Source organism: Capra hircus, chromosome 5 (assembly GCF_001704415.2).
Source record: "Capra hircus breed San Clemente chromosome 5, ASM170441v1, whole genome shotgun sequence".
NCBI lineage: Eukaryota > Metazoa > Chordata > Mammalia > Artiodactyla > Bovidae > Capra > Capra hircus.
In genome coordinates this window covers 48,018,902-48,163,080 of record NC_030812.1, presented here as the reverse complement: position 1 = coordinate 48,163,080, position 144,179 = coordinate 48,018,902, and the positions used below count along the sequence as shown (strand labels likewise).

The 144,179-nt window shown below is 40.2% G+C and overlaps 1 protein-coding gene across 2 annotated transcripts; it reads right to left on the bottom strand.

Moving 5' to 3' along the window:
* WIF1 (WNT inhibitory factor 1) lies at positions 48,944–135,432 on the bottom strand. 2 transcript variants are annotated; one of them, XM_005680217.2, is made up of 10 exons: positions 134,892–135,432; positions 134,202–134,341; positions 80,185–80,293; positions 71,093–71,233; positions 70,102–70,197; positions 64,153–64,248; positions 59,585–59,680; positions 53,746–53,841; positions 53,140–53,235; positions 48,944–49,800 (listed from the first exon to the last, which is right to left on the bottom strand). In XM_005680217.2, the coding sequence occupies exons 1-10, from the start codon at positions 135,037–135,039 to the stop codon at positions 49,679–49,681; spliced, it is 1,140 nt and encodes a 379-aa protein (XP_005680274.1). In that variant the 5' UTR covers positions 135,040–135,432; the 3' UTR covers positions 48,944–49,678. The 2 variants fall into 2 exon arrangements, with proteins under 2 accessions (XP_005680274.1, XP_005680275.1); XM_005680218.3 differs by lacking the exon at positions 64,153–64,248 and having other exon boundaries at positions 48,949–49,800.

The following is a 144,179-nucleotide window of genomic DNA, read 5'->3' as shown; positions in this document are numbered from 1 at the left end:
AGTCAAGAAGAAAAGCCTCGGGAGAAGCCAACCCTATCAACACCTCGATGTCAGAGTTTCAGCCTCTAGAGCTGTGAGCCAGTTCCTGTTGTTTAAGCCACCTACTGTGGTACTTTGGTATGACAGCCCTCGAAAACTAATACAAAGCTCAGATCCTTTCAGTGGCCCATGAGGACCCGCATGATTTGGTTCCCAGTTCCGTGTCTCACCTTGTTCCCTCCTCTCCCCTTCTCCCATGCTATTCCAGCCACACTGGTTTTGAGCAAGCCAGGTATACTCTTGCTTTAGGACTTTTGCTCAAAACTGTTCCTGCCTGGACTACTGTTCCTCCAAGTATAATGGGCTCATATACTTTCCTCTCTCTAGACTTTGCTCAAATGTGACTTTCTTAATGAAACCTACCCTGAAGACTCTACTTAAAACTTCAATATTTCCCCTCTTCCTTCCCCAGTATTCACAAGCCATGTTCTCTGTTCTGTTACCTTCTAATATGATATAATTTACTTGTTCTGTTTGATATTATGCCAGAAGTGTCTATTGCTCCTCCATATCCACTCTTTACCATTCTCCATCCTGCTCTGTGCCCTGAGAAGGTGACATCTGTGGGTGGTATCAACAATCTTCCTTGCCCTCTGGCTTCTAGTTGAGTTCAATCACGAGAGGCTCAGTCAAAAATTGGATGTGGGGAGAAGAGAGAGTTCAGGCTGTGTATTTCCCCCAATTCCTCTGTCAAAGGAGACTAGACTGGTCAGCAGTGTCCCCTTGCTGTTGGGGAAGCAAGGAGTTGAGGGATTGGCAGGCTTTCAGGGGCCCTGGTGGGCTGACTTCATCTGTGGAGCCTGTTACTCACAAGAGTGTCATTAATTAGTTCACTCTCAGAGGTGTGTTTCCTGAGTGAGTCTGAGCTTGTTCAGCTGACTTTCAGGATGAAAGCCTGACTATAGTTGGCTTGCAAAACCATGTTTGCTGAAGTGTGTTTTTGTTGATTATTTGAACTAGTTTAAAAGCGGTTCTGATGACTACTTATTACCATGGCTATTACTTTCTCTAACTGAGTGGCAGGTTCTGGATTTTCACCTCTCTGCCATGCTGTGCTTTCTTCTTTTCAAGCCTCCAGTAACAGCTTCCTCCTGTTGCTAACCTCAAGGTGCTTTATTAGGAAAGCGTCATTGAGCTATGCGTATTCACTCCATTTGAGGGTATAGTCTATTTTCTGAAGGATCCTCATACACTGCTTGTTTGTTTGTTCTTCTGCCCCTCCTAGAAAGTACACTCCGTGAAGACAGGGACTCTTCCCCCTAGTTTTGCACCTAAGTGCCTGGAACAGTATCTGGCATATAATGGTGCTCAGTACATATTTGTTGTTTACTCGATAGACTTATGCTAGAGTTCTTATCAGATATAAATCGCTACCTCTCAATCCATACTCTACATCTCTCAATCACTTTTTAATATTTATTTCTCTTTTTGTTCTCTGTATAAATATCTCAGTACTATTTCCTGATTTGTATTTCTCTCTTCATCTTGTCCTGTCCAGAATTTATGTCATCTAATGAATGCTTTCTTTCAGTGACTATATATTTAATTTTATTTCTAATGGTTCATTTTCTAATCCATCTGTCCTGTTTTCATTCCTGGCTGTTTCTGCGTCACGATTCTTTGTTCTTTTTATAGCTACTATGGCTTCTTTCTTCTCTCTTGGGCCCATAGACATACTTATATTACAGTTGTTTTTAGTTCAATAGTATTTTGCTTGGCTTGATATTTTTTCTCTCTTGATTGTAGATTTTATCGACTACGTTTCTTAGTTTTCCTCATTTGTTTTCGAATTTTGGTATAGAGGCTCATCTTGAATTGGAATTTTCTTTTTATTCTTTGGTTTTGCTCTCTTTCTCTCTCTGGGCTCACCCTACCCTAAGAAGGTAGTTCATCTTGTGGTTGACTCCATTCAATACTCAAGGGATTTAATAGAGAACCAGGTTGTACTTTGGACTCCAGACCTATTGTGATATTAAAGAGAGAGTAAATCCTATCAGTAAGCATGTGGACAACTTGGTCCTGGATTGGGGATTATAGCTGCATTCTCCTACAATAGTAGATAAGTGGGCATAATTAAGGCACAGCTTCAGGATGTGGTTAACTGAAGTATTTTCAGACTTTTTAAGGGCAGAAAACCATACTCCAGTCCCTGGATTTAAACAGTGATTTGGCTCGGGTCCCAGACTATCTACAGCTTTACCACACTTTCTGGTTTGTATTTCTATTCTGTCTGTGGTTCACAAAATGATAATATTCTATTTGAAGGAGGTTAGGCTGTTTCTATTTTCTTTTTAAAAAAATATTTTGTCTATCAATGCTGTGTGATTAAACTAGGGACAGTACTTTGAAGCATAGATTTCTAACACATCTTGATTAGGAGTCAAATTGTCTCCCATAACAATTTTTAATGAATACATGATATTTCATTGGGGCAACTGCAGATTAAACTTTGCAGACTAGATACATACATTTACTTCTACTTCTTCAAGTCTCAAAATGACAGTTATGGTCCTATTTAAGAATGCCTGTGCCCAGCCCTCCTATTCTACTTCTCTGCTTGTCTTTCTCCAAAGGGTTTATATATAACCTTTGAACAAACTATAAAATTACTATATATTTTATTTATTGTCTGTCTCCTTCCACTAGAATATAAACCCCACAAGGGGAGAGCAGAGATTTTGACTTCTGATTCATATCTGTATTCTCAGCACATTGGATAGTGCCTGATATCCCAGTAGGTCCATAAATGTTGGTTGTATAAATGGATGAAAAAGGGAATTAAAAAAGCATAAGTCACAACGATGAGAATGAGAGCAGAAACAACTGATGGCCATAAAGTCAACATCTTGGATGCTGAAAAACTGATCCATCAGAGATACTGATACATTGATTGCAAAAATAACTACTTCTTCTTTGCTCTCTTTATCTATGCTCATTGCAGTGTGACTTTACAGGTCCTTCCATGAAGAAATGAAGTCTATTTCCCTGTTTCTTAAATGTGAACTGGCTTTGTGATTTGCTTTGACCAATAGAAAGGGACAGAGTGGAATTTTACCAGTTTCAGCCTACGCTTCAAAGGTGAAAGTGAAAGTCACTCAGTCATGCCTGACTCTTTGTGACCCCACGGACTATACAGTCCATGGAATTCTCTAGGCCAGAATACTAGAGTGGGTAGCCTTTCCCTTCTCCAGAGGATCTTCCCAACCCAAGGATCAAACCCAGGTCTCCTGCATTGCAGGCAGATTCTTTACCAGCTGAGCCAAAAGGGAAGCCCAGACTTCAAAAGGCCTGTCTATTTTTGCTCTGAATCTAGGAATCCCTGCTTCTGCCATAAACAATTTAGGGCTAATCTGATGGAATATGTAGCCTATAACTGAGTTAACCCAGTCATCTTCATCAAGATGAAGAGTAAATCAGTGAATTTAGCCAAGACTGGCAAAACTACCTTCCAGACTTGCACCTGGCTGCAGATGTCTTAGAAAATCCAGCTGAAAGCAAAAACATTGGTTCATAGACTTACAAGTAATCATAAATGATTCTTGTGTTAAGCAATGAATTTTGGGGGGTAGTTTTTGATACAACAATAGCTAACTGATACAATAACTCATTTAGCAAACCAGGAAAGGTTGAAAACTAAGCCCACAGTGAGGAAGTCAACTGGTTCCTGTTGCCAGATTTCCCTGTAGAATCAGAGCTATCATGTTCCGTTTCAAGGTAGAGAAGATGGTTCAAAGTCTTTATCTATTTTATGTTTTATTTTTAAAATTTATTTATTTTTTATTGAAGAAAAATTACTTTACAGAATTTTGTTGTTTTCTGTCAAGCATCAACATGAATCAGCCATTAAGTGAAGTTGCTCAGTCGTGTCTGACTCTTTGCGACCCCATGGACTGTAGCCTACCAGGCTCCTCCCTCCATGGGATTCTCCAGGCAAGAGTACTGGAGTGGGTTGCCATTTCCTTCTCCAGGGGATCTTCCCAACCCAGAGATCGAAGCTGGGTCTCCTGCATTCCAGGCAGACGCTTTAACCTCTGAGCCACCAGGGAAGTCCAGCAACAGGATTTTGTTGTTTTCTGTCAAGCATCAACATGAATCAGCCATAGATATACATATATCCCCTCCCTTTTGAACCTCCCTCCCATCTTCCTTCCCATCCCACCCCTCTAGGTTGATACAGAGCCCCTGTTTGAGTTTCCTGAGCCGTATAGCAAATTCCCATTGGCTACCTATTTTACATATGGTAATGTAAGTTTACATGTTAGAACCCTAGATCTTTTTCCCCAATGTATATATCCAAACAAATATTCCTTTTGCATTTTGGCATAAGTTGAGAAGTTTACTTTCTGGAGATGTCTTTGGACTCAGACATATGAGGTACATTGGGCACCAGAGGTTGTGAAGGAATCATTCTAAAAACAAGAAACAATTAAAAGTCATCAGAGATCATGGTACAAATCTGAGCTCCCAATTTGTTTCCCAGGACAATAGCAGACAAGCTTAAACCTCTACATGGGATATTGGAGGGAAATTTGACCTGTCCATGGAAAAGAATTTATACACATGACCAGGTGCCACCCAATGACCCTTCAACAAAATCTACCAGTCGACAAGCTCTGGCTTTCTATCTAGAGGGTTTCTAATCAGTGCTTAAATATGAAATTTTAGTCAAGAATCACTGGCTATGTGAGGGAAGTCTTTTGTACGAAAGCCAGCTGCTGCTGCTAAGTCACTTCAGTCATGTCTGACTCTATGCGACCCCATAGACGGCAGCCCACCAGGCTCCCCTGTCCCTGGGATTCTCCAGGCAAGAACACTGGAGTGGAAGCCAGGGTCCAAAACAAATAAACAGAAAAAGTGAATATGGACAAGATGGAGACACTGAAGGAAGCAGAATAAAACTTAAAAAAGAAACCAAAATTAATGTCTAAGAGAGAGGAGAAAATATTGTACCCTCAAAACAAGACAAACAGTACTTAAAAAGAAATAATCAGATAATAAGAATAAGCTTTTAGAAATAAAATACTGACAGAAGAAATGAAAAATTTAATAGGGGAGTTGGATGGTAAAGTTGAGGAAATATTCCCAAAGGCAGAAAAAAAGACAAAGAGATGAGGTCATGAATAAAAAAAGAGTGTTTAGAAGAGAAATCCAGGAGGCTTAAAATAGCATTCCATAGGATCAAAATTTATTTACTCAGCATTTTTATGGCTTAATATTAAAACTGTTTTCGATTTTTACAATTATTGGCAGTTCTTACAGTGAATGCCTTTGAAGCTAAATTTTGATCTGTGCCATGATTATTTCCTTGGGATAAAATTACAGAATGAAATTACCAGATTAAAATATATAAACATGTTAAAGGCTTTTGATACGTGTTGCCAGACAGAAAGATTGTTTCAATTTATAATACCAGGATATGAGAACAGTTGTTTGTGACTTTTTCTTAAATTCAATCATCTTTGTCTCAATCTATCTGGTAATGGGTTCCCACTGTATCAACAATAGGTATGGGAATTGGCAGTTACAATTTACTTTTATTTCCCAACAGGATAAAACAAATTATCATTGGCTAAAATCCTGACTTGTCTGGGTACATTCTGCTTTGTTCTATAAATCAAAAACCTAGAGAAATCCAGTATTGCTTACAAAAAAACTCTGTGATGCCGAGCTTGCTTACTTTCACCATTGCTGTTTCAGTGTTTGTCTATTTTTATATTTCTCTATAAACTACATATTTTGAACTGCTTATCAGGGTTATGGACTTCTTATTGGTTCATAGAAAAGACAGAGCTCCTAGTTTAGAACAAGAAGATGAGGTCAGGCAAAAGGAGAAGGTGACCCAGGGGAAGGAAAGACATTCCCTGCATTTCCAAGTGTTTAGTTTTCTTGGTAACTTTACCAGTGAAACTGACTGGAAAAAAGAAACTGATTAGACATGAAACTTGTAGCTTACCAACTGGTATCTGGTCCCTGGGAAATCACCCAACTAGCAACTCTTAACTCAGTAAATTTAATAAAAGGCAGACCTGAAAGGGCCGATATTGATGGTCTGTCCAGATGAGAAAATTGGAGTGCCCCTTCCCCTTAGAAATAAAGAGACTTTTGTTAGTGGGTTCACAGATGCAGAGAATAGTTGCTATACCAGTTTCACATTGGTTCCCATGTTTGAGCCAAAACTAATTTCCATGACGCTGGGTTTTTCCAGATAATTTTCCAGGAAAGAGAGATAGGATATAGGTTACATAAGAGGCGGTACTCAGTTGCTCAGTAGATAAACCTGAACATAACTCCCTGTTACTGTTAGGCCAGATTGTGACTTTAAGGCATCCAAAAAAACTAAAAACCCCACAAAAAAAATCACACACTCACTCACCAAAAACCAACCAAACAAAAGACAACACCAACATGGCCAGACTATTTTCCTTGCTCCTGAACATACCACTCACTTTAGTTTTTGAGCTTTTAAGACACACTGTCCCTCCTAAGCATCCTTCTTTCTGTTTATTTCAATCCAGCTTTCGTTTCCACCATTCTGCCACGAGCGCTCTTATCAAGATCATTATAGATTTCCAAATTATAGATTGCCAAATGCTGCATATTCTTTGCTCAACTTCTTGTTGAGAAATGAATGAATGGGCTACTTTAAAATTGTGGTTTATTTATTTTTAACTGGAGGGTAGTTGCTTTACAATGTTGTGTTAGTTTCTGCTGTACAGCAAACTGAATCAGCCATACGTATACCTATATCCTCTCCTTCTTGGACCTCCTTCCCTCCCCCAACTGCCCCCATCCCACCTGTGTTCATCCCCACAGAGCGCTGAACCAATCTCCCTGTATTATACAGCAGGGTCCCATCAGCTATTTATTTTACACACAGTACTGTACATATGCCAATCCCAATCACCGAACTCATCCCACAGTCCTCTTCCCCACCACAGTGTGCACAAATCCGTTCTCTAGATCTCGAGTCTGTCATACAGAGTGAAGTAAGTCAGAAAGAAAACAAACATCATACATATGGAAGCTAGAAAAACGACACTGATGGATCTATTTGCAAGGCAGGAATAAAGACAAACAGGCTGTTTTTCATTCATTTTTCTTTATTCTTACCTGTCTTTTAAGAAAATATATGTTAATTGTGCATACTGATGAATCTCTTAATTCAAATTTGTGAAATGTAGTTTTGACTAATAAGCGACAACATTTTGTCCACCAAATCTCAGTAATTTAGGTGAAACCTTTTCCCCCTCCTTTCTCTCTTCCCTCCCTTCCTTCCTCCTTTTTTTCCTTCAACTTCCTTCCTACCTCCCTCTTTTCCTTCCTCAGTTCTCTACTTTCTTCTTCTCCAAACATTTATAGAGCAAGAATGCTTACTCTATAATACCAAAGCTACTTAAAACACAAACACTAAAACACTTTAAAAACAGAGCTTCCATATGATCTAGCAATCCCACTCCAGAGAAAACCATAATTTGAAAAGATATGTGCAACCCAATTTTATTGCAGCACTGTTTACAATAGCCAGGACAGGGAAGCAACCTAAATGTCCATCAACAAAGGACGGGGTAAAGAAGGCATGGTACATATACACTATGGAATATTACCCAGCCATTAAAAAAAAAAAAGAAATAATGAGTAACTTTCATCAGTAGTGGCAACTTTCCAAAAGGACATTTTCATCATGTCCAAAGAGAAAGTTTCATCATGTTCAGTTCTTGTATCAAGAAGGTAGTATTGCAATATATTTGCAGTGTGAATTACAGCTAATGTTCTGAAAAGATACATGAATTTGGGGGATGCCTCATATGGCAATTAAGCTCTGGAAAGATTAACATCATGCCTCTATTTTCTGAAAAGTGCACTCACTTAAAAATTTTTTTAAAAATCTCCAAAATAATGCTTACCCGTTACCCATTACAACCAGCGGAGAAGGAAATGGCAACCCACTCCAGTATTCTTGACTGGGAAACCCCATGGACAGAGGAGACTGGTGGTCCACAGTCCATGGGGTGGCAAAGAGTCAGACATGATTAAGCGACTAAGCATAGCACATTGCAATGAGTAAAACGATGCAAAAATATATAAATAATAAGTGTAAAATGTCCACCTTTCCTATGCCCATCCTCTGGAGATGATGTTAATAGCTTGCTGGGTATTCTTTATGATTTTCTCTATCCTTAAACAAAGATGTGGAGCCATATGGAGAACTTTTTCTTATTGGCTCATGTTTTACTAAAACTATAACATTACTCTGCAACTTGCATGTGTGATGGTATAATGTATCATGTACATTTTCCCCAGATTAATGACTTTAGATTGAAGTGTATACACCAATGTATTAATTTTTTCCTTTTTTTAAATTAAATATGCAAGTTTGCTAGTGTTCTGCCTTTAAAAAAAAGCTTCAGCAAATGTCCTTGGATGTAGCTTCTCATGTGTTTTATTTCCTTTTCATAACATCCCCAGAAATGCTCTTGGTGGTTTGTACTAAGAAAGCCCATTCTAGATTTCAGGAGCAGTGAAAAATGCACCCAACAAAGGAGCAAGTGTGGGATAGTGCTTCACACGGGGAGCAGCGTGAGAGGAGATCTGAAGTGGATCCTGAGCCGTGTTCCGTGTTTGCTGTGTGTTGGGAGAACCTCCATGACTCCATTCCTTCCTTTGAAATTAAATTATTCATGCTTTCCTTGTCATCAAAATAGCTCCTCATTTCTGCTATATATAAAATGCTGCTTATTTATCACATATACATGATTATATGTAGAATACAAATGACTGCTTGCTCAATAGCTCCCACTCACATTTCCCCTAAACCGTTTACTTAAAAATTTTTCCAAAGGGATGCTTATATGCTACTCACAAAGCTGGCTGAAGAAGGTTTATGCTCACTTGCCATCATGAGGTGACAGTATTCTTGTCAAGGGGCTGACTCCAAATGCTCCATGCTTCCAGTCCTCTCAGTCCTTGAAGTCCCAGGATCTGCCGTCTGCCTTTGGGACCCCTGATGACTCTGCTATGTATAGTCACACAAGGTTTTTCCTGAACTGCACCCATGACTTTCTGGCTCTCTTGTTTCTCTAACCACTAGGCCTCAAACTCAAGGGACTGGATGGAAAGCAGTCACCAAACGACCCTTTCCATTGTTGATTTCTTCTTTTGGAAGCTCTTATCTTTGGGGCAATCTATTGATGATGTCCTCTTCCAAGACAAGTTTCAGGATAAAGGTTTATATGTGTATAAGAGGAAGCAAATAGATGTATTTAGAGGAGGAGGGCAACCTATTCCAAATGCCCTGTTACATACATACCTATAAGATATAACTATGTTCAATAATCTGAAACTGAAGTGTTCTGTTAATTAAATATGAGGGTTTTTTATGAATGATGAATAGGAAAAGAAAGAACAGAAAACCCCAAATGGAAATCGTTACTTTTACTGCATTAATACAGGTGAAGGGCTTGTTTTCATATTTGGTAGGGTTTCATATGCAAACACATATATAGTGAGAAAAATGTAAAGAAAAAAAGTATAAGAAGGGATTTTTGAAAATCTTACTTATTTTTATTTGAAGGTTAATTGTTTTACAATATTGTATTGATTTCTGCCATACACCAACATGAATCAGTAATAGGTTTATGTATGTCTGTTTCCTCCCTCTTGAACCTCCCTCCCACCTCCCACCCCATCCTACCCCTCTAGGTTGGCAGCTTATTTCTGTTTAGTGCCAAATAATATTATCTTATATATCCTCTGTGTGTGTGTGTGTGTGTGTGTGTGTGTGTGTTAGTCGCTCAGTCATGTCCAACCCTTTGCAACCCAATGGACTGTAGCCTTCCAGGCTCCTCTGTCCATGGAATTCTCCAGGCAAGAATATTGGAGTGGGTTGCCATTCCCTTCTCAGGGGATTTTTCTGAACCAGGTATTAAATCCAGGTCCCTTGCATTGCAGGCAGGTTCTTTACCATCTGAGCCACCAAGGAAGCCCATTCTTGGTATACTACAGTTTATATATCCATTCACCTACTGAAGGGCATTTTTGTTGCTTCCTAATTTTAGCAATTATGAATAAAGCTACTATAGACATCTGTGTGTAGGTGTCTGTGTGGATATCAGTTTTAAATTCCTTTGGGTAAATAGCAAGGAGTGTGATTGCTGAATCATGTGGTAAGTATAAACCACCAAACTCTCTTCCAGAGTGGCTGTACTACTTTGCATTCCCACCAACAATGAATGAGAGTTCCCGTTGCTCCACATCCTCGACAGCCTTTGGTGTTATCAGTGTTCCTGATTTTGGTCATTCTAAAAGATATGTATGGGTATCTCACTGTGGTTTTAATTTGCATTTCTCTGATGACGTGTGATGTGGACAGTCTTTCTCAAGTGCTCACTTGCCATCTGTTTTTCTTCTTTAGTGAACTGTCTGTTAAGATCTTTGACCCAATTTTTGATTAGATTGTTTGCTTTCTTACTGTTGAGTTTTAAGAGTTCTTTGTGTATTTTGGATACTGTCCTTTATTAGATGTGTCTTTTGCAAGTATTTTCTTCTATTCTGTGATTTGTCTTCTCATTCTCTTAACATTGTGTTTCACAGAGAAGTTTTTAATTTTAGTGAAGTCTAGCTTAACAATCATTTCTTTCATGAAGTATGCTTTTGGTATTATATCTAAAAAATGTTTAACATACCCAAGATCATCCAGGTTTTCTCCTGTGTTATCTTCTAGGAGTTTTATAGTTTTGTTGCTGTTCAGTTGCCAAGTCGTGTCTGACTCTTTGCAACCCCATGTACTGCAGCATGCCAGGCCTCCCTGTCCTGCACCATCTCCTACAGCTTGCCTAAGGTCATGTCCATTGCATCAGTGATAGTTTATAGTTTTATGGTTTACATTTAGGTCTATGATCTATTTTGAGGTACTTTTTTTGAAGAGTGTAGGTCTGTGTCTAGATTCTTTTTTTTTTTTTTTTTCCATGTGGATGTTCTGCACCGTTTGTTGAAAAGACTCTTTGCCTACTGTATTGCTTTTATTCCTTTGTCAAAGTCTGGATCTATTATATGGATCTATTTCTGGGTTCTCTATTCAGCTCCATTTATCTATTTGCCTATTCTTCCATTAATTCCATGCTGTCTTGGTTACTACTGTAGCTTTATGGGAAGTCTTGAAGTCGGATAGTGTCAGTCCTTCAACTTTGATCTCTTTCTATAATTTTGTCGTATATTCTGGATCTTTTCCCTTTCTGTATAAACTTTAAAATCTGTTTGTCAATATCTAGAAAGAGACTTATTGGGCTTTTGGTTGGGGTTGCATTAAATCTGTAGATCAAGTTGGGAAGAACTGACATTTTGACAATATTGACCCTTCTTATCCATAAACAAGGATTATCTCTCCATTTATTTGATTCTTTGATTTCATTCATCAGAGTTTTGTGGTTTTCCACATGTAGATTTTGTACATACTTTGTTAGATTTATACCTAAGTATTTAATTTTGTGGGTGCTAATGTAAATGGTATTATATTTTTAATTTTAAATTCCACTTGTTCATCGCTGGTGTAGGCATACCTTGGAGATAGTGTAGATTTGGTTTCAAACCACCATAATAAAGAAAATGAGACAATATAGTGAGTCACATGAATTTTTTAGTTTCTAAGTGCATATGAAAGTTATATTTATAAATTACTGTAGTCTATTAAATGTGCTATAGCATTTCTTAAAAATAACCAATAAAAATACTTTATTGCTTTAGTTAAAAATATTTTATTGCTAAACAAAATGCTGAACATCATCTGAGCCTTCAGTGAGTCATAATCTTTTTGACTCTTTTTGCTGGTTGAAGGTCTTGCGTTGTTGACAGCTGTTAACCGATCAGGGTGATGATTGCTGAAGGTTGGGGAAATTGCGGCTGTTTCTTAAAGTAAGTCAGCAGTGAAGTTTGTCACACTGATTAACTCCTGCTGTTATGAATAGTTTCTCTGTAGCATTCTACCAACAGTAGGACTTGTTTCAAAATTGGAGTCAGTCCTCTCAAACCCTGATGCTGCTTAATCAGCTAAGTCTATGTAGTATTCCAAATCCTTTGTTGTCATTTCAACAGTCTTCACAAGCATCTTCACCAGGAGTAGATTCTGTCTTCAGAAACTGCTTTCTTTCCTCATCAACAAGAAGTGTCTCCTCAACTATGAAAGTTTATTATGAGATTGCAGCAATTCAGGCTCCAGTTCTAACCCTAGTTCTCACGCTGTTTTCACTACATCTGTAGTTACTTCTGCCACTGAAGTCATGAACCCCTCAAAGTTATTCAGGAGGGTTGGAGTCAACTTTTTCCAAACTCCTGTTCATGTTGATATTTTGACCTCTGCCCCTGAATCAAGGGAAGTCCCACAAATGTTCTTAATAGCATCTAGAATGGTGAATCCTTTCCAGAAGTTTTTCAATTTACTTTATCCAGATCCAACAGAGGAATCACTATCTATGACATCTGTAGCCATATGAAATGTATTTTTTCTAAGTAATAAGACTTTAAAGTTGAAATTATCCAACTGAATCCATGGACTGCAGAATGGATACTGTGTTAGTAGGCATGAAACCAGTGTTACTCTCACACATCTTCATCAGAGACCAAAATAAAGATGCCCATCTTTATGAAGTTAACATTTGAACCAATAGACATAAAAAATAAGTAAATTATATAGTATACAAAAAGTTCATAAATGGTACTTAAAAGAAAGGGAAGGGGAAGTGGGGTGGGAAGTGTAGGGCTGGAAGACAGGTTGCTGGTGGTTGTGTGATGGGCACACAGCCAGGAGATCAGCACTCCAGGGAAAGAACAGCAGTGACTGCAGTAAGAGAGCTTATGAAAATGGGGCAGGATCACATAATCATCTGTAATCATTTTATAGAGCTCATTTTACCATCAAATTTTTAGCTCTTTTAGCCAAAGTATGTTTAATACTTTTTTTTTTTTGCTGGCACTGGACGCATTCAGTAATTACTGGTTTTTTAAAGTAAAAACACGTTATTGAAATTTACCATATCGTGTTAGTTTCAGTTGTGTTAGTTCCAGGTATACGGCCTGGTGGCTCAGTTATATACACATACACGTATTCCCTTTCAGGTTCTTTTCCCTTATAAGTTATTACAAGATATTGAATATACTTCCCTGTGCAGTATAGTAGGTCTTTGTTTATCTATTTTATTTATAGTAGTGTGTATGTTAATCCCAATTTCATAATTTATCCCTCCCCCCTACCCACCTTTCCCCTTTTGGTAACCTGAAGTTTGTTTTCTATGTCTGTGAGTCTATTTCTGTTTTGTAAATAAGTTCATTTGTATAGTTTTTTTTTTATTATTCCACATATAAACAATGATTTTTTTTCTTTTTCTGGCTTCACTTAGTATGATAATTTTTATGTTCATCCATTTTGCTGTTTTTTTAAAAAGTTAAAAAAAATAAACTTGGGGGTAGTATTTGAGCATGGGTCTAGAGTGACAAAGTGACCAGCTAAGTTTTTTTTTGCAGTTCTACGTATCTTTAAATTCTGGATAAGGGTTGCATTTTGTTTTGAATTATGCTGAAACATCTTCAGTTTCCATTCAGATGCATGTGTTCTGTTGGTAGAGCTTCAATGAGTCAGGTTGGAGTGAGAAGGTACTCATTCAACATTGTGCCTTTATTCCATAAGACACTCAGGGATCACATTCTAGGAGATAAAGAAGTCATCAGGTTAACATGGCACTTAGCTCAAAGGCACAAAGGCTCATGGGTAAAATGTTTTTACCTAAACAAGAGCACCATTCTTATTTTACATTTAGGTAAGGAAGACAGCTGTTCATGGTCCTTCTGAGAAATTTATTGCAGATCATTCCTGACCTGTCCCACAGAGACACTTCAAGTCAGTGATATATATTTTATATCTTTGAAATTGACATCTGTATAGCAAATCTAACAAAAAGTAATTGGTGCCAGTCCTGTCTGGTTGATTAATACAATGTCTAGCCCCAAATCCCATCTTACGTAAAACTTTATTTGAGTAGATAGTACTTGTTTTCTCAAGGGAATCTAAGTAAGAAGACAGGAACTGAGCATCTAAAAAGTTACTTTTCTATATTTGAACAATTAGAGAAATGTAATGAGCATATTGGAAACAGAAGATTGCTCTTCAGTGTCTGTTGAAAATTAGCTGTCTTTGTACTGTATACAAGTACAATCTGTAAAATATCACACTCTTCAAAGGTGGATTAATGAAATTCTGAAACCATCTAAATATGATACACCTCTTGGGTAATCTTACACGTGTTAAAATTATTAGAGACATTTCTGCATCGTCAAAATGACCATTTGTATGTGTGTGTGTGTGTGTGTGTGTGTGTGTGTGTGTGTGTGTATGTATGGAAAAAAAAGGGAAAGAATTCATAAAAGTAACGTTAAGTCCTCAGCATGTGGTAAGTCCATCAGCTACATGATAAATCTTTTTCAGTGCTGTGCTCTATAGGGTGAGAGCACCTCTTCTCCTCTTCTGCTGCCTGGCTTTCAAAAACCCAGTACTTCAATGCAAAATTGAGCTTTGCAACAAAGCAAATTGCCAAAGGTGCCCAGTGAGCAGTTTGTTTCTTGCTGAGAACATTTTAAGGTTGTACTCTGACTTGTTTGCCCTTCCTCCCCTTGAAGGCCATGAAAGAGTTTACTAGAGCAGAGCTGCTTTTATGTGTCCTTTCTCTTTCATGTCCCTTGCTGGCTGGCTCTTCAATAGTGTGGCTGTTGGCATGAGCCATAATGCTTGGGTAACTGGGCAAGCATTTAGTCGAGTCAGACAGATCTTCCTTTTTTTAGCCAGGCTCTCCTGGCTTCTCCAAACACAGCCAGAGAAACAAAGACCATGGGAAGAAACCAAACAGTAAGTCACTTGTTTCTTTAAGAGAAACAAACTCAAAACATCATTCACAATTGCCATTTTGTAGTTGAGGACAAACTGCTTCAGGAACCAGTGCCATGGGGATAATGTTGGAGGGGATGGCTAGATGCCATCCTAGCCCAGACTTTCCTATGCTGATTCCTTGGTGCCACCCTGCCTCCACTGAAGCACATCAGCTTGGGGAAAACATTCAGATTTCATATCAACCTATGGCTAGTGGGAGAAGCTTCCGGAAATCTCCACAGACATATAAGAAGCCAGCTTGAAAGGGAAAAACTCTGTGAGACACCTCTTCAAACATTTTAGAAACAGATGCCAGATGAGTGCTGGAGCTGTTCTGAGAGCCTGAGTAGAGGTTTCTTCCATCCTGGAAACTAAACCAGCTAGAGGAAAGGGAAAAAAAATCCAGATGTAACTTATAGACACAAAAGGAACAATTGAATTAGGAAGAGTAGGCAAGAGCTCAAAGGTAAATCGGGGCATGCATTCTTGTAGGCACAGGATCAGATGAAATGTATTTTTTTTTCCAAAGCTTTTCAAACCTCTGAATCCTGTTGCTTTTGAAACACAGTTGAAAAAATGGAAAAAGCATAGCTAGAAGCTTAGTTGAAGCCAGGAGAGTGGAAATTCTTGGATCTAGCAGGCTGAGCTTGTTTCAGGGATGGGGAGTGAAGAGCAAAAGGAATTGTGTTCCCACATCATCCCTGTGGAGTACACGAGAGCTGGAGCCTCACCCGTCATCTTTGTAGACACCATGTGGGATCAATCTTGGTGATGACGATAAGTCCTTGGTGACTGATATTTCCCTTTAAGATCATTCAGATTTGACATGAAACTGGGGTGGAATGGAAGGGCAGAGAAGAGGAGGGAGAGAAAGAGATCATTGGGGATGAAAGAGGGTAATGAATTTCAAACAAACCACAGAAGGACAAGCAATTGGACTCCTCAGAAAAGATTCAATACTTCCAAGAAAAGTAAGTTAGGGAAACCTCATGAAATGTGCTGCCCATAAATTAAGGTAGTAAAGGAAAGGGTTCTTTAGTATTGTGCTTTCTGAAGGCTGGAATAATTCTGCTGGATACTTTTGCACATAATGCTGTAATTCTTTCTTTCTCAACTTGCTGGTGCTTGCCACAAAGCAGCACACCTAGGATGAAGTTTTTTCATATATTTTTCCAGTTTACAAGAGCACTCATGAAGGGAAGAGCACTGAGTTAGGAGACTACAGATCTGGGTTTCTGCTGTGGCTTCTGCGACCTTAGGCTAGTCAGATAGCATCTTTGGACCTGCTTTCTAATCTGTAAAATGAAGACTTTGTGTTGGATGACCTTTCGGCACCCTCTAAGTTCCTTACGCCCTCAGATAAAACATTCTATGGCTTTATCTTATACCTTAGTCATCCCTCTGGCAGCTTCCTCGAAATTCTCTTGAAAAGCAAAATTTTGTATAAAATATTTCTCATATAGTGATGGCATCACTACTCAATGGATATGAGTTTGAGCAAACTCCGAGATATAGTAAAGGACAGGGCAGCCTGGTGTGCTGCAGTCCCTGGGTCATGAAGAGTCAGACATAGCGACTGAACAACGAATAACAACTATAGTTAAAGAGTTCAGAACACACCATCTCCAAATATGCTGATCTTGCATATTGGTTATTTTGAGTTAATGGCATTTAAAAAACAGCTGATGGAAGAAAGGCATTCTGACCTTCCTTTTTCTTCCTGAAAACAGGAGATAAAACTTGCATATGGAAGATGTTCTCCATATACCAGGAGCAAAGAAATATTTTTGTCACCAGGGATGGAGAGAAATTTGTTCAAACAAACTCTGCTAATGTCATCCTTAACCTCCTAGTCACTCCTCCACAATTAACTATTTAGTCCAAGCCCCTTTGCCTTGTCATTTTCACGATTTACTCCAATTTAATTGTGCAACTTAAATAAGCTTTCGGCTTTGGCTGTTTCTTTGGATCTTCATTTCTCTTGTGAGTGCTCCAATGTACAAGTTTAAAAAAATGCAACTTGTGTGCTTTTTCTCTATTAATCTTTTGCAATTCTAATTATTTAATTAGACCCAACTGGAGACCCAAGGAGGGCAGAGGGGAAATTTTTCTTTCCCTTCAATGGGCAGTGTATGGCTCCAGTTTTCATTTGCTAAAGTACATGTGACATATGTTGCCATCCATAGGCGTGTGCTTCTCTTCCCTGTCTTTCTTCTGGGGGCCAGGCTTCCTTCCTTTCTGTTCTTAGCAATTGCAAATGATGAAGTCCAAGTAGAACCTTTAAAAATAATATAGAGTGAAAGAAAGAGAAAGAAGGGAAAGGAAGAGAAAAGTGAAAAGGAAAAGTCTGGTTAAAATGAGAGGAAAAGGAGGAGGATATGAGGGAGGGATTGGCGAGGGAGCTCCCACCCCGCCCTAAGGAATGGACGCGGTTCCCTGGGGACCCGTCAGGATGAGGGGAGCTCCACAGTGCTGAGTCCAGCAGCTCTCCAATGGGTCAAAATTTCTAAAAAGAACTAGAGATGCTTTAACTAGCCTTTTTGTTGTTCAGTCACTAAGTCAGGTCTGACTCTTGGCAACCCCATAGACTATAGCAGGCTAGACTTCCCTGTCCTTCACTATCTCCCAGAGTTTGTTCAAACTCACATCCGTCAAGGGAAGATGCCATCCAACCATCTCATCCTCTGTCATCCCCTTCTTCTCCTGCCCTCAATCTTGCCCAACATCAGGGACTTTTTCAATGAGTTGGCTCTTTGTGGGGCTCCTAAGACTCATGCAAGCCCCCGAATTGCTATTGGACCCATGGATAAAGCTCGCTCTGCCTCTCCATTCACTTTCCCAACCCAAACAACTCACACACTCAGGGTTGCCACTAGACCTTTGTGTGAGATGGACATACGGTGTCCCGCCATGGTCTATCTGGGCTGACCACAGGGGCCAGGCCGGAGCTCAGCAGGGGCCCCCTGTTGGCAGCTGAGTTCAGCAGCCCTGCAGTTCTTCCATATGGGCATTCTTGTCCAAGTGCATGGGAGGCAAAGCTCAAATCGCCACCCATTAATCAGCAACTCACGGTGTTTCAGAGAATTAGAATCTGGTAAAGCGCAGGGAGCACAGTGTCAGTGTTATTCCCCTAGAGGAGCAGCTCTGTTTGGAAAAAACCAGTACTTAGTTTTCCTCTCTTAAATCTCCTTCAAAAGTGAACTTCTTCCTGTAGAACTTGGCTTTGTTAAAGGTCAGGAGAGTGGTTAACCTTGGCTGGGGGCCAGGGAAGGAGTGGCTATGACTGGAAAGAGCAGTGAAGCTCCTGAGTGCTGGTAATGTTCTCTTTCTTGATTTGGGTTCTGGTTACACACATATGTTTGGTTCAGGACAACCATGATTCATGTGCTTTCGTGTGTATATGTTACAGTTTAATTTAAAAGGTTTTGTTTAAGAAGTGCCCAAGTTGCACTCTTCTTGAGGCGAGGGACTATGATGCTATTCACATTCTATCCCCTGCTTTAAGCACAATGTCCGGTTCATAATAAATATTTAAATAAATATTTTTTCAATGAAACCAAAAGGAGAGAATGTCTTTCCTCTGGTACCCCAGCAGCAACCATTTGCCATCCTTCGAAGCATTGGCTTCTGACCCAGAGAACTTCTACACCCTTACAGTTTATAGAAGTCAGAGGGTGACAGCCTCACAGCACTACTTTGATAAGGAAACTCAATAGACAGGTGCCTGCCTTTTTGTGTTCCAAGTTCTCTTGAGCAGAGGATGGATTTTCAAGCCTGGAGAAACCATGCTGATTATATATGTAAGTCTTTCAGGACAAGGGCTCTATGGTGGAGGAAAAACCAAAATTCAAGTATAAAGACCCAGCTGTTCTTGGAAAAGCCAAGAGAACTGCCCTGGGACGTTCTGTGTTACCCATAGTGGGTAGAGCGGCCGGACACCTGATGTTTCCAGGTCAGCCTTGCTGTCAGACATTGCATTGTCACCATGGGGCATATTTGTCCTGGCACACACACACAAAGTTACTTAGAATCTCATTGAAACAACCACAAACTTACAGAAAAGTTGAAACTATGGTATGAAAACACTAAAAAATGAAAAGAAACCAAAAATCTATCAAAAGGTTAATAAATAAGCACATGGTGGCATATTCATGGCAATGAAGAACTACTTAGGAATAAAAAAGGAAGGAGATAAGAGGAATAAATCCCAAAAGGATCATGCCAAGGGAAAGAAGTCAGACCCCTAAAAGTACATGTTGTGTGTTTTCATTTAGACAAGAATTCTAGAAAAGACAAATCTGCATTACAAGATAAGTAGAACAGTGGTTGTCTTGTGCCAAAGGTGGGATTAGGGATCAAAGGGGATGGGCACAAGGACCTTTCTATGATGAACAAGATGTTTCATATCTTGATTGTCATGGTGATACTATGGGCGTATATATTTGTCAGAAGTTCTTGATATATATCTTAAATTGGTACTTTTTATTGTATGTAAATTTTAACTTAACAACATTTTTAAAAATTGCAAAAAGAAAAAGAAAGTTGAAACTGTGGTATAAAAGCATTTTTTTCTGAACTGTCTGAGAGTAAGATGTGGATTGGATGCTCCGCATTCCTGAATACTTTAGTGCGTATTGCACGCAAACAAGGGCATTTTCCTGTCTAGCCACAGTACAACCATTAGGTTGGTGTTAGGTCAGAGTATTAGCAGATACATCACTGTCACCTAAACTGTAGCCTCCACTATAGTTTCACCAGCTGTCTCCATAATGCCCTTTATTGTGTGAGGAAAGATCCAATTCAGAACCATGCATTGCATTTAGTGATTATACCTGTTTGGTTTCCTTCATTTAGCTGCAGTTCTTCAGTCTTTCCTTGACTTTCTTGACCTTCATACTTTAAAAGAAACAGGCCAGTGATTTAGTAAACTGTCCATCTATTTCAGTATCTCTGCTGTTTTCTCGTCATTAGATTTGGGTTACCATTTTGGGCAGTGAAATTGCAGAAGCGAGGCTGTGTTCCTCTCATTGCAGCTTATCAGAGGCACAAAGACTTGAATTTGTCCCATGGTTGCTAATATTCACTTTGATTACTGGATTAGGGTGGTGTATGCCTGGTTTCTCCACCATATGGTTGCTTATAAGTATTTTGGGGGGAGATCATTTGAGACTGTGTGAAACTACTCCATTGAAACTATCCCATTCATCATCAAACTTTCAGTTTATTCATTTATGAATTAAGTCTGTGTGGACTCATCCTTTCTGTCCTCTTTACTTAGTGGGCATTGCTATCATTGTTCCTTTAAAAGCTTTAATTTTCAGGTCCCTCAATTTGATCAGTGGGCCTCCAAGCTGACTTCTATGTCCGTTTGACATGTAAGGCAATGGCACCCCACTCCAGTACTCTTGCCTAGAAAATCCCATGGACAGAGGAGCCTGGTAGGCTGCAGTCCATGGGGTCGCTAAGAGTTGGGCACAACTGAGCAACTTCACTTTCACTTTACACTTTCATGCATTGGAGAAGGAAATGGCAACCCACTCCAGTGTTCTTGCCTGGAGAATCCCAGGGACAGAGGAGCCTAGTGGGCTGCCGTCTATGGGGTCACACAGAGTCAGACATGACTGAAGTGACTTAGAAGAAACCATTCTTTGAGTACTTTCGTTTTCTGGTATAACTTTTGTTTTTTCTAGGCATATCTTGTGTTTCCCCTGCTCCAGTGGGGAACATGCCTTTTCTCCTAGGAACAAGAACAACACACACACACACATCTCTCTCTGACTTTGTGCTAGTGCTAAGTCGCCTTAGTCATGTCCAACTCTTTGCCACCTTATAGACTGTAGCCCACCAGGGGTTTTCTCCTGGTGGAGAAACTCCATGGGGTTTTCCAGGCAAGGATACTGGAGTGGGTTGCCATTTCCTCCTCCAAGGGATCTTCCTGACCCAGGGATCGAACCTGTGTCTCTTGCGTCTCCTGCATTGGCAAGCGGGTTCTTTAGCACTAGCGCCACCTGGAAAGACCCTTCTATGACTTTGTATGTGCAAAACTATGAGTTCACATCTGTCAACTAAAAAACATATTCAAAACCTAAAAGTTGAGAGTTATGTTTTATTCGGCAGGAACTTTTAGGACTTCAGGCCTAGGAGGCAGCATCTCAAGTCACCCTGCGAGAACTGGTCTGAAGAGGTGGGGCAGGGACAAGGGAGCTAGGATATAAAGGAGTTTTGCAACAAAGGGCACGTTAGTCTGAACTAAATGAAGCCAGATATCTCAAGTTAAGGAATTTAGTGCTTTCCTATGTATGGGAAGATGCAAGAGTCTGGGCTCACTGAAATCATTCCTTTGATATTCCCTCAGCTATTTGGGGCCCGTATCCTGTGTTTTCGCATCCTGAGTTTCCTCAGGGCTCACCGTAGGGTGTGGCTGCAGTCTGATGGCATATATTCTTTATTTTCTTCCTGCATTCCCTCAGGGCTTATGAGCTCACCAGCTTACCTTCCTGGTAGCTGCAGTCGCAGGTGACTGTGACATCCTTTGTTGACTGACAAGGCAGGAAATATTCCATTCATCATGTTCATGCCCCTAATTCTAGCCCCACACCAGCATCACACGGTTCATATCTGTAGTTTCCCTCTCCAACAGTGAGAGACTTGACTCATGAGCTTTAACATATTTGCTTATTTGATCTATCTTCTTGAAGATAACTGATCTCCTTTCTAGTCCATCTCCTTCTCTATAGGGTACCCCTTCAAACCATCACACCCTGCTAGGAACCCTACATCCTTTGCTGGGTCACCTCTCCATGTGGCCCTTCCTCACCCTTCTTGGGCTCTGACATCTACACTAAACCACCTCACATGGGATGCCCTCTTCTGCTACTCCACCTCTGGCCATCTGTGCTGCCCCCCATTCCATATTCTGTGCTGGACTCCCCTGCATGTGGGGACCCTCCTTACCCCATCTGAGCTATGACACCCTTACATAGCTGCATCCATGTATGGCGCATTTGCATCCCACCTGGACACTGACCCTCTGCTCTGGGCTCTGCAGCTCCCATCTCTCTCCCACTGCCAGTGTGGAAGTGAGGCGGGAGACAGATGGGCCCCCCAGGGTAAAGCAGTTGGAGATTCATTCTCTATTGACCAAAACTCCAAAATATAAATAACAGGGCAATTAAGAGAGGAGACTGGGCCCTGCCCGGACTACATATTTCTTTTCTCAGAGTCAGGAGACCACCTCGACCACACATGCACAGAAAAGGCTCCCTGGAGGCCAAAGAGGAGTCATGTCAAGAGATGTTCTACCAAGATGGCTGTTTGGTTGGATCCATCTTGGCTATGAGAGGCTTGGACACACATGGGAGGATCCAGAGATATACCAAATATGGGCTGTGAACCAGACTAATCAAAATGATTGGCCAAAGGAAATCCAGAAGAAATGCCCCATAAAAGTAATTCAAACTGCCATGAGGGCGTGACTCAGTAACTCAGGGACTCTCCCTCTGAGTCCGCTTGTGTGTCTGTCCACACACACTTGCTCTTTTTCCTCCTAATAAATACTTTGCTGCTTCACCACTTTCCAATTTTGTGGAAATCTTTTCTACAAAGTTGAAGGGCCAGGGCCCTTGTCACTGACCATTGGTCCAGTGGCTAGGATCTGGTGCTTTCACCACTGCAACCCAGACCCAGTCTCTGGCTGGGAACCCAAGCCCTGCTCCAAGCCGTTGCAGGCTGAGACACCTTGAGATCAGAAGCCCGCCTTGGTCTGCCCCACTTAATGGCTTTAGGATCAAATTCTTCAGGAAAGGAAGGAAAGAAAAATGAAGGGGAAGGGGAACTGGGGAGAAGGAGAGCTTTCTCCTAAATTTTGGCCCCCCTCAAAAAATTTAAAAAATGTGTTCAGCATAACTGTTTTAACAGCATATTATATTCAATTTAGATACTGAAGGAGGAAACAGAACAGGCTCCATCTTGAAAGCAGGACTCCATGTTGGGCTGGACTGTGGACTTTGAGCTATGTGCCCAGTATCTATGGAAACATACCAACTGGAAAACCAAACCCCCAGGATGGAAGAGCCTCAGGGCTCATACATAGACTCTCTGTTGCCTAAAAGACTACCCTAATTATCTGTGTAACCAAATAGAATAATAAATTCTATTATGCTTATTGGGATATGACCATAGGCCTATTGATAATTGTCCACTGTTAACTACCTAGGCTTAAGGCATACGAATCACAGGTTAACTTTGATTGTATCTTTCTTTTCCTTTGTTCAGACTAGTTTCAGAGAATTTGGGGAGGTGGGTTTGAGCACGTACACCTAGGGTATATAAGGTTCTCACAAAAATTGGCCAGGGTCCTTGGCTAAGAGGAGACTATGCCTTGGGCCCGCCGGTGTAATAAACTGCACTCCGCTATCTGCATTGTCCTTCTGAGTGAATTTGTTTCCGGAACATGTGGCTACAATACTTCACCCATATATTTTGACTTATAACTGAGAAACAGATATCTTTTCAGACCAGGAAGGAGAAATATCTGATTCTTTTTATCATACTTTTCAGAAAAGAGTTTACCATGTAAGTCTTACTATGATTTCAAATAATCCTGATCAATCCATCCAGGCGGAGAAAGATTGAAGAAGTGGGTAACAATTTCAGTGAGAGCAGAGGAAGATGCTGCCTTTAATGTGTGGCTCTTAAATAAGAGAGTCGCTGGAACCCAGCTGGCCATCCTTCCTTCTCCCAGAGGGTTCCTGGTCATACCGCAGAATCTGTAGGCAGTGTCTGGGCAGGAAGGGGGTGGGGTGAGAAAGGGGTGGGGTTCTGTTCCCATGAACCCAGGGATTGGCATTCCAATGGCGCTGCCTTCCCACACACCTTACTTTTCCCTGTTTCTTGATCTTGTTCTATCTCAGAAAAAGCCTTCCCACCTGAAGGCACTCCCCAGAAGTTTGGAGCCAGCTTTTGGGTCTTTTTTCCCATTTGAGATGTTTAATCTGGAGTCCTAAGAAAAAATATCAGAAGGAATGCCATCATCAACATTTCTTCCAGAGATCTTTTATGCCAAAGTTCTCCTGGAGACTTGTGCTAGTAAGCCAGAGGATCACACTGTCTTCTCTAACTCTCCCTGTTATTGTTGTTTAGTCGCTAAGTTGTGTCTGACTCTTGTGACCTCAAGGACTATAGCCTTCCAGGCTCCTCTGTTCATGGGATTTCCCAGGCAAGAGTACTGGAGTGGGTTGCTATTTCCTTCTCCAGGGGATCTTCTGCTTGATCAGGAAGGGATCAAACCCATGTCTCCTGCTTGGCAGGCTGATTACCACTGAGCCATCTAGGGTGGCTGTAACCCTCCCTACATTTGTAATAGTCAGGAATATCAATACTGGTTTTAAAAGATGCAGAAATGATGTAGTAAGAAATCTCACAATGAATAATAACTGCATGGAAATAATACCTGCATGGAAAAAATGCAGGCAGAATGATAAGTAGTGACCTTGTTAATGCATATTAGTTCCTTTTCCTTTAAGCCTACACGTTAACTAAAAATTGAATTCCTAACCATTTTTTTGGACTTCAGTTAACCATTGCTATGCATCATCTCTCCCCTGAATAAGGTTACACAGGGTCCATCACCCTAAACTTGTTATAATAGCTTACCTAATTATACTCAATTAGTCATACAATTGTTTATTTAATGGCTACGTTTTCTACTAGACTTTAGCCTTCTTGAGGGCATGAATTTTATTAGGCTTATTTACCACTTACAACCCCAGTGCTTAGCACAGCACTTTGCCCATAGAACTTGGAAAAAATATTTGTTGAATAAATAATTTATATTTTCTGAACTATGATATTGTTGCAGGAACCAGTACTCGAGAAAGCAAGCACCACACTCAGAGAGTTGAAGAACTCAGGTTTACTAAGCCGGCAGGCCCAGAGGAGTTACCATTCCAAGCTCTGAGCCCTGAACAAAGAGATTACAGAGTTTTTATAGACAGATTATAGTGGGCAACACTAGCTGTTAATAGGATGGTTTAAACTAAGGGGTTTCACATGCATGGGAACAGCAATCAAGATGAGATGACCTTTACACTGACAGGCATGATTAAGCAGGTATGCAGCGGCCGGGTGATTGCAAAGAGTGGGACAAGGGTGAGTGAGATAAACTGCAGTTCCTAGTATTGCAAGTCCCCACTTTCTGAGACTACGTGACCTACGTGATCTAGACTTTGCAAGGGGCAAGCTGAGTTACAGAGACAGAAGGAGAAGGAGGTTATGTAAAATTTTAACTCTTCCTCTTCAGTATTACTGGCTTCACATTATTTAATCCCAACAATACCCAGTTTTATAGATTGGTAGACAGGCTCTGAGAAATTAAGGAATTTATGCAAGTATGTGTAGAATTTAAAGAGTTGACTCTGAATTCAAACCCACTTAGAAAAAAGATGACTTGTAGTGATTAAGAGCATGGGTTCTGTAGCCACTGCCTGTACTCAGGAAATTTACAGGCTGTTATGAGGACTGGATGAACTAATGAAGGCAAAGCACGCGGAAGAACAGAGCTTGGCACGGAATCAGCAGTCAGGAAACATTAGAGATTAATATTATTTTGCTTCTTATCCTGTGTCTTTTGTGTTCTAACATGTTGCCTCCTCTCCTTAGTGAAGAGACTAGCCCATGGGCTAAACCTCCTCTCCCTTATTATCTAAAAGACTAATCAAAATTAATATAAATTAATATACCATTTATGGGCAATAATAGAAAAATAATCAAAGTCTAGAGTCTAAACTAGAAGATGGAGGGAGCCTGGGTCCCTGAGTCACTGTGTGGAGGAAAATTGCCATCCAGTAGGTGGGTACCCACCACCAATTAACTTATACAGGTCTCCAGATCTGTCGGTTTATTTGTTACAGCAACTAGTAATACCCTGATAAATACATCTTTTTTGTACAAACAGTGGGGTAGGTAAACTCAACAATAGTTGCTTTGAAAAATGTATTATTCCTGTCTCTGTTTCTCTCTCCCATTCATTCTCTATGTCTCTATCTTTGTCTCAGTTACTTTCCTGTAGAAATCTCACTTGAACATTATTTAGATATTGGAGGAAGTGGAGAAAGTAAACAAGAAGTCCTATATAAATTTTCACATCCAAACAAACCCTATATTGGAGTAGTGGGACTTGCATAGATTTTGTTCTAGTTATTAACTTTTTGCTATTATTCCCTGTTAGTATGAAAATTCTGCTATGAAGAAGGTGGTGGTTAGGGAAGGATTTGAAATTCCTGGATCTCCCTTGGTAATATGATCAGAAAAACTCACTCTAAGCTCCATAGGAAGAGAATTGCCTATATGTTCCAAAGAGGGAATTTCATTTAAAAGCTTGCTGCTTTCTGTTTCAATTAACCCCACATTTGGAAAAAAAAGATTATGAGATGATCCCACTTGTAGACTAACAACCCAGATTAAAACAATTGGAGTCTCAGGCTTAGTACCACAAGTGAACTACAAGAGTTCCATACTTAGCCTGAATTACATTTATAACTAGAGGAAGAAGCTGCTTTCATAAAAACAAAACAATGGCAGTAACAATAAACCCAGAAGTATCAGGATTACTGTGGGAATGTCTTATGTCAGACACTCTGAGAACCATCCTATTGCCTTCTCTTCCATCTGTCTAACTTGTTTAGGAATTAATTTGATTGATGGACATATTTCCTGACATTCACCATAGAAGTTACAAAGAATACCATGTGGTTATGGTAGGTTTTTAAGTATATATTTTTATTATGATTGTAAAACTAATACATTATTTTTTAAAAATCCATAAATAGCCCTAAAATGCAACAAATACTATAAAAACATCTATAACTTTACCACTTACTTAAAACACTTTTGTATTTGATATCTCCCTGTGGTTTTTTTTTTTAATCTGTTTCTCTATTATACATCTATCATCTACATACCTACCTATCTATTCAAAATTGGAGTCACAACTTACATATGATTTTAAATATATTTTCTCATTTAATATGCATGATAAGAAATTTTCCATGTCCCTGAATGGTTGTGTAATATTTCATTACAGATATATTTGTTCTCCAAATATTTTCTGAACTCCTACTCTGAACAAGCAAAGATTTGCTGTAATTTATTTAGTCATTTCTCTATTGTTTGAACATTGTTCAAACTTTTAAAAAAAGAAGTCAAATCATATCTGTCTGCGCCAAATATGGTTCCCCATTTTGCTAAGAGTAAAAACTTATGTTTTGAGTTCCCTGGTGGTCTAGTGGTTAGGATTTAATGCTTTCACTGCCATGGCCAAGGTTCAGTCCCTAGTCTGACAACTGAGATCCTACAAGCTGTGTGGCATGGCCAAAGTTTAAAAAAAAATTTTTTCTCTTTTTTAAATTATTTTTTTAAATTTAAATTTATTTATCTTAATTGGAGGCTAATTACTTTACAATATTGTATTGGTTCTGCCACACATCAACATGAATCCGCCACGGGCGTACACGTGTTCCTCATCCTGAACCCCTTAAGAGCTTACATCCTTATGACGGTCTTTGAGGCCCTTCACCATTGCCCCCAACACTTACCTCTCTGGCTTCTATTCCTCTCCTTGCCCAGCCACACCAAACACATTGGACTCCCTGCTGTCTTTCTAATTGCCAGACAGGCTGTGCTCCTGGGCCTTCGCAGTAGCTATTCTCTCTGCCTGGAATGCCCAAGGACCCACTACCCAGATTTCTCACCTCCTTAGAATTTTTGCTCAGGCATTCTCTTCTTAGGAAGCAAACTGTTCCTTTTTGTCTAGCCTCTAGCCACTCTTGATCACTCTTGCTCTCTTTTGTCTTTTTAATTTTTCTTCAGTATCTATTATTTTCTCACATAGGATTCAGTTCAGTTCAGTTTGTCACTCAGTCATGTCCGACTCTTTGCGACCCCATGAATTGCAGCACGCCAGGCCTCCCTGTCTATCACCATCTCCCGGAGCTCACTCAAACTCATGTCCATTGAGTCAGTGATGCCATCCAGCCATCTCATCTTCTGTCGTCCCCTTCTCCTCCTGCCCCCAATCCCTCCCAGCATCAGAGTCTTTTCCAATGAGTCAACTCTTCACATGAGGTGGCCAAAGTACTGGAGTTTCAGCTTTAGCATCATTCCTTCCAAAGAACACCCAAGGCTGATCTCCTTTAGAATGGACTGGTTGGATCTCCTTGCAGTCCAAAGGACTCTCAAGAGTCTTTTCCAACACCACAGTTCAAAAGCATCAATTCTTCAGCACTCAGCTTTCTTCACAGTCCAATTCTCACATCCATACATGACCACTGGGAAAACCATAGCCTTGACCAGGGGGACATTTGTTGGCAATGCAATGTCTCTGCTTTTCAATATGCTATCTAGGTTGGTCATAACTTTTCTTCCAAGGAGTAAGGGTCTTTTAATTTCATGGCTGCAGTCACCATCTGCAGTGATTCTGGAGCCCCCCAAAATAAAGTCTGACACTGTTTCCACTGTTTCCCCATCTATTTGCCATGAAGTGATGGGACCAGATGCCGTGATCTTAGTTTTCTGAATGTTGAGCTTTAAGCCAACTTTTTCACTCTCCTCTTTCACTTTCATCAAGAGGCTTTTTATTTCCTCTTCACTTTCTGCCATAAGGGGTGGTATCATCTGCATATTTGAGGTTATTAATATTTCTCCCAGCAATCTTGATTCCAGCTTGTGCTTCTTCCAGTCCAGCATTTTTCATGATGTACTCTGACATATAAGTTAAATAAGCAGGGTGACAATATACAGGCTTGACATACTCCTTTTCCTATTTGGAACCAGTCTTTTGTTCCATGTCCAGTTTTAACTGTTGCTTCCTGACCTGCACATAGGATTATACTTTATTTAGTAAGTTTACCATTTATTATCTTATCCTCCCACAGTAATGTAAATTCCATGAGGGTAGAATATTTGTCAATTTTGTTCACCAATATATTGCAGGTGCTCCAAACACTGCTTCACACATGGTAGTTAGTTGCTCATTAAATATTTGTTGCATGAATATATAAATGTTTTTTGCATTTTTAGCTACTTGTGAACAGTGCTATATAGGGTCTAAATCTTTGACTGAATCTCTTGTGATTCTGAGATTTCATGGGGTTACTGAGTCAAAGGAACAAATTTTAAGGCTTTATGATATATATCATTAAATAGCTTTTTAGAAAAGTTGTTCTGATTTATGCTTTTAGCAGCATAAATGTTCATCTCATTATATTAATACATGTAAAAGTTAACCTTTGTTAATCTGAATGCAGAAGAATGCTACTCATTTTAAAATTTTACATTAAAAACTTTCACAATTATCTGCCTACTAATAAATTTGAAGATTTAAAATTTAGCTTATTAGTTATTGATCACCTGATCACATTCCTTATTGATAGATTGTAGCAAATATTAAGATTTATTTTCATTTTTGTTGGGGATAATTTGTGCACACCAAGTGAATATATTTAGGGGAAAAAAATACTCTTAAACCCACCACCCAGTTTAAGAAGTAGGACATCATCAATTCTTTTGAAATCCCCATGAGTGCCTCCCAGTCCCATTTCTCACCATCTTTACAGAGAAACATTGCTTTTTTTATGTGTCCCAAATGGTATATTGTTTAGTTTTGCCTGTTTTGAAGATGGAGTCATACTGCACTTCAACATTGTGTTTCTAAAATGTTTGATTTCTACGACTGCAATTCATTTATTTTTACTGCTTTATACTATTCTCTTATGTATATGTACCGCCATTTATTAATCTAGTGTCTCATCAATGGGAAGCAGGGTTGTTTCTAACTCTTTGGTATGATAAAAGACACTGCTGTAAACATTTTGTTTATGATTTCTGAGCCATTATATGCAAACTCTCTGTAGGGTATATATTTAGGAGACAGATTTCTGGGTCATCGAGGATGTGGAGGTTCAACTTTTCAAGATAATGTGAAACTCTTCCAGTTTGGTTGTATTAATTTATGTTTCTAATAGCACTAGAGGGCTTCCCAGGTTGCTCAGTGGTAAAGAATCTGCCTGCCAATGCAGGAGACACAGGTTCGATCCCTGGGTCAGAAAGATCTCCTAGAGTAGGAATCGGCAGCCCACTCCAGTATTCTTGCCTGGAGAATTCCATGGACAGGGGAGCCTGTCAGACTACAGTCTGTGGGGTCACAAAGAGTTGGACAAGACTTAGTGACTGAGCATGCATGCACTAGCAGTGGACAATATGTTCAGTTCAGTTCAGTTCAGTTGCTCAGTCATGACTGACTCTTTGCGACCCCATGGACTGCAGCCTGCCAGGCCTCCCTGTGCATCACCAACTCCCGGAGTTTACCTAAACTCACACCCATTCAGTTGGTGATGCCATCCAACCGTCTCATCCTCTGTTGTCCCCTTCTCCTCCTGCCTTCAATATATTACAGACTGTATTTCTTCCAAATGATGACAAACTGTATTTCTTCACATCTTTATAACATGTGACTTGAGACCCAAGGCTGCTGCTGCTGCTGCTAAGTCGCTTCAGTCGTGTCTGACTCTGTATGACCCCAGAGATGGCAGCCCACCAGGCTCCCCTGTCCCTGGGATTCTCCAGGCAAGAACACTGGAGGAGACCCAAGGCTAACAGCGGGTAATTTGGCAGTGCATAGCTAATTTCTAAAGTTGACCCTAGGTCTTTCAGAGATTAAAAAAAAAAAAAAACCACTAATAATTGTATGAAAGAAAAATTTCTAGAGTTAATCTCCAGAGCCATTTTCTTGTTATGTTAGCAGAAAGGAAAAGGTCAATGGCATTTTTGCCACTGTATCTAGAATGATTTAAGAAATCGCTTACATATCAGAGTACCAGCTGGAGCAAGGTACAGCCCTCTCTCAGAGGGATTGTCTCCTGAAGAAACCTATTTTTTTTTAATGAATATTTTTTTCTGTTGGATATCCAAAGGGGAGTTGGCTGGTGGTTATACAGGTCTGGAATTTTAGAAAAAGGGAATGTCATTATTGCTTCTTTTGAACAAATCAATCTGCTGCTACTGCTACTGCTGCTGCTACTGCTACTGCTGCTGCTAAGTCGCTTCAGTCGTGTCTGACTCTGCACAACCCCATAGACAGCAGCCCACCAGGCTCCCCCTGTCCCTGGGATTCTCCAGGCAAGAACACTGGAGTGGGTTGCCATTTCCTTCTCCAATGCATGAAAGTGAAAAGTGAAAGTGAAATTGCTCTGTCGTGCCCGACTCCCAGCAACCCCATGGACTGCAGCCCACCAGGCTCCTCCATCCATGGGACTCTCCAGGCAAGAGTACTGGAGTGGGGTGCCATTACCTTCTCCAACAAATCAATCTAATCAGCATCTATTTTTAGTCTGCTTTATAAAAGACCCTAAGACCAGAGATGTTTGAGAGAAAAGAGAATATTACTCCCATTTCCACTCTGTTTCCTTTTAAATTCAGTTCAGTTCAGTTCAGTTCAGTCGCTCAGTCATGTCTGACTCTTTGCGACCCCATGAATTGCAGCACGCCAAGCCTCCCTGTCCATCACCAACTCCCGGAGTTCACTCAGATTCATGTCCATCGAGTCAGTGATGCCATCCAGCCATCTCATCCTCTGTCATCCCCTTCTTCTCCTGCCCCCAATCCCTCCCAGCATCAGAGTCTTTTCCAATGAGTCAACTCTTCTCATGAGGTGGCCAAAGCACTGGAGTTTCAGCTTTAGCATCATTCCTTCCAAAGAAATCCCAGGGTTGATCTCCTTCAGAATGGACTGGTTGGATCTCCTTTTAAGTTAGAAGATTTCAAACTCTCAAAAATAGGATTCATTCACTTTTATTTATTGCAAAAAAGTTTTTTGTCAATGATGTGTACCTCTGATGTGTAATCATTAAGCCAAGGTTAGGTTAGGTGGCCTGGTTGATCCCTAAATACATGGAAAGTCATCATTTTAAGAAATGTTTTCAATAATACTGTGTCAGAGTTAAACAACCAGCCCAGAGCTTTCTGTCCATGTTCTTGTGAGAAAACCCATAGGAAATAACATGGAATTGATCCAAGGGGACATGGGAAAGTATTATCATTCAGCTATGGAAGGCTTGGGCTAGACCACTGCAGACTAACCATGTCTTGAGCCCCAGAACCCCACTCTACCTGATGGAGGAGGCTCCAGCTGGCCTGAAGAAGAGCTATATACGTGGAAGAAGAGATGGGTGACTTGCTTTGCTGACACTCACCTTGGGCCAAGCTAAGCTCAGTAAGTCCACTGGGCCACAAGACTCCTGGTCTCCAGGAAACTGGCCAAGGGTGGATATGCAGGTGATTAAGAAAAGAGCAGAGGAAAGAATGACCCCATGGACCATGGGGCCAAATCTGAACCTGACCTTTCCCATTGCACCTCTGAGTGAGTCTTCTCCTAGCTGTGCTTGTCTGCCAACCCAGATTACACACACAGCATTGACATACATATATTCCACACTCATATTCTTTTTTCAACCTTTATATCACTCACTTTACCTTTATCGTATGTGGCCTTGTGCTATATTCACTTCAAAAATAATTTCATTGAAGCGTAATATGCATACCATGAAAGTTACCCATCTTAACTGTAAAATTCAATGATTTTTCTGGGGGGTCAGTAAGTTTAAAGGACAGAAATGGTATGGACCTAACAGAAGCAGAAGATATTAAGAAGAGATGCCAAGAATACACGGAAGAACTGTACAAAAGAGATCTTCACGACCCGGATAATCACGATGGTGTGCTCACTCATCTAGAGCCAGACATCCTGGAATGTGAAGTCATGTGGGCCTTAGAAAGCATCACTACGAACAAAGCTAGTGGAGGTGATGGAATTCCAGTTGAGCTATTTCAAATCCTGAAAGATGATGCTGTGAAAGTGCTGCACTCAATATGCCAGCAAATTTGGAAAACTCAGCAGTGGCCACAGGACTGGAAAAAGTCAGTTTTCATTCCAATCCCAAAGAAAAGCAATGCCAAACAATGCTCAAACTACTGCACAATTGTACTCATCTCACACGCTAGTAAAGTAATATCAAAATTCTCCAAGCCAGGTTTCAGCAATATGTGAACCATGAACTTCCAGATGTTCAAGCTGGTTTTAGAAAAGGCAGAGGAACCAGAGATCAAATTGCCAACATCGGCTGGATCATGGAAAAAGCAAGAGAGTTCCAGAAAAACATCTATTTCTGCTTTATTGAGTATGCCAAAGCCTTTGACTGTGTGGATCACAATAAACTGTGGAAAATTCTGAGAGAGATGGGAATACCAGATCACCTGACCTGCCCCTTGAGAAACCTATATGAAGGTCAGGAAGCAACAGTTAGAACTGGACATGGAACAACAGACTGGTTCCAAATAGGAAAAGGAGTATGTCAAGGCTGCATATTGTCACCCTGCTTATTTAACTTATATGCAGAGTACATAATGAGAAATGCTGGACTGGAAGAAAGACAAGCTGGAATCAAGACTGCCGGGAGAAATATTAATAATCTCAGATATGCAGATGACACCACCGTTATGGCAGAAAGTGAAGAGGAACTAAAAAGCCTCTTGATGAAAGTGAAAGAGGAGACTGAAAAAGTTGGCTTAAAACTCAACATTCAGAAAATGAAGATCATGGCATCCAGTCCCATCACTTCATGGCAAATAGATGGGGAAACAGTGGAAACAGTGTCAGATTTTATTTTTCTGGGCTCCAAAATCACTGCAGATGGTGACTGCAGCCATGAAATTAAAAGATGCTTACTCCTTGGAAGAAAAGTTATGACCAACCTAGATAGCATATTCCAAAGCAGACATTACTTTGCCGACTAAGGTCCGTCTAGTCAAGGCTATGGTTTTTCCAGTGGTCATGTATGGATGTGAGAGTTGGACTGTGAAGAAGGCTGAACGGTGAAGAATTGATGCTTTTGAACTGTGGTGTTGGAGAAGACTCGAGAGTCCCTTGGACTGCAAGGAGATCCAACCAGTCCATTCTGAAGGAGATCAGCCCTGGGATTTCTTTGGAAGGAATGATGCTAATGTTGAAACTCCAATACTTTGGCCACCTCATGTGAAGAGTTGACTCATTGGAAAAGACTTTGATGCTGGGAGGGATTGGGGGCAGGAGAAGAAGGGGACGACAGAGGATGAGATGGCTGGATGGCATCACTGACTCGATGGGCGTGAGTCTGAGTGAACTCCGGGAGTTGGTGATGGACAGGGAGGCCTGGCGTGCTGCGATTCATGGGGTCGCAAAGAGTCGGACACTACTGATCAACTGAACTGAACTGGACTGAACTGAAGTTTACTGAATTTTGCAACCATCACCAAAATCCAGTTTTATAGTAGTCCTGTTACCTCAATAAGATCCTTCATGTTCACTGGCAGTCAGTCCCTGTTTCCCACCCTCCAGGCCTGGAACCAACTAGTAATATGCCTTCTTATAGATTTACCTTTTCTGGACATTTCATATGAATGGAATTGTGCAAAGTGTGGTCTTTTGTGTTTGACTTCTTTTCAGGTAGCGTGAAGTTCTTCCATGTTGTAGCATGTATCAATTTTTCATTCCTTTTTATTGCCGAGTGGCTGGTGTTCATTGTGTTTAATCACTTGCCAGTTGATGGACATTTGGGCTGCTTCCATTTGGGGGCTGTTGTGAATAAGGCTGCGGTGAACATTCATGTGTAAGTCTTTGTATAAGCATAGTTTCCATTTCCCTTGGGTATATACATAAGAGAGGAATTGCTACATTATATGATAAGTCTGTGTCTAACTTTTTAAGAAACTGCCAACCTGTTTTCATATCAGCCACACCATTTCATGTTCCCTGAGGTTGACTTTTTGTGAGCTCTGTTTCTGTTGGTAGGCTGTAGCTTCCTGGGGACAGCACTTCCTGCCTGTAGCTCTGGGTAACCATAATTCTCAGCATAGAGTAGTCTGTGGTTCGTAATGATGATCGCTGTAGTGGGTTGAATGGTGGCTCCAAAGATATATTCACATCGTGACTCTTGGAAGCTATGAATATTGCCTTATATTGTTGCAGGAAGGTGGACCTCTTCCAGGACCTGAGAATCGGCTTTTGTCTAAACTCGGAAATGAATTGTCCAACGAGACACATGTGCATACAAACCAAGAGGCTTAATTGGGAAGGGGCACCCAGGTGGAGAACAGCAGGGTAAGGGAACCCGGGAGGACTGCTCTGCCACATGGCCACATGGACAGTCTACAGTCCATGGGGTTGCAAAGAGTCAAACATGACTGAGTGACTAACACTTTCACATATAAAGAACTATAAAGGCTGAAATTAAATTTTTTTCTTTATTATCCTGGAAAAGTTCTACCGCTAGCTTAGGATCCTGTCTTGTTCCCAGGAATGATTAATTGCTGTTAGAGGAGACCCATATTTAAGGGCGTGAGCACCCAAAAACACCAGTGATTGAGAAGCAACGTGAAGGGAATGCTAGCTGCTCCATCTCTTTATTAGAGTGCTTGATGCATTCAGAGCACTTTGGGCTTGAGAGCCAACTCTTAGGAATAAAGGAAGGGCCCAGAGAGGGGCATAAGCAGGGCAACATCTGGCTTAAAATGTGCCATATTGGGGATCTTGGGTAAGAATGGCCTCCTAGAGAGCAACAGAGCTGGAGCTTTTTGTTTCCAGTCTATTAGTCTTTAGATGTTCTCTGTCCACCCCTTCCACCTCTGATTTAAAGTTGACTAATTTTTAAGACGCAGTGTGCCAATTAAAAATTGATGAATCACCATAAACACAGTAGCAAGGCAACTGACTTAGAGACATGTGCTTTAGCTAGGTAATTCACGTGGGCTTCGTGAATGCTGGATGTTACTTAAATATCTAGAAAATTTATTCACGAGAGGGATTCATTTATCTTTCTGTTGATAAAACTAGTTCTGTGAACCACAAACTTAAATCTAAAGTTTAAAGTACTTACAGTAAAGGAAGTGTCTTTTAATACTCCTTTAAATGAGTGAAGCCAGAATGCTCAATTCATTCTGCAATACATTGTGGGAAAATAAGCAAATTACCTAAAACCAACCGATTTATAATTTAAATTGGAAGTTCTTTGTGTTGTGAGCTATAAGTTTCAGTTTTCCTTGGATTACCTTCAAACAGATAGGATAACATTAAAAATTCTGTGGGAAAAAAGGGTGTGGTAAAGAACCCCCTCCGGAGACTTCAATCTGTTCTAGGGTTTTGCTCCCCTAAATGTGCTGTGTGGAATTTTGTTCCTGGGAAATGCTTTAGGGCAGAAATATCTCTGATTAAATAAGTTTGGGGACTGCTACAGATTAGTCCCCTCTTGAAGGTATACAAGGCTCATTAGTACAATCTCTGAGCAGTGCTATCATAAAGAAGTGAAGTGAAATCGCTCAGTTGTGTCTGACTCTTTGCGACCCCATGGGCTGTAGCCTACCAGGCTCCTCTGTCCATGGGATTTTCCAGGCAATAGTACTGGAGTGGATTGCCATTTCCTTCTCCAGGGGATCTTCCTGACCCAGGGATCAAACCCGGGTCTCCCGCATTGTAGACAGATGCTTTACCGTCTGAGCCACCAGGGAATTTCTGTAACTCTCTATCTCTTGGGCTTCCCAGGTGGCGTTCGTGGTAAGGAAAAAACCCACCCGCCAATGCAGGAGATGCGGGAGACATGGGTTTGATCCCTGGGTCAGGAAGATCCCCTGTGTGTGAAATGACAACCAACTCCAGTATTTTTGTCTGGAAAATTCCATGGACAGAGGAGCCCGGCAGGCTACAGTCCATGGGGTCACAAAGAGAAACAACTGAGAGTGTGTGTACACACGAGCACACACACACACACACACACACACACACACACACTCCATCTCTTGGACTTATTTGACCCCAGAATCCTGTTTTCATGTAACTCTTATTAACATCTTGAGCAATCAGTGTTCTCCAGGACACGATTATTATTATTGCTTCTGAATTATTTTATGATCTTCAGCAACCCCTAGCCTCAGTTTCTCCTTTGAACTAATAACCCCCTCACAGACATGCTGTGAACCAAAAGTTCCACAGAAAGGTGCCCTAAAAACTTTGGCATGCGATTTCTGTGTTGGACTAAGTTCGCTTACTGCAAAGCCACCCTGTTGGTTCTCCTGTTACCCCATTCTGCCAGGACTGCCAGTAATGTCCCTCTGTGGAATGTCCGTCTCGAGTTGGCACCCACATAAAAGCATGGACACACGGCAAAGCCAGGAAGGCTACAACTTGCTTAAATTTCAACCTGATGGTCCATTTCAAAGGTCATTCTTTTTTCTTCTAAAGGCGCAACCGCGGCAGTAATTTCCTTTTGAGCATTTTTAGCCACTTACATCGAGACGAGTTGTCATGGAATAACCTGTGTTCACATCCTCCTTTCAAGGGCGGCTTAAATGTGGAGCCAGGAAGGCTGTAGCCTTAAGGCTCACCTCGGCTGGTTACTCTGAAGCTGCTGTCTCAGTCTGGTTTTGGTTTAGAAACAAGGTAGTACGTAATCCAAATAAACAAGCCAGGGCAGAAGACCCAAATGACTGAAGAGCAAACCAGCTTTAAAACTCCACTTGGATCCTCGAGGTTCAGCACTGGTGACACAAGCCAAAGACCCATCAGTCACCAGCGTGCCCCGTGGACCAGGTGCCTGCGGCTGCTTTGCTTCCGCAGGGCCAGTGTTTGCTACTTCCCAAAGTGCGTGATATTTTAGGTTTAAATGGAAACTCTGAGTAAATATTCATCTTTACAAAGTAAGAAAAGGATCACAGATTTGCTTTTCAGTTTTGGGGTGTTTCCTGGAAGTGAGGAAAGACTAATTTGGACTTTGAGGACATTTGTCTTTGGAGTTTCTGGAGCGTGTCATAAGGCTTTTCATTGAATCAAGCTTCCATGGGTGGAGATGAACTTAATTTTTATCACAAGGCTTAAGATCTCAACTCCAGCCAGGTTTCTGCCTTCCTGTCTCCTAATAAAGAACACCAGTTAGAAGTTAGAGAAACCCAAGATTATCTTTTTAGTTAAAATGGATTATTCACAGAATTCTGAAATTCAGCTTTTCCTTGTGAGCTGTAAACTTAAAGCTGTAAATTCCTTCTCAAGCAGGGACTGAAGAACTTGACTGGATTGAAGCATAAAGCAATAAGTATTTGTCCCTTAATTTGTCCTCTACTTTCCTTCCTGTTTTTGTGTTTGTGATATTAATACAAGGGAAATTTAGTAAAGGGTCACTGACTTTGGTTTGATAGCTACCAAGTCTTTCATTTGCAAGGCTTGAGTTCTAGAATCGAGAGAAGGAAAGACAAAGGAAGAGCTCATTTGGTCAGTGTCTAATGAGGGGACGATGCTCTATATTTTACTGAAACCGCCTTGTCCATGGACCTAAGGCCTCGCTCCAGGACAGGGCCAGCTTCCTGGGTATGCAAACTGTGCAATTGCGTGCAGACCCACACAGCGAGGGATCCCAGGCTTGGTTCAGTGCCCTGTTGTCCCCATCTTGATAGTGCTGATACTTTTTTTGAACAAGGGGCCCACATTTTCATTTTGCTTTTAGTACCTCAAATTTCACAGCTGATTCTTGCCCTGGATTATCATTAAGGCTCTCTCCTCTCCTCTCTCCCTTCCCCTGCCACCATGACCCCAGTGAAAAGAAAGTGTTAAGTGTTAGTTGCTCAGTCATGTCCAACTCTTTGCAACCCCATGGACTCTAGCCCGACAGACTCCTCTGTCCATGGGATTCTCCAGGCAAGAGAACTGGAGTGGTTTGCTGCCATTCCCTTCTCCAGAGACCTTCCCGACCCAGGATTGAACGCTGGGTCTCTCACATTGCATGCAGATTCTTTACTAACTGAACCACCAGGGAAGCAGTCCATGACCCCAGATTCAGCCTCAAGACCATGCTCAAGGCTGGACTCTCCAGTGTCATATCCGTGAAACAAGAAGCCGAGTATTCACCCTGAGGTGAATCAACTTTCAGTGATCATCCTGTGGATTTTACAGATTATTTTGTCATTTCAGGGTAGCTCTTCTTGGTTTGGATTTTTGATACATGCCAGATAATTTCAATAGTCATTCAAGCCAAACACCATTAGGAAGAGAAATGTGTTACCAAGGAACAATCCTGTAATGCTGATGCTTAATACAGAATATTTTCCATTTGTAATTTTGATATTCTTAAGATAAACCAGTAAACAGGTGCTAAATCAATTTACATTTTAAGTTTACATCAGAATTTTAAAAAATCTTGCTGAATACCTGAATACTTTATGATGTCATTTCCTGTATATGGTTTCTATTTTTTTTTTATCTTGAGCCATATGGAGGACATTTATTCAATATGCCTATTAAACTTTTATATTTGTACCACTTGCATAAACTGCCTAAAATTATGATGATGAAACTCCTGTCTTTGGGTAGTCATTTGTTTTCCTTCCTTTTCTTTTTCATTGCCTCAGGAAATTCTTCTGAAACAGCCATGTTTCTCATTTTTCCAATTTAAAAATTGCTCACCTGGCGATCGCCCTTTCCTCTTTACTACTTTGGTAGAAAAGTTTTCATCAAACTGCATTTTATTGTGATGATTTGTCCCTTTGAAGAATATGGAAAGAAACAAGCCTATCTATTGTTACTCTGTTGATATGACTGAGAGTGTTGTATATTACATCACATTCTGATCTCTTAGGAGAACCCAAAGGAGACATTGCTCTCTGCTCTCAGTTGGAGTTGGTATAAGTACAGGACCATCTAGGGCTATGCTAGCATCTCAGACTGTGTCATTAGGCACACTGGACATGCAATGAGAGAAAAAAATCTAGTTAATATGTGTCTTATTTTACATTCCACATATAAGTGACTTCATATGATACTTGTCTTTCTCTTTCTGACTTACTTCACTTAGTATGATATCGCTAGTTGCATACGTGTTGCTGCAAATGGCACCATTTCATTCTTTTTTATGGTGGAGTAGTATTTCATCAAATATAGGTACCACACATATCTACAAACAAAAACAAACCCACAGACATAGAGCAAAGACTTGTGGTTGCTGGGGGAGGGGGCGGGGAAGGAGGAGGGGGAAGGATGGGCTGGGAGTTTGGGGTTGGTGCTTAGTTGCTCAGTCATGTCTGACTCTTTGTGACCCCATGGACTGTAGCCCACCAGGTTCCTCTGTCCATGAGGGTTCTCCAGGCAAGAATACTGGGTGGGTTGCCTTGCCCCTGCCCAGGGATCTTCCCAACCCAGGGATGGAACCCAGGTCTCCTGCATTGCGGGCAGATTCTTTACCATCTGAGCCACCAGGGAAGACCTTAGGGTTGGTAGTTGCAAACTATTACATTTAGAAGGGATGAAACAATGAGGCCCTAATGTATAGCACAGGGAACTATATAGAATATCCTATGATAAATGGAAAAGAATTTGTAAAAAACCATAATGGAAAAGAATCTGTAACAAGAATGCATCGCTATATGTTTTTAACTGAGGTACTTTGCTGTGTAACAGAGATTGGCAACAACATTGTAAATCAACTACTTCAAAATAGAAAAAAATCTGATAAAACTTTCTAGGAGGAGTACTGTATATTGTCAGAGGAAATACTTTTGTGAAGCCACTTGCAGAGGTGTTAAAAATTTCAAGGGATGTGATCAAGTAACAGTATGCTCAGTAAACTCCCCTCTGAGTAGTGTGGCTGGACTTAACTTGAGAACTTTTGTCTGCTGGGTGGGGCACAGAATTCTACAGGCAGAGACAAATTGCCTGGGATATTGGATGAGAAGCTGAACGCTGTCAGCAACCCTAATTTAAAAACCTGTCATACATGCAGCTCCTCTGTGGAAATTTTAAAGACTATCAGCTTGAAGGTGTTCCAAAAAGTAGCTTTCCCACACACCTACACATCTTGATCTAGTGCTAATGTGAATTCCTTGCATAGTTTAACTTCCCCTGAGCAACTAGCTCGTTTTTGCGTTTATGATCTTTGCCAGTCATTACCAATAACGGTTTCTTCTTTGAGGTGCTGGAGCGGAGCTTAGAGCCGAGTATATGGTCCACCTCTCTCAAGTGTGAAAAGTCCCTGTATACTTCTGTCCTAAGCTCCTCCCTCTGGGTCCATGTTAGTGTCTAACTTCTTTATTTCCTTTCGCCTCATTTCTCCTAATCATTTTATCTTACCAAATGGTGTATGTCTTCTCACACTGCCTTCACTCAGTCCTACTTCAGCTTTTAAATGATTATTTTCATGCGTGCTAAGTAATGCTGAAGAAGCTGAAGTTGAATGGTTCTATGAAGACCTACAAGACCTTTTAGAACTAACACGCCAAAAGATGTCCTTTCTATTAGGAATGCAAAAGCAGGAAGTCAAAAAACATTTGGAGTAACAGGCAAATTTGGCCTTGGAGTACGGAATGAAGCAGGGCAAAAGCTAATAGAATTTTGCCAAGAGAACACACTGGTCATAGCAAATACCCTTTTCCAACAACACAAGAGAAGACTCTACACATGGACATCACCAGATGGTCAACACCGAAATCAGATTGATTATATTCTTTGCAGCCAAAGATGGAGAAGCTCTAACTATATAGTCAGCAAAAACAAGACCAGGAGCTGACTGTGGCTCAGATCATGAACTCCTTATTGCCAAATTCAGACTTAAATTGAAGAAAGCAGGGAAAACCACTAGACCATTCAGGTATGACCTTAATCAAATCCCTTATGATTATACAGTGGAAGTGAGAAATAGATTTAAGGGACTAGATCTGATAGACAGAGTACTGATGAACTATGGATGGAGGTTCATGACATTGTACAGGAGACAGGGATCAAGACCATCCCCATGGAAAAGAAATGCATAAAAGCAAAATGGCTGTCTGAGGAGGACTTACAAATAGCTGTGAAAAGAAGAGACGTCAAAAGCAAAGGAGAAAAGGAAAGATATAAGCATCTGAATGCAGAGTTACAAGGAGAGTTAAGAAAGCCTTCCTCAGCAATCAATGCAAAGAAATAGAGGGAAACAACAGAAGGGGAAAGACTAGAGATCGCTTCAAGAAAATTAGAGATACCAAGGGAATATTTCATGCAAAGATGGGCATAATAAAGGACAGAAATGGTATGGACCTAACAGAAGCAGAAGACATTAAGAAGAGGTGGCAACAATACACAGGAGAACTGCACAAAAAAGATCTTTACGACCAAGATAATCACGATGATGTGATCACTCATCTAGAGCCAGACATCCTGGAATGTGAAGTCAAGTAGGCCTTAGAAAGCATCACTACAAACAAAGCTAGTGGAGGTGATGGCATTCCAGTTGAGCTGTTTCAAATCTGAAAGATGATGCTGTAAAAGTGCTGCACTCAATATGCCAGCAAATTTGGAAAACTCAGCAGTGGCCACAGGACTGGAAAACATCTGTTTTCATTCCAATCCCAAAGAAAGGCAATGCCAAAGGATGCTCAAACTACTACGCAATTGCACTCATCTCACATGCTAGTAAAGTAATGCTCAAAATTCTCCAAGCCAGGCTTCAGCAATACGTGAACCATGAACTTCCAGATGTTCAAGCTGGTTTTAGAAAAGGCAGAGGAACCAGAGATCAAATTGCCAACATCGGCTGGATCATGGAAAAAGCAAGAGAGTTCCAGAAAAACATCTATTTCTGCTTTGTTGACTAAGCCAAAGCCTTTGACTGTGTGGATCACAATAAACTGTGGAAAATTCTGAAAGAGATGGGAATACCAGATCACCTGACCTACCTCTCGAGAAACCTATATGGAGGTCAGGAAGCAACAGTTAAAACTGGACATGGAACAACAGACTTGTTTCGAATAGGAAAAGGAGTACGTCAAGCCTATATATTGTCACCCTGCTTATTTAACTTATATGCAGAGTACATCATGAGAAACGCTGGGCTGGAAGAAACACAAGTGGAATCAAGATTGCTGGGAGAAATCTCAATAACCTCAGATATGCAGATGACACCACCCTTATGGCAGAAAGTGAAGAGGAACTAAAAAGCCTTTTGATGAAAGTGAAAGAAGTGAGTGAAAAGGCTGGCTTAAAGCTCAACATTCAGAAAACTAAGATCATGGCATATGATCCCATCATTTCCTGGGAAATAGATGGGGAAACAGTGGAAACTGTGTCAGATTTTATCTTTCTGGGCTCCAAAATCACTGCAGATGGTGATTGCAGCCATGAAATTAAAAGACGCTTACTCCTTGGAAGAAAAGTTATGACCAACCTAGACAGCATATTAAAAATCAGAGACATTACTTTGCCAACAAAGGTCCGTCTAGTCAAGGCTATGGTTTTTCCAGTAGTCATGTATGGATGTGAGAGTTGGACTGTGAAGAAAGCTGAGTGCCAAAGAATTGATGCTTTTGAACTGTGGTGTTGGAGAAGACTCTTGAGAGTCCCTTGGACTGAAAGGAGGTCCAAACAGTCAATCCTAAAGGAGATCAGTCCTGGGTGTTCATTGGAAGGACTGATACTAAAGCTGAAACTCCAATACTTTGGCCACCTCATGTGAAGAGTTGACTCATTGGAAAAGACTGATGCTGGGAGGGATTGGGGGCGGGAGAAGGGGATGACAGAGGATGAGATGGCTGGATGGCATCACCGACTCCATGGACATGAGTTTGAGTGAACTCCAGGAGATGGTGATGGACAGGGAGGCCTGGCATGCTGGGATTCATGGGGTCGCAAAGAGTCGGACATGACTGAGCAACTGAAGCGAGCTGAAGACACTTCAGTTGTGTCTGATTCTTTGAGAGCCCTATGGTCCATTGCCTGCCAGACTCCTTTGTCCTTGGGATTCTCCAGGCAAAACTACTGGAGTAGGTTGCTGTGCCCTCCTCCAGTGGACCTTCCCAACCCAGGGACTGAACCCACATCTCTTAGGTCTCCTGCATTGGTAGGCAGGTTCTTTACCCCTTCCTCTTCCTCCTCATGGTCTTTTCCCTCCGCCTCCTCCTCTTCTGTGGTAACATAAGAGTAACAACAAAAGAGCTGACCTTCGCTGTTGTGATTCTACATAAATTGACAGTGACCTAAGGGGATATAGTTCAGATGAAAATTCATAATGTATATGGTAGAGGGTAAAAGGGAGGAGTGGCTCAATCAATTTGCCCAATAGTAAAGGCCACATTGTTATATAAATAAACAAAGCAAAGTATGTTAGAGTCTATGTAGAATCTAAAAACACAATAAAACACAAGTTAGTCATATTGCACCTCACCAAATAAAGCTATTATGTATATTGTTATTGAAAGTATTTCAATAGATAATGAGTATCCTTCATTTATAATATGACTACTGGTCAACAAATTTTGGGGCCTAACCTCCTAGCTAGCTGTATTTCCAAATGTCTTAGCAGACAATTCCACCAAGATGTCCTAAAGGCACATTAAACTTACCTTCAAAACCAAACTCAGCATCTCTGGAAAGGCACATCCCTGCTCACTCTTGTTCCTCCTTACTCTTTAGCATCACTGTCCAGGTTCCTTTCTTTTCTTAACCCTTACATCCAATCAGTCATCTAGTCCCCTGATTAGATTTGATGTTTCTTTTGAGTCTAAGCTCTCCTCTCTGATGCTAAAGCCATTTCAGGTCCTATTATCCTGAAGTCTCCTATGGGGGGGTATGTGTACTCCAGGTGTGTGTAAAGTTACCTTTGAGAGTAAGTGAAGGAAATAATATATTAGAGATGCTACATATATTTTCACCTGTTCCTTTTAAAAAATTTATTTTTATTGAAACATGTTTGACTGTGTGTGTGCTAGTCACTCAGTTGTATCCGACTCTGTGACCCCATGGACTGTAGCCTGCTAGGTTCCTCTGTTTATGGGATTCTCCAGGCAAGAATACTGGAGTGGGTTGAATGCCCTTCTCCAGGGAATCTTCCTGACCCAGGGATCGAACCTGGGTCTCCTGTGTTAGCAGGCAGATTCTTTACCATCTGAGCCACTGGAGAAGCTCAGCCACTGGGGAAGTACAGGGACTGTAGTGTTGTGTTAATTACTGCTATGTTACAAAGTGATTCAGTTCTGCACACACATACATATATGTGTGTGTGTGTGTGTGTATACACACACACATACAAACATTCTTTTTAAAAGTATTCTTTCCCATTATGGTTTATCACAGGATATTGAATATAGTTTCCTGTGCGTTACAGTAGGACCTTGTTGTTCATTCATTCTATATACAAAAGTTGACATCTGCTAATCCCAATCTCCCATTCCATCTCTCCCCCAGTTCCCTTCTCCCTGGCAACCACAAGTTTGTTCTCTTTGTCCGTGATTCTGTTTCTGTTTCATAGTTAGGTTTGTGCTGTGCTTACTCAGTTGTGTCTGACTCTTTTGAGACCCCATGGACTGTATGTAGCCTCTGATTCTTTGTGACCCCATGGACTGTAGCCTGCCAGGCTCCTCTGTCCATGGGGATTCTCCAGGCATGAATACTGGAATGGGTTGCCATGCCCTCTTCCAGGGAATCTTCCCAACCCAGGGATCAAATCCAGGTCTCCCACAGTGCAGGCAGATTCTTTACTGTCTGAGCCACCATAGTTAGGCTTATTTTTGTCACATTTTAGATTCCACATATAAGTGATATCATATGGTATTTGTCTTTCTCTTTCTGACCTACTTCATTTAGTGTGATAATCTCTGGTTTCATCCATCTTGCTGTGAATGGCATTATTTTGTTCTTTTTTATGGCTGAATAGTATCCCACTATATATATGTACCATATCTTCTTTATCCGCTCATCTGTTGATGGACATTTAGGTTTTTTCCATGTCTTGGCTATTGTGAATAGTGCTGATATGAACATAAAATATATTTCTGACCAAAACAAATGATCCTTTCATATGTTAGACTCTGGGAGAGAAAAGTAAAGTGCTTCAGAACAAGTTTGAAATGTTTCATTCTTCTAAGAGCTATTTCTCCCAAGGTTTTAAAATTGTCAAATAGAAATCTTCTGTTTGTTTAAAAAACACCACCTTCTTAAGCAATATATTTCTCTTGAAGGGTGTATGAATCTTTTTGAATTATAGTTTTTTCCAGATATATGCCCAGGAATGGGATTTCTGGATCATATGGAAATTCTATTTTTAGTTTTCTGAGAAAACTCCATACTGTTTTTCATAGTAGCTGCACCATTTCCACAATGTAGGGTTTACCTCTTCCTTTTAACATTTCTGGCTTTTATAATGTACACAGTGGTACAGTTATACATGTAAATAAATAATAGCCATATATAGGACTATGAGGGGCTTCCCAGACAGCTCTAGTAATAAAGAACCCCCCTGCCTAGGATAAAGAATCTCCTGCAGGAGACTTCAGAGATGTGTGTTCGGAGGAGGGCATGGCAACCCACTGCAATATTCTTGCCTGGAGAATTCCATGAACAGAAGAGCCTGGTGGGGTATGATTCATAGGGTCACAGAGTCAGATACATATGAAGCGATTTAGCATGCACGCACGCAAGGGACTATGAACTCAAAAATTTCTGCTGGAGTGTGCAGTCAAAATGGTTTGGAGATGACTAACCTAGACTATTGCAGTTTGTCACCACGCTTTCAGTCCAGCTTCCTTGCAATTCTATTATTCATTATGAGTTAATACAAGTAAAGTGTTCAGAATAAACTGTCAACTATATTATTATTATCCTATTCCCAAAATTAACTTTCTGCTGCCTCTTAGATACTCATAATCATGCATCTGGACTTTTATTTAGAAGTCTTTAATAAATAAGCCAGTTCTTATATTAGGATTTCCTGGATTCTGGTCTGCTTTGCCAAGTCTTTGTGAGCATAGGCTGACACTGGGCTCTGGCTAGTTAGAGCAGAAAGACTGCTGTGGTCAATCACCTCAGTAAGATGTGATCACTCTGCTTACAGCCTCTCCCTTGATCTCGTCCCCTAACACGTCACTTCCCTAAATCACACAACTGATTATGCCAGTGTCCAGTGCAAAAAAGCTTGTGAACTTTATAAAATAAGGTCCACATTCCACTGGGAGAATGAGGCGAATAATTGGTTGAAAAGTTGCTACCTAGGATTTGTCGAGTTTTGTGTTCTGCTGTATTTGCTGAGAAAAGGAGAAGAGCACAGTGTCAGGGCTTCAGAGGCATGAATTCAAGCCCATCCCTATTATGTATAGTTTTGGGTAAATCACTTCCTGTCTCCATGACTTGGTTTTCTTCTATGCAAAATTGCATAATGATACCTGCCTCATAGGATTGTAAGATAACACAGTTCATATTCTTGGGAACCAATAAGTTCTTAATAAACGGTAGCACTTAAAAAAAATTGAAGTATAGTTGAATTACAATGTATGGTAGTTTCTGATATATAGCAAAAGAATTCCATCATATTCTTTTTCAGACTATTTTTGGATAGTTATTACAGGATATGGAATTTAGTCCCGTGTTATATAGTAGGACCATTGTTTATCTGTTTAATATATGGTAGTGTGTATCTGCTAATCTCAAACTCCTAATTTATCACTCCTCCACCAGCTTTCCCCTTTGGCAAACAAATTTGTTTTGTCTGTGAGTCTGTTTCTGTTTTGTAAATAAGTTCTTTTGTATCATACTTTAGATTCCACATGAGTGATATAATATGGTATTTGTCTTCTCTGTCTGACTTCATATAGAATGATAATCCCCAGGTCCATCCATGTTGCTGCAAATGGCATCGTTTCACTCTTTTTACGGCTGAGTAATATTCCATTCTGTACCACGCATTCCTTGTTTAAATTTTTATTTTATATTGGAGCATAGTTGATTAATAACGTTGTGTTGCTTTCAGGTGTACCATAGAGCGATTCAGTTATGTATATACATGTATCTATTCTTTTTCAAATTGTTTTCCCATTTAGGTTATCACAAAATATTGAGCAGTGTTCCTGTGCTATACAGTAGGTCCTTGTTGGTTACTTTTTAAATTTTTATCAGAGTACAGCTGATTTTCAATATTGTGCCAGTTTCCACTGCACAGCAAAGCAACCCAGTGGCACACATACATACCCTTTTTTTCCAGTTCTTTTTCCATATAGATTATAGAGTACTGAGTGGAGTTCCCTGTACTGTACAGGTTTCCATTAGTTATCTATTTTATATATAACAGTGTGTATATGTCAATCCCAATCTCCCAGTTTATCCTTCCCCATATTTCCCCCTTTGTTACCATAAGTTAATTTTCTACATCTGACTATATTTCTATTTTGTAAATAAGTTCATTTGTACCATTATTTTTTAGATTCTCCATATAAGAAATATCATTGTTTATCTTTGTCTGATTTACTTCACTCAGTATAATGATCTCTAGGTCTATCCATGTAGCTGCAAATAGTATTACCTCATTCCTTTTATGGCTGAGTAATATTCCACTGTGTATCCCACATCCTCTTTATCCTTTTATCTGTTGATGGACATTTAAGTTGTCTCCATGCCTTAGGGATTATAAATAGCACTGCTATGAATGCTAAAATGCACATATCTTTTTGAATTATGGCTTTCTCCAGATATGTGCCCAGGAGTGGGATTGTGGGATCATGTGGTAACTCTATTTTTAGTTTTTTAAAGAATCTCCATACGGTTTTCCATACTGGCTGCATCAATTTACATTCCCAGTTAGTAACACTTTCATTTGTAATATTTTCACACCATTAAAAAAGTCTTCACTAATGGGATATTTCACATATTCTAGTTAGAGAAGATTTCTTAAAAGAAATGACAACAAGCTGGGAGCTGACATAAATAGGAGTGTTACAAGCTCTGACAACAGAGTGCAGTGTGGCCTGGCTGAAGCAGAGACAGAACTGGGAGGGAAAGATGAGGCTGGAGAGCTAGTCCAGAGTCAGGGAAAGAATGTCTTCTCTTTTTTATGATATTGCAAAGTTTTAACTTCTATTCAATTGCAACCAACTTTATTTCCATAAACTAGCACATGCGAAGACCACTCCATACCACACTCAGAAAACTAAAGCAGCATCTTTATTTTATACATACAAACAGTATAAAATGTTTTTGTAAGAGCTGTGTTTTGTTTACAATATATTATATTGCTTCAAGCCAATGCCAACAGTTCATACATATACTCCCTATTTTATTGTGTTTACAATATATTATATCATTACATGTCACTACCACAGTGTTATTTCTTTCTCTCTCTTTTTTAATACTGAATTCTCTGGAATCATGGTAAGGTCAGGGTAAAGGTAAAACGTATTGTGAGTTTAAGGGGAGTTTTTAAAATGTGGCAAATGTCTAGATACATGACAAAATAAGTTGAAATGCTAAGACTTCAGCACTTTTAACTGCTTCATCCAAACCTTTGTGATTTATGCTTTTTTGTTCCATTTATCTTCTCTAACGTTGCCCAGCCCCTCAATACCAGGAATGCATTGTACTTTTGGCAATTATCTGCCAAGTACACACTGAAAAGACAAAAATTTAACCTGAACAACTGACATAACATAAAGTTGGTCCCAAAGCACTTAAACAAGAAAATCTATACCATCATGCTACAGATGTACTTAGAAAACTTAAAAGGAAGAGTAAATATCAGCTCAGTGATTTATAATAAAGCTAATAAAATTCAGGCCAGTATTCTTAACTGTAATAAACATTACTTGAACATTCAACACATGAAAGGTTAACAAAGGCTATGAACTTGGTGTAACTTAAAATGTTTCAGATGTCGGAGTTCACCAGATGTAATTGGATTCAGGTGGGTCCTGCCGCTCCTCGGCCTTTTTAACTGAAGGCGTGTGCTGCCTGAGCTGGGCGCCTGCTGGCCTCAGGGCATGCAGGAGGCTGGCTCCATACCCTGCAAAATTATTCACAGCTTAAAAGAAAAGAAACTACAAAAACAAGCTCTTGAGATTCATTATTCACCATTCAAATAAAATCCATTTTCCCTTTCCAACCCAGAGTGAAAGACCACAGTGACCACATAAAGCTACCTGAATGATGAGATGTTACAGGTTCAAGAACCCTTTTAAAAGAAATTCATTTTGCTAACTCCATCAAATCTGGCTTCCATTGAATCTCTGATTCACTATATATTTTGGTCATGCCACGCTTGAAGCAAACTTGGGATGAATGTTATTGAATGGAAGAATTTTCTCCATCCAAGGGCTTGTAAGGATCGAGCACTGAGGTCTCATTGCAGGAGTGCTTCTGCAGAGAATGTTGTCATTGATCTTTCATTGCCTTGCAAAACCACCCTCCATTATTACTGATCTAGTTCAATAATAACAACCCCCATTCTTCATACAGATCACATGATTAGGCATGGCTATTACATTTACACAAAATAGGAATTTTATAAGAATTAAGGACTTCCATAAGTCAGACAGAGAAGGAGAATTATTGTATGACATCCCTTGTATGTGGAATCTAAAAAGAAATGATACAAACAAATTTACTTACAAAAAAGAAAGAGACTCATAGACTTAGAGAATGAACTTATGGTTGCAGGGGGTGAAGGAGAAGGATGGGTAGAAGGGATAGCTAGGGAGTTTGGGATGAACATGTACACACTGCTATATTTGAAATGGACAACCAACAAGGAATGCATAACACAGGGAACTCTGCTCAATGTTATATGGCAGCCTGGATGGAAGGTGAGTTTGGGGGAGAATGGCTGCATTTATATGTGTAGCAGAGTCCCTTTGCTATTCACCTGAAACTATCACAGCATTGTTTATTAATTGGCTATACCCCAATACAAAATAAAAAGTTTTTAAAAATGAATCAATCTAAAAGAATTTAGGAAAAGAGAAGTGTTTAAAAAAAAAGTACACCAGTACACATTATTAGAGAAGGGTTAGGATTTGAACTGACTCCTTCTCAGTGGGCTTTTGTGAGCTTTGGTCAAGATGGGTGTCTACTGATAGCATTTCCAGTACATCGTAAGAGGAGCGTAACACAATAATACAATGTGAGTTGTGAGTTACACAACTCAAGACTTCTTTTCATATTACTTATGGACTTCTGAAGATGCCTGGGTCACTGACTCACTTCTGCTGATTTCCTGGAACTGATCTAAGACAGCAGTTAAAAATCTGTCTCCATCTTCCTGTGCATTGGAGTCAAGTTTGGCATTTCATTTGTTCCCTGTGGTTTTTTAATGCAAGCATGCCATTAAGCAACTGCTGAGAACAGAGTACATTGTTCCTGAATGCTTTTCTTTGAATTGTCAGCATGTAGGCTAGTAGCTCATGGACTCCACCAAGACAATGAGCCAACAGTCCCTACCCTTCTGCTCACCCTGCCACCCATGAAGCCCAAACCTCCCTGGTGAGGCAGAGCCTGAGCCAGGAAGTCTGTCTCCAGTATCCTCCTCCCAACTCAGATGTCTGGGTGCCTGGGACCTCCCAATGTGTCGCCTCACTGGGAATCTGTTCTTAGCAGAATTCGGTGCCTCACAGCTTCCTTGTCATCTCCTTTTAAGCAAAATTAACCTCATTCTTTCAGCCTGATTCTCTCAGCCAGTGTACACAATGGCTGGGGGGCCTCTCCTGTAAAACAAGCTTGCATGTTAGTCAAGCACCAAGGCATCTTCTTGACATGCATGCCTGAATCTGAAGGCGGCAGAGATGACAAAAGCTTTCAGCAGCAAAGTCTACAAGTGAGGGTGCTACTGGGGCTGGGAGACCTGTCAGAACTGCTCATCTAAACTGCGTGCATGAGGGCCTCTCACTCGCCTTCTTGGAATGGTTAATTTTCTATAGGTCTTTTACCTGAAGGAAGGTCCCCTTCTGCCCCATTTGGTACCATTCCATCATTCCCACCTGGGTAAAGGAGCCATTTTCCAGAGGAACTCCACTTTTTGTTAAGCTATGTCTACCTGAAGTCAATTCAATCTACCATCCAGCCAAGACAATGGTGAAAAAAAGGCTCAGATCAATGGCTCAGTGTAGCCTAGGCCAGACACCAATATACTTTAAAACAAACAAACATATAAAGCTACACATAACTGGTTTTACACACATCAGAATAGTATAATGTGTGTTATAAAATATGTACAAAAAGTAGGAATTAGAGATTGAGATATATAACTATACATATAAAATTTCTACATAAATGTAATAAAAGAACATATTTTTTTTATGTCTTCAAACTAATATTTTCCCTTAGCATCCAGATGAGTATCCACATTCACTGGGCTATATTCATCACCCTTTGGAGACCACTGATTTAGAAAAACACCTGATATGAAAGTGATCTGTTCACTTTGTGTACATTATTTTGGAAACAACTTGATAGGCACAGTGTGGACTTCTATTAATCAAGGGAACTGCATGACTGAATGAAGCCTTCCTTTGCCCACAGAAAGTAGCCAGTGGGTCCATCCTCAGCAGATAGAGTTCAAGCTACAGGATGAACCTGCAGAAATGCATTATTTTTTTCCTTCACTTGCTGATTGACTGCCCCTCCCTCTTGAATCTGGGCACCACCAGGAAGGATCTTTTCTGTCTGTTCACTGGTATGTTTCCAGTGCCTGGATTCATGCTTAGCACAGAGACGATAGCAATCAAAACAGAATGACTGAATTTGGCAACTTTAACTTTCATTTTGTGTATAAAATAGACCAGTGGTTTATTATCCTATAGCTAGTCCATTTTTGGTGGTCAGTAAATGTGAAAAAAAAATACAACTCCACATTAACATCTCTCCTGTACTTCACAGACCTTTTTTCTCCCTCGAAAGAACCCATTTAAAGCATCCCCAAACCAACACAGTGTAAAGATTTTACAAAGCAAAACTCTTCATGTTCTAATGCTCCTTGATCAATCCTGAACGATAAAATGAGAACCGTGTAGCTACTGATCTACATTTGATTTAGAAATCTTACTTTTACTCATTGCTATCATAGTTAACATATCATATTACCAAACCAACCTGGAGTACTAATTTAACCTGGAAAATATTTGTGGTGATATTTTACAGATGTGGTGGTATTTTACAGTGATGCTTTCTTTCCTCTACACTCTAAAGCTTAGAGTTCTGGCGGTAGTGGGGACCACTGGAGAGAGCAGGAAGAGGAGAAGTTGGTTTTATGCAACGGAAAGCAGAGTTGAGTTATGGCTTGTCTGTCCTGGCCTTTGGAGCCAGGAAATAGATATGCAAGAGTCTGGCTCGCCAGACAGTTCCCACTCACTTTTATTGCAGTGTCTCCCATGCCAGCCTTCCTGACACTGGCATTTGTTGGGTTCGTGGCAGGTTCCGTGTGTGCCGCAGCTGGGTTTGCAGACAGCTAGAGTCAAAGGAGATAAATAGAATGTTTCCTGAGCTTTCACTGGTTAACAGAATTACGCAGCTCTCTTTCCTGCAGTTCTTTCGAATGTGTTCATTTTGGCTTCATCCCTCCATGTGTTTTTCTAAGTTAATCTCCAGCTAGAAGTCAGTTTTGGACTCTTTTGAGTCAGTCCTGGAAGTGATCTAGACTTGATGTTTCCCATTGACAAAAGACACTCAGGAGGACTTTGAAACTGCCAGGCAATGGAAGTTAATCTTCCTTAAGAAAACTCTTAATAGTTAAAAAGTTTGGTGGTGTGTGCAAATGTGTCTAAGTTTTTTTTTTTACATGCATGGATTTCACATGTCTTTGGTCTACCTCAAGAAACATAAATGTCAGTGAAGAAAGGTTAATTGTGATGCCTCAGCAACATGCAGTAGGTACAGAAGTTAGGAAGTAAGAGAGAAGAGATCCCTGATAGTTTAACTACTCCAGAACATAGGTCAGCTGTGTGTTCAGGGTACTTACGCTTTGAACAGAGGTCTCCTTGGTAACCCTTGGAGCACTTGCATTTGTTTTTACCAATGCATTTGCCTCCATTTCGACAGGGCTGTGGGCATTTGCCTGAAATAGAAGAATGCAAATAAGCAAGGAACTCTGTTCTCCTTTCAGAGGCAATTACATTTTTTCAAAGGAATTGCAAGGCTTTGAGAGGATCAAGGCTTTGAAGTGGCAGTTATTTCCACTTATTTTGGATCAACCCTGGCTTTATTACTGTTTGAGCTTCATTTTGGGGACAAATAGGCTCATATTTTTACTTATAATTTTGGATATGAATCTTCCACAATGAGTATTGTTCAAATGCTGTATTTACGTCACTTTTTTGACAATGTTTTAACTGATTCATAAAAACTTGTAATTTAAGACATATTAAAAGTGAAGATATGGCCCCCTAAGTGATCTTTCCTCTGAGTTCTGATTTTTGTATGTCACTATTTCTGAAAGCAGGTCTATATCTAGACACGATGACTTCTGCCTTAGCCTAGGATTCTCCAGAAATCAGGACCCGCCTGCAGAGTTTATTTGGGGAAGTGATCCTTGGAATGAGGAATGGGGGGTAGGGAGAGTCAACAGCAGAAGAGAAAAAGCCAACAAAAAAGTATGTTTGTAGGTTGTTCATCACTACAGGCAACTGGGCTCTATTCTGCAGCATCTTTCTGAGGAGTCAGGTAGATGGACTGCTCCTTCAAGTTGCCTGAAGGAAGAGAGAAGGGAGCGTTTATTCATCTGCACCAGTGTCCACTGACCAAAGGTCACCCCATGGAATAATTTTCTTGAATTTCTAGTCTGTGACTACAGATTATATACGTATAATCTGTATATATGTGCAGTTGCTCAGTCATGTCTGACTCTCAAGAGTCTTCTCCAACACCATAGTTCATCAATTCTTCAGCGCTCAGCTTTCTTTATGGTTCAATTCTCACATCCATACACAACTACTGGAAAACTATAGCTCTGACTATATAGACCTTTATTGGCAAAGTAATGTCTCTCCTTTTTAATATGCTGTCTAGGTTTGTCATATCTTTTCTTCCAAGGAGCAAGCGTCTTTTAATTTCATGGCTGCAATCACCATCTGCAGTGATTTTGGAGCCCAAGAAAATAAAGTCTCTCACTGTTTCCATTGTTTCCCCATCTATTTGCCATGAAGTGATAGGACTGGATGCCATGATCTTCGTTTTTTGAATGCTGAGTTTTAAAAGCCAACTTTTTCACTCTTCCCTTTCACTTTCATCAAGAGGCTCTTTAGTTCCTCTTCACTTTCTGCCATAAGGGTAGTATCATCTGCATATTTGAGGTTATTGATATTTCTCCTGGCAATCTTGATTCCAGCTTGTGCTTCCTCCAGCCCAGCGTTTCTCATGATGTACTCTGCATATAAGTTAAATAAGCAGGGTGACAATATACAGCCTTGACGTACTCCTTTCCCAATTTGGAACCAGTCTGTTGTTCCATATCCAGTTCTAACTGTTGTTTTTTGACCTACATAGAGGTTTTTCAGGAGGCAGGTAAAGTGTTCTGGTATTCCCATCTCTTTAAGAATTTTCCAAAGTTTGTTGTGGTTATATATATTTATATTCATTACTCAGGAGTCTCTGGTGGTAAGCGAGAGACATGTGGCTCAGCTCAGGTGCAATCAGACTATGTTTGTGCAGATTAGGTCATAGCAGTGATGGAGGGAAAGGCTGGCTGCAAAGGACATGAGGTGGGGCACACAAAGTCCTTGATTCCACACTTGGGCATTTTTCTGGAATGTCTCAGATCCTAATAATACTTCATGCTCTATCTCTGTGCCAAATGAGGAGTGCTGATATTTTCACAGATCTCTGCATCCCAGGATTTTAGAGCTTGATGTAGATGTGAAAATCATATTTTTCTTCTTTCTTTCTTCTGAAGCCATTTATTCTCCATTTGCAGTCTAGAATTTGCCATCCTAAGGCTGAAGTTTTTTACGGGTAAGCATTATGCTTGACCGACATGAAGTGAATCCCATATGAAAATCATTTTGGTAGAAACACTTTCTTTTATTTATCCAAAATGATGTTCCTCACATATAAATAATCCAACATGTACTCACTGTGGAGATTAGAGAGACAATTGAGATGTTAGTGTCTCTCAGAAAATTGAAATGCCATTAGAGCTGTAGGCTTTTCTGACATGGATGTTTCACAGAAAGGTATTCAAACAACCTTAATATTTGAATGCCACCTTTCTATCAACCATTAAAATCCAAAAGAACCCTTTTTGCTAGGTTTGGACACAAAGAATAGCATTTACTCTCTGGTCAAGATCCAACTTCAATTTAAGGAAAGGAATATCTAACTCTGAATTTCCATTTGTATCAAAGGAACATCTGATCCCATCATAAGCTCAAAATTGGATACTCTGCAGTGTACTGGGGTTTTTCAACTAAGCAAGATGTGGGACAATAATTATATGGCAGAAAAGATAGAGGATGTATTGTGAACTACTTGGGGGGCCCAAGGTTCCCCATATTCCATGAGATATGAACTTAGTATCCAGAGAGAATGGAGAGAATGGCTGATAGAATCTTTTCATTGTCCCCAAGGATGTCTTGGCAAGAGGGAAGTGAGGACCCTGAGGCTCACTGCAGCCAACAAGGAAGACATTCTCTCCTGGTTATCACAGAATAGAAATCTCTTTGCAGGTGACTGTTAGAAGACCATTCCTATATCAAAGCTCATGGAACCAAAATATCGTGAAGGGATGACTGTTTTAAAGTTCAGAATTCTATAAATGTCTTTAATATTGACTTTCTTTTCCTAAAACTATATTGTGAACAAATTCTTATCGTTGGATAGTGGAACCCTGAATCAACGTGAGAAATCACAGCTTTTTACCCAAATGAGACTAAGCACTGCCTGAAGACAAATAGATTTGACGAATTCTAAAAAATTCAAATTTTAGCTATAACCAGTGAGGACAGTGAGAGAAAGTATTGACAAAATAAAGATATTAAACTTCCTCCACCCATCAGATTGTGAGGTAAATTTGTGCCTATCCTTCACATAGAAAAAAGATGAAAGTGGTTTACCATAAGTGCCAACAACCACCATCTCTGAGTCTTAGAATTTTACAAGTGATTTTTAACTGTTTTATCCAATATTCTAATTTTTTATGGCAAACATTTTACATAGATTACCTTTACAATAATAAAATCCATTAAGGTATTAAAAACCCCCTTTTGGTACAGTATAAATAATTTGGTTTTTTAAACTAAAGGTTCATTAAAGAATCTTATAGAGTTTATGAACCTTAAAGAACAAGAAAAACATATATACATATATCCAGATACTTCTAACCATTGTCTTAGTTGTTAACCTGCAAGTATATCTCACAATCAAGTCAGAATGAAGTTTGACAAGCCATCAACTTTGATAGAGGCCAGGAGAAATTATAATAGCATCAGGATATATATTTTATTTTAAAAAAAGAGAATAACAAATATTGGTAAGGATATGGAGAAATTGGAACCCTTGTACATTGCTGGTGGGAATGTAATATGGTACAGCCACTTTGGAAAATAGTTTGGCAGTTCCTCAAAAAATTAAAGAGTTAACATATGGTCTAGCAATTCCACTCCTAGGTATACTCAGGAGAACTGAAAACATGTTCACACAAAAACTCATACACAAATATTCATAGCAGCGCTACTATTGGTAGCAGCCCTAAAGTGGGAATAGCCCAGGTGCCCATCAGCTGATGGATGGATTAACAAAACGTAGTTGGTATATCCACACAATGGAATATTATTTAGCAAGTAAAAGGAAGTAATGATATATGTAACAATAGAGGTGAACCTTGAAAATATGTGAAGAGAAAGAAGTCAGACATGAAAGGCCATCTATTATATAACTCTATTTATATGAAATATCTAATACAGGCAAACCTAAAGAGACACAAAGTACATTAGTGGATTCCAGGGGTTTGGGATGAGGACCATGAGGAGTGACTGCTGATGGGAACAGGGTTTCTTTGGGGGATGGTAACATGTTCTAGAAGTAGATGCTGCACAACGTTGTGAATATCAATTGTATGCTTTATAATCAATATCAATTGTATGCTTTATAATCAATATCAATTGTATGCTTTAAAAAGTGAGTTTCACGTATGTGAATTATGTCTCATGTTAAACATAAGATATATAATTCAACTTTTTGTCTCTATTACACTATAGGCACTTTTCAATACAAGGCCCATTTTAATTTTTCCTGGTAATATGGTTCTGGTGATAGAGAAAAAAATTTCCTAAAAGGATTTGAGTATAACTTGTGATGGCAATAATCAAGAGCTTTCAAAGGCCCACATTTTTGGTTCAATTAGGGGAAAAAAAATAATAGAAAACATTATCTCTGCCAATGGAAAGGTCATAAACCTAAAGGCATGAAAGAGCATATGTGCATGAAGAGAAAGGAACCCATGAACAAAGATTCATAAACATCAACCAATTAAGTACATAAAGTCTGAGTGTAAGTGTGTGGAGAAAATTGAGGGGAGTTAGTTCAGAGATATCTTTATCAGGGCAGGGTAATTAACAAGAACAGAAGCCACATCCTGACAATTAAATTACACGTTCTATGAAAACTTCAGAAGTATTTCATTTGAACTCTATTAAAAAAAAATCGTCATTTCAGCTATTACTCATTGAAGTGAAAAAATCCCCACAAATAAATTAGAGGTTGAAAGTTAAAATAGTAAGTCAGTATTATTTAATTCTGAACCCACTATCACTTCAGAAACTATGGCTAGAGCAAACACAGCGGTGTTTTATGGACATAATACAGCTGGAGGTGAAAATGCCATATTCCAGAACTTCCAGAAAAGTAGGGACATGCTCACTCACATTCCTTTTGTTTCTTCCTGAGCCAGGCTTTGGTGTTATCTGTTTTGTGGGTCACAGAGCAATCTAGGGTGAGGTTGGCTCATTCCTGAGTTGAAGAGAGAGCTTCAGTGACGGGAAGATAACAGGGCCAGGGTAAAGAGTTTGGTATCCTGATTCCCAAAACAATGATTATCTACCACATTCCACCCTTAAATTTGAATTTTTTTTTAACCATAAATAAACACTTAAGAGACACTTCCTCATTCTAGATACAGAGCATTGTAGGCACACCATGAAGTTCTGTTGTGCTCCCAATCACTATTCTGGTTTCTATGATCTCCTATTACTTTTGCCTGTTCTTGAACTTCATAAAAATGGAATTGGCCAGCGTGCATTTCGTGTGTCTAACTTCTTTCGCTTAGCACAACCTCTGCGCAATTCGTTCACGCTGTTGTGTGTGCTATTAGATGCTTCTGGTTCTTATTGCTCTTTACCTTACTTCCCTCCTTTTTCTTGAGTCTATCCTTTTCTCTGAGACGGATTACTAGGCTCTGGTTGGTTGGGAAATGTGGCAGTGAGTGCCAGAGGGGGGTAAAAAGACTCTATGCCTGCAGATAAGTGAACTAATTCCAGCTGTCCTAAAGCTCTGGTCTACATTTCTAGTCTGAAACTATGGACTCTCCACAAGAAACAGTGCAACATGGTGAACAGCGCCAAACCAGACGTAACCAAGTCAGAGAGGGTTTAATGAGTCAGCTGAGCTGATCTATGTCACTTCTCTATCCCGCTGTTAGCCAAAATGGATGGCGGCTGAATCTAGTAAAAAGAAACCCCTGGTCTGAGACCTTAGCCAAGCTATTCATTGTCTCAGGGCTTCAGATTCATCATCAATAAAACGAAGGGGTTATTTGGGGCTTCTAATGTTCCCCATCCCAAACAAAGACAATGCAGGTCAGTACTCACTTGTTTCACACTGTTCTCCCTCTAGTCCTGGAGGGCAAATACACTTTCCAGGGTAGAAACAGGTCCCTCCGTTAAAGCAGGTGGCTGAGCAATTTGCTGTTAGAATGAATAACAGGGTATTGCATTAGGTAGTCACTTAAATCTAACAACAACATTTCATTAAGGCTAAGTGATACTTCTTAGGCATCTGCTACTTGCCCATTTACTTATTTAATAAAATAAGCCATATTACCCAGACAGCAGTGGTAATCAATTGCTTGATCATTTGTAGATTCAGGCAACATAACAGGATACCACACACATGACACCGGACCCACCTCTAGGGGTTTGTTTGCCTCTTAGTGAAAAAAGGCAACAGTGGGTAAAAACAAATATCTTTTTAATTTTATTGTAATTATCTATGCTCTTAAAAGGAGAAGAATGCTATAAACCCAAGAAAAATATTTAAGATAAATGAAGAATAAAAGGAGAAAACCTTCTTTGGAACAGATAAAAGGGAGAGAAGTCATAAATATTAGGGTTGGACAAAGGAGAAAGCAACTTTTTTCCTGATTAAGAAGAACAGGGATGCATCTTATATAACAGAAATTTTTGAAAAAATAAGTTTTTATGACGCTTGCAAGAAAGAATAATTATATTCAGGAAAGGGCAGCCTATTCCCCTTTATGAGATCCCGTAGGCAGGGAAGTGGAGGCAGCATGAGCTAGAGGGATGAAGAAAGTGGGTGTGTGATTTTGGGAGTCCAATAAACTAGATTTTCCAGGTGATAATCATACTGCTGGTAATTCATCCTAAAGCCCCCTTTTTAGAGTCAGCTTCTGGAGTTTCACTGCTCACTGGCACCTAAAATAGAGGGAGGACAGAAATGAAAACGGGGGAGAGCAAGTATCTAAAAATAGACAAGTTGGCTCATTCTATAACGGAGATGAAAATAAGAACTCAGCTATTCCAGTTTTACGGCTTATTTGTTCTTGTCCTATATAAAACAGGCCAAAATTGGCTGTAGGTGAATGAAAGCTGGAATAAGCATCCAGGAAGAAAATCAGAAAGGATTTCCAAAAGTTCTAAGTGTGTGCTTTCTTTGCGGAAATGAAATCCAACTAAAATATTCTATGAATATCATGCTTCCTAAATGATAAAGCTTTGTTAAAAATGATTATCATAAGTATCTCCTAGCTTAAGGCCATGCTGTACTTGCCTTGGCAAAATCAAGCTTCCTGTCATAGAGAGTAACAGCAGCACTGGAGGACAGGATTTAGGATTTAGGAGAATCCGTTCTTGAGCTTCCTCTTTGTTACTTGCAGCTAACATTGTTGAAAGTGAAGTGTTGCTCAGTGCTGTGTGACTTCGCAACCACATAGGCTGTAGCTCACCGGCCTCCTCTGTCATGGAATTCTCCAGGCAAGAATATTGGAGAGGGTAGCCATTCCCATCCTTCTCCAGGGTATCTTCCCCACCCAGGGATCGAACCCAGGTCTCCTCATTGCAGGCAATTACCATCTGAGCCACTGAAGCTAATATTAGGGCTGGATCTTTTTTTTATCCTTATTATGGAATGTTTCACATGTTTGCCTGTCATCCTTACACAGGGGCCATGCTAACCTTTTCTGCACTGTTCCAATTTTCTCATGTGTATTGCCAAAGTGAGCAGAGGACAGTTGTTTTTGTGAGCATGTTCTATCTCCCCACTTGCCCCTGTTTCTCCTGGGGATAATAGGAGATGAGAAAATATCAGGATCTGTGTCCACTTGGCCTCTCGCTGGCCACTATCCTTCCTAACATGTAGAATGCAATGAACCTGGGAGTTTAATCAAAAGTCACAGAATGGGACAAACATTACAAATGCGACAAAACTTGAATCTGGCCACACCCTTAATGACTGCATAACACTGGAGCTTCTCTCCATCTCTGTGTGCGATGATTCTTGACTAAGGAAATGAGGCAGAGACTCCAAAGGACTTTCACTGGGGCTGAAGGTTTGCTGGGCCAGTATTTAACCACTCAGCTGTTAACGTTTACAACAGATGTCCCAAGAGCCAATGAAAGTCAATCTTTAGTGTTTCTTTGTAGTGCTAAGGTCTAGTTCTATGCCAGTGATTAAACCATTTTTCAGAAGCTCTATACTCCCTCCTGGATAACAAATGCATCTTTTGGTTGAGATAGTAAAAAAAAAAAAAACATTATTTCTTTTAATGTTCCCAGATCTCCAGTGAGACCAAGTGGAATTTCAACAGACTTTCCAAAAGAATAAGAAAAAATTATCGGAGTCTAACAAGAAGGAAAATCTTTCATCTGAAAGGTAAAATATTACCAATGTAAAGGGAACTGGAATACACATAGATATTTTCCTTCACAGGACCATGCAGTGTTGAGACACCCCGGCATAAAGAAGACATTATAGTTGACAGTCAGTCACTGTGCATGCTACACCAATAGTAAGCCTCACAAACGGTCTTTTAAAATCTGATAAAAACATTTGTTCTTCATCCAAATTTCTGAAGGATTGGCTCTATTGCCTAATAAATTTGAGATAATATGAATTTAATTCTGCTGATTAAATTCTGCCCAATTCTGAAGTAGCAGAAGGGCTGAATGCTAAATTTAGACAAATGAAAAGAAGCTGCACAAGAAAGAATGTTTTACTCACTGGCTATTATTATCAGTGTCATTAGTGATTAATCTTTATGAATATAAAATTTTAAAGTCGTTTTCATTCCAATGCTGCAGTTTTTAAAGACCACTTACAAATAAAAGGTAGAGATGTGAGCATGTGCTCTCAGTTAGCTTAGAAATGGGGGAACCAGGGGTTAACGGCTTAATTTCTATTTACAGTTGGGAAAAGCATGGCCCACAGAGATTGGTTTCTCTACTCAGAGTCACTTGTAGAGGAACCGGGTTCTGAAACAGGTAGCCTGAGTGGCAACATGGTACAGTGGAGGCTGTGAATTTGGGCGAAGCTACTCCAGGTCTATAAACTTTATTTTGCTTATCTGGGACTATGATGAATAATTATTTACATATCTCAAAAGATTGTAGAACTAAAGTCAGGTAATTGTATGAAGGGACTTTGCATATCACAAAATAACAGACAACCATAAATGATTATTCTGACTCAGGCTAAGGGCTCTTTCCTTTAGCTTTTCTTTCATTTTAAAAAAGCTGCTCATTTCAATCTTAATTGGTACTATCTGTATTATCACTAAAGAGACACTTCTCAAAAATAAGCACATCATTTCATTTTGGCCAATCCAATATTTATTTTAGAAAATAGTGCCTTACTCATGCAATCGGCTTCTCTAGTGGCTCAGTGGTAAAGAACTCGGCTGCCAGTGTAGGAGATGTGAGTCAGTCCGTGGGTTGGGAAGATCCCCTGGAGGAGGAAATGGCAACCCACTCTAATATTCTTGCCTGGAGAATCTCATGGACAGAGGAGCCTGGCGGGCTACAGGCCATGGGGTTGCAAAAGAGTCGGACACAACTGAGCAACCAAACAACAACTCACACAATTAGCATTTCTGACTAAAGGATAATTTCATTAAATACATACACTTTAAGGATGTTAATTTTTTCCCATCGTACACTTTACAGATGTTAATTTTTTTCCATAAAAGATGTGAACCAGGCAAAGTAGACAGGTGTCTTGCAAGACTATGAATCACACCATTCTACTCTAGAGCCATGTTTGAATCTACTTTCTGAAAGTAAAATCTGGCTCTGCTACTGCTTCACAGGAAGGAGGGACTCAAGCTCTCAGGGATGTGATCTGTGAGCAGAGAATTAAATGGGTGATCAGTGAACTTCTAGGTCAGGCAGTTTGGAAGAGATTGTTTTAGAAGCTCACCCATAAAACTGATTTGGGACATACGAAAACAGCAATGGGCCAGGAGCAGCTAACTGTCCATGAAACTTCATGCTCCCCTCCCATAAAGGGAGATAGCTGTCCAGCCAAGAATGACATTTCTCCTGCTTGCATCCAGGTAAGTAATGAGGCTAATTCCTACCCATGGAATGTGTGTTGAAAGTTTTTTGGGTCACTTTAGGACTTTTTTTGTTTTTTTAAGCAGTGCCTATTCCAATCTTTGTTTGTTTATTGGCTGGCACCAGAGAGCTCCTAAGCTGTCAGCAGGATCGTCAGTGCCTAACTGCCTTGCCCACTGACCAGGTTCCTGCACTGGAGCATTCTGTGAGTGAATGTAAACTTGTACTGTGTTAAGCGACACTAAAATTTATGGTTAATGTTAAAGCAACCAGTGAAGAGATACACCCTATTTATAAATCTGTTATGAAGAGTGACGATATAGTAAATATACTTCTTTGAATTGAAACAAATATATTACCATATGTAAAACAGATAGCTAGTGGGAAGTTGCTGTATAACACAGGGAGGTCAAACAAGTGTTCTACGATGACCTACAGGGGTGGGAAGGAAATTCGAGGGGAAGGGGACAAATGTGTACTTATGGCTGATTCACCTTGTTGTACAGCAGAAACCAACACAACATTATAAAGCAATTATCCTCCAGTTTAAAAAACAGAAAGTAAAAAGAACCTTGTTCTTAGGAAGTTACCTTTATCGCAATTGACTCCATAGAATCCAGGTGGACAGATGCAGAAACCGGGAGTAACACATAGCCCGCCATTCATGCATCGTGGTGAGCAAAGGACTAATGGGGAGAGAGAATTCTAATTACGGCCAATAGGGTTTTAGAAACAGGACCATTTTGGAAATGTCGATAATATAACAGGTCTACATTTTCAAGCTTTGTGGTTGACTCTAAAGTGGTTGCTCTGTAAAGACAGAAGTTTGCTATATTAAAATTATTTTTGTGCAGTAAATAAGGTTATATTTTTAACCAATTTCATAGAAGAGAATTTTGGAATTGTTCCACTTGAATGGCTGATTAAATTTTCCCAGAATCATTATTTTAAGTAAGATGTGGTCTTCTTAAGAAGTATCTTTTTCTGCCTTAGTTCCTCAATTTTTCAATTTCAATCTATCTTGTGTAAATATCTTTTTCTGCCTTATTTCCTCAGTCTTTCAATTTCAAAATCAGTCCAGATGGAGCTCAGGACAAGATGGTGGAATAGAAGGACCTTGAGATCACTTCCTCTCATGAGAAGACCAAAATCACAACTGCTAAACAATCATTGATTTAAAAAAGTCTGGAACCTACCAAAAAAGATATTCTACATCCAAAGACATAGAGAACAAACCACAACAAGACGGCAGGAGGGGCACACTCTCTACACAATCAAATCCCATATCCCCTGGGTGGGTGACCTGCAAACTGACATCAGTTGCAGAAGCTCTCCCACAGGAGTTAGAGCTCTGAGTCTCACATCAGCCTCCCCAGTCTGGGGATCTGGCATCAGGAGGAGGCTAGACTTGAGCACAGGAGCTCCACTGGACTCCTCCAAGACTCCACTTTTGGAGGGCATACCTGGGTCTTGTGTTACCAAGACTCAGGGCAAAAGTAGTGACTTTACAGGAGCCTGGGCTAGACCTACCTAGTCTTGGAGGGTCTCCAGGAGAGGTGGGGGGAAGTTGTGGCTCACTCTGGGGACAAGGACATTGGTCAGAAGATTCAGGGTATTTTCACTGGCATGAGCTCTCTTGGAGGCCAGGCCAACATTTTGGCACCAAGACCTGAACCCACCCAACAGCCTATAGGCTCCAGTGCCTGTACACCTCAGGCCAAACAGTAAACAGGGTAGGAACACAGCCTACTCATCAGCAGACAGGCTGCCTAAAGACTTCATGAGCCCATAGCCACCTCATCTTGTTCAGTCACTAAGTCATGTCTGACTCTTTGCAACTCCATGGACTGCAGCACAGCTGGCTTCCCTTTCCTTCACAATTGTTTAAACTCATGTCTCCGTCTCAATGATGCCATCCAACCATCTCATCCTCTGTCGCCCCCTTCTCCTCTTGCCCTCAATCTTTCCCAGCATCAGCCACCACTAGAGACCCCCTTGACATGGCCCTCCCCACCAGAGGGCCAACACCCAGCTTCACTCACAAGGCCCCTCCCAACAGGAAGCCTACACAAGCCTCTAGACCAGCCTCACCCAGTGAGGGGCAGATACCAGAGGCAAGAAAATCACAGTCTGAGGACCTAGCCCACCCACAACAGGCCAGGCCCTACCCTGGGACCAACTGGGCCCCGGACCTGCAACTAGCAGGCCAACACAAGCTTTGGGACACCATGGAAACAATCCCACTTACCATCACATCAAAAAGAATAAAATACCTAAGAAGAACCAATCTGAGAGACAAAAGATCTATACTCCAAAAACTGCAAGACACTGACAAAGATTGAAGACGATACAGTCAGATGGAAAGATATACCATTTTTTCAGATCGGAAGAATCAATATTGTTAAAATGATCATACTACCCAAGGAAGTCTACAAATTCACTATTCAGTTCAGTTCAGTCACTCGGTCGTGTCCGACTCTTTGCAACCCCATGAATCGCAACATGCCAGGCCTCCCTGTCCATCACCAACTCCCAGAGTTTACTCAAACTCATGTCCTCCATCGAGTTGGTGATGCCATTCAGCCATCTCATCCTCGGTCATCCCCTTCTCCTCCTGCCCCCAATCCCTCCCAGCATCAGAGTCTTTTCCAATGAGTCAACTCTTCGCATGAGGTGGCCAAAGTATTGGAGTTTCAGCTTTAGCATCAGTCCTTCCAATGAATACCCAGGACTGAGCTCCTTTAGGATGGACTGGTTGGATCTCCTTGCAGTCCAAGGGACTCTCAAGAGTCTTCTCCAACACCACAGTTTAAAAGCATCAATTCTTCGGTGCTCAGCTTTCTTCACAGTCGAACTCTCACATCCATACATGACCACTGGAAAAACCATAGCCTTGACTAGATGGACCTTTGTTGACAAAGTAATGTCTCTGCTTTTGAATGTGCTATCTAGGTTGGTCATAACTTTTCTTCCAAGGAGTAAGCGTCTTTTAATTTCATGGCTGAAATCACCATCTGCAGTGATTTTGGAGACCAAAAAAAAAAAAAAAATACAGTTGGCCACTGTTTCCACTGTTTCCCCATCTATTTCCCATGAAGTGATGGGACCAGATGCCATGATCTTAAGTTTTCTGAATGTTGAGTTTTAAGCCAACTTTTTCACTCTCCTCTTTCACTTTCATCAAGAGGCTTTTTAGTTCCTCTTCACTTTCTGCCATAAGGGTGGTGTCATCTGCATATCTGAGGTGATTGATATTTCTCCCAGCAATCTTGATTCCAGCTTGTGCTTCTTCCAGCCCAGCATTTCTCATGATGTATTCTGCATGTAAGTTAAATAAACAGAGTGACAGTATACAGCCTTGACGTACTCCTTTTCCTATTTGAAATCAGTCTGCTCCGTGTCCAGTTCTAACTGTTGCTTCCTGACCTGCATACAGATTTCTCAAGAGGCAGGTCAGGTGGTCTGGTATTCCCATCTCTTGAAGAATTTTCCACAGTTTATTGTGATCTACACAGTCAAAGGCTTTGGCATAGTCAATAAAGCAGAAATAGTTTTTTTTTTTCTGGAAATCTCTTGCCTTTTCAATAATCCAGTGGATGTTGGCAACGTGATCTCTGGTTCCTCTTCCTTTTCTAAAACCAGCTTGAACATCTGGAAGTTCACGGTTCATGTATTGCTGAAGCCTGGCTCGGAGAATTTTGAGCATTACTTTACTAGCGTGTGAGATGAGTACAGTTGTGCAGTAGTTTGAGCATTCTTTGGCATTGCCTTTCTTTGGGACTGGAATGAAAATGGACGTTTTCCAGTCCTGTGGCTACTGCTGAGTTTTCCAAATTTGCTGGCATATTGAGTGCAGCACTTTCACTGTAATCCCTATCAAATTACAAATGGCATTTTTCACAGAACTAGGACAATTTTTTTTTAATTTGTATGGAAACACAAAAGAACAAAGAAATCCTGAGAAAGAAAAACAGAGCTGGAAGAATCAGACTCCCTGACTTCAGATTATACTACAAGGCTACAATCATCAAAATAGTATGGCACTTGCACAAAACCAGACACAGAGATCAATGGAACATGATAGAAAGTCCGGAAATAAACTTATGCACACCTATGGTCAATTCATCTGTGACAAAGGAGGCAAGTCCATGCAATGGAGAGAAGACGATCTCGTCAATAAGTGGTGCTAGGCAGGAAAAAAGACACAGATGTGTACAACGGACTTTTGGACTCAGAGGGAGAGGGAGAGGGTGGGATGATTTGGGAGAATGGGAATTCTAACATGTATACTGTCATGTAAGAATTGAATCGCCAGTCCATGTCTGACGTAGGGTGCAGCTTGCTTGGGGCTGGTGCATGGGGATGACACAGAGAGATGTTGTGGGGAGGGAGGTGGGAGGGGGGTTCATGTTTGGGAACGCATGTAAGAATTAAAGATGTTAAAATTTAAAAAATAAATAAAAAATTAAAAAAAATTAAAAAAAAAAATAAGTGGTGCTGAGAAAAGTGGACAGCTCCATGTAAAAGATGAAATTAGAACATTGTCTAACACCATACACACACACAAACATAAAAATCAAAATGAATTGAAGACCTAAAGATGAGACCAGATACTATAATACTCTTAAAGGAAAACATAGGCAGAACACTCTTTGATACATACTGCAGCAAGATCTTTTGGGATTCATCCCCTAGAGTAATGGAAATAAAAACAAAACCAAATAGGACCTATTTAAAGTTAAAAGCTTTTGTACAGTAAAGATAACCATAAACAAAATAAGAAGACAAGGTGCAGAATGGCAGAAAATATTTGCAAATGATGTCACCAACAAAGGATTAATTTTTGAAGTGTACAAACAGCTCATACAGTTCAATATCAAAAGAACAAACAACCTAATCAAAAAATGGGCAGAAGTTCTAAATAGATGTTTTTCCAAAGAAGAGATAGAGGACTAACAGGCACATGAAAAGATGCTCAATATCACTAATTATTAGAGAAACGCCAATCTAAGCTACAATGAGATATCACCTCACACTGATCAGACAGGCCATCATCAAAAATTCTACAAATAATAAATGTTGGAGAGGGTGTGGTGAAAGAGGGACCCTCCTACACTGATGGTGGGAATGTAAATTGGTGCAGTCTCTATGGAGAACAGTATGGAGGTTCCCAAAACACTAAATATAGAGTTACCATATGATCCTACAATCCCACTCCTAGGCATATGCAGAGAAAACCAGAATTTGAAAATATACATGCACCCCAGTGTTCATTGTAGCACTATATATAATAGCCAAGACATGGAAGCAACTTAAATGTACATTGACAGATGAATAAAGACATGGTATACATACACACAATGGAATAATGCGCAGGCATAAAAGAATAAAATAATGCCATATGCAGCAAAATGGATGGACTTAGAGATTATCACACTAAGTGAAGTAAGGAAGGGAAAGACAAGTATCATACGGCATGGCTTAGCATATGGAATCTAAAAACATGATACAAATGAACTTATATGCAAAGGAGAAACAGACCTATAGACATAGAGAGCAAGCTTATGGTTACCAAAGGGGAAAGGAGGCCCAGAGAGGGATAAATCTGGAGTTTGGAATTTATGTATTTATACCACTATGTATAGAACAGATAATCAACAAGGACCTCCTGTAGCTTAGGAAACTATACTCAGTATTTTGTAATAACACATAAGGGAAAAGAACCTAAAAAAAGAGGTATATATGTATGAATAACTGAATCATTTTGCTGTACACTTGAAGCTAACAACCTTGTAAATAAAATACTTCAATCCAAAAAAAAAGCATACAAGAAAAATTCTTATTTTTTTGAAGATGAAAAATATTTTGCTTATTCTTGTTAAATAAGTCCAGTATATGTGAGCTTGTGGTTTATATACCTTTATGGTTGAGAGCTGGACACAACCGAAAGACTAAGCATGCATCCAGTCATGTGATTAGTAAACATTTTCATGTTCATCTCTTTTTTTCACATAACTTTTTTAGTAGTAATTTCACCGAAACAGATATATTTAATACACAAATGATCTTCATCCTCCCTTTTTTGCCTAGAGCACCTTCATAACTCAGGTGTAGACTTAATTGTGATTCAAGCTACTTTTCATTGGAGTAGATACTTTCAAATCGGTCACAATACTATTTTTTAAAACCAATTCTAGTGGAGGGAGAAAAATTCAAAACTTTTGTAAGATTATGCCAAAGCAGAGTGTATATAATAGTGAGCCCGGGTGTGGGGATGGAGGAGAGTAAAAGTGGCCACAAAGAATGTAGACACTGCTAGTTTTCTGCGCCTGTCACCACATATTGGATTTAACAGAAAACCACTCCTAGGAGAAACACTTTCCAATAGCTTTCCTGTGGCTTTTTAAGGCTGCATGAACCCATATAATGTGACCAGAAAGATAATTTCAGGGGATGTGCTAAAAATACATGTGGGGCTCCTGTGTGACACCCATTTCGCTAAGAAGCAAGCCAGGGAGCTGGCTGTCTGTGTTCTTTACCTTTTTCACAGTGAGGGCCGTAGAATCCATCAGGACATTCGCAGACCCGTCTTTCATTACAGAAGCCTCCATTTCTGCATCCTCCTGGGCACTCAGCTTCACCAAAGAGAAACAAGCTTTGTATAAACACTTTTCAAAACATATTGAGTGAATTACGGGGAGCATGAAGAGATTAGAGGTCACATTTTCCCCAGCACACTGATTGTAATTTATTGAATACCAATATTTCCACTTCATTCTCTCTACATCACTTGTACTTTCTTAAGTTTTCAGGAAAGTAAGACTTTGCTTCTCTCAATCCTATTTTCAACAGTTAAGGGGCTTGTGGAAGAAGGCAAAGCAAGCTTTATGTTCTTCCTTCATCTCACCTATCAATTTACTGCACTGGACCTTCAATTCACACTGAGACAGAATGATGGATATTGCCCTCCATATTCATTGTCAGAGTGGGTAATGACTTTTTGGTACATCTCTAGGGCACTGAAAGCCTCCAGAGCTAAAATTCTGTGCTGGAAGAGCTTATATCAGAGTAGGGAAGGGGACAGGCCTTCCCATTCCCTGGTTACCCAGGCTGTGGTGGGAGGTGACTTTGCCTGGCAGAGATTGCTGGTGAGATGGCAGCGACCTGTTTTCCATGAAAGTCAGAAGGATCAAGCGTTTGGCAGTGGGTATGGGTAGTGGTAGTTGCTGGTGATGACTGGTGACCTTGCTATGAGGTTGAGGACTCCCAAAGACTATACTGGAAGAGGGAGAGAAAGAGGTGGGAGACAGAGCATTTTGAAGGGTACTGGAGTCCCTAAAATTGTGAGTGGGGTCAAAGTAGAGCAAGTCTATCTTAGTACTATTCCTGGACCCTGCACTTAGCAGCCCCTCCTCCCACTGGTGTAGTTACAATTATACAAAATAATTATCCAGCCAGCTAGGTACTATTTTTTGTTCAAATCACACCTGGAAGTTTTATGTCTTCTCTGGAATCACCATCACTGATTACCTTGTTGACAGGTTTTAAAGAAGATGGCATTTTGAGGTGTCTGCAAGATGGTGTTGCCTTCAGAATTCATGACAATCACGTTCACTTCAAATGCTGCCACTCCATCTTGTTTGCCGAGACATGGGAAACCAACTTGAACAACTAAAGAAAAAGGGAGTATGGAGAAACAGTTTATCTAGTTGATTCCAGTTTTACAGACACCTCAGCAAGAGAGCAAAGAACAAAACAAAAATGTTCACATTCCGTTATTTGACATTCTTGTATCTCCACTAAAGTAAGGGCTATATTTTGATTACGTGGGCATTCTCCCCAGAACATGTACATCATGCGGGGTAGAGAAAGGATTAATGACCCTCATTAATTTGTACCCTACTAATATAAAACTGAGGATATTCTGTTCATAGTCTGAACTTGTATCATCTTGAAAAAAAGATGGTAAAATTTTCTCTGAAAAGTAAAGGTGCAAATAGGTAGCATAGATTAATTAATTAATTAGGAAAAGAAACTGTGTGAGCATCTTTACCAGCCTCCATATAATTCAAAAAGGGCTAAAAATCAACATTCCAGAATCCATTAAATAAAGCTCTATAAGCCACACCCCACTGGTTTATTTTTACTCTCTCTGCTTGAAAGTGACAAATATCTCCTTTGGAAATACACCACAACTCAGACTAGACCCTAGTCATTGGACTGAGTTAATGAAGTTAGTATTTCCTCAGGCTAATTGTCAATATTAAGAAGTGTTCATATCCCAGGGATTTAGAAGAGAGTTCATTGTGGTGAAATAATCTCACAATAGACTTATAACTAATGGTTTAGGTTCCTAAATAGGAGCTACTTCTTTCCAGTGAGACGAACGCTCACTTGGGGTGTCTAGGTGTGACTCAGCAGTGAGTGGGAACTAACAGTGTTGCTGTACAGAGGAGGCGAGGGGGCCACCAACTATGAAGCCCACAAGTCATTAGGTAGAAACGGGCTCAAGCCATTGGGTGAGAGGCTGACTACATAACATTTCTGAAATCCACGGGATTATCATCACATATCCACTGGGGATCTAGCTGATCCACTAGATTCTAGTTCTTCCTTATGAACAGAAGAAACATTACTAAGAGACATACATATAAAATTCTGTTTCATTTGGTTTCCGTATGGCAGGTTATGGTTATTGCCAAGCTTGGGAAAATCATACCACGCCAAGAAAAATTCTTTCCCTGAAGAGTTTTTCTAAACCTCCTCCCTAGGTTTATAAGAAGAAATGAGTTAGAAACTGATCTTCTCTTTTCCATAAGGCACTGCACACCAGCTGGTCATAAAATCTTCTTAACATGCTTGGCAACCGAAAACCTACTCTCAAGGCTTTGGCATTGTCAGTGTTCATTACTGTGCCCTTCTCCAAATAACATGAATTTCTTTCCTGAATCTTGAGATCTGATCATTGCAAATAATCAGTTAAATGGCGGGGGGAGGGGACGGTGGTACAGTTTAACAGAACTAAAAACGAGAGGACAAACCAAGATTGTTTTTGAAGTTCCAAAGTAAAATTGTCACCGTTGAAAATCTTGGTTGAATGAAATCTTACATATGAAAATGTAAGTTTACAAAACACTAAAATCCATTGTAGGGATTTCCATTTCAAAAGGAGGTGAAGGAGCTGATAGGTAATTTCTTTCAATTGTTAACGCTACAATGCATTTTCACTTTGTTCAGATATAAAGTGTTTTTCTCATGACTCTTGCGCAGATGGGTAGGCCAATAATTGCCCTGAGGCATAAAAACATGGAAGAACCTAAAAGATAGAACTTCCAGAATCTTCCTTACCACATCTTTCAGGTTTATCTTTTTCTTGGACCTTATTGAGCCTCTACTTTGCAGCCCACCTAATTCTCTTCAAGGCACTTCAGAGTTTTTTTAGCTTGCAAAATCTTGGTATGGAAGAGAAGATCTTTGTATGCAAACTCATCTTCATTTCTGTTTATCAGCATTGTCAAGTTGCAAAACATATCTTAGATATCAAATATCAAAACATGTCTTATAATATGTATGGGAAATTCAGTTAAGAATAATTACTAGTTTGTCCTTATTTCCAGATGTGCTAAAAGCAAACCATTTACAAATCTAAGTTATGACTACATGTCCACATGCTCCAGTCATCAGGGGGTCTTCTAGACAATTTGGAATGTTCTCATGTAAATGTGTGATTAGTTAACATAGCCTCTAAGTTCAATGTAGGTACCAAGATGCAGAGTTCTCTGGCCCTAAACAATATGAGTGAGTGTCAGTAACTTAGTTGTATCTGACTCTTTGCCATCCCATGGACTATAGCCCACCAGGCTCCTCTGTCCATGGAATTCTCCAGGCAAGAATAGTGGAGTAGGTAGCCATTCTCTTCTGCAGGGGACCTTCCTGACCCAGGGATAGAACCCAGGTCTCCTGCATTGCAGGCAGATTCTTTACCGTCTGAGCCACAATAGTCCCACCTAAACAATATGGCTCTTAGCAAACCCAGGGAAGAAAAATGAGGATATAAAGTCCAAACGGAAAGAAAACATACCATAAGTAACTTCTTTAGAATTTTCAAGATGAATTTTTTCCTTTAAATGGATAAATACAAATTTGAGTCAAAATACAAACAGTTCCCAGGTGGCACTAGTGGTAAAGAGTCTGCCTGCCAACGCAGAAGAAGCAAGAGACTCAGGTTCGATCCCTGGGTCAGGAAGATTCCCTGGAGCAGGATATGGCAGAGTTGGATACAACTGAGCACACACAAAGAGTTCATCCATTCAGCAAATACTTACTGATATTACCATGTGACACCGTTCTAAGTAGTGGGGGTGCTTTAGCAAACAAGACAAAAACCCCAGGCTTTTGTGGCACTGAGGTCTCAATGATTTATTTTGGAGATATTTTGTGACAGTTAGATATTTCAATCATTTAAAATGTCTAGAAAAATAAAGCAAACATTCTCATGTTTAAAGTTATAGACCAGTTAGAGTTCAAAGTAGCTGCAATGTTTGAGTCTGCAATTACTGGATTCTTTGGGTCTCAACTTTTATAACCTAAGTTCAATTTGCCTGTATTTTAACTTCACAACAGATGCATAAATGTCTTCTGAGCATATTGTCTAATGCTTAAAACAGGATCAGGTGGAGAATTGCATTTGCTATGATCCATTGATTCGGATGGATCACGCGGTTTAGTTAAACTTCTCAGGCCTCAGTCTCCTTCTTTAGCCATAAGACCAATAATAATACTACTAAAGTAGTTAAAAACATTTTGTGTGTGTGTGTGTGGAAAGACCTGTCATTTGAAAGGTTAAAACTGTAATGTTACTGTTCACCATCAAACATGTCTTTCATTGTAAAAAGTCATTAAAAAAAAACACACATCTAGCATAGTTCTGCAAAATTATGCCAAATGCAAATAGAGGAAAATAAAGTCTTTTATCTTTTTGAATAGGAAAACCTGAGGCAATCTTGGCAGAAAACTAAAGATGTGACACCTTCATCTTCTGAGTAAATCAACAGAAAAGAATTATTTTACCAATCTAAAATTATGCTCAATGAACATTAATATAATATGAAGTATTTTCTATCTTCATCATGTAAAGTATCTAATAAACTCTAGGTTTAAAATTATGCTTATTTTACTTATATATGTGTAATTTCAACCTGACAAATTCAACTTCCGGTGAAAGATGAACACATGAAAAATCCTCTCACCCTAGGTAAAAATATTTTCCCATATATATTCACCTCTTTTGATATAGGAGGCATGTAAACATAACTGTTATCTTAACCTCAGCACAGAATGATTTGAAAGGAACTAGGAAATAACGATCAGAAGTTAGGAGATACATAGTTTATGAGTTTCAATAAATTCACTTTTAAAGTAAAAGTAGAAATGAAAGATGTATAAATTGTGCTAATTACACTTGCCCACTTTTCAGTTTTGAAATGTGAAATAGAAATTTTATTCCTGTTCTGCAGATTCTACTTGTCCTGTTTTCTGCTTATAAATTTTATCTGTAAGACCATTCAGGTAATAAGAATTATAATTGAACACCTTTTAAAACATATTTCAAAGAATTTTGCTTAGAAAAAAAATCTGACTTTAGTTAGCCTCATTTTCAGGGACTTGTATATAACCTATGCTCAACTCAAAATAGATTTCTTTCAGTTCCCAAACATGTGGTGCATGTCCGCAGTACCTGACTCTGCACACCTATCCTGCTGCCTGGAATGTTTTTTCTCCTCTTTTTTGTCCAGTGTTCTCCCCCTCACCTCTCAAAACCCAAATTAAACAGCACTTGTCCTCTGTAGGTTTCCCTAACACTGCCCTCCCCCATGACATCATTTCACATATACCTCTGTATACAATTGCATTATAATCTAATGATTTGATTATGATTCTGTATCCTTTGCTAGGCTTCCCAGGTGGCTCAGTGGTAAAGAATCCACCTGCCAATGCAGGAGATGCAGGTTTGATCCCTAGATCAGGAAGATCCCCTGGATAAGGAAATGGCAACCCACTCCAGAATTCTTGCCTGGGAAATCCCATGGACAGAGAAGCCTGGTGGGCTACAGTCCATGGGGTCACAAAAGAGTGAGACATGACTGAGCCTCTAAACAACAACAAACAACAAATCCTTTGCTAAGAATGTGATTTTCAAAGGGAAGGACCATATGGTATGTGTTTTTATACCCTTAGCACCTAGTACATTGTCACAAACTAGGCACTGACAGTAACAAAGATATACGTTATGGGAGACACATCCATATAACTTTATACACACAGACACACTTGCACAAATACATGTGCACACCTGCACACATACACAGAAAGAAACAGAAATACCCCTTTGGCAGTGGGAGACGGAGTAAAATATGAACAACGTGCACTCAGAAAAAACACACGCGTAAAGAAAAAGACCTCAAAGGGAGAAACAGCACACGCTCTCTATTTCCAAGGAAAAACAGAAACGTGAAAGTTACCATGTGCTTTTGCAGCAATAAGCCTATGAGTAGAGAGCCACTTTTACCAAAAGCTAGGTGGAAATGAGGCCAGATGTTGTGAATTCCAGTGCCATCTAGGTTGCATAATCAAGACCAGGGTAAATTACAACTCAGAAAAACTCAAGTAGATTGAACATAACTCACATGGCATTCAAGTGCACACTGATGTGCCACCAACTGCACATAAACTAACTCTTCTATAGACGTAAACAACAAACTTATGTTGATTAAATAGCTCTTCTACACTGAGACCGGCACAGTGCTCACACAGCCTCAGCCTTGGTCATGCAAGCCACTGCCTCCCAACAAAGGAAGAAATGAGAAAGGCAGGCTAGGCCAGAGCTCATCCTCAATATCACATGATTATATGCTGCTCCATGAATATAAATCATTCAACACAAGTAGTCATCCATGCTCCATGCTGTGCTGACAGCCATTCATTCCCCCAGCAATATTTACTGAGCATCTACTCTGGGCTTCACTTTCTGGTCAGAACGGGGGTCACTGAGAAGAAGATGGTCCTCCCAGCATTAACACCTATTTGACAGTTCCTACTCATTGGATTCCTGATGGTCTTGGTTGAGAAACATTCCTGCTGCCTTGGTTTCATGGGATGACAGAGACTGAGTGTTCCAACAGGCCAAGCCTTGGCTTGATGGAAAATGTTTTTTGTTATCCAACTCAGGTATTTTACTGAACCATCCAGTTTGTTTCCCATCCTCTTTTTGTTCCCTTCTGACGCCAGAAGGCAGGCACTTCCTAACTGTTAAAGATCAAGAGTTTTCTATTTCATGCAATGCTTAGGCACATAACAGTCTGTAGGAGAAAAGAACACCTTAGCAGCTTGAAGATATTAAATAGGCCAGCAGAGTAACGAATGTTACCTGGATGCTTAGGAGCAAGACACATTGATTTGATTACTATTTAATAATTCAAGTTACCCTCATTGCTCAGGCTGGGGGTACTGAGCTTAATGAGGCAATGAATAACGCCCTGCAATGGACTAAAATTCCCATAAACTTCCTGCACCTGCATTTCTGCAAACAAATCCTACATCTGCTTCCAAAAACCTATGGGGTAGGAGGGGAGGTTATCTGTGTAAAGTGTGTGTGTGTGCACATGCACGCACATGCATGAGTCACCTCATCCCAGGTTTGTTCTTTTTATTTTTATTTATTTATTTATTTATTTTTAGGTTTGTTCTTTTTAGTCTCATCTTGTCTAATGCATCATCTACTTACCCCTCTACATTTGATTTATAAAGATTCTAAATTATTAGTAAATGATGTTTTCTCTAAACGTAACCGATTGAAATATATATTCAAAACCTTACAGTTTCAACATCCCAAGAAGTAGATTTTCAGTAAGCTTTTTTGTTTCCAGCAGACACGAAAAAATTAATAAAGCTGGGAAGATTTTGGAGACAGCATTTGATTAGAAATCCAAAGATACAAGATTAAGTTGAACAGGTGTCACTGTGCAATTAATTTAATTAATGAATTTTCAAAGGGTTAAATGAGTTTGCAGTTCTTTAATAACAGAAAAAGATGAAGGAAAAATTCAAAAATATAAAATGGAAATTGAGAGACATGTTGTATATTTATCGTATTCCTGATCACTTCTTAAAAGATCAAAAAATATCGAGAAAATTTTATAGAAAATTATCTTTGATCAAAAAAGAACATCAACTGACATGGCACAAGACTGAGTAACACCCTATTCTAAGAATTTGGTGGTCATATTAAGAACTTTCTTGTCTCCATGATGCAGCAATATGCAAGAGAACAGGTACAATCACCTGAGCAGAACTGGGGTTTTCCTGTATTTGGAAAGGGATATTCACATCCTTGGGTGAGTGTATCTCCGGAACCCAAGGACTTTTCCTTCATGGGAACTTCCATCTCGATTGGAAGCAAATCCTCCGAGAGGGCCGTGAGTCATAGCAGCAGCATTGTGAGGACCCACGAGAAACTCAGATTCACTCTTCCTGTCTATACTTACGTGGGCACCTATGCCAGAAAATTAGAAAAACTCTGTGCTTATTTAGTCTCAACTCTTACAGTGCTGGGATGCATCAATACAGATACATTTGGAAGTAGTAGATAATCACAACCTGAAAATGGACTCTGTAAGGGTGCCTGATTTCCTGTTTCATCAATTTAAATGAGCTCCTTAGGGAGGAAACCATAGACAAAATGAAAGGGCAACCTATGGACTAGGAGACAATATTCACAAATGATGTGACTGACAAGGGGTTAATCTCCAAAATATGCAAACGGTTCATACAGCTCAATATCAAAAAAATGAACAACCCAATCAGAAAATAGGCAGAAGATTCAAATAGATATTTCTCCAAAGAAGAGATACAGACAGCCAACAGGCACATGAAAAGATACTCAGCATCACTAATTATTAGAGAAGCACAAATCAAAACTATACCACCTCACATTGGTCAGAATGGCCATCATTAAAAAGCCCACAAATAATGAATGCGATCCATCACAAATGAAAAGATAGTTTTGACCACACAGGATTTTAAACCCTCCTCAAAAAAAAATAAAACGTAAATGATAAGTTGAAAAAAACTACAAATACTTTACAGTGAGCTTTGCAAATTAATGAAAAGAACCACAAAAAATGAGCACAACATACAGACATTTTACATTGTCTAACAGATACAAGAAAATAGTCTCCCACCTCAATAGGCATGTAAAAAATCAAATTAAAGGAACATTGAGAAACCACTTTTCACTTTTTAAGCCATCTAAACTGCTAACATGATTAATAACCCATGTTGATGAGACTGCAATAAGTCAGGCTGTCTGCCACACTGCTAGCCAAGGTACCAACGGGTGCAACCTTTGCAGAAAGTAGTTTGGGATTTTGGCAATTTGGTCTAAGAGCCTTTAAAAAAGTTCAAGTTCATATCTTTTGACACGATAATTTTACCTCTAAGAAACTATTTTAACAAAATAATGAGATGAATTTTACGATTCTGCTACACACATTAATACAAGTGTTTTTTGAATGCCTGTTCTATGCAGGGCCTTGTATTGACAGCCGTGGTGTATTGACCATCTATTACTTTAAAAAAGAATGGTTACTGTGCTATTTTTAGTATGCAAACCCTAAAAACAATCTACATAAGATACAATAAGGGAACATAAATTATAGTATGTTCAGAAAATAGAATATTATAAGCACATTAAGAACAACTTTTGGAAAAATCTACAATGACATGGGAAAATGCTTACGTTAAAATATTAAAAGCCAGAAAAACATTATGTAAAAACAATTATTACTACAATTATGTAAAAAAAAAATAGACTCAAGGCAGAAGGAAATATTGGAACATGTTAACATAAGAGATCTCTGTATTTTTCTAAAAGTCATTAAAACTGGGCTCTAGTTTCAGCTTCGCCACTTACTACTAATATATGACTTTGGGAAAGTCAGTTAAACCTCACAAGCCTCGATTTTCTAACTTGTAAAATGGAGATGTAATTCAAGCCTTGATTCTCTCCCAGAACGTGAATTAGATAATGCATGAATTGGTGCTTTGTAAGCTGAAAAGTTCTAAATACCTAACTGCATACCGTATTTTCTAAGCAGAGAAAGATGATTAGATCTGAAAGACTGAACCCTTTTCTCCCACTTTTGCATGTCTCTTCTCTACTTCGAATTCCTATTTAATACAATGTTCATTTAGGGGAAGTTTTTCTTGATTTATTCCATTCCCTCTCAATCACTTAGTTTGTATCTTTGCCACATTTATATGCATTACATTAATTAGCACTTGTTGGCCAAGTATACTTCATACAGTGACTTTCATTTTTTAATCTGGAATCATTTATGAACTGAATTTTTAGGAAATTCTAAAACTTCCATTTCTTCACACCTATCCTAATCTTTTGTCCAAAGGAAACTGGGACATAACAACTGATTTCCCCTAAAATCAATAGCTCTCTTCAAGAAAATATCCTGTAATCTCTCTGATGGATGACATTTGGATCTCAAATAGTATTCCCACCACTATTATATTTTAAGCATAAACCTTTGTCTGAGGCAAAGACCACCCACCTGATGCCTTGTGAGGCACTGTTCCCAGAAGAGGGATATTGACGGTTGGGTCTGCCATGATGCCTTTATCCAAGGAGCGCAAGGACAGGAATTCATAGAAGTATTCTGCCTACAACAGAAGGCATTGACAATCAGTACCATGGAAACCACAGAGAGTGGGAAGGCACTTCTCAATTCATCATCCCTCTGATGGAATACTGACATTTTTCACCATAGGAATTCTGGAACACATGACACCTAAAATATTGTGTAGGCATAACTCTCTCTTCTGGGTTTTAGAACTCTAGAATTAGACTGCTTGGAGAGAAGTGATTCTTCCAAAACATTAATAACACATATCCAAGATATTTACAAGGTAGCCTTTCAGCTTAAAAGGATTGAGAAAAATGCTCTGAAGGAAATAGGTGATGTCAAAACAATCTTCAACTAGCCCTTATAAAATCCATCTGTTTCTTGGGTCATTTTTTAATTCTTTTCAAATGTGAAGTGACTTTTTGGATCAGAATTTGGAAAGATAATAAATAAGTGATAACAAAGGCAAAAACCTACATGCAAAAGAAGATACGAAAGTCCAAAATTTAATGATCTTGTGTTAACATTTATTTTTCAGTATCATTTCCTTTGGAAGGTTTATGTAACATCTCAATTTAATTATGGAGAGAAAAGTCTAAAAATGTAAAAACCACCTCTGCAATATGACAATAAGCCATAAAACTTTGCATTGTAAACATTTTTCACTTTCCCACTGAATCTAGTTGAGAAGATGATTCTTGTTACTTGAATGGCCATGAACTACTGATAGTAGTAATGTATAATCTCACTGTAGAACTTTGATGCTTAACTGATTCTCATCTGGGTTATTAAAGGGACTTGTAATGGAAACAATGTGTTCTTGCTTAGGGATAAAGAACAATCAACAAATCATACAGATACCAAAAGGAGAGTTAGGCAGACTAAGTGGTTCTGCAGTTATCTGCAGAGATATCCAGAATTTGGATTGGTTAATTAAGCTGATTACATAAACATGGGTTAGGAAGAGGTTTAAAAAAATACAGCCTTTCTTTCATGCAGTATAAAATATTTACATGCATTATAAAATTTATTTTCCAACATGGAGGATATAAGAGATACATGGTAGACACTGACACAACTTTCTGTTTTAAGTCACAATATCAATGTATTAGGCATTAAGAACTTCATGAGTAAGAGAATGTAAAAGGTTAATCTTATAAGGTAATCTGTAGGGATATTGTCACACCTGTATCAAGCTGAAAAGCACTTCAAGGTTTTACCAGGTCAAAGGGAGCACCTTTATTAACTAAAATTCCACTGCAGCTGTTTCTTTGACTTGTGGCAGTGGTTCCGTAAGACCACTGGGAAGGGTTTCCTGGGAGGGTAAAAATGTTGTGTGAATTAATTTTACTAAATTCATTCATTAGGAGGGCCTTGAGAATAAAGAGTCAACAAGGAGTTAATTCCTACCCTGTTTAAGGGAAGGCAGAGAATTGCAAGAAGTCTGATGAAAGGAGTATCATCAGGAGAGGTCATTCAATTGAAAGAATTCCTTTGAAAGCAAGAACATTAATTATGTCCCTTCAAGAAAACCAATGATTATTAAAAATGGGCTACTTCTTAGATGGCATTTCATGAATTCAAGTGTTTTAAATGTCTTCTACCAGCTGTACTTCCCTCTACACTTTACTAGATTATATTTATCATTTCACATTTTGTTCTAAAACATATCTTGGTTAGCATTATAAAGGATTTGGTGCTGTATGCCTTTATAGTTAGTAACTTTTGGTTATTTATATTACCAAGTACAGTAATAATAACTACCAACGATAAAACAACATCACTCACGAATGGCATACTACAAGCCAAGACTTACTCAAAATATTTGTATTTGTAGTACATTTAACATTGGAAAAGGGTTGAATGAACAGAGTACAAATATGTTGAAAATAAAACAATTCAGTTTTATTGAAAATAAAATTTGAAGCTATGTTGCTTCAAATACCACGTTATCATTTGCTGCTCCATAATTATACCTTTGAGCTTTATCACATTATACACTAAATCTATGTTTATGTGGATGATATATTTTAAAATTGCATTTATAAAAACAAATATAATTTCAGCAAGTTTTAAAAATTGTTTTTTGGGTTAATAAGAAAAAGGATGAAAGACGAGAAATGAAGATTAAAAAGAATGACTGCATAGGATTGATGGTAACTGATTTTTTGCCTTTTCTCTCTCTCCCCAATTTTCTACATATGGTTCCATGCCTCTCATAGTGAAATAAATACACTTATTTAACAACAGACATAAATCATATACTCTGCTTTCAGTTCTGTGTGGCTGATGATAATCACCTGCTCTACTTGTATAAATCTCTGATCATAGATGAAATATTCTTCTTAGCCTTCTATTTAGCATGGCTGTGCTCAGGTATTCAAATCTCTTGCTCTTCTTCCCGAAACTGTGCTTCAAGAAAACAACACTCAGTATTTAAGCAGCTTCTAAATGTCTCTTTCAGAAGCTTTTGATGATGTTCACCCAATGTGGGAAAGAATTTCACCTAGTCCAAAAACGTAACTTCATAGAACCTTTGGGTCTCCTGTTATTATCGTTTCATAACAAGCAAACACGACCTTTGCCAGTTTCTTTTTCTTTATTATTTTTTTAAATTATCATTTGTCATGCTTCAAGTCTTAGTTATGGCATGTGGGGTCTTCGTTGCATCCTGCAGGATCTTTCCTTGTGGCGTGCGGTCTCTCTTGTTGTGATGGGCAGGCTCAGTAGTTGCAGCATGTGGGATCTAGAACACACAGGCTCCGTAGTTGTGGTACACAGGCTTAGTTTTCCTGTGGTGTGTGGGATTTTAGTTCCCTGACCAGGGATTGAACCCGAGACCCCTGCATTGCAAGGCAGACTGTTAACCACTGGACCACCAGGAAAGTCCCTGCTGTTGCTGTTTTTCAGTATGATCATGTAAGGTGGGTTAGGAAGCATGAATGTGCTATATTCAGTCCCAGAGAGTTTATAATTAGCGTTGGCATGACCTCACTGCAGGATGTAGCTGGGTTTAATGAACTCATCTGGCCAACCAATACTCTGATCTTATCAATCACAAATTTCACGGTAGGGTGACCCTTTGATTTCTTTGAGAATCAGTAAACATCATGGCTTTTCTGCTACAATTCTAAGACTGTATCACAAAGCAGGAACTGGTTAAAATGGCTTCTTCTTTGGATTTTATCAGCAAAAGACAGTTGCCAGAGAAAACCATTTTTATTTGTTTGGCTTTCTTTTTAGAGATATTCATGCTCTAATCTCTAAAATAAACAGTTTTCTTCATAATGTTATATTTGTTTTTAAAAGAAGTTTATGTCCACTGCTTTCTTAAAAACTCTAAGTTGAAAATCACTTAGCAATTTTTTGTCTGATAGTGGAACAGACTTCTTTCAAAGTTTCACTGTCATTATAAAGCAATCTATCCAAACCACCAATACCATATAAATGTTTTTACAAATAAATCATCATCACCGTGAGGTAGAGATGAAATAAATTCCTCATTTAAATTAAGGGCTTAAGTACTTCCCTCAAAGTCACAGAAAATGGTTGATGAAATAAGTGATAGATTTATTAATGTTATAACTCCTAGATAGGACTTTCTGCTTTTACTTTATTTATAATATAATAACTATTCTTAGTCCCAAACTCTCTCCTGGAAAAACTTATCTGGGGGCAAATAAAACCTAAATTCTATGCCAAAGGGAACAGAGAGCTAGCTTTAAAGTTTGGGAACAAGTCTTACAAATTTCAGATTTATTAGTAAGATAAAAGGAGCCCAGAGTATGAACTGTAATAGGGAGGTAGCATGCTGGAAAGCATAAAACCTCTATTAAGAAAAAGTACATTTTGTTACACTAAGTGACATTAGTGGAAACTCAGGTAGAGGTAACTGGGGTGCTTATTTGGGAAACACATGAAAAGATTGCCTTGTACTCAAACAAAGAATGGGTCTATTCAGAAGAATAATTCACTTCTAAATTAAGTTGCTGAGAATCTTGCTGGCCTGGTTTGCCACGCAGTAAATTTTCTTTTCATAGAGAAGTATAAAAGACACCCAAATATTATCAAGAAAGGAGTGCTAGAGCCCATTTAACTTGCTTCCAAGCAACTTGGCTGAATATTCAGGTTGTTCCTTCCAGAAGAGATGAAGACATCATTTAAATAACAAATGGGACAACTCAGAAGGCCTTCACTCTGGCACTCTTTTTTGGTTTGACATAGAGAAAGGAAGCAGAGAATTGCATTAACCTTTGGAGGGAATGGAGAGAATCCAGTATTTCTTTTTTACCTTTGAAGTTCTGAGTTTATGGTGTACACTTAATCTAATAAGCACAATAATTGCAGGAACCCCTGAGTTAAGAATCAAAGGTTCTTCATAAAACCATGGTTCTCAAACCCCTTTCACGTATTATGATGTTGGCCTAAGCATTCACGGGAAAACACTAAAACAGTAAAGGCATCACATCTGTCCCCTCTAAAATTTCAAGTAATTCAAAAATACAGAATATAGTGCTGTAAAGTTTGAAATTTTACAAATAACTTTTGCTAAGTGTTTACTATACTCCAGTCACTGTTCATTTAATTCTCACAACAACCTACTACTATTATAGCATACAAGTATGTTCCGATTAGCCAGGCCCTGAGCGTGAGAATTACTAAAGGAATACAAAATAGCTCCTATACAGTATGTGAAAGCCAAGAAGAAAACTACTAAAATAAGAAAGGAAAATAGTTCAATGTTGAAGTTCCAAACAAAACGAATAAGCATGCCTAATGCTTAAAATAATCTGACGCCTGAATGTCTAGACGTAAAATTGCCAGATCTCACATTCTTCCTCAGCATTCTTCTTGTCACCTCTCTGCAAAATTTTATCCTTCAGATTCACAACTCATTATCCTCGGATTCTGTGACCGTCTGCTGATTCTTCTCCCACATCTTGCTTTTCCTTCATTTCCTTATTAAGGCTCCTATCAGCTCAAAATCTCGGAAAAATCATTAGGACCCAAGCCTCAGCTCTTCAATTTTTATATTCTGTCATAAAACTCCTGCACTTGCACAGACTGAACTTTTTCCTCCTGAGCAATGAGATGCTCGGTGTGAATAGTTCACACCACCTCATGGCCGTGCTTGTGCACACAGAGCCTCTTTCATCGCCTCCCCAAAACAGCCTCCCCACCTCTTTTCTTAATTTCTGTTGACAGTATTATCATTTTTTCATGACAAAGGAACTGAACCTCAGAGTTGTCATTTCTTGCCTCTCCCAATAGTCTCTCCAGAATCTCTTCTGAGTCTGTCTCTTCCATTCCCATTGCTTCCACCTTAACTCAGACTTTATTTCCTCAAGGTGGCATTACTGTAAAATTTCTGAAATATCCTTCCTCCCTGTCTCTTTAATGCCATAATAAAAGCTAATATATCTAACTGAAACATCACTTTTTTAACATCACTTTTTTATTAAAGTATAATTTACAATATTGTGTTGTTTTCAAGTGTACCATATAGTGATTCAGTATTTTTGCAGATTATATTCCATAAAAGGCTATTACAAGATAGTGGGTATAATTATCAGTGCTATCCAGTATATCTTTGTTGCTCATCTATTTTATATATAGTAATTTTATATTTCTTAATCCTATACTTCTAATTTTTTCTTGGGGATGGTCTTGATCCCTGTCTCCTGTACAATGTCACGAACCTCTGTCCATAGTTCATCAGGCATTCTGTCTATCAGATCTAGTCCCTTAAATCTATTTGTCACTTCCACTGTATAATCAAAAGGGATTTGATTTAGGTCATACCTGAATGGTCTAGTGGTTTTTCCCACTTTCTTCAATTTAAGTCTGAATTTGGCAATAAGGAGTTCATGATCTGACTATGCCAAAGCCTTTGACTGTGTGGATCACAATAAACTGTGGAAAATTCTGAAAGAGATGGGAATACCAGACCACCTGACCTGGCTCTTGAGAAATCTATATGCAGGTCAGGAAGCAACAGTTAGAACTGGACATGGAGCAACAGACTGGTTCCAAATAGGAAAAGGAGTATGTCAAGGCTGTATATTGTCACCCTGCTTATTTCACTTATATGCAGAGTACATCATGAGAAACGCTGGGCTGGAAGAAGCACAAGCTGGAATCAAGATTGCTGGGAGAAATATCAATAACCTCAGATATGCAGATGACACCACCCTTATGGCAGAAAGTGAAGAGGAGCTAAAAAGCCTCTTGATGAAAGTGAAAGAGAAGAGTGAAAAAGTTGGCTTAAAACTCAACATTCAGAAAACGAAGATCATGGCATCTGGTCCCATCACTTCATGGCAAATAGATGGGAAACAGTGTCAGACTTTATTTTTTGGGGCTCCAAAATCACTGCAGATGGTGATTTCAGCCATGAAATTAAAAGACGCTTACTGCTTGGAAGGAAAGATATGACCAAACTAGATAGCATATTAAAAAGCAGAGACATTACTTTGCCAACAAAGGTCTGTCTAGTCAAGGCTATGGTTTTTCCAGCGGTCATGTATAGATGTGAGAGTTGGACTATAAAGAAAGCTGAGCACAGAAGAATTGATGCTTTTGAATTGTGGTGTTGGAGAAGACTCTTGAGAGTCCCTTGGACTGCAAGGAGATCCAACCAGTCCATCCTAAAGGAAATCAGTCCTGGGTGTTCATTGGAAGGACTAATGTTGAAGCTGAAACTCTAATACTTTGGCCACCTGATGCGAAGAGCTGAGTCATTTGAAAAGACCCTGATGTTGGGAAAGATTGAAGGCAGGAGGAGAAGGGGATGACAGAGGATGAGATGGTTGGATGGCATCACCGACTCAATGGACATGAGTTTGGGTAAACTCTGGGAGTTGGTGATGGACAGGGAGGCCTGGCGTGCTGCGATTCATGGGGTCGCAGGGAGTCAGACACAACTGAACTGACTGATACAACATGGACTGAACTGAAGTGAACTGAACTGATACTCCTAATTTGCCTTTCCTTAATCCCCTCTGCCTTTTAGTAATCACAAGTTTGTTTTCTCTATCTGTGAGTCTGTTTCAGTTTTGGATATAAATTTCCCCTGATGGCTCAGATGGTAAAGAATCTGCATACAATGCAGGGAACCCGAGTTTGGTCCCTGGGTTGGGAAGATCCTCTGGAGAAGGGAATGGCAACGCATGCCAGTATTCTTGCCTGGATAATTCTATGGACAGAGGAGTCTTGAGGGCTACAGTCCATGGGGTCACAAAGAGTTAGATGTGACTGAGTGACTAACACTTATTTGTATTATTTTTTTCAGATTCCACATATAAGTGGTATCATATAGCATTTTTCTTTTCTTCTCACTTACTTCACTAAGCATAATATTCTCTAGATGCATCCATGTTGCTGAAGATGGCAGTAGTTCTTTCTTTTTTATGGTGGAGTAATATTCCATTGTGTTAGTTGTTCAGTTGTGTCTGACTCTTTGTGACCCCCATGAACTGTAGCCCACCAGGCTCCTCTGTCTATAGAATTCTCCAGGCAAGAGAATTCTCCATTCCCTTCTTCAGGGGATCTTCTCGACCCAGGGATCAAACCTGGGTCTCCTGCATTGCAGGCAGATTCTTTACCAGCTGAGCCACCAAGGAAGCCCTGGATTTAGAAAAGGCAGAGGAACCAGAGATCAAGTTGCCAATATCTGTTGGGTCTTAGAAAAAGCAAGGGAATTCCAGAAAAACATCTGCTTCATTGACTACACTAAAGCCTTTGACTGTATGGATCACAACAAACTGTGGAATACTCTTTAAGAGATGGGAATACCAGACCACCTTACCTGTCTCCTGTGAAACCTGTATGCAAGTCAAGAAGCAACAGTTAGAACTGGATATGGAACAATGGACTGTTTCAAAATTGGGAAAGGAGTACATCAAGGCTATATATTGTCATCCTGCTTATTTAACTTCTATATAGAGTGCATCATGTGAAATGCCAGGCTGGATAAATCACAAGTTAGTATCAAAATTGCCAGAAGAAATATCAACAACCTCAGATATGCAGATGACACCACTCTAATGGCAGAAAGCGAAGAGGAACTAAAAGGCTGTTGTTGAAGGTGAAAGAGGAGAGTGAAAACCTGGCTTAAAACTCAACATTCAAAAAATAAAGATTATGGAATCTGGTCCCATCACTTCACGGTAAATAGATAGGGAAAAATGGAAACAGTGACAGACTTTATTTTCTTGGGCTCTAAAATCACTGCAGACAGAGACTTCAGCCAGGAAATTAAAAGATGCTTGCTCCTTGGAAGCAAAGCAAAGACAAACCTAGAGAGTGTATTAAAAAGCAGACATCATTTTGCCAACAAAGGTCTGTATAGTCAAAGCTACAGTATTACCAGTAGTCTTGTACAGATGTGAGGGTCGGACCATAAGGAAGGCTGAGCACTAAAGAAGTGATGCTTTCAAGTGGTGCTGGAGAAGACTCTTGAGAGTCCCTTGGATAGCAAGGAGATCAAACCAGTCAATCCTAAAGGAAATCAATCCTGAATATTCATTGGAAGGACTGATGCTGAAGCTAAAGTTCCAATACTTTGTCCTCCTTATGAGAAAAGCAGATTCACTGGAAAGGACCTTGATGCTGGGAAGTATTGAGGGCAGGCAGAGAAGGGGTGAAAAGGATGAGACGGTGGGATGGCATCACCAAGTCAGTGGCTATGCTGCTGCTGCTGCTAAGTCACTTCAGTTGTGTCCGACCCTGTGCGACCCCATAGATGGCGGCCCACCAGGCTCCCCCGTCCCTGGGATTCTCCAGGCAAGAACACTGGAGTGGGTTGCCATTTGCTTCTCCAAAGCATGAAAGTGAAAAGTGAAAGTGAAGTTGCTCAGTCGTGTCTGACTCTTCGCGACCCCATGGACTGTAGCCTACCAGGCTCCTCTGTCCATGGGATTTTCTAGGCAAGAGTACTGGAGTGGGGTGCCATTGCCTTCTCCAGTCAATGGACATGAGTTTGAGCAAACTCTGGGAAATGGTGAAGGACAGGGAAACCTGCCGTGCTGCAGTCCATGGGGTCACAAAGAGTTGGACATGACTGAGCAGCTGAACAACCACCGTATTCGGTTGTATGTATGTACCACATCTTTGCTGACTCCTCTGCTGGACATCTAGGGTGCTTCCGTGTCCTGGCTATTGTAAACAGTGCTGCTATGAACACAGGGGTGCATGCATCTTCTTGACTTAGTATCACTTTTGTCACATCATCGTTCCCCTATTTCTCCTTATCTCCAGGATAAGGCCTTTAGCCTGTTTGAATGCTCGCCACAATTTGGCTCCATGTTTCTCTTATTTCTTAATATTCCGCACCAGGGACATGCTGCTGGAGCTCAACTGGCCTGCTCTGAACATACCAGAGCGATGCCTGTATTCCAGTGTTTTCACTTACACTGACCCGTGTGTGTGTGCGCTAAGTTGCTTCAGTCGTGTCTGACTTTGCAAGTCAGACTGTGGCCCACCAGGCTCCTCTGACTGTAGGACTTCCCAGGCAAGAATACTGGAGTGGGTTGCCATGCTCTTCTCCAGAGGATCTTCCTGACCCAGGGATCAAACCTGCGTCTGCTGCAGCTCCTCCACTGCAGGCGGATTCTTTACTGCTGAGCCACTGGGAAGCCCATTCTGACCTGTGATAGGACTTAAACCAATTTGGCCCTTAAACATGTACCACCACGTATTACTAAGAAACTTTTCACATGGGTATATCATGTATTCTCATCTACATCTTGGATTCTTTGTGTTAAGAATGGGATTATATTTTTTTTCCAGCACTCTACTGGAGATTCACTCAGCCTTGTACACAGCACAAGGGATTTAATAAATATTTGTTGAATGAATGAATGACCTACCAGGAAGCATTCAGATGTGTAAGCCCAGTGCATCCAGAACACTCTGTTGTGGTGAAGTGGCATTAGTGTCTGATTCTACTGACATGCGGCAGCTTCTCTGTTTTGGCAATTGGTAAATTACTTTTACGGGTCGATAGAGTCTCTTTTATTTTGCTGTCTGGCCAGTCACCCGAGCATACATAGAGAATAGAGAAGGTTTTGGAAGAAAAGATCAAACAAACATTGACATTTGATATCCAGCCAGTCTGGGCATAGTTTGTAACTGTTTCATGCTTGTTTAGGGACAAAACCTTGGCAATCAGGCTCCCAGAAAGAATACAAGCAAATAATATAAATAAGGTCCAGTTCTAAAACATGACTTTGTCCAGTGTTCTTCTGGTTCATATTTTCCACTTGCGTCTCTCCTATAAGTTACATATGTATAATTATAAAGACAAGTAATTTGTACAAATTTTAAAGTTAATTAAATTTGTGAAATTCACTCAGTTGTGTCCGACTCTTTGCAACCCCATGGACTATACAGGCCATGGAATTCTCCAGGCCAGAATCCTGGAGTGGGTAGCCTATCCCTTCGCCAGCAAATCTTCCTGATCCAGGAATTGAACCAGGGTCTTCTGCATTGCAGGCAGATTCTTTACCAATTGAGCTACCAAATTTGTAAAGTTGTATAAAATTTACATAAACTTTGTGTTCTGTCAATTACAATATGCAATTGCAATGTCACTAAAATATCAACAATGACTTTTTTCCTGCTTTCTTTTGAAACTGGCCCTAAGAGGAATTTGCTTCAGAAACAAAAAGAAAAACACCTTCTCATGCAGGGTAGTTATTTCATCATGTCGCTGGCTTGGATGAAATTGACACTGAGATTAACAAGGCTTAAAGAGAGAATTTCGATCTGCCTAGTTCTTCTATTCTAGTAATCATTTTTTACACACCCTAGACTAGACCACAGTCAGTGGACCGGTTGAGGGAGTGAAGTTATTGGAATATAATGGTAATACTAAAACTTAAAGTCCAAGTAAACACACCCGGGACCACAAGAGTTTTGTAAACTAAAACTGGCAGGAGATCACACGGTTTGGCTTCACATGAATCTGAAATATCTAAGACATTTTCCATTTTTTCCTCCTAGGGTTTGGAAGTATCCTTGCTCATGCAAACCAAAAACAGACCTGGTTATCCGACAAATCCCTGGCTAGTCACTCTCTTTTAAGAGTCCTAAAGATAGGAAAGCAGTGCAATAGAGAATTAAATTGCTATTTTGTATTAGATAAAACCAAAAGTTAGGATTGTTTATTTGTTTATTTTTTGTGGGAGAGTTAATAAGGAAGTAGAAAAGCAAAGCATTAAACAATGAAAAAGGTTTTCTTAAGTTCTTTTGAAGACTGAAAAAATGGGTATCAGCGTAAAGACCATGCCCAGCTTCCCTGGTGGCTCAGTCAGTAGAAAGAATATGCCTGCAATGCAGGCGACCTAGGTTTGATCCCTGGGTCGGGAATATTCCCTGGAGAAGAAAATGGCAACCCACTCCAGTATTCTTGCCTGGGAAGTCCCACGGACAGAGGAGCCTCCCAGGCTATGGTCCATGGGGTTGCAAAAGGTGGACACAACTTAGTGATTAAACCACCACCACTAGCACCATAAAAACCATGTAGGCTCTAAACAAAATCGTGTTCAGCACACACTCATCAGACTCCCAAAATTTTCCTTGGAAAGAGCAATGGAGGTGAGGTAAGAAATAGATGGGTCCCCAGACTGAACAGTTGGTTTTTGTCAAGTGGAATAAAATTGAAGATTTGTTCTCATTCAGACACTCGAAGGACAAAGCTAATGGCAGAAGCTGAGCTCTGTTAAAGAGATAAGATGGCCTTTTCTGAGGTCAAGGAAAACTTCCCTGTCTTGCACATGTGCAGGAAGGCTCCTTGGGGGTTAAAAAAGGAGGGGTCACTACCCCATAATAAGTGTGGACATTTCCCAACAGGCCTCTGCAGGGGGACCCATCTTAGCAAAAGGCTGCACACATATATTGGGCAGGGTCAATCAATCAGTCGGGTATGAGGAAAAAAAAAAATTGGCCAAAAGTAAACAAAGACCCAGAAGTACTATCCTATATAAGTGATTTAAATCACTTCTTTACCGTGCCCCTTCTTAGAGAGGAGGCCCATATGCTTTCTCTCTGGGTGTGCATCTCTGCCTAGCTTCTGACTTAGCTGTGCTTCTCATTCAGGATGCCCACACTCCTCTCTGGGTGTGTATTTCTGCCTTGCTTCTGTCTTAAACTGCTTCTGCGCTCTCACATGTTAGGCTGTCCCTGAAGACAAACTCTGTGCCTGTTTTCACAGTTTTTGCCTCTATGAAACATTCTTGCTTTCAAAGGAGGTAAGAGCCAGGGAAACTTTGCCTCTAGCCCCTGGGGGCCTAGCAGCTAGGATTCCTGGTTTGTATCTAGGTTACCCAGTTCAACTCCTGGGCAGGGAACTAAGATCCCACTTTAGGACTGTTCACTGCTATCTTTCTGAGATCATATGCAGCAGTGGGGCCTCTGACCTCAAGGCTTCTGGGACAAGTACCTCCTTCTTAGAATAATCTTGCCCTGATTCAAACATTTGCAAAGTTATGGGTCACTGCCAACCTAACAATTGGGCCCTAAGAAGGAGGACTATCTGGGGCAATATTGAGTGGGGTAAGGTAAGGGACTGAGGAAAGAAAACATCATTCCAAGAGGTGCAGATGGCACTTTGGAGACCAGGGACAGTCTATAAGTATGGCGGAAGAACAGTGTGGAGGAACTCAGGAGCACAGCTACAATTTCTCCCAAGTACTAAGACAGAAAAGTTATCGGAGACTGTGGAAGGGCTAATAAAGCAGTCTGAATGCAGGTGTCCTAGAGGAGATGGGAGAGGGAGGGTTCAGTTCTAACAAAGAAAAAGGAATACTTTTTCTATTCTGTCCTCCACATCTCAAGATTTATATTTGAATATATTTTTCTTAAAGCTTCAGAAGCGTCATTGGGTATTCACGCATTGGACAGGGTGGGGGAGAATGTACTAAGAGTTATTCCTTTAATAATTATTTAAAAACTGAGCAATCACACTTAGACCTCATTTATTCTTCATCAGCATCTCATCTCCTTGTTCTCCCCTTCACACAATTCACATGGTAGTGTATTTCAGCACATCACATTTTGCAGGGGGTACATAATAACACTTATAAAATGTACCAATAAATTTGGGGAGTACATCTACACAGCAAAGTTAATATTGCATTTTTTTCAGAGTTCTGTATAATATATAGTTATCTCTAGAGGTATACATATTTCAGTCTATTGATAAAAAGTGCTAAAATTTTTAATGGGCTTAAAAATATTGGGAGATATTGTCAGTGATGGCTTGTACCATATTTAATATTAGGTCTTATTTTTCTTAGCTTCAGCTTCAGGTAATTTTCTTCAATTATTTAATATATTTTTCTTGAATCCACATGGACAGTATTAACTTCTTTGATAAAAATCATACAAACCAGACATCTCCCCTTAACTTTATGTTTTAAAAAAGATGCATTAAACTACCTTGGTAATGGCTGTGAGATATGCCTTAATTTGACTTCTTTGTTCATATAATTTCAATTTCATATACTAGAATACTATGGGACAAGATATCTTCCAATGCCCAGTTTTTCTGCTCCTAACAGCCAAACAGAAAAAAAAAATCTGTAACCTCATAATTAGATTTTCAGAGGCCAAAATTTACAGAACTAGTCGAGCAATCAGTTCAGTTCAGTTCAGTCGCTCAGTCATGTCTGACTTTTTGTGACCCCATGGACTGAAGCATGCCAGGCCTCCCTGTCCATCACCAACTCTCAGAGCTTGCTCAAACTCATGTCCATCAAGTTGGTGATGCCATCAAACCATCTCATCCTCTGTCTTCCCCTTCTTTACCTGCCTTCAGTCTTTCCCAGGATCAAGGTCTTTTCCAGTGAGTCAGTTCTTCACATCAGGTGGCCAAACGATTGGAGTTTCAGCTTCAGCATCAGTCCTTCCAATGAATATTCAGGACTGATTGCGTTTAGGATGGACTGGTTGGATCTCCTTGCAGTCCAAGGGGCTCTCAAGAGTCTTCTCCAATACCACAGTTCAAAAGCATCAATTCTTCAGTGCTCAGCTTTCTTTATAGTCCAACTCTCACATCCATACATGACCACTGGAAAAACCATAGCCTTGACTAGATGGATCTTTGTTGGCAAAGTAATGTCTCTGCTTTTTATATGCTGTCTAGGTTGGTCATAGCTTTTCTTCCAAGGAGCAAGCATCTTTTAATTTCATGGCTATAGTCAACATCTGCTATGATTTTGGAGCCCCCAAAAATAAAGTCTGTCACTGTGTCCATTGTTGCCCCATCTATTTGCCATGAAGTGATGGGACCGGATGCCATGATCTTAGTTTTCTGAATGTTGAGTTTTAAGCCAACTTTTTCACTCTCCTCTTTCACTTTTATCAAGAGGCTCTTTAGTTCTTTTTCACTTTCTGCCTTAAGAATGGTGTTACCTGCATATCTGAGGTTTTTGATATTTCTCCTGGCAGTCTTGATTCCAGCTTGTGCTTCATCCAGCCCGGCATTTTGCATGATGTACTCTGCATATAAGTGAAACAAACAGGGTGACAATATACAGCCTTGATGTACTCCTTTCCTGATTTGGAACCAGTCTGTTGTTCCATGTCCAGTTCTAACTGTTGCTTCCTGACCTGCATACAGATTTCTCAGGAGGTGGTCTGATATTCCCATCTCTTTCAGAATTTTCCACAGTTTACTGTGATCCACACAGTCAAAGGCTTTGTCGTAGCCAATAAAGCAAAAGTAGATCATTTTTTGGAACTCTTGCTTTTTCAATGATCCAGCAGACGTTGGCAATTTGAACCTTGGTTCCTCTGCCTTTTCTAAATCCAGCTCGAACATCTTGAAGCTCACGGTTCATGTATTGCTGAAGCCTGGCTTGGAGAATTTTGAACATTACTTTGCTAGCATGTGAGATGAGTGCAATCGTGCAGTAGTTTGAGCATTCTTTGGCATTGCCTTTCTTTGGAATTGGAATGAAAACTGACCTTTTCCAGTTCTGTGGCCATTGCTGAGTTTTCCAAATTTGCTGGCATATTGAGTGCAGCACTTTCACAGCATCATCTTTTAGGATTTGAAATAGCTCAACTGGAATTCTATCACCTCCACTAGCTTTGTTCATAGTGATGATTCCTAAGGCCCACTTGACTTTGCATTCCAGGATGTCTGACTCTAGGTGAGTGATCACACCATCATGGTTATCTGAGTCATTAAGATCTTTTTTATATAGTTCTTCTGTATATTGTTGCCACCTCTTAATATCTTCTGCTTCTGTTAGGTCCATACCATTTCTGTCCTTTATTGTGCCCATCTTTGCATGAAATGTTCCCTTGGTATCTCTAATTTTCTTGAAGAGCTCTCTAGTCTTTCCCATTCTATTGTTTTCCTCCATTTCTTTGCATTGTTCACTTAAGAAAGCTTTCTTATTTCTCCTTGGCATTCTTTGGAACTCTGCATTCAGGTGGGTTTATCTTTCCTTTTCCCTTTTGCCTTTTGCTTCTCTTTTTTTCATAGCTATTTGTAAGGCCTCCTCAGACAACCATTTTGCCTTTTTGTATTTCTTTTTCTTGGGGATGGTCTTGATCACTGCCTCCTGTACAACGTCACGAACCTCTGTCCATGGCTCTTCAGGCACTCTGTCTATCAGATCTAATCCCTTGAATCTGTTTGTCACTTCCACTGTATAATTGTAAGGGATTTGATTTAGGCCATATCTGAATGGTCAGTGGTTTTCCCTATTTTCTTCAATTTAAGTTTGCATTTGGCAATACGGAGTTCATGATCTGAGCCACATGATCTGAGTCAGTTCCTGGTCTTATTTTTGCTGAAAGATAAGACACTGAAAGATGAACTTCCCAGGTCGATAGTGCCCAATATGCTACTGGAGAAGAGTGGAGAAATAACTCCAAAAAGAATGAAGAGATAGAGCCAAAGCAAAAACAGCAGCCAGTTGTCAATGTGACTGGTGATGGAAGTAAAACTGGATGCTGTAAAGAACAATATTGCATAGGAACCTGGAATGTTAGGTCCATGAATCAAGGTAAATCGGAAGTGACCAAACAGGAGATGGCAAGAGTGAACATCTACATTTTAGGAATCAGTGAGCTAAAATATACTGGAATGGGTGAATTTAACTCAGAGGACCATTATATCTACCACTGTGGGCAAGAATCCCTTAGAAGAAATGGCGTAGCCCTCAAAAGAGTCCAAAATGCAGTATTTGGATACAGTCTCAAAAATGACAGAATGGTCTCTGTTTATCTCCAAGGCAAACCATTCAATGTCACATTAATCCAAGTCTATGCCCTGACCAGTAATGCTGAAGAAGCTGAAGTTGAACGGTTCTATGAAGACCTACAAGACCTTTTAGAACTAACACCCAAAAAAGATGTCGTTTTCATTATAGGGGACTGGAATGTAAAAGTAGGAAGTCAAAAACTACCTGGAGTAACAGGAAGTTTGACCTTGGAGTATAAAATGAAGCATGGCAAAGGCTAACAGAGTTTTGTCAAGAGAACGCACTGGTCATAGCAAACACCCTCTTCCAACAGCACAAGAGAAGACTCTACACATGCACATCGCCAGATGGTCAACACCAAAATCAGATTGATTACATTCTTTGCAGCCAAACCTGGAGAAGCTCTATCCAGTTGAGTAACAGTCACCACTATAAATGTTTTTTATACTTCAGGAAAAACCATGGCCTAGAACATGTAACACAATTAGCCTTTTTAATTTTCTAGGCTCCTCTGGATATTTGCTATTTTAAATTGTTACTCATACATACACCAATCATCCCTCGTCAAGAAACAAAATCAAAGGAATTTCCTGGAGAATACCAATGCTGAAAATCCATAGCCTGAGGACTAGCTAAATCTATGTGGCCAGCTCCAGTAGTTTCCAAGGACCCCTGAGCAATTCTTTTAAACATCTCTTCTCCTACACACATTTCCATAGACGTCCTCTGCCCATTCCTACTTTCTTTACTCAAATGATGACAATATCTTATCCACAAGACTGTTATACAGGAATACTCTCCACTTTCCTCCATCCACCTACAAATAGGCACATCCACATTCCATCTTGCTTCCTTCCCATATCCTGAGTCTGGCAGCATCAATAACGTCATCTTCTCTCATTTATATTAATGCAATGAAAAGGGTAAAAACCCGACCTTGTCTCTACCGGGCTATCTTTCTTCCTTCCTGTCATTACGATGCTGCCAGAGGACGGGCTTGGGCAGTACTCATGGGCTTGGTTTTCTTGCCCATCAGTCTTCTGCTCACTACAGTATGGCTTTTGCCTTCATTACTAATAACATGCTTTCTTAAAAGGTCACTGATGACTTCCAAGTTGTTAAATCCATTGAGAGCTGGACCTTGCTCCTTGGAAGAAAAGCTATGACAAAAGAAAAGCTAGGCAGCATATTAAAAAGCAGAGACATCACTTTGCTGATAAAGGTCTGTATAGTCAGAGCTATGGTTTTTCTAGTAGTCATGTACAGATGTGAGAGTTGGACCAGAAAGAAGGCTGAGCACTGAAGAATTGATGCTTTTGAACTGTGGTCCTGAGACGACTTGACGGTCCCTTGAACAGCAAGATCAAACCAGTCAAACCTAAAGGAAATCAACCCTGAATATTCATTGGAAGGACTGATGCTGAAACTTCAATACTTTGGCTACTTGATGTGAAGAGCCGACTTTTTGGAAAACAGCCTGATGCTGGGAGAGACTGAGTGCAGGAGAAGGGGGTGACAGAGGATAACATGGTTGGATGGCATCCAAATCAATGATATAAGTTTGAGCAAACTCTGGGGGATAAGGAAGGACAGGGAAGCCTGGCATGTTGCAGTCTATGGGTGACAAAGAGTCCAACAAGAATCAGTGACTGAACAAACAAAAATATTCTCTTAAATGTTTTTTATTACAATCAATTTCTCTTTCTCTCTCTCTCTCTTTTTTGATCTATACATTACAACAATTTCTCTTCTCTCTCTCCTTCTCTGATGTCTTTCTCTATGATCTTCACATGCTTCTCCTTTTATAACTGCCCCTTACAGAGTCCAGATGTGGGCCTAGACACCATTAGAGAATCCATAGCTTTTGTGTTTCCATAAATGTGACTGTTTTTCTGGGGAGAGTAGACCCTCGCTTTTATCACATTCTTAAAGGAGTCCATGACTCAAAAAAAGGGTTAAGAACCACTGCCTTCAAGGTTAATGTTTCCAGGATACAACTTCTGGGCTCCTCTTCCTGCTTTTGCTCTCTTCTTGGGGTATCTTATCTGTTTCTCTGTCTTCAACTTACACCTATGTTTCCGTGATCTCCACATTTTTATCTCCAGTTTTTACCCTTCTTCTGAGTTCTAGATTCATATCAACAACTATCCACAAGACAGCTCCCCTTAGACTTAACATGTTTGAACCAAACCCATTATCTTCCCAAAGAACCTCTTCACTTTTATTTCCTAAGATAGCAAGCAGTCCATAACCAGCTGTCCAACCTATAAATGTGTTAGTCTTTATAAACTATTTTTTCACCAATCACCTCCACAAATCCTCATTGATTTTTCAGATCGTCCCTTTCTTTTCCTTCCCATTGTTACTACCAAAATTCAGACACTTCTCACCCATGCTGCTGTTAATTGTCCCTGACCCATCTCTCTATTAATTAATGACTCCCAGATTTATCCCCTCCAATCCACATTATCATCCAGTTTTTCCTCTTTCATGCCAGCTGGACCACATCACTGTTCCCACTTAAAACTCTTAATGATTTCTGATCACAAGGAGGAGTTCAGCTACAGCTTTACATCAGGCTCTGCCCACAACCTCTTCTCTCATGTCTTGCCTCACAAGGCTTTGATCCAGGGACAGAGAGTTGTGAGTCCATTCAGCTGCCATGCTTTCACACAGACCCTGCTCCCTTCTCTGTGTCTGAAATGTTTACCACCTGCCCTTGCTGGATATGACTGCGTGACTGAGCATGCACACTTTTGTCTACCAAGCAAACTTTGACTTAACCTTCCAGACTCAGGTACAATGTCACCTCTTTGGCAAAACTTTCCCATTCCAGATGAATCTTTCCTGTACTTTCCCTTATCTTTACTATTGCATTTATACTAACAACCTATTTACTTGTCCTCCCACTCTCCTCTGTGGCAAGAACTTTGTCTCGTGTCTGTTTTTATTTGAATCCCCAATGACTAATATTAGGTTAGCCAAAAAGTTCATCTGGAGTTTTTCAAAACATCTTACAGAAAAACCCAAATGAACCTTTTGGCCAACCCAATATATATTTTTGTGGCTCAAAAGCTATTCTTATTTGAATCCCCAGTAACTAATATATTTTTGTGGCTCAAAAGCTTTAGGTCCAATTAGTTATATCCTTTAAAAAAAATAGGTAAATCATGTCTTACCATGTCTAGTCCAAGTCATGAAATTTCTGATTTTAAAGGAAACAGAAGCCCCAGTATACTTGTGAAGCTTTGACTGAGAGAGGTAGACTGGGATTCCAATCACAACTTAGCAGGAAAGGGTGACAGTGAGGCCACACACAAGGAAGCTACGCTGGTCCCGAGCCTGCTCTCCATGGAGACAGCTAGCAGTCCAAATAATATCATCCAGAGGCTGGGGGGAATTTGTGCTACAGTCAGACCAGCTTGGCTTGAATTTTCATCCCACTGCTTATTAGCTGGCCTTGGGCAAAGTCTTAGCCTCTTATTCTTTCAACCCATCTTCCTGAGTGTGCCAGGCACTGGGCATTGGGTATGCCTACAGTGCCAAGGTACAAAACCAGTATTTGTCCTTATGGAGTTTGCAGGCTAGAAGGGAGTTGGTCAAATAATTAAGACTGTGATAAAGTGCTTCAGAGGAGACGTGTGTAGTGCTTTGAGAATAGGTAATTAGACTTCGCTGGGCTTCCTAGGTGGCACCAGTGGTAAAGAAGGCATGGCAGCCCACTCCACTATTCTCGCCTGGAGAATCCCATGGAAGAACAGCCTGGCAGGCTACAGTCCAGAGGGTTGCACAGAGTGGGACACGACTGAAGAGACTTAGCACGTACACACAGCGGGTCAAGAAAGGCTTGCCTGACTTCTGCTGCATGAGTGGAAGTTAAACAGGTGAAAGAGGGGGCAGCGCTTTTGGCAGTGGAAAGGTCAGGTAAGGAAGCTCTGACAGAACTTTGGCAAGCATGAGGAACTGGAGGGAGGCCAGCCCCTCCTTTACAGCACTGTTGCAAGGATTAAGATAAATAACGTGTAAAGTAAGGAGCCAATGTTGGCACTTAGTAAGCACTCAACAAATATTAGGGTCTACGCGAGTCCCTTATTGATGGGGTGTGGCAGCAAAAGTTTCTAGACAGTGGGAGAACCCACAGGTAGAAAGAAGCAGTCTGGAGGTTTCTGGATGTTAGGGGTGGGAGGAATGGAATCAAACCATCCTGAAGGACATCAGCCATGAGCTGAGGTGACAGAAGAGTTCAAAAGGGAAGCAGTGGCTGAGAAAATAGTCTAAAAAACTTTTCCTTTTTTGCTTATTGCAGACATACATTTATAGTCCATGTTGTCATACATGGCCAAATTGCAATTACCTTATTTCTTCTTTAGCTTAAAAACAAGTTAGAAATTCTTATCCAAGTATTAATTTAGATATGGTTAAAATAGGATGTTTTATATTTTATGTGATGTTTACCACAATAAAAAATTTTTAGACTTTTTTCCTACAAATTATAGTGTATCTGTAAAATGGCATATTATGTTTCTATTAAACACACTAAGGTATAGCTACAAAAAAATATTAATTTAGAAAGCAGAAGAGCAAGTGAAACTACACCACAAAGATGTAATCTACAAAATCTAGGTTATGGGAACCGCTATAGGCCAAAAACCTAGTCTCCTCAACAAAGATTTGAAGCAATTTTTAAAAAGAGAGCAACGAAGGGCAAACACAGATTACAAGAGACCTAAAAGACTTAGTCCCACTCTCACATCCATAATGACGACTAGAAAAACCACAGCTGTGACTAGACGGACCTTTGTTGACAAAGTAATGTCTCTGTTTTTTTAATAGGCTGTGAGAGTTGGACTATAAAGAAAGCTGAGCAGCGAAGAATTGATGCTTTTGAACTGTGGTATCAGAGAAGACTCTTGAGAGTCCCTTGGACTGCAAGGAGATCCAACCAGCCCATCCTAAGGAAGATCAGTCCTGGGTGTTCATTGGAAGGACTGATGTTGAAGCTGAAACTCCAATACTTTGGCCACTTGATGCAAAGAGCTGACTCATTTGAAAAGACCCTGATGTTGGGAAAGATTGAAGGCAGGAGGAGAAGGGGACGACAGAGGATGAGATGGTTGGATGGTATCACCAACTCAATTGACATGAGTTTGGGTGGACTCCAGGAGTTGGTGATGGACAGAGAGGCCTGGCGTGCTGCGGTTCATGGGGTCACAAAGAGTTGGACACAACTAAGCAACTGAACTGAAAAGATTTAACCAATCACAATGTGTGGACCTTATTCTGGATCCTTATTCAAATAAACAAATCTTTAAAAATGTATGACATTTCTGAGAGATAGTAGGAAATGTAAACACTAACCAGATGTTTGTCTATATTAAAGAATTATTTTTAGTAGTTTTGTAGGGGAGTTGTAGTTATCTTTATAGCTACATACGAAAATATTTGTGGATGAAATGATATACCACCTGAAATTGCTTCAAAATGCTATGGGGAGAGGAAGTAGGTACAGAGTATAGATAAAATAAGACCAGCTAAAGTTAATAATTCTTGAATTTGTATGATAGATACATGGGTGTTCATCTTACTATTCTGTCTATATTTGTATATGTTTAAAATTTTCCATAATAAAAAGCTTTTTAAAAAAGGGAACAAAATCTCATATTGACATCTGTGTGGAATGAATAAGCTTCAATTCACAGAGAATAACACATCAAGTCATACAGCAGAGTTTCCCTGGCAGTCCAGTGCTTCCAGTACAAGGGGCACAGGTTCGATCCCTGGTTGGGGAAATAAGATCCCACACGTGGCACGGCAACACACACACACACACACACACACACACACACACACAATGAAACTTCATTCCCAAGTGCTATAGCAGTGCTAACCATCTGGCTGGATGTTCATAACCAAGGCTCCCCACACACTCTCGTCCAGACACACCAGCTTCCTTGCTGTTGCCTTAGCATGCCAGGTACCTTCCCGCCTGGGGAGCTTGGCACGAACTATTCCTTCTGCTAGGGTGCTTGCCCCCCAGATATGCACACAGTTACACCCTGAATTTTATTCTGGTTTCAAGTAAAATGCCATCTCACCCAAGCAACCTTGCTCATACCTCCTCTCTGAAATAACAACTCCCACCATGCATATTCTTATTTTCTGCTTTAATTTCCCACAGAACACTTATCATTACTTGACCTATGTCCACTTACATTTTTACAATTATATCTCCTTCTATTTACCACATGGAAAGTCAGCCCCACGAGGGCCAACACTTCACCTCTCTTCTCTGCTGCGTCCCTACCACCTTGAGCAGTGCCTGCCGCATTGCAAGTGCTCAGTCAGCTCACAGGATGAAGAAGAGACGGAATGAATAAAGACCAGCTACATACAACGACCTATTCTTCTGCTTATGTTTCAATCTGGAGAATATTTTGTTATTAACTAATCAGAATTAGTTTACTTTAAAACCTTTGCCATCGTCAGAGCTGTTGGCTGAAATGGAGCTGTAAGATAAAAGGCAAGGTCTAAGAAAATCAAACATGCTTTTGGAAATATACACACAGTATAAGTTAACCACAGTATCATTTTTATCTATTGTGTGCCTTCTTTCTGTTCAAATTGAAATATAGGAAATTGGTTGTATGGGAGAAAACATTACATTTAGTTTAAGCAGAAGCAAGACAATGGACCCTCTGCATCCACTGGTTTTGCATTCTATCACCAACCACTGGTGGAAAATGGATGAAGCTGCAGATATAGAAGGCCAACTGTGTTCATTGCACTGCGCCATCATATATTCTAAGGGGTAGAACATCATCAGATTTGGGTGTTCATGGGGGCTCCTGGATACTCCCCAGATGGTGCTAGTGGTAAAGAACCTACCTTCCAAAGCAAGAGGCACAAGGGTTCGATCCCTGGGTTGGGAAGATGCCCTGGAGAAGGGCATGGCAACCCACTCGAGTATTCTTGCCTGGAAAATCCCATGGACAGGGGAGCTTTGTGGGTAGTAGTCCGTGGGGTCACAAAGAGTCGGACATGACCAAAGTGACTTAGCACATGCAACCAACACCCTGTGCATACTTATACCCTTAAGTAAGTTCAGTCAAGTAGTAGTTTCTTGAAGACAGAGGCAAAGACGACTTCCGTAGTTCTTACCTTGTCTAACACTGTACTATACACTAGACAATATAGGCAATAAATACTACTGGCAATCATGATGATGTGATCACTAATCTAGAGCCAGACATCTTGGAATGTGAAGTCAAGTGGGCCTTAGAAAGCATCACTACAAACAAAGCTAGCGGCGGTGATGGAATTACAGTTGAGCTGTTTCAAATCCTGAAAGATGATGCTGTGAAAGTGCTGCACTCAATATGCCAGCAAGTTTGGAAAACTCAGCAGTAACCACAGGACTGGAAAAGGTCAGTTTTCATTCCAATTCCAAAGAAAGGCAATGCAAAAGAATGCTCAAACTACCGCACAATTGCACTCATCTTACATGCTAGTAAAGTAATGCTCAAAATTCTCTAAGCCAGACTTCAGCAATACGTGAACCGTGAACTCCCTGATGTTCAAGCTGGATTTAGAAAAGGCAGAGGAACCAGAGATCAAATTGCCAACATTCACCGGATCATTGAAAAAGCAAGAGAGTTCCAGAAAAACATCTATTTCTGCTTTGTTGACTATGCCAAAGCCTTTGACTGTGTGGATCACAATAAACAGTGGAAAATTCTGAAAGAGATGGGAATACCAGACCACTTAACCTGCCTCTTGAGAAATGTGTATGCAGGTCAGGAAGCAACAGTTAGAACTGGACATGGAACAACAGCCTGGTTCCAAATAGGAAAAGGAGTACGTCAAGGCTGTATATTGTCACCCTGCTTATTTAACTTCTATGCAGAGTATATCATGAGAAACGCTGGGCTGGAAGAAGCACAAGCTGGAATCAAGACTGCTGGGAGAAATCTCAATAACCTCAGATATGCAGATGACACCACCCTTATGGCAGAAAGTGAAGAAGAGCTAAAAAGCCTCTTGATGAAAGTGAAAGAGGAGAGCGAAAAAGTTGGCTTAAAGCTCAACATTCAGAAAACGAAGATCATGGCATCTGGTCCCATCATTTCATGGGAAATAGATGGGGAAACAGTGGAAACAGTGTCAGACTTTATTTTTTGGGGCTCCAAAATCACTGCAGATGGTGATTTCAGCCATGAAATTAAAAGACGCTTACTCCTTGGAAGAAAAGTTATGACCAACCTAGGTAGCATATTCAAAAGCAGGGACATTACTTTGCCGACTAAGGTCCGTCTAGTCAAGGCTATGGTTTTTCCAGTGGTCATGTATGGATGTGAGAGTTGGACTGTGAAGAAAGCTGAGCACCGAAGAATTGATGCTTTTGAACTGTGATATTGGAGAAGACTCTTGAGAGTCCCTTGGACTGCAAGGAGATCCAACCAGTCCATTCTGAAGGAGATCAACCCTGGGATTTCTTTGGAAGGAATGATGCTGAAGCTGAAGCTCCAGTACTTTGGCCACCTCATGCGAAGAGTTGACTCATTGGAAAAGACTCTGATGCTGGGAGGGATTGGGGGCAGGAGGAGAAGGGGATGACAGAGGATGAGATGGCTGGATGGCATCACGGACTCGATGGGCGTGAGTCTGAGTGAACTCCGGGAGATGGTGATGGACAGGGAGGCCTGGTGTGCTGCGATTCATGGGGTTGCAAAGAGTTGGACACGACTGAGTGACTGAACTGAACTAAACCAGTACTATATATATATACCTGTTGTTGTTTTTGACAGAAAAATGTCTATATCAATCAATACAAGTAGGTGACTATGAGGCTGAGAAATCTGGTAAATAATTGAACAAGTATCTGGGAGAAGAGCACATCAGCACAAGGAATAGTTCCTGCCAAGTCCCTCGGGTGGGATGGGACATGGGACAATCAGGAAACAGCATGGAAGCCAATGTGGCAAGACCAGAGCAGACTGGGCGCTGCGATCAGGGGCGCCCAGGTGGGAGGGAAAGCATTGCCCTGGCACAGGCAAAGGTGCCAGATTCTCCCAGAGGAGGGACTCAGGAAATCTGCCCTTAATAACAAGATCAGCTCTAACCATCCTCTGGAGGTTAATTGCGTTTGACTGTGGGTGATACCAACACCCTGCCTTGCATCTCGTCTCACTCTTCCGTGGCCCTCCCACCTGCACCCTGGTCATCCAGCCTGGGAGGAGGTCTAGTGAGAACAGTCAGCCATGGTGCCTGTCAGGTCCCAGCCAAGGGCGGGGAGGAGTTTTAACTATGAATACACGCTTACTACTACACAGAAATGGACATTTTTATTATTGAAATGAGAACAGTTTTAGCACTAATCAGAAGACATTTTATTATCTCTGGCTGACGAGCAAAATTCCAGGATCTGCCTGAGGATTTGTCCAAAGGCCTAGGAGAAAGAAACCCACATAGTAGATTTGGAGGTGCTGTTGTGAAAAATATTTGGAGGTGCTGTTGTGAAAAAGACTGCTCTATGGCGTTTTGCTTATTTGCTGTAATAGTTTTAAGTCCTTAGATCCTTACAGAAGGATTTTTAAGAGCCAAAGACAGGACAGCACATTTTCCATCCGAGTGTAAGCCAACCTCACAGCCTCTCATTTTGCCCACTTAACACATGTCAGAAGATTAGCACCATTCTGAACCCTCCTTTATCACTATCTAATTGTTATGTTACACAGTTGCTTTTTCATTTCTAAAAGTTATTTCCTGTAGATTATTTAGTAATCTACAGGATAATAAAATGTCCTCTGATTAGTGCTAAAACTGTTCTCATTTCAGTAATCAAAATACCCATTTCTATGTAGTAGTAAACAGGTATTCATAGTTAAAACTCCTCCCCGCCCTTAACTAGAAGTTGAAAAGCACCATGGCTGACTGTAGTTCCTCTTCCAAGAGGGATAAGCACTGTCTTCCCAAGCACAGTGAATGAGCGTGCTTTACAGGTAAAATAAACAGTTATGAAGCAAATGCAAGCAGACACCACAGTTAGTCAAGCGGATTCATCCAAAAAAAAAAAAAAAGCACATTAAAGCTGAATCAACTGTCATCTTTCCATGATGACTGTTGATCTGATGTGATGAGAGAAAGTTCACACACGTGGATGAGTCCATTGGGCTCCCTGATGGTCTGGGACGTTGTTAACTCATACAGACTGATTCTGGCCCTGGTTCAAACTTCTAAGCCTTTGTTCTTGGGGCTCAGAGGATGGCTTTGAAGTTCAGGATAAAGCTCTTCTAACACACCATTACCAAAGAATAACCTTTTGATTATGATCTCATGAAAGTCTAATCAATAACTTACATAAGTTAAAACCATGGCAAACAGTGACGAACCTGTAATTGGACCTTTATGAATTCCATATGTTACAATCTCGGCATTAGCTAGCAGTCTTGCGTAATACATGTATCTCTTCCCCAAACACAGCCGCTGAACTTTTTAAAAAGGCTATGAAACTTTTCACAGCTACTGAAAAGAGTTCAGCCTTGAACTCTCTGGGCCCTTAAATTAGGGTGTAGGTACCTAACGGGTAGGAATTTGGGGAAAGCTTAAAAGGCTACTTCCTCCAAATCCAACAGACACTTATTTGTGTAAAGCAATTAAATCAAAGCCAGTAACTTTTTACTTAATTGCATGGCTTGTGTGCTTTGAAAAAATATTATCAGGGGAATAAAAGACTTCTCCAACAAATCACTGTTAAAACATAAATGGAAACTATATTCATTCAGCAAAAGGCATGCTCTCCTGTAAAATTCTCAAATAACCTGGACCTGGCAAGGAAGCCATCGTCATTATTTATAGTATCTAAGATTCATATTTACTTCTAGCTTTCTCTCTCTCTCGCTCATTAAAGCTAAATTACATTATTACTAAATTTTAAAATGTGGGTGTTCAGTGTAGCTTCACTAGCTTCACTTTGGGTGGAAGGGCACGTAGCAAGTGAGAGAAGATTTGGAAAGGAAAGTACCTAACCCAGAGCCATGGGAGTTAAATACAAACAAAACAAATTCAGAGTTTTCTGATCTATGTAAGGGGACAAGGAAGTCTAAATTGAAGGAACACTTAATGACAGAATAAAAGATATCCAAAGATCAGTCCTATCTCTTTGGACTAAACATCAGATCTTTGAAGAGAAATGAGAATATAAAGCCAAAAGCAATAGCAAAGAGAGGACACGTCCAAGGAGTTATTTTTGCATGTTGGCCCCTCCCTCAAAACTGTTACTACCCAGGCCCAGAGTCACCTATTCGGTTTCATTACCTGTAAGCACGAATTTTTCCCCTTTGCAATATATTTTAAAGTTGCCAAATCTATTTCCTAGCAAATGTATATATGCCTTTAGATACCTTAGTTCAAAATAGCACTGCTAAATCTTTGTAATTCTACTGCTATTGTATAGAATGTCTTCACTTGCAAATGTAACTAGCTTTCAAGTTAAAATTTGAATTACTAACTCACAATGCTTCACTGTACCCATCTACAAAGAAATATGATATCCGGCTTCATATCTCCTCTATTTGATTACAATTCCTAAAGGCTGAGACCATAATTGTTTAGCAATCTCTTTTAAATAGTTTAATGTCATTTTATAAAAGTAAATTCAAATATCTTGTGCATGCACACACACAAAGCAGGCCATAACATCAAATGGACGAAGGATCAGGCTTTTAACATCTTCACTTTGATTTTTTTTTTTTTTTTTAAGAAAATATCAGTGAGCTGATTTTGGTCCAGGTTCAATTCCTGGGTAGGGAATTAAGATCTTGCTTCATGCCCCCTCTCATTGCTGCCTTGCTGAGGTCAGTCCCCAGTTGTGACAGAGGATAACAGGTTACATAAACAGGAAAAGAAACAGACCAATAGGAGAACTGTATGTATGCAACTCAGCAGAGCTTATATGATCTGAATCATGATTTGTGTGAATGTGTGGAAATTAAAAAATACTGAAAAATGGGTCTCTGGTATTCAGGAGGGGCTCAATTAACTTCAGAAATGTCCTTGGTTCTGAACTCCACTTCTGTGGCACTGGTACAAGACTTCTCACCTGTTGCCTGGGGGCAGGACTCGACACTATGGGCCTGCCCTGGGGGTCCAGTGGCCAAGACTCCACGCTCCCAAGGCAGGGGGCTTGGGCTTGAGCCCTGGCAGGGAACTAGATCCCATGTGCCACAACGAACAGTTTTCATCCCCCAACTAAAAGATCCCACTTGCTGTAGCTAAGACCCTTTCAGGAGGGGAAAAAAAGGATGGCTCTGAAAATTACAAACAGATCAGCATCAATCTCTCTCTTTTAATAGCTAAAGGGATAAGTTAGACATCAACGTAGAGTCACAAGACACAAACAATGCCTGACTTAACTGATGGTTTTCCTTAAGAGAGAGTACAGGTAACAATGGAGAAAGTCTACTTTTACTTCAAAATCACTTTGGATTCCTTCCCACAACTGGGACATCTAGTCTTTCTACGATGCTATGGAATGGTGATACAATCAAACTAAGAGGTATGGCCAAAGCTTAAACCTATAGAAGGCTAGTCTGCACACTGGTGTTTCATTCAAACTGATCTTGGAAAACCAACACTTAGATATTCTCATTAGTGACTTTTAGAAACAAAATGTGAAGTTGCTCACAACAGCTGTAGACTTTCTTAAATCAAGTAGATTTTAATACACTGCAGGACAGAGTGTCCACATCTTAACCTATTTTAATTGGTTAAATAAAACACTATTAAAACTAGAATAAAATATGCCAACCACTAAAGCATAACGGGGCAACTGAAACTAGGCAAATCAATCTAGAAAATCATAGCTTATCACAACCTGAATTTGAGCAAGTAATTTCATGCTATGCAAAAAGTCAACTTGATTATGAAACCTATTGCGTGCAAAAATCCTTTCATGCCATGCATTAAATACTACTATTTATTTAAATGATATGAATCCAAAATTTCAGAGAAACATACAAAGAGCTTACTAAAGCTATTTAAAATGGCTTATGAAAGCTGCTTCTGAAAATTAAGTATTACTTTTCTAATTATGTATTTTGTCTTTAATTCTTAGTGGGGTTTTTTTTCTTTCTTTCTTTTTTTACATATCAGTATGGGAAACCAGTCTCTGATGTCAGTGACTTTTTGCTAAATGGCTGTTCTCAAGTCCTTAAGGGTACAACAAAAAGAAGTGAGATTTCATTGCAGCAAGTGAGATTCTGGATGGATAGGAAGTGTGAGCCATCAACATGACGAAAGTCTGGATAGCCAAAATGATGGGGGAGTTCTTACAAAAGGCACTTGAAGATCCACCCTGCAATGCTTCCTGTGAGAGGCTGAGCTCCCTTCCAGCTCTGCTAATGAATGATTGACCTTGAAAGTGTCTGTTCACAAGCAGCCTCTCTGTCAACATCTCCTCCCTACTCCTGTCTGGACTGGTGCACTGGCTCCTTCTTGTTTTGACTTTCTCCACTCCCGAACTTGGTAATTTGTTCATGCTACTCTTCCTGAGCGGCCCCCCCACCAAACTGCTTTATTCTGGGAACAACAACAACAAAAAAATCCTCCCATACATTTATTTCTAAGTTATCTCACTCCCACAGAACTCTTTCCATCAGCTTTTTTTTAAGAGTCATCTTGGCATTATCCCTTCTATTTCTGTCTCGAATGTTTCCCCTCAATTTTCTTCGGTTGTGCCATATCACTTTTCATACTATTAGAGGAAATGAAAGTAGCAGAAGTTCTAGTACCATGGGGGAAAATCATGTTTATTAAACGGAAGAAGGAAGGAAAAGGAGAGAGGCTGTAAGTCTAAGATTGGTGGATTCTAGGGGAAAGAATTTAGCCCCAGGAAAAGCCAACATCCTAAAACAAAATGAGAGGACAACAGAACGTAAGGGTCAAGGGTCACTACACGTTGTGCGGACATAATGACTCTCTTCCTTCTTAGGCAGTGGACAAAAGACAAAGCCTATCTTTTGCTTTTCAAAGTCAAGTAAAAACAGTGCTATGTTTAAAGATATATATTATCTGACTATTAAAAACTTTTCAGCTCTCATTGAAAATATCTATAGTTTCATTTGATGCTGTTGGAATCTCCACAATTCAGGATCTCAGAGAGCTCTGTAAACAGGTCAGTCTTCATAAAGCCCCTCTAAGGTGAAATGGTAGAACATGGTAGCTTTGAGCTGGAAGAATTCTAGGAGATCATGTGGGGAAATTGAAGGTCATAGAGGTTAGGTTATATTTCCAAGGTCAGCACTGGTGGAACTGGACCAGAATATTTTCCATGATATCACACTGCCTCCCTAACCATTTCCATGACGCTAACATTGAAATGAAAGGGGAAAAACCCACACTGATACTAGCCTGGGATTTAGGGGACTGCCATCATTAAATATCCACTGAGTCCTAGGCACTGTGCTGGATGAAACAAACCATGGCCAGAGCTGAGCAGCGTCTGTAAGGATTCCATCCAACTGCTGCCCCCAAATTGAACTTTAAAGTGTGTGTGTGTATGTGTGTGTGTTTATTGGACTCAATAACACAAGAACAGATGAACAGATTTCCTTGACTCCATCCCAGAAGAAAAATTGTAGGCAATTCTCTCCTTCCACATTTTATGGGACCACTGAATTGTGATGTGGTGATGCTACTACACCTTTTCACAGCTTAAAGATTCAGACTAAAGCAAAGTGGAAAGCTCTGCTCCGGCTGTCAGCTGATGTGTGCTCTGTGGCTAGCTTTCTCTGTGATCCTCAGGAAGTCAGTCATCATCCCTGGTCTTGAATTTTCTCATCAGAAAAATAAGGCGTCTGAGGAATCTTTAAGATTCCTTCTCTTTTAAGAGTTTATCATTCTAGGTGGAGGCAGCCCTTGACAAATTCTTCCAGGGTTTAACCTAGAGTCTGAACACTTGGGAAGAATGTAGTTCATCCTGCATAGATAACTAGATGGAGAATTGGGCTCAGTGAAGAGTTAGTTCTTGAACTTACAGTTACCAGGGGAAGGATGGGGGGGAAGGGATAGTTACGGAGATTGTGATCAACATGTACACACTGCTATATTTAAAATATAAACCAACAAGATCCTACTGTGTAGCACCGAGAATGTTGCTCAGTGTTATAGGCAGCCTGGATGGGAGGGGAGTTTGGGGGAGAATGGATACACGTATATGTATGGCTGATTCCCTTTGCTGTCCACCTGAAACTACCACAACATTGTTAATCGGCTATGCTCCAATATATAATAGAAAGTTTTAAAATATGATATATATATATGTTTTTTAAAAAAAATAGTTCTCAATGTTAAAGCCATGGCATATTAGCTGTGTGCTCTTAGTGACTGGAGACTCATGATTCATTAGCGTCATCCTTGCAGAGCATATGGAAACACGGATATTTGACACCCAGACATCCTTGTTTGCACATTTTTGTCTTTATCAATGTCTGAGTTCTTCAAAGTGCAGAGATACATTTTGATAAGCAAGTAAACAGTTAACTTAGAACGAGGAAGCCAATGGGATGGCTGAGAATGCTTATGCTCACTTCAGTTCAGTTCAGTCACTCAGTCGTGTCCAACTCTTTGCAATCCCATGAATCGCAGCACGCCAGGCCTCCCTGTCCATCACCAACTCCCGGAGTTCACTCAGACTCACGTCCATCAAGTCAGTGATGCCATCCAGCCATCTCATCCTCTGTCGTCCCCTTCTCCTCCTGCCCCCAATCCCTCCCAGCATCAGTCTTTTCCAATGAGTCAACTCTTCGCATGAGGTGGCCAAAGTACTGGAGTTTCAGCTTCAGCATCATTCCTTCCAAAGAAATCCCAGGCCTGATCTCCTTTAGAATGGACTGGTTAGATCTCCTTGCAGTCCAAGGGACTCTCAAGAGTCTTCTCCAACACCACAGTTCAAAAGCATCAATTCTTAGCGCTCAGCTTTCTTCACAGTCCTACTCTCACATCCATACATGACCACTGGAAAAACTATAGCCTTGACTAGATGGACCTTAGTTGACAAAGTAATGTCTCTGCTTTTGAATATGCTATCTAGGTTGGTCATAACTTTTCTTCCAAGGAGTAAGCTTCTTTTAATTTCATGGCTGCAATCACCATCTGCAGTGATTTTGGAGCCCCAAAAAATAAAGTCTGACACTGTTTCCACTGTTTCCCCATCTATTTCCCACGAAGTGATGGGACCAGATGCCGTGATCTTAGTTTTCTGAATGTTGAGCTTTAAGCCAACTTTTTCCACTCTCCTCTTTCACTTTCATCAAGAGGCTTTTTAGTTCCTCTTCACTTTCTGCCATAAGGGTGGTGTCATCTGCATATCTGAGGTTATTGAGATTTTTCCCAGCAATCTTGATTCCAGCTTGTGCTTCCTCCAGCCCAGCGTTTCTCATGATGTACTCTGCATAGAAGTTAAATAAGCAGGGTGACAATACACAGCCTTGACGTACTCCTTTTCCTATTTGGAACCAGTCTGTTGTTCCATGTCCAGTTCTAACTGTTGCTTCCTGACGTGCATACACATTTCTCAAGAGGCAGGTCACGTGGTCTGGTATTCCCATCTCTTTCAGAATTTTCCACAGTTTATTGTGATCCACACAGTCAAAGGCTTTGGCATAGTCAATAAAGCAGAAATAGATGTTTTTCTGGAACTTTCTTGCCTTTTTGATGATCCAGCAGATGTTGGCAATTTGATCTCTGGTTCCTCTGCCTTTTCTGAAACCAGCTTGAACATCTGGAAGTTCACGGTTCATGTATTACTGAAGTCTGGCTTGGAGAATTTTGAGCATTACTTTACTAGTGTGTAAGATGAGTGCAATTGTGTGGTAGTTTGAGCATTCTTTGGCATTATTTTTAGATTAGAAGTATAATTTTAATTAATATCTATCTGAAGAATTATTTCCACAGTTAATAACCACCCCTATGCAACAGTGCTTACCTTGGAGGGCTTCACATCCCTGTGTGGAAAGGAGAGTTGCTCACTGCTCCCCCACTGCCCCCTACAGTAGGAAATTCCCACTGAGGTGAATTGGTTAGAATTTAGCAAAATGCAGGCTAAAATCAACCTCTATCAGTACCATTTAGAAAACTTCATTTGGAGGTTTAGAAATAAGCCACAAAAGGATACTGAAAAGGACACCCTTGCCTAATTGTGTTTGAAATGTGTAGCTCTGACAAGTGCCATCTTCCTTCCACAGCCAAAGTGTTGTGCCAAAAGCCTGTCCAAGGATATCCCAGTTGCTTTGACACAGAATTCCACTTGTGGAACTCAGTTCCAAGGGACAATTTTATTCATACTATTAATCCTAATATGGAAAAACTTTTATGCATCAAGATGCCCTTCACAGAGTAATTTATATAGTGAAAAACTATCTAGAGACATAATCAAAATAGGAGAATATTTAAATAAATCAGAGAACAAACGTAATAACCTGCGAAACTGCTCCCACTTGTCCTTAAGCAAACAACAAACAAGTGAAAGTCGCTAAGTCATGTTTGACTCTTTCTGACTCCATGGACTATGCAGTCCATGGAATTCTCCAGGCCAGAATACTGGAGTGGGTAGCCTTTCCCTTCTCCATGGGATCTTCCCAACCCAGGGATCGAACCCAGGTCTCCCACATTGTGGGTGGATTGTTTACCAGCTGAGCCACCAGGGAAGCCCAACAACAAACAAAAAAGGACATAAATTGTTACTTCAGTGCAAACAACTAAATGAAAAAAAACATTTTTTTATTAGTTTTTATTGGTGTATAGTTGCTATTACAATGGTGTCTTAGTTTCTGCTGTACAGCAAAGTGAATCAGCTGTACGTATACATATATTCCCTCTTTTTTGGATTTACTTCCCACTTAGGTCACCAGAGAGCACTGAGTAGAGTTCCCGGTGCTATACAGTAGGTTCTCATTAGTTATCAATTTTATACGTAGTAGTGAATATATGTCAGTCCCAAGCTCCCTATTCATCCCACTCCTTCCCCACTTAGTATCCATAAGTTTGTTCTATAAAAAACAGCACAATATTAACATTTCTCAGCATAAGGTAACCATACATGACTTCCCTATTCTTCTTTCTCTTTTTCTATATTTTCCAAAAAATTTTAGAGCGTACTAGTTTATGACGGAAAAAAGTAACGAAGTTAAAATTAGACTATAAGCATTCAAAAAAGAAATAGTTACACCCAGGAAATTAAGTACTACAAACTTTAATGAAGTCTAGTTTACATTCCTGAGTATTGGGTTTTGCAAATTATAATTACTATAAAGACAGTTTGCAATGAAAAAAAAAATCTCAATTTGTAACAGTGAGACAAGATCTGAGTTGATTCTCTATTCTTTGCAAAGAGCCAAGCCAGGAATAAATGTTATGATTTGGAGAAGCTCTTAAAGGATAATCAATAGTAATACTATAGCTGCCCTGGCTTACCTGCCTCTGAGTTTAGCTCTCAAAGTCAGTTTATTAGTCAAACTGAATGGGCTAAAACCAAGCTAATAAGAAAACCAGAGAAAAGTTGTCTAAAATAGATTTTAGGAGATTTGATCTGCATTCTGAAGGCAAACAGGATTTTGAAAAGTTAATTCTGCTTAAAATTTATTTTTGTTGTTGTTGTTACAGTTGTAACAGTCCAAACTGTTTTTTCTTCCTGTGATTTGAATTCAGACATAAAGCTAAGAACAATGCGGAAATGGTAATGATGAATAATAAATCACAGGCATTTTAGAACTGAAAGGAACTCTTATTTTACAGATGAGAAAGAAAATGAAATACTTGTCTGAAGAACCAGATAAATGGTGTGGGGGCCAGGCCGGAAGCCAGGTCTCCGGAGGCCGGCTCAGTGTGACACTCTTGAGTTGAGAGAGTGAACTGCCATGGCTTGGGGTGGAATCTGGGCACCCTGCCAGCACGCTCCCTGCCTGGGATCTGGCCGACTACCTTCCTTTGGCTTCATTGCTCCCATTTAGCACTAACAGCTCATTAATACAAAGGGAAGAAAAGGCCTTACTTTTTCAGTGTCTACTACGTGTCAAGTACTTTGTACACATTATGCAACTGCATTTTGCTGCCACGGTACAAAGTAAATTAATTCTTTTCTTTTAGTACTTGAAGAAACCAAGGCCCCAAGAGTTTAAGCTGATCAGGATTTGGCCGAGGTTTTCATTTGCCTCTTTTTGATGGTAACTTCTCCCACTGTTAGGCAGCTGACATGGAAAACTAGATGTGTTAGAGTTCTCCAGAGAAAAGAAACCAAGAGGATAAATAGATTGACTTGCTACAAGGAATTGGTTCATATAATCATGGAGGCTGACAGTTAGCAAGCTGGAGACTAGGAGAGAGAGTGGTGCTATTCCAACCAGAATCCAAAGGCCTGAGAATGAGGAGCATCAGTGGTGAAGTCTGAAAGAAGTCTGAAAGAAGGCAGGCTCAAGACCCAGGAAGAGCCATTCTTTCTGTAGGAAGGCAGCAGGTAGGAGGAGCTCCCCTCTCTCACTCCTAAGAGGGTCAACCTTTTTGTTCTATTCAGATCTTCAACTGATTGGATGAGGCCCACCCACATTAGCCCTTAGTCTACCAATTCAAATGTCAATCTCATTCAAAACGACTTCACAGATAAAGCAAGAATAATGTTTGATCAAATGTCTGGGTGCTCTGTGGCCTGGTCAAGCTGACATATAAAATTAACCAGTATACATCATATTCTTCAGTGTGTTGAGGACCTGGGCTAGGGAGAGGTAAGCAAGGCACGCAGATCATGGATTTACAGAGGAGCTCACTCCCAGGTTCAACAAGCAACCTGGAAGCCTTGCCTGTCTCGCCCTAGTCCTGGCTTTATGCTCCACTCAAAAGGGCAGATTCAATTACCTTTCTTAAACTGTAGTGTTTTATATTATGAAACAACTTTCCAGAGTCATACAAACACCATCCTAGAAAAGTCCTGGGTAGGCAGAATTTCTTAAGGAATTGAAAGCAAAAAATATCTGGAATACCAAAAGAAAACAGATCTGGGGGCATTCCCTGGTTGTCCAGTGGCTGAGATTCCATGCTCCCAATGCAGGAGGCCCAGGTTCGATTCTTGGTGACGAAGCTAGATCCCACATCTGCCACTGAAGATCCTGCATGCCACAACTAAGGCCAGCACAGCCAAATAAATTAATATTTTAAAAAGGAAAACAGATGAAAGGTAATTATTTCTATGCTTACTATGGAATGGAATGATAACCCACTTACATTTTCCATGGAAAATATTTCCTTATAATTTAAACAGTATTCTACTGCACAGATCGTAAAGCCTTTCTACAAAATCACACACAGATCTGTGCATTATAGAAAAATGCATAGCTATTCAAGATTAGGCTTGAATTATTTTACTTTTGGCTAAGGCCACTCCTTGTAAATTATAGTTATCCCTCATATTCAGTTCTCTGCAGTTACATTAATACATGATTTTTTTCAGTTATTGGAAGGACTGAATGAACCTAATGAGATCATATAAATGAAAATGTGTTTTAAACTATTAAGTGCAATAAAGAAAGGCATCACTGCTATTAATGGGATGATAGAGTAATCTCTTACCTCAATTTAGGAGCACGTGTGTGTTAAGTCGCTTCAGTTGTGTCCGACTTTTTGTGACCCTACAATCTGTAGCCTACCATAGGATTTTCCAGGCAAGAATACTGGAGTGGGTTGCCATTTCCTCCTCTGGGGAATCTTCCTGACCCAGGGACTGAACCCACATCTCTTATGTCTCCTGCATTGGCAGGCAGGTTCTTTATCACTAACCTGAGAGCTGTACTAATTTATACACTCTTCTTCCGTTAACAAGCAAATGTTTCCTCAAACTCTAGACACCATAGGACATGCAATGATAATTCTCCAAACTCAAGCCTGTGGGTATCCAAGAAATCAGATTAGTTTAATAATCAAACTTTGGGAACCAGAGACGATCAGCCAGTCTGGAGTTAAGTTCTATTTGGCATTTGAAATAGGTCTTGACTTAGATGACTTGTTATTTGCCTTGTAAAGCAAGACTCTAAATGGCATGGGTTACAGGAACTCAATATTGATGTCTTCTGTTGGGGTCAGGGTCTTAAGCTGTGCTGCATTAGGTATCAAGTGACAGACTTCAGTGCTAAACTTTGGACAGGGGCAGACTTATTTTTGCACAGAACACCGAGCTGCTTTGAGGCTGTAAGGCTTGTGAAGAATATAGCCCAGCTTGGCCTCTTGAGTTTGTATAGCTTAGCAAGCATGGAGAGGCTGAACCTGGACCTGAGGAGGCGGCTTCTCTCAGCACCTCACTGCAGCAGCAGAGGTCCCCTCCAGGATGGTATGGGTACAGCCTTTCTATGAACTCACAGAAATAGTTGGTCTTTGCTAGAGAAGAAGTAGGAGTAAATGAACCAGAGGCCCTACATCAGCAATGGCAGGGACAAGTCAGTAAATTTAAGGGTGCAAATGCAAAGTAGGACTCACCAAATGTGAATGCACAGACTGCTGGAGTCTTGGAATATTAAAGTTACAACAGGAAGACATGTTTTGGACCATTACGAAGAGCAACTTTCTATGATTAACATGATCAAAATCACTAAATAAAATCTGCCATAATAAGTTCACTGCCACTGAGCATGTTCAGATAGAGGTTGTGTGACCATGATCATGGATGCTTCAAAGAAAGGTTGGGATTCATGGGGTAGATGAGCTCTGAGATCTCTTTCAACTCTGCTAGTCTGTGACCTTTAAATAGAAACCAAAGGAAAAAAACTGGATGAACATGGAGAGATAACTCAAGGCTTGACTCCTGTCTTAAACTGAGCAGTTGTTTAAAAGGAAGAAATGGGTAATCAGTATATCATGAAATCATTCACATTTTTAGTTATTTAGGATGAGTTCTCAAACATCTGATGAGTTTTAATGTTTACAGGGACACTGAATTTCGGAAAGTTGTTTTCTAACTTGCTGAATATATGAATGATCTAATGAGATGAGTTACATACCCTGAAACAGGTCTCTGTGAGATAGAGAGCACCCCTACAGCCTTTAAAAATGCTGGGGTGGAAAACTCCACAAAGAAGTAACCTTTACATTGCCATCTGCTGGCTACTGCTGTAAGTGCAATATAATACAACCTGAAATATCCTAATCAGATCCAACTGGAAATAAGAATACTGATTGAACTTACAAATGATAGGAATGGCTTCACTAAGTACTCAAATGCCAAATAAATACTAGAATACTTTTATAAGTCTGTTGGCGATCCACCTGGTTCTTGCCTTAATTAGATGTCCTACTTGACTTGTGCATTCTCCCAGTGCTACATCCACGACGAGTACTGAACCAGCCCTTGGAAACGAGGCATCCTAACAAGTCATCTTCAGCTCCCACGGATAGTTTCCTTTGGGAGAGCTGACTTACTCTATCCCCTAGTAGTACAGTGACATTTGTTATATTCATTTCCAAATATATACATATATAATATATATGGCAAGTGGAAGGCAGACTACATTAGGTCAAATTATCTCAGGTACATAAAAGTCATGAAGTCAAGCAGAGAAGCTGTTCCAAATGCACATATCTTAACCTCACAGATCATAGGCTAGGCTGTGAAGAACACAGGGCCCCTATGCTGATAATTCACTCCTCTCCCAGCAGAGGTAATGCACCCTCTTCAGTACTTTCATAGCATCTTGTTCATTCTCCATTTAAAACATGGTTGTTGCTGTATTATTGCTATTTTGGTTCATATCTGCTTCTGTACTAAATTGTCGTCTCCTTGAAAGCAAGCATCATATACAATTTACATTTCATTTTTTAGCATTCAACACATGCTTTGTCATATTGAGTTGAGGTCACAAGAAGGAAGAAAGAGAGGAAGACAAGAAGGATCCAAAGTGTCCAAAATCAGTATTTCTATTCTATACCTCATGTCTTAGCTCTAGACTCTAGTTTTCAAATGCATACCAGACTCTGCCATCTGAGATATTCAGCAGAAATTTCATCTTCAGCAATTTCCAAATGAACCCTACTATCGTTGTACCTCAAACTGTTCTGTAATTAGTTTACCAGTTAAGACCTAACTATCTTCCCAAACATGTCAGTCACCCTCTATTCCCCCATTTCCAGAATACCCACATTCAATAAGGTATCCAGTTATACTGAAAGAGACCTATCAGTGGTATCTTCCTATTTCCTCCCTCCTTCTCCCAATTACCTGCTTTGGTTCACATCCTTGCCACCTTTGCTCCTGTCCTCAGTCAGCTACCTCATCTACCCTTCATCTGCCACCAAAGTTATCCTCCATACAGATACCTCATCATCTACTTTTAAACTTTCAATGGCTTGCCACTTTTTATAAGACAAGACAACAGTGGCATACAGTAGTCATCATAATCTTCTCAAACTTACTTTTTGAGATATTCTGTGCCATAAACCCTAACAATTCTGAACAAATTGTCTTTCTCCAGCCACTCCGATGATTCTTAATCCTGTGTGCCTTCCCACAGGTCATTCAGTAGACCTAGAATGCCCATCCTAACCCTACCTGGCTTGGTCACTGTCTTCCTACTGAACAGTTTGTGACCCAGTTTAGATGCTACCTCCACTGTGCTGTTTACCCCAGAAGATAAGCAATTGCAAATTTACCTATGACAAGGTAGGTAAATTTGACAATGACAAGATCCTCTGGTTTTATATTCCCCTAATTCTTGCCTGGATAATCCCAGGGACGGGGGAGCCTGGTGGGCTGCCGTCTATGGGGTCGCACAGAGTCGGACACGACTGAAGCGACTTAGTAGTAGTAGTAGTAGTAGTAGTACTTTCCTTAGGGCATTTAATGGGGGCAGCAGTTAGCCCATAGGAAGGCTCTGTGCAAATTAGGTAGAAGTGTCCCCTCTCGGCAGAGGCAGCTCTGTGTCAGGCTGTAAGACTTGACAAGTGAAATATGGGCTAGATTTCAGCTTAGTCAGGTTGAACTTGCTGCTTTGGTCAGATTCCCTCAAGCAGTGAAAAACCTCATCCAACTAAATGTGGTAACCCAAGAACTTACCACAATGATTATGATTGCCTTTTTGATTTTGGGGTTTTTTTTTATATTTATTTATTTGGCTGCACCAGGTCTTAGCTACAGCATGTGGGATCTTTTAGTCGTGGGATGAAAACTGTTAGTTGTGGCACATAGGGATCTAGTTCCCTGACCAGGACTCAAGCCCAAGCCCCCTGCCTTGGGAGTGTGGAGTCTTGGCCACTGGACCCCCAGGGCAGTCCCAGAATCCTGCCCCCAGGCAACAGGTGAGAGGTCTTGTACCAATGCCACAGAAGTGGAGCCCAGAACCAAAGACATTTCTGAAGCTAATTGAGCCCCTTTGTAACCGTGCCCAAAAGCCCATGGTCATCACTAATAAGCTTCCCGACTCCAAATTAGGCAAAGATGCCCACTCCAGTAAACACCTTATAACACCCTAACCAATCACCTAACACGAATCTTCCGGCAGGAATTTTCTTTGTCTTGAGGCTATAAAAACTGGTTATTAACCCACGAAAACTGTTGACTCTCCCTAGCCTGTGAGGAGGTCACCCACTGTGCTCATAATACCCCTTTATCTCTGCTCTTTGTCTTTAATAAACTCATTTTCTTCTAAAACGCTCTATGTGTGGAAATTCTTTAGCACCCAGCACTTGGATTGCCCCAAGACATAATGGCCTTTCTGATGCCAATCTTTACCACCAGCTGATGAATTCCTAGAACGCAGGTAGATCAATCAAAAATTTGTATTCTCAGAACCTAGGCCATGTAAACATTGATAAGTATTGTTTGAATTGCTATTTTTTGGCATGAGGAGATATTCCAAAAATTAACAAAGATCTCTTAAGTATATAAATGTATACATAAGTGTTCTTAGTTGTGTAGTCTTGGGCAAGGAATTTGACTTTCTTATCCCCTGGTTTCCTCATCTGCGTAGTAGAGATAAAAATAGTACCTACCCTAGGATTGTTGTGAGGATCTGATGAGATAGTATCTGTAAAGTGCTCAGAAAAGAAGCCAGTCCAGAGTATGATTTATTAAGTATTGACTGTTACTATTAACATAGAATAAAAAAGAAAAGATTCTGAGATGAATCTTTTTAACACTGACAATGAGACAATTCTGGAGGAAGAATTTTTCTGCTTTGATTTAAAAAATATAAAGACATTGCAGTTTATATAAAGATATTACCATTAATATTAAATGATTAAAGATATTTTAATATTAAGGTATAGAATACTAATAGTTCAGAATTTGGAAGGAGTTTAGAGATAACCCAACAGCTTTTTGTATAGATATAAGAACTGGTCAAGTGACCTTTCTGTGGGTTCTAGTGTTTCTCCATCGGACCCTTACCAAGTGTCCAGCATCATTTCTTCATTTCCCCTCTTCCAGAACCCCCAGTATTCTCCCTTCCACTCACCTAGCCTCAGTCTCAGGTACCATTAGCCTTGCCCAGAATGCATTTTCACAACTTTTTTTGCCTCTGCCTGTGATACCTTCCTTCCTGTGCCCTGCTCCCATCTCAGAGGATTTAACCCCTCATGCACATTCTTCAAGTCCCACTTTGAATATTAGATCTTCTCTAGTGAAGCCTTCCCCTACTTCCCCAGCCAAAGCTAGCTGCTTCCCCCTCTGTGTTCCCAGAGCTCGCTCTGTGTTCATACACCTATTTAGCACGGATCACAGTAAGGACAGGACTTCCCAGGCAGCTCAGGGGTAAAGAACTCATCTGCCAATGCAGTAGACGGAAGAGACATGGGTTTGGTCCCTGGGTTGGGAAGATCCCCTAGAGAAGGAAGTGGCAACCCACTCCAGTATTCTTGCCCAGAGAATTCCACGGACAGAGAGGAGCCTGGTGGGCGATAGTCCATGGGGTTGGAGAGAGTCAGGCGTGACTGAGCAATTACGCACTGGAGTGCAAGGACTCTAGGTTTAAAGCCCAGCCCCGTCACTCTTCACTTCTTCTTCCTTTGCTCTTCTCAGTTGTTTTCTCTCTCAAATGGGAACACTAATGTATTCATTCATTCAGCAGTTCATTATTGATTGCCTATTGTGTGTCCAGAGAAGGCAATGGCAACCCACTCCAGTACTCTTGCCTGGGAAATCCCATGGACAGAGGAGCCTGGTAGGCTGCAGTCCATGGGGTCTCGAAGAGTCGGACAGGACTGAGCGACTTCACTTTCACTTTTCACTTTCATTCACTGGAGAAGGAAATGGCAACCCACTCCAGTATTGTTGCCTGAAGAATCCCAAGGACGGGAGCGTGGTGGGCTGCTGTCCATGGGGTCGCACAGAGTTGGACACGACTGACGTGACTTAGCAGCAGCAGCACTGTGTGTTAGGAGCTGTTCCAGGACCTAGAATTGTATGGCAAATAGGTCAAAGTCCTTGCTGTCACGAACATTTATGGGGAGAGTAAAATAATTAAAAATGAACAGTGGTTTGGCCAAAAAGTTTGTTTGGGTTTTCCATAACACTATATGGAAACACCCAGCTCAGAGGCATCCCCCATTCTGCTGACAGGGTGATCTAAATTCTAACTCTGCCTCTCTCGTACTCCGGTGGGTTAGTCACTAAGTCGTGGGTGACTCTTTCAACCCCATGGACTGTAGCCTGCCAGGCTCCTCTATACACGAGATTCTCCAGGCAAGAATACAGGAGTGGGTTGCCATTTCCTTCTCCAGGGGATCTTCCCAATCCAAGGGATCAAACCCGGGTCTCCTGCATTGCAGGCAGATTCTATTGTACTCTGTTTCATACTTTTTCACGGATTGACTCAACATTACCTATAGAGTAAGTTTTAGGTGCCTTGACATGAAGGATGAAGTTGTGGAGACCTAGCCCCTGCCTTCCTCTCCACTGCCTACTTTGTACCTACACTCCAGCCACACCAAAGTACTAGTTCCCCAGATAATGTATGCCTGGTCTCTATGCCTCGCTCTACGTTGTCTCCTTTCCCTGAAAATCATCCCTTCTTCCATCCCTTCTTGTTTGTGCTTGTCCAATTCAGACTCAGTGTCAGAGTCCACTCTAACCTGGGAATGCTTCAGTACTTCTGCAACACTGCTGCTGCTGCTGCTAAGTCGCTTCAGTCGTGTCCAACTCTGTGCGACCCCATAGACGGCAGCCCATGAGGCTCCCCCATCCCTGGGATTCTCCAGGCAAGAACACTGGAGTGGGTTGCCATTTCCTTCTCCAATGCATGAAAGTGAAAAGTGAAAGTGAAGTCGCTTGGTCATGTCTGACCCTTAGCGACCCCATGGACTGCAGCCTACCAGGCTCCTCCATTCATGGGAGTTTCCAGGCAAGAGTACTGGAGTGGGGTGCCATTTCCTTCTCTGGCTTCTGCAACACTGCTACTACTGCTGCTACTAAGTTGCTTCAGTCGTGTCCGACTCTGTGTGAGACCCCATAGACGGCGGCCCACCAGGCTCCCCGGTCCCTGGGATTCTCCAGGCAAGAACACTGGAGTGGGTTGCCATTTCCTTCTCCAATGCATGCAAGTGAAAAGTAAAAGTGAAGTCGCTCAGTCGTGTCCGACAAGTAGAGACCCCATGGACTGCAGCCTACCAGGCTCCTCTGTCCATGGGATTTTCCAGGCAAGAGTACTGGAGTGGGGTGCCATTGCTTACCAGGAATTCTTAAAATGATCTGTTTCCATATAGCTGCCTCTCCAGTTGGTTTCTAATTTTCTCAAGGGCAGGGACTGGGTTCTTTTGTTTTTTTGTCTACGTTGTTTTATTCTGGTTGTTTTTTAGTTTCTTTTTTTTAGAAACATTTATTTTTAATTGAAGGATAACTGCTTTACAATATTGTGTTGGTTTCTGCCATACCTCAACATGAACCGCCCATATGGGACTGGGTTCTTAATTATGTTTTGTACCCAAGGCATGATCTGAGTTTTGGCCAAAAGCAGCTAAGCAGGGACTGGGTTCATGTCCTTTATCTCACTGTCAGCTAAGAATTCACTCCCCAAATATGTCCCTTTGTCCCAGGCCCACAACACACTGCTGCCTGGGAGGTTTGTTCAGGTGAATAGGTTTCAAAAATGCCTGATATTTTCCAAATGTCTTTCATCAGATTCATCCATAAAATCTAAAAAGAAGATAAAATGTATCTCTCAGAGGCAGAGACATTTGTTCCTTGATCCTAGAGTTTTAACTCATAGGTTTTGAAATAACATCGAATACTTGAAGAAGCAGGCATAGTTTGAATTCATCCACTTACACTGTTCAACTTCTCATTATTTCAACTGCCAGATCACCTGCCAAGTACAATTCCTATTATCTTTATCATACTTTTTCTTGATACTTGGAAAGTTTTTCTTGATAATTAGAAATGTAATATGAGAGTTGAGAATGCTAAGTCAATTCCTCTTTGAACATTATTTTTTTTACTCAAGCATCCTTCTACAGTAAGTTCAAAGTTCTATGTTCCATCAGCAAATTTTTTTCCTATGCACTCACATAAAGTGATTTTTTTAATATAAAGTGATTTTCTTTAATAGTTCTATGCTCTAATTACCTAAAAAAATTTTACCTCGAGCTGAGACTAATCATCACAAACTTTCAAAAGTTTAGTAAGAAAAACAAGAGCTAAATTATAGTTGTAGAAAAGCCATCGTCATGTAATCTAAAATACGACACAAATGAATTTATCTATGAAACATGCAGACACAGAGGTTGCAAACATGCAACCACAGGCTTGTGGTAGCCAAGCGGGGAGAGGGTTTGGGGAAGGGATGTTTTAGGAGTTTGGGATTAGCAAATGCAAACTATTACGTATAGAATCGATAAACAACGAGGCCCTACTATATAGCACAGGGAACTATAGTTCATATCCTGTGATAAACCATAATGGAAAAGAAAATTAAAAAGAATTTGTGTATATCTATGTATATGTATATCTGAGTCACTTTGCTGTACAGCAGAAATTAATACAACACTGTAAATCAACTATACTCAAATAAATTTTAAAAAAGAAAAGCCACTGTCTACTTAACAGAGAAACCAGATTTACTTAATATGTCCCTGGGACAAAGCTGCAAAGTGTCTGAGTCCATTCTCTTCATGGTAGAAAAGAGAGAAACCTCCTTAAATTGTTTCTACCTTCTTCTCCCCCAAAACCCTTGTCCATTGTTTGACCTTGACATCCCCTTTACTGAATTTCCATAACCTCTCAGATAAGATACAAGGTCCAGATAAGATACAAGGTCCACTGTGATCACCTAAAAGATGCCTTCCCCTTTAAGACCTCCATGCCCTTGAACAGCCTGAGCTCTTCCCTTGAAAAGCAGTGTTTTCTCTTGCTGGTCTGATGAAAGGTTACTTATCCTGCAGGAGTTCAGCTCCTGGCATCCTTCCTCCTCCAGACAGGGAAAGGGGTGGCCTTCTTTGCGCTCTCAGCCAGTCCTAGACTTGCTAACCTCATTTGCCTGGGAGTGATGGATATTTGTTTCCTAGACTATGAGCTCCCTCAGGGCAGGGACCATGTTTACTCCTCTTTGTGTTCTCCAGTGACTAATTGAGTGTCTGTATCTGTTGACTGACTGAGTGCCAGAGGCAGAGAGAAACACTGCATGGGAGAAGAACTCCTCATCCAGAAGTGTTCAGGGGAATGTAGCTAAGTTCATCCCAGGCTGGCAAATGGAGAAAGCCAGCTAAAACCTGCAGCCAAAGAAGCCCTGATCTGATAATACCTCTTCCAGAGACCTGGCTGAAAGATGAAGAGCATTTTCACTATATTCTTGTTAGGGGAAACACTGACTGAAACTGTTATCTACCCTGGTTAGGCACCGTAGTTAACTATCTGCATGAGTCATCTTACAACAGGAGGTCTGGTAAGGAACAGGGAACTAACAAGCCACCACCAACTGGAAGAATTTGGGAAAGGTCAAAAGGAGATGCCACATGCCTACCAACTTCCCAGAACCCTCCTCGCTGGAATCCCTCTTGGCTGAGCAATGCATGGGCCATGAGAAAGAACCCTCAGTCAGAATGACTAGCTAGAGACAACCCAGAAACTAATCCCATTACCATAAAACCCAAGACAGCAAGCCACATGGCAGAGCAGTCCTCCTGGGTTCCCTAAACCTACTGCTCTCCACCCAAGCACGCCTTCCCGGTAGTCCCCTTGGAGACAATTCATTTCAGAGTGTTAGACAAAAGTCCACTCTCGGGCTGTGGAAGGTGTCCTCCCTTCCTGTAACACTCTTTAATCCTCAAATTCTTTCCTTACAACACTCATCCTACTCATCAGGGACATTTAAGTTAAATGAGCTTAATCCAAAACAAAATGCTTTATTGAACATCATTTCTTTCCACCTCACCACGACAATTTAAAAGATTTCTATTGGTGCAAACATTTAAAAGTCAGGAATAAACATAGAGGATAACAGCAAAGCGTTTGTTTATGTATGTTGACACCACCGTGTGAGGAAGACATAGCAGGGTTTACATTTATGCCATGTAAATCGCTCTAGAACCAGATGAGGCTTACAAGGTACCTTGCAACTCATCTCCTTTAAGCTATAAAGTCTCTTTTTTTTCCCCTGGAAAAAGTTTGAGAAACTTACTGCTGTTTTCTATCAGTAGATACAACAGATGGCTGGCACATGCCTGCTTGCTAAACGAAATGGGCCCTCTGCAGAATTACTCTTTGATCCCTGGTGGCATGTCCACAATGCCACAATGCAAAATACCACAGTGTAGCAGAATCTAAACACTAAAGGTTTAAAGTTGTGCTTTTGATATGAGTACCTTCTTTTTTAAAAAAGAAATCATGCCCACAGTATGTAAACGTTTCCACATTTTCACTTGAAAACCATGAAACAAGGGTAAAAAATCTAGGCATTTCCTTCATTTGGTGACATAAAACTGCTGCAAACTCCAAGAGTGCAAAGGGATGCAACTACTTGGGTTGTAACTACCAACACAATCATAACTCCATCAGGAAAAAGATTGTGGACAGTACACATTAAGGGATTTAACTAATAACAATAAGTACTACCATAACTTCAGAGTTGGGAGGAGGTGTTTAAGGGCATTTGGCAGTTGCTTTGAAGAGAGTGAGGAAGTAGTTGAGTGAAAATTCACTCTCTATTGTTTTTCTTTGATTTTTGTCAAGGGGAGAAAGGAAGGAAAAAACCATTTTAATACAGGTCTTCTTAACTCAACCAGTCCAAGGGGAAATTTGAGACTTGGAATTGCAACCAATTTAAGGGGCCCAGTGTTACATCATATCAACCACCATATTGCAAAACAAGCTCTCTAGGGGATGATCCAGTTGATCTTATACCTGTCAGAAGAGTGATCCTATTTAAAAACAAACAAACAAACAAATAAAACTTGGAAAAATGTGAGTCAGTTTTCAGGAAAATGGTCTGTTTCTGACTTTTTTCCCCCTCAATGGTACTTTCTTCGTTTTAAAGCTGAATCTGGATATAAATACACATATACAGGCTTTCCAGGTGGCACAGTGGCAAAGAATCTGCTTGCCAGTAAAGAAGACACAGGTTTGATCCCTATGTCAGGAAAATCCCCTAGAGAAGGAAATGACAACCCACTCCAGTATTCTTGCCTGGAAAATCCCATGGACAGAGGAGCCTGGCAGGCTACAGTCCATGAGATCGCAAAGACACACATTATGCATGCACGCACATTATGTTACACACTACTACTACTACTACTACTACTACTAAGTCGCTTCAGTCGTGTCCGACTCTGTGCGATCCCAACACTATTATATATAAAATAAAAAACAAGGACCTACTGTATAGCACAGGGAACTATATTCAATAGTTTGTAATCTATAATAGAAAAGAATCTGCAAAATATATATATACATGTATAACTGAACCATCTGAAAAATAATATATATATGTACAACTGAACCACCTTGCTGTACATACAAAATAACACAACATTCTATAATAAAACAACAATGCTTCACTCAAGAACAACCAAAAAAGGCTAAATTTGGGTGCTAACTGGAATCATTTACAAAGACACACAATCTAGGCAAAAGTCTCAGGCTTTCCTTATATTTGGCTTTGTATTATTGTTATTACTTCTGGCAGTTTTCAGTAATTCAAGAAGTTTTTTTAATTGTAGAGAGCTAGTAAAAGTTATGAACACATTTATATTTAACCTTACATTTTGGAAGATATTTCACTTCATACATTGTATCTTCAGCATATCTAATATTTTCTATTTTCAATGATCACACATTGAACAAAGAAGCATGTTCCTGCAGTTTAATCCAATAAAGTTAATTTTCCACACCATATACATGTCCACCCATTTCCCCAGGGCAGCAGGTAAAATGTTCTTCCTTTCCTGTATCCACAGCAATATTCTAAACTTTTGTTTTTAAGCATCCTAAAACTGAGAAAAATGAATATATATATATATATGTATATATTAGTGACTTCTAGAGGCTGCAAGAATTATGACCACTATACATGACTACTATACCAGGCTTCCCTGGTGACTCAGTGGTAAAGAGCCCGCTTGCAATGTAGGAGACGTGGCAGGAACCTCAGTTTCAATTCCTGGGTGGGGAAGATCCCCTGGAGAAGGAAATGGCAACCAACTCCTGTGTTCTTGCCTGGGAAATCCCATGGATAGCCCATAGGGTTTTAAGAGTCGGACACGACTCAGCAACTAAACAACAACAATACATGACAAAAAGCTTACTCTAAGATCTGGACCTGTTGGTACAGATCATCAGAGCTTGCTTAATAATCCAGGTGGTGGATTTAAAGTTAATATTGGCCCATTATCTTCATCCAGAAGATTTCTCGTCCACAGACACCAATTTCATTCCAACCCTTGCCAAACATCATGAAGTACAGGCATTTGGTCGTAAGGAGATAGGAAAACTAGCATAGATGGCTCAGCATAAATTCATCATCACTGCTAAAAGAAGCCAACAGAAAAAGGGATGCCCTATTAACTAGGGACCAGGAGTTATAGTACCTTAGCATCTTTATGCAGGTGATAGAATATAGTAAAGTGATTAAGGTCAAGTCTATATAATCTTTATAAACAAAGATCTATTTACATGATTTCTAGAAATAAAATATTTGGCCTAACACCAAATTTCTTCTTATGGAAATCAACAGTGGTGTCTCAGTATTAGAATTCAGATTTGTCTAACAAAACTTCTCATTAAAGTTTTATTTGAAAGCCTTTAGGTTTAGAAAGGGTTATTTTCCAAATAAAATATTTAATTAGTGTGTAGTGTAGAAAACCAAAGTAGTTGCTCTTGGCCTCTACTTGCCTCAAATTTAGGGAAAAATTAGAATAAAGAATGCCTCATTGAAAAATATCAACTATTCAAAGTTATATTCAGTAATAAAGACTATTCTCTCTTTAATTACCCAAAATCTTTTAAGTTTAAGCCTCTTTAGTAGAAATTCTCTAATCTAAAAGTCTTGAGAAGGTGCATGTCAGAAAATGAATGAATATTTTAAATGGGCAAGCAAGTAGAGACAGGATTTTTAAGAGAGAGGAAGAGGTCAAGGAATCTGATTTCAGGCAGGAAAATTTAGCAAAGCAGACATTTGAAGATTTCACAAAAAAATAGTCAGTGAGGATCAGATATACATAAGCAAATTCTTTGGGATCCATAGGTTAAGATCAGCCATGGAAACAAACTCTTTTACCATTTTACCATTTTGTTGAGTGACCTGCTGTGCAAAAATGAAACTGGATAAAAATATAAGTAAACTATTTATAATATAGAACATCATCCAGTTTTAGATTCTGAAGTATAACTTTTTACACACATTTAATGTAAAATAATTTTTAAATTACAAATCAAAACACATTCACTGTGGAAAAGCCAAAACATAGTAAAGGTAGATATAACTAATGTTAACACCTTATGTCAGAAAGTGAAGAGGAGCTAAAAAGCCTCTTGATGAAAGTGAAAGAGGAGAGTGAAAAAGTTGGCTTAAAGCTCAACATTCAGAAAACGAAGATCATGGCATCTGGTCCCATCACTTCATGGGAAATAGATGGGGAAACAGTGGAAACAGTGTCAGACTTTATTTTTGGGGGCTCCAAAATCACTGCAGATGGTGACTGCAGCCATGAAATTAAAAGACACTTACTCCTTGGAAGAAAAGTTACGACCAACCTAGATAGTATATTCGAAAGCAGAGATACTACTTTGCTGACTAAGGTCCGCCTAGTCAAGGCTATGGTTTTTCCTGTGGTCATGTATGGATGTGAGAGCTGGACTGTGAAGAAAGCTGAGCACCGAAGAATTGATGCTTTTGAACTGTGGTGTTGGAGAAGACTCTTGAGGGTCCCTTGGACTGCAAGGAGATCAACCCTGGGATTTCTTTGGAAGGAATGATGCTAAAGCTGAAGCTCCAGTACTTTGGACACCTCATGCGAAGAGTTGACTCATTGGAAAAGACTCTGATGCTGGGAGAGATTGGGGGCAGGAGGAGAAGGGGACGACCCAGGATGAGATGGCTGGATGGCATCATGGACTCGATAGACGTGAGTCTGAGTGAACTCCGGGAGATGGTGATGGACAGGGAGGCCTGGCGTGCTGTGATTCATGGTGTCGCAAAGAGTCGGACACAACTGAGTGACTGAACTGAACTGAACACCTTGGAGGATTAGACATTTATCAGACATGTTTTCCTATAACTGTCCATATATTTTGTAATGAAACTAAACAGAATATACTGTTATAGGCTATTGCATAATTTGTCATGAACATCTTTCCATTGCATTGAGTAGATGTCTAGATATTCTTATTAATGCTTCCTGCCATTATCAGAGACTTATAGGTTCTGCCCATTTTTTTTTCTTTTATTAATAGCATGACCACAAACAGGCTGGCACCAAAAACTTTATTCATATCCATGATTATTTTCTCAGGATGAATCTCCAGGAGTAAAATATCCTACCTAGTCAAATGACCTATGTCAGTTCTTTTGCCATCAGAGTCAAATCGCTCTACAGAAAGGCTAACATGCATCAGAAACAAATCACTAAGGATAATCCTCCACAAACTAAAACTACTTTAAAAAACTTGACCAATGTAGTGTGAGGAAATGAATCTCACTGGAATTTTTATTTGCATTTGTTTGGAGTCGAACTTGAAAGTCATTTTAAATGGCCCCAAGGATAGCTTGGGTTAGTGAACAAATACTTTATTGGAAGTAGATAACACCTACTGGATCTTCAATCCTAAAATTTTTAATTTTCCATGGGTTACCAAAACATTTAAGTTTAAATTTTCATTAATAAGCTATGTGTCTTGCTTGTGCTGAAATCCCTAAATGTTTGATATTTTGAATGAAATAACTAGATAAAGGAAGGAACTCTTCATTTTTCCATGTAGAAGTTTTGATGTGGTTTGGATTTAGTGAAAGTTGCCTTTCTAAAATCTTAAAGTATTTTTTGGTATTGAAGTCATATTTTTTCCATATTCAAAATTTCCATGCGTTTCAAAAATTATGGTGCTGGAATCACAGAGCTTTACTGGCATTAGTCACATCTAAATAATATTTTAAAACATCTTGCTGTCCGGCATCATGTAGATCCTTTCCCCTTTCTCAGTATCCCCCACTCCTCCAAAGAAGAAACATAACAGATTTCACACAGTTACCTGTGGTAACCTATCTGGAGTGAACTGAACTGAGGTGCTAATATTGGCCAGCATAATCCACCCGAGGAAGCAACACCTAAACCAGAGAGAAAAAGAAGCTTCATCTGCATACCAGTTCCACCACCCTCTCTAATCCTCCACAAGAAATATTCCTCAGATTGTTGGATATGCACTCCATTCTGTACTCAACAATATGCCAACGTTTGCAAAGGGGAGAGAGCATGGAATTTAAGCCTTTGCTTCAAGTTCCATTCTTCGGAAGACAAACTCATAGGAAAAATAAATAGATTGATAAACCAATCAAATCAACTAACCAGAGCTGCTAATATTTTCTACTTTGCCTGAAGTTACTGAACACTTTCAGCTAGGGAGGGCTGCAAGTCAAACAAACTAATGGTTCTTTGTTGTTGTTTGGTCACTAAGTTGTGTCCGACTCTTTTTTTGACCCCCATAGACTGTAGCCAGGTTCCTCTGTTCATGGGATTTCCTAGGCAAGAATACTTAAATGGGTTACCATTTTCTCTTCCAGGGGGTCTTCCCAGCCCAGGGATCAAACCCTTGTATCCCACGTTGACAGGTAGGTTTCTTACCACTGAGACACAAGGGAAGTCCCTAATGGTTCTTACAAATCTATAGAAGTATAAATAAAGAAAATGTTCCTTTTTAAAATCACAGAATCAATATTGATCCCAGCTGACAAGTGGTCAAACACAATAGATTCAGGTGAAAAATAAAAGGTGACAATAAAAGGCCATTCATTGATTTATCACTGGGTTTCACAATAATTCAAGATTAGCTGTCCATAAAGTATCTATGAAGAGGAAACTGTAGCGGAGAGAAGAAAGGAATACCCTCCCCAGAGAGCAGTAGGAGCCTCAGTGAGCTTATCTGCAAAATGGAGGTATTAGAATAGATGACCCTCCTATTAGGAACTCTGGTGGACCCAAAACATCTATTCCTTTGTGACAATGGAAGTGTTGAAGGATCTAGAGTTGAAAGGAAAAACGAGAGAACAGACCTGTGGAAAAGGCAGCTTAAATAATCATGCCTATATTACAGCAGGTAATTAGAGAGAACCAAAGTGGTGTCTCAATTCAAAGTAACTAATTTTTATAAAGTGTTTTCTGGATCGCATTCTTTATGAAAATAGCCCTTTAAGCAGCTTTAGAATAAAAGACCTAAAATGTGATTTTAATTACAATGATTTTCATAAGTAGACACATTTTACTCACTAATGAGTGGAAGAATTTATTAACTTACCATTTGTCCTCCAGAGTAAATTCTCCAATTGAACAAAAGGAACTAAGCTTACATTTTATCCTCCCTTTCTTTTCCAAATTACAGGTCATTTATGTAATACTGAAGCATAAAAAAAGATGCTAATATGCTAAGAAATAAGAGGAATGCTTCTTCATAAAAATAGAGGGTAGTTTTCTTTTTCATGTGAAGGTATTAAAAAACCAGTAGCTTCCAATATTTTGCAAACATTCTCTTATGACACTTTGAGTCTATGAACTTGTACCAGAAATATGTAGTGTTATCATTAGTGAAAAACACTCAATATGCCATTTTTTCTAAGTACAATGTCAAAAGTACTTACAGACTTTAAAAATTGTTTTAAAGTGTAAACAATGCCACAGGTGGTTGGTACATATCGATACTACGGAGAAAAGAGTCTTTTAAGTATTATGTTTAGTTTTAATGTCAATGAGCACGGAAAAAAGTAATGCTGCTATTTGAGGTCATTATATTTCCAGCAGTCTGAAGACACTGAGACTTATCAAAATAGTGATCTTAGGCACTTTGCCTAGCTCTTTCTTTTGGGAATCTTCAATTTATGTGACATATTTAAATAAATGGGAGTTAACTCTTTATTTGCTTTGGAGATCAGATGAGAAATCACTCTTGAAAATTGTAAAAAAGAAAAATGTAGCCAACTATATGCTATATCGTCTTATTTCTATCTGCCATCAGGTGCTGGAAATATTAAAGGGTGATTTTCTCCAGCCTTCCTGGTTAACAGGACTCACCTGCCCTGCAGCTTGCCACGTGAAATTCATAGAGTGGATATTGACAGGAATAGCTGGCATTCTCTGCTGTGCTCTTCTGAAATCATGTGTAAAGGGGGCCATTTTCCCCTCTGAAACAATCAAGATATCTTCTTCAAGTCCTGGTTTAAAAAACACACACAAAGAAATAAAGCTATCAAACTAGCTGAACTTAGAAGAATCCAAATCAGAACTTGCGCTCCAAAAGAACACCGAAGAATTAGTAATGGGTCATTTCTTTTCACAAAGCACCTGCCTTCAAGTACCAGTTAATCTTCCTGTGGATGATAAGAATGATGGCAAAGACGTATGCTTTCAGTGAAACGGAGTGAACTGTGGAAAAAACCGGTGCCAACAAATGCTGGGTCCACGGAAAAACGCTGGATGGTAGAAACCAACAACAGCATGCTCAGAACATTAGAACAGCTTAGATTTATGGAGATAAAAGCTTAAACACTTTAAATGGAAAAGCGGTAGTCCATAGGATCGCAAAGAGTCCGACACGCCTGAAGGGGCTTAGCAAGCACGCAGCTAACTAAAAAGGGGACAATCTGCCTTGAAAATAAAGTTTTAAAACATTCTAAATGCATGTCTCTCTCCTTTAATAGAAGAGCTGGAGAGAGTGAAGACCCAGGCATTTGGGAAGAAGCAGAAGCTCCCGAGAAACCTTACCTATAAGCACTCTCGCCTGGTGAGCGTCGATCCACAGGTACAGGCTTTCCTCCGGCTGCTGCCCGACCTCCGCTCGCAACACCAGCAGGCACGGGAGGATGCTCCAGAGCCAGAGCGCGCCGGCAGAGAAGGCGCTTTTCCGGGCCATGCTACTCCAGACCTCCTGGACCGTGGTTCTCGCAGCTGAAACTCCTCCCGCACCTACCCGACCCTTGTCTCCCAGCCGGAGCAGTTCCCCGCGTAGACGGCTGGGCGTGTAGCCTCTTGGCTCTGGGTGTGCCGGAGAAGGAGTAGGAGGAGGGAGAAGAACTGGCGAGAGCGGGACAAGGGAAGGGGGAGCAGGTGGGAGAGGAGGGAGCAGAGGCGCAAGACTGGCAAAGCAGGAGATGCCAGCCCGCCGAAGGAGACACAACGGTCAGAGGGTTAAATATAGCGGGAGAGTTAAGAGCGGGAAGGGCAGGCGCAAGTGCGGTGCGAGCAATGAGTGACGGTGCCCAGTCGGTCGCCACTGGGGGGCGCTGGAGGGACGCGCGGGGGTGGGGCGGCGCGGAACCTCGGAGGCAAAGTCCAGCCGCCGCGCGCCGCTGGGGAGCAGACGCGGAAAAGGGCGCTCCAAGGGACCCCAGAGACGTCACTTGCGCTGCCTCTGGCCAGGCGAGGCATGAACGGGGGGAAATGCGGTGAACTGACTTACTACGGCTTGATTGAACCCAGATGATAATAATGATGATGATAAGTTCCATTGGTACCCCGGTGTTAAATGAAGGCTCACATTCCTCCACTTTCCCCACTGTCCCACTTCTCCCATATTCCGCCAGTCATTCTTCACTCTGCAAACACTATCCTCTCCCATCCGCCACTGTCATTCTTCACATCTGCAAACACTTGGCGCATCCCCATCCATTTAAAACCCGAGAGTCCACTGTCCAGAGGTGTCCTGGTTGCTGGAGCTGGGGCTGACCAGGGCGTGGGGCTTTCACTGCTCACTTATCTGACACTGCGGAGAATGCTTTTTACAGCTGTGGAGGCTCTTCTCCCTGCTCACCGGCAGCACCCTGAGCTCTGGATGACAGGCTCACCTAACGTGCTGGGGTCGGGCTCCCAAAAGCCATGACTATCTTCATAGTTGCGGGTATATGGAGAAATTTGGAGGCGCGCCGCGCTGGTGCTGAAATCGCAGGTGCTTTAGAGCAAGCCAAGGCTCTGGCCTTGCATACGGGAAGAGTAGTTGGCCGGCAATGGGCTCTGGCCAGCCACACCCATTAAACCCCAGTAGGGATTTAATTAGCCCCCTGCCAAATCCCTTGGATGTGTGATGAAAACGGAAGCAAAAGGGGGTTTCTTGTTTTGTTTAGATTTCAGACTCAGAATAAAGTTGTTTACTTCTGTTTTTTGGCATCCAAATGCTGCGACAGATGTCCCAAGGATTGAGCCTGTGGGGATGGGCGCGTTGTTTGACTCAATCCCTTGTGGGGAGGGGCTTCCCTCGTGGCTTAATGGTAAAGAATCCACCTGTCAGTGTAGGAGAGGCATGGGTTCCATTCCTGGGTCAGGAAGATCCTCTGGAGAAGGAAATAGCGACCTACTCCAGTATTCTTGCCTGGGAAATCCCATGGACAGAGGAGCCTGGTGTTTGGGGGTCACAAAGAGTCGGACATTACTGAGCACACAGGTACAAAGGTGGGAGAGCAAACCTGAAGTGGAACAGGTGCATGCATCTAAGTATTGGGTCATGAGTTACTAAAGAATATGCATTTCTAATTATGAAATATTTTCAGTTGTACAACTGTTGATCTTCGAAAAGAACAAGTGTTTTGCTGAAAGTTTTACTTTCATTTTAGGTTTGAAGGATTTGTTAACAAAAGAAACCACTGGTCACACACAATAAACAATTTCAATATTTAATCGAGGATTAATTGACTTCATTTCAATTATACAGTCATTAAAGGAAAACACAAAGGTCCTTCTAGTCAAAGCTATGGTTTTTCCAGCAGTCATGTATGGATGTGAGAGTTGGACCATAAAGAAAGCTGAGCACAGAAGAATTGATGCTTTTGAACTGTGGTGTTGGAGAAGACTCTTGAGAGTCCCTTGGACTGCAAGGAGATGAAACTAGTCAACCCTAAAGGAAATCAGTCCTGAATATTCACTGAAAGGACTGAAGCTGAAGTTGAAACTCCAGTACTTTGGCCACCTGATGCAAAGAACTGACTCACTCGAAAAGACCCTGATGCTGGGAAAAATTGAAGGCTGGAGAAGGGGAAGACAGAGGATAAGATGGTTGGATGGTATCACTGACTCAATGGACATGAGTTTGAGCAAGCTCTAGGAGTTGGTGCTGGACAGGGAAGCCTGGTGTGCTGCAGTCCATGGGGTAGCAAAGATTTGGACACAGCTGAACAACTGAACTCAAAAGAAAAGAAACAATGAAGAAAAGTAAAAGCACATACATCACCAAACTGTGCCAACCAACATCCAGGCTTGAACAGCCCCAGGAAGTCCCTCATCAATAGCAATCTAGAGTCCCATTTGGGACAAGGCCCTGGGCAATGCGTCCACCCCATGGGTGAGACTTCAAATTATAGTTTCCAGGGCTCCCACTTACAATCCTGGGCTACAAACATATCATCAATTTGCACACAAAAGTGCAGCCCTGGTTCTTTTTTAAACTTTTACAATGCTGTTTATCTTGTGAGTCATAAGATTTTGTTAGATCTGGGGTTGGAGTGTGGGGATGCTGGCCAGACCCTCAGGGGCTCAAGAATTCCAGACCCGCTTCCTTTTTTTTTAATCTACAGTGCCACCTGACTTGTGTTTGCAGGCAGGCACAGAATCCAGGCAGTGTCCAGGCCAGTCAGAAGCAGGTCAGAACCTGCTCTCCTGCTTCTGAAGCCAGAACAAGACTTCCTCTATTTTAATTTCCCTAACAACAAGAAATCTCCAATGGATTTGAACTTCTTAATTGTAAAAGTAAGAGCTTACTTAATTCTCACAACACTTTAAAATAGGTAGGTGCTATTTTTATTCCCACGTTACTGATGGAGAAACAAGGCTCAAAAAGGTCCAGTAAGTTAGCTGACTGTGCTTACCCAGTGGTAACTATGGTTACTTACCTGGTCAGTGGTAGAGTCAGGGTTCAAATCCCAGTCACTTTGATTTCAAAGCCTATTCTCTTAACCAGTATACCTCACACTGACAAGTAAATCATGATTAAGTCTGTTTGCAACCAAAGCGTCACAGCCATTCTAACTTTACAATAAAATTCACATCTATTCAAAGATTTCACTATTTTTTATTTCAGTGAATATTCATTTATGTAATGCATTCATATACATTCAGCAATACTTACAGCACTTTAGCATTGTAATGCCAATTGTTCCCCAAAGATAATAATTTCACAACACAGTAGACATTTTCTTTACTTCAGAAAGGTGCAGTTTTAGTTGAAAATATTTTTTTCCCTCAATAGTGCTCTAACCCCTCCAGCTCTTGATGTAAGGACGCCCTCTACAGGCTGTTCTAATCAAATAGTAATTGAGAAATATCCTTCATAAAATTCACTTTTTGGTAGACAAAAAGAGGCACAAGAAGGCAATGGCACCCCACTCCAGTACTCTTGCCTGGAAAATCCCATGGACGGAGGAGCCTGGAAGGCTGCAGTCCATGCTAAGAGTCAGATATGACTGAGCGACTTCGCTTTCACTTTTCATTTTCATGCATTGGAGAAGGAAATGGCAACCCACTCCAGTGTTCTTGCCTGGAGAATCCCAGGGACGGGGGAGCCTGGTGGGCTGCCGTCTATTGGGTTGCAGAGTTGGACACAACTGAAGTGACTTAGCAGCAGCAGCAGCAAAGTCCCTCCTAACTCAACCTCTTCTGAGGGAGGTTCTTCTGCAACAGTTGAATCTGGTACTGGTGATACTGGTAATATATACAGCTGTAAGGAATTTTTTTTCTCTATTTACTTCTCCCCAGCAGTGGACACTTAGAGAAATTACATTTTATAGTAGAGAAAAGTGTTATTTAAAAATATTGGATTTGCTTTCTTTTGGTTTTTGAAGGAAAGGAAGGAACAGATGTTATATGCTAGTCAGCTATTTTCAAGAGTAAGAGGGTGTATTTTTGGGGAAGAAGGTCCATCTAAGATTGAGTCAGGCTGGATTATCTTCTGATATTAAAGAGCACAGAGGCTTTTTCACTCAGAAAAAAAGTCATATTTTAAGATTTCTCTGCTCAAATAAAAATGTAACAATATTTATTGGCACATGATAAAATTCTGGAAATAATGTGCTAGGAGGTATTACAAGTCAACTTCGTTTAGTTTGAAAACTCTACCATTTATTTTCCAGTCCATTATCCTTGCTTCCCTTGTGTAACTCACTCTCATCAATTACATTTGCGGGCAGTTTCATGTATTTGTTCACTTATTTATGCATTCAACATATATTTATTAATGCCTGTTTTGTGTAAGAAACTGTCCTAGAAGCAACAGGAAAGACAAAGGCAATGAAAAATATCATGAAACGACATAAGAGACAAAACACAATCCCAGCCCTCAAAGACCACTGGGGCTATTAAAACGAGTAAGATAAGAACCAAGTAACCATAATTCAAGAATACAGTGATTATTGATGAGACAGGATCGGAAATTCAAAGGAGAAATCTCATATCTGGGATTCTGAAAGTTTTTTAGTTCATTCATTCAAAAAACAGTGTGTCTGATGTATGCACTGTACAGGGAGAGGGGATAGAAAGGCACGTGAAAAGATAGCCCCGGCTTTTGAACTCAGTCTAACAGGGGAGATTGTTAATGAACAATAGGGGAAGAATAAGCACTGTGATGGGTTTGTGCACAGGGTATTTGGGACTTCGATAAAAGTTCCCTAATGCAGACTGGGACAAACGATGTCCAGCAGTAGCAAGAACCAAGAGATGAGAGAAAGAATGGTATGATCTAGGCCCTGCAGGTACCGATCTGCAGCGTGATGAGCCTGGAGTTGGGGAGAGAGGGATGGATGAAGCCAAAAGGGTAAATAGGAGTTGGTTCTGGAAACTGTGCCGAGAAGAATTCTCAATAATTTATGGAGACACACTGTCCTCAGGGGCTTCCCCGATGGCTCAATAGTAAGGAATCTCCCTGCCAATACAGGAGACACAGAGACACTGATTTGGTCCCTGGGTCAGGAAGATCCCCTGGAGGAGGGCATGGCAACCCACTGAAGTATTCTTACCTGGGGAATCCCATGGACAGAGGAGCATGGTGGGCTACAGTCCATGGGGTCACAAAGAGTTGGACACAACTCTCTTGCTGGCCACCCTGCCTTGTGGTCTCAGCCAGAGCTGTTTTGGTGACCACAGGGATTAGGACCGAGAATAGAGCATATCAGCTGCCCTGTGAGCTGCATTTGGAGAATGGGAAGCAGGCACCCCTGCAGCCCACTGGTCTGGAAAGGGAGCCACAAGATTGTAAGTGAAGAGAGCAAGTTGCCAAGCATTATTTTTTAAAAATGTTTATTGACATATAGTTGGTTTACAATGTTATGTTAGTTTCAGGTGTATAGCAAAGTGAATCAGTTGTACGTATATATACATCCACTATTTTTTAGATTCTTTTCCCATACAGGCCATTATAGAGCATTGAGTTCCTTGTGCTATACAGTAGGTCTTTATTAGTTACCTGTTTTATATATAGTAGTGTGTATATGCCAATCCCAGTCTCCTAATTTATCCATCCTTCTCTTACCTCCTGGTAACCATAAGTTTTTTTTTTTCCCCGACATCTGTAACTCTTTTCTGTTTGTACCCTTTTAAAATTAGCACCATGCTCTAACCAGCTAGCTAACTGGCCATGATTGTTCATACCCTTTTTTTAGATTCCACATATGATAGAATATGATATTTCTCCTTGTCTTACTTCACTCAATATGGCAATCTCTAAGTCCATCCATGTTGCACCAAGCATTATTTTAATGCAGTCCTGTTTTAAAAACCAAACACGGTATCTATCAAATTAATATGCATATAAAATCAAACATAGAAAATATCTAAAAGATTACATACCAAAATATTTCCAGGGGTTACCTATGAGGAGTGAGACTTGGACTAGGGAATGATTTTCACTTTATGCATATTTTCTGATTTTTTTAAAAAATGGGCAGATGCTCTTGTAATTAAAAAGCATTTTGAAGAAGAAAGGTTGTTTCTCTCCTGCTTCAGTCAGTTTCTCTCGAAATAGGCAGCTGTCACCACCCTGAGCCAGCACCTCTTACGACATCGCTTGCATACTGTATCACTTAAGAACTGTACATCACAACACATGACAGCTCATTACTGAAGCACAGCACAGCTTGGGGATTCCTCACCATCGCATGTAACACTCTTGCTCTTCTTCCCGACCATGATGGCACTGCCAGGCAACCTAGCATATCTTGTCTTCCACGAACCACACCCATTATTTTCTCTTCATCCATGCCGTTTCATCCCTATGACATTTAACGTTGCTTTTTTTTTTTTACTTTTAAAAAATGCTTTAATTGGTGAAAAATTGCTTCACAATGTTGTGTTGGTTTTTGCCATACAACAGCATGAATCAGTCATAATTACATACACACACACACACACACACACACACATATCCCTTCCCTTTGGAGCCTCCCTCCCCTCCTTGCATCCCACCGCTCTAGGTCATCACAGAGCACCAGGCTGGGCTCCCTGTGTCACACAGCACCTTCCCACTAGCTCTCTGTTTTACACATGATAGTGTATATACGTCAACGCTACTTTCTCAATTCGTCCCACCCTTACCTTTCCCCACTGTGTTCACAACTCTGTTCTCTACTAGGTTCATCAGTACCATTTCTCTAGATTCTATATCTAGAGAAATGGTACTAACAGTGCTATTTTTTATGATAGAGAATAAAAGGAAAACAATTGCATTATCCAGTAGTAGAGAAATGGAAAACAAATTTGAATAAGATGAATTAGTAAGATGAATTATTACTGAACTGTTAAAGTTCAGACCTGTGAATTCAACCATGAAATTATCATCAGTCAAGATAATATCCATTAACCATCACTCCCAGAAGTTGAACAAATCATATACACTTTTTTTATGTGCAGTTTATTATATGGCAACTGCATTAAATTAAATAAGCTTAAACATTTTTAAGAAATAAAAAATACTGATGTTTCATCAAGACATGAACACTAATCATAAGAGAAAAAAATTGGTAAATTGGGTGATATTAAAATTAAGAAGTATTTTTTAATCAAAGGGTAGCATTGAGAGTGAAAAGACAAGCTATAAAGTGAGAGAAGGTACTTGGATATATACGACTCTTATCCAGATATGTAAAGAAGTTCTATAAATTAGTAAGAAAAAGTCACACAATCTAGTAGAAAAATGGTCAGAAGGCTTGAATAAGCACTTCGTAAAAGAGCATACCTAAATGGCCAATTAACACAAGAGAAACCACTGAACTTCATTAGCAATCACGGAATTAAAACTACAGTGAAACCAATTCATGTCATCAGAATGGTTAAAATGAAAAAAAATAAGACTATGTGAAGCTGGTGAAGAAGTGAAACATATATTGCTGGTTAAAGGATAAATTAGTACAATTATTTTGGAAAACTGTTTGGAAATACTAGTAAGGCTCAGTGATTGCACTTCTATGGAGAAGCCCAACAAAAAAAATTGTGCACCTATTCATCCAAAGACACGCACTATTCTGGACTTCCCTGGTGGCCCAGTGGTTAAGGCTCTGAGCCTCCACTACAGGGGGGCATGGGTTCCATCCCTGATCAAGCTCCTACCTGCCACAAGGCACGGTGTGGCCAAATAAACAAATAAATAATAATAGTAAAAAAAAAAGACATGTTCTATTTATCTTGGCCTCCAAGTGAAAACAACTCAAATACCAACAGAGGAATGAATTAATAAGCTATTATTATTGGTACAATGGACTACTTACACAGCAATGAGAATATGCAAACGAAGATCATGACATTGGTCCCATCACTTCATGGCAAATAGATGGATAAAAAATGGAAACTGTGACAGACTTTATTTTCTTGGGCTCCAAAATCACCGGACTGTGACTGTAGTCATGAAATACAGATGCTTGCTCTTGGAAAAAAGCTATGACAAACCTAGACAGCATATAAAAAGCAGAGACATTACTTTGTCGACAAAGGTCCATTTGGTCAAAGCTATGGTTTTTCCAGTAGTCATGTACAGATGTGAGAGCTCATGTACAGATGTGAGATGTGACATCATGTGAGATGTGGACCATAAGGAAGGCTGAGCACCAAAGAACTCATGCTTTCGAACTGTGGTGTTGGAGAAGACTCTTGAGAGTCCCTTGGTCTGCAAGGAGATCAAACCAATCAATCCTAAAGGAAATCAGTCCTGAATTCATTGGAAGGACTGATGCTAAAGCCAAAGCACCAATCCTTTGGCCATCTGATGTGAAGAACCAACTCGCAGGAAAAGACCTGATTCTGGGAAAGATTGAAGGTAGGAGAAGGGGACGAGAATGAGATGGTTGTATGGCATCACTGATTCAATGGACATGAGTTTGAGCAAACTCTAGGAGATAGCGAATGACAGGGAAGCCTGGCGTGCTGCAGTCCATGGGGTTGCAAAGAGTTGGACACGACTGAGCGACTGAACAACAATTACATGCCACACAGATGACTCCTGTAGACCTCAGGCTGAGCTAAATAAGCCCAAAGGGTACATACTGCATGATTCCATTTACTAAAAATCTCAAAATAGGAAACACCATCCATGATATTAGAAGTCAAAACAGTGAAGGGATTGACTTTGGAAGGGGGTAATGATTGGAAGTGGCTATAAAAGGTGCTTCAGGGTGTTACTTATGTTTTGTTTCTTGATCTGGATGTTAGCTACATGGGAATGTTTATTTTGTAAAAATTTGTTAAATTGAATACTTATGATTTGTGCACTTTTCTATGTGTATATTTCAAAAAAACATTTACTAAAATGGTGATTGCAGCCATGAAATTAAAAGACGCCTACTCCTGGGATGGAAGAAAAGTTATGACCAACCTAGACAGCACATTCAAAAGCAGAGACATTACTTTGGCAACAGAGGTCCATCTAGTCAAGGCTATGGTTTTTCCAGTGGTCATGTATGGATGTGAGAGTTGGACTGTGAAGAAGGCTGAGTGCCGAAGAATTGATGTTTTTGAACTGTGGTGTTGGAGAAGACTCTTGAGAGTCCCTTGGACTGCAAGGAGGTCCAACCAGTCCATCCTAGAGGA

Excerpts from the sequence above, each read along its gene's own strand:
- WIF1 (XM_005680217.2), bottom strand. The coding sequence starts at position 135,039 with ATGGCCCGGAAAAGCGCCTTCTCTGCCGGCGCGCTCTGGCTCTGGAGC. Across the intron at positions 71,234-80,184 it reads AGTGCCTCACAAGGCATCAG|TTGTTCAAGTTGGTTTCCCA; the intron begins GTGGGTGGTCTT and ends CTTTTTCTTTAG. Across the intron at positions 53,236-53,745 it reads AGGAGACCTCTGTTCAAAGC|CTGTCTGCAAACCCAGCTGC; the intron begins GTAAGTACCCTG and ends CTTTGACTCTAG.